This window comes from Pungitius pungitius, chromosome 11 (genome assembly GCF_949316345.1).
Source record: "Pungitius pungitius chromosome 11, fPunPun2.1, whole genome shotgun sequence".
Taxonomy (NCBI): Eukaryota; Metazoa; Chordata; class Actinopteri; order Perciformes; family Gasterosteidae; genus Pungitius; species Pungitius pungitius.
Genome location: NC_084910.1, coordinates 20545117 through 20678319, shown reverse-complemented (window position 1 = coordinate 20678319; position 133203 = coordinate 20545117). Strand labels below are relative to the sequence as shown.

General features: G+C 46.7%; 17 protein-coding genes and 1 long non-coding RNA gene across 31 annotated transcripts in view; 12 read left to right on the top strand and 6 right to left on the bottom strand.

The window, feature by feature from the left end:
- The first annotated feature begins 16788 nt into the window (after window positions 1–16788).
- LOC119197347 (ribonuclease ZC3H12A) lies at window positions 16789–22065 on the top strand. 2 transcript variants are annotated; one of them, XM_037453565.2, is made up of 6 exons: window positions 16789–16902; window positions 17508–17890; window positions 18312–18451; window positions 19707–19941; window positions 20092–20198; window positions 20284–22065. In XM_037453565.2, the coding sequence occupies exons 2-6, from the start codon at window positions 17535–17537 to the stop codon at window positions 21270–21272; spliced, it is 1827 nt and encodes a 608-aa protein (XP_037309462.2). In that variant the 5' UTR covers window positions 16789–16902; window positions 17508–17534; the 3' UTR covers window positions 21273–22065. The 2 variants fall into 2 exon arrangements, with proteins under 2 accessions (XP_037309462.2, XP_037309461.2); XM_037453564.2 differs by having other exon boundaries at window positions 16813–17037.
- A 142-nt stretch (window positions 22066–22207) lies between these two features.
- Window positions 22208–33196, bottom strand: LOC119197349 (uncharacterized). 3 transcript variants are annotated; one of them, XM_062565380.1, is made up of 8 exons: window positions 33121–33196; window positions 25608–25838; window positions 25314–25446; window positions 24777–25208; window positions 24533–24629; window positions 24308–24431; window positions 23600–23833; window positions 22208–22986 (listed from the first exon to the last, which is right to left on the bottom strand). In XM_062565380.1, exons 4-8 carry the CDS (start codon window positions 24993–24995, stop codon window positions 22929–22931), a joined length of 732 nt encoding a protein of 243 aa, XP_062421364.1. In that variant the 5' UTR covers window positions 24996–25208; window positions 25314–25446; window positions 25608–25838; window positions 33121–33196; the 3' UTR covers window positions 22208–22928. The 3 variants fall into 3 exon arrangements, with proteins under 3 accessions (XP_062421364.1, XP_062421363.1, XP_062421365.1); XM_062565379.1 differs by lacking the exon at window positions 33121–33196 and adding an exon at window positions 32512–32584; XM_062565381.1 differs by lacking the exon at window positions 33121–33196 and adding an exon at window positions 32512–32584 and having other exon boundaries at window positions 24378–24431.
- On the top strand, window positions 27495–28960 carry LOC134132854 (uncharacterized). Its single transcript, XR_009957052.1, has 3 exons — window positions 27495–27611; window positions 28422–28489; window positions 28839–28960. It is a non-coding gene; the product is annotated as an uncharacterized LOC134132854 (long non-coding RNA).
- Window positions 29044–32128, top strand: LOC119197348 (uncharacterized). The gene is made up of 8 exons (XM_062565563.1): window positions 29044–29247; window positions 29298–29534; window positions 29606–30857; window positions 30958–30986; window positions 31065–31163; window positions 31409–31565; window positions 31676–31740; window positions 32021–32128. The coding sequence occupies exons 1-8, from the start codon at window positions 29044–29046 to the stop codon at window positions 32126–32128; spliced, it is 2151 nt and encodes a 716-aa protein (XP_062421547.1).
- Window positions 33197–33348: 152 nt separating the features above from the next.
- On the top strand, window positions 33349–46406 carry inpp5b (inositol polyphosphate-5-phosphatase B). 3 transcript variants are annotated; one of them, XM_062565378.1, is made up of 23 exons: window positions 33349–33605; window positions 34112–34190; window positions 34375–34472; window positions 34625–34654; window positions 34753–34863; window positions 36028–36171; window positions 38836–38917; window positions 39513–39683; window positions 40123–40224; window positions 40442–40556; window positions 41050–41166; window positions 41419–41606; window positions 41752–41863; window positions 41947–42056; window positions 42852–42987; window positions 43131–43241; window positions 43442–43607; window positions 43766–44001; window positions 44174–44281; window positions 44638–44722; window positions 45303–45430; window positions 45539–45650; window positions 45988–46406. In XM_062565378.1, the coding sequence occupies exons 1-23, from the start codon at window positions 33548–33550 to the stop codon at window positions 46095–46097; spliced, it is 2709 nt and encodes a 902-aa protein (XP_062421362.1). In that variant the 5' UTR covers window positions 33349–33547; the 3' UTR covers window positions 46098–46406. The 3 variants fall into 3 exon arrangements, with proteins under 3 accessions (XP_062421362.1, XP_037309458.1, XP_037309459.1); XM_037453561.2 differs by lacking the exons at window positions 33349–33605; window positions 34112–34190; window positions 34375–34472; ... (1 more) ...; window positions 34753–34863; window positions 36028–36171 and adding an exon at window positions 36896–36977 and having other exon boundaries at window positions 45988–46404; XM_037453562.2 differs by lacking the exons at window positions 33349–33605; window positions 34112–34190; window positions 34375–34472; ... (1 more) ...; window positions 34753–34863; window positions 36028–36171 and adding an exon at window positions 36899–36977 and having other exon boundaries at window positions 38839–38917; window positions 45988–46404.
- A 169-nt stretch (window positions 46407–46575) lies between these two features.
- Window positions 46576–56705, top strand: mtf1 (metal-regulatory transcription factor 1). 3 transcript variants are annotated; one of them, XM_037453524.2, is made up of 11 exons: window positions 46576–46670; window positions 47797–48340; window positions 50520–50758; window positions 51026–51157; window positions 51377–51450; window positions 51891–52024; window positions 52302–52379; window positions 52531–52633; window positions 52715–53349; window positions 53693–53762; window positions 54082–56705. In XM_037453524.2, exons 2-11 carry the CDS (start codon window positions 47861–47863, stop codon window positions 54564–54566), a joined length of 2430 nt encoding a protein of 809 aa, XP_037309421.2. In that variant the 5' UTR covers window positions 46576–46670; window positions 47797–47860; the 3' UTR covers window positions 54567–56705. The 3 variants fall into 3 exon arrangements, with proteins under 3 accessions (XP_037309421.2, XP_062421352.1, XP_037309423.2); XM_037453526.2 differs by lacking the exon at window positions 46576–46670 and adding an exon at window positions 46835–47006; XM_062565368.1 differs by lacking the exons at window positions 46576–46670; window positions 51026–51157 and adding an exon at window positions 46833–47006.
- A 1032-nt stretch (window positions 56706–57737) lies between these two features.
- yrdc (yrdC N(6)-threonylcarbamoyltransferase domain containing) lies at window positions 57738–60316 on the top strand. The gene is made up of 6 exons (XM_037453528.2): window positions 57738–58000; window positions 58368–58563; window positions 58836–58950; window positions 59028–59147; window positions 59241–59371; window positions 59698–60316. Exons 1-6 carry the CDS (start codon window positions 57841–57843, stop codon window positions 59777–59779), a joined length of 804 nt encoding a protein of 267 aa, XP_037309425.2. The 5' UTR covers window positions 57738–57840; the 3' UTR covers window positions 59780–60316.
- Window positions 60317–60488: 172 nt separating this feature from the next.
- Window positions 60489–68738, bottom strand: LOC119197315 (glycoprotein endo-alpha-1,2-mannosidase-like protein). Its single transcript, XM_037453527.2, has 4 exons — window positions 67791–68738; window positions 66115–66224; window positions 62000–62076; window positions 60489–61389 (listed from the first exon to the last, which is right to left on the bottom strand). Exons 1-4 carry the CDS (start codon window positions 68299–68301, stop codon window positions 60753–60755), a joined length of 1335 nt encoding a protein of 444 aa, XP_037309424.2. The 5' UTR covers window positions 68302–68738; the 3' UTR covers window positions 60489–60752.
- A 2290-nt stretch (window positions 68739–71028) lies between these two features.
- Window positions 71029–79553, top strand: lin28aa (lin-28 homolog Aa). Its single transcript, XM_037454592.2, has 4 exons — window positions 71029–71184; window positions 71666–71838; window positions 74673–74857; window positions 76805–79553. Exons 1-4 carry the CDS (start codon window positions 71154–71156, stop codon window positions 77019–77021), a joined length of 606 nt encoding a protein of 201 aa, XP_037310489.2. The 5' UTR covers window positions 71029–71153; the 3' UTR covers window positions 77022–79553.
- Window positions 79554–80641: 1088 nt separating this feature from the next.
- mecr (mitochondrial trans-2-enoyl-CoA reductase) lies at window positions 80642–83346 on the top strand. The gene is made up of 10 exons (XM_037454590.2): window positions 80642–81039; window positions 81494–81591; window positions 81723–81854; window positions 81935–82078; window positions 82259–82361; window positions 82504–82606; window positions 82701–82774; window positions 82848–82908; window positions 82981–83053; window positions 83133–83346. Exons 1-10 carry the CDS (start codon window positions 80840–80842, stop codon window positions 83294–83296), a joined length of 1152 nt encoding a protein of 383 aa, XP_037310487.2. The 5' UTR covers window positions 80642–80839; the 3' UTR covers window positions 83297–83346.
- Window position 83347: 1 nt separating this feature from the next.
- On the bottom strand, window positions 83348–87273 carry smpdl3b (sphingomyelin phosphodiesterase acid like 3B). Its single transcript, XM_037454589.2, has 8 exons — window positions 86996–87273; window positions 86710–86923; window positions 86429–86526; window positions 86192–86335; window positions 84859–85028; window positions 84520–84700; window positions 84219–84352; window positions 83348–84092 (listed from the first exon to the last, which is right to left on the bottom strand). Exons 1-8 carry the CDS (start codon window positions 87054–87056, stop codon window positions 83724–83726), a joined length of 1371 nt encoding a protein of 456 aa, XP_037310486.2. The 5' UTR covers window positions 87057–87273; the 3' UTR covers window positions 83348–83723.
- A 1119-nt stretch (window positions 87274–88392) lies between these two features.
- Window positions 88393–100724, top strand: LOC119197306 (uncharacterized). The gene is made up of 19 exons (XM_062565562.1): window positions 88393–88541; window positions 88746–88840; window positions 89080–89181; window positions 89596–89709; window positions 90095–90169; window positions 90275–90391; window positions 90679–90807; window positions 91339–91433; window positions 91525–91610; window positions 93566–93743; window positions 93795–94466; window positions 94527–94772; window positions 95193–95489; window positions 97745–97805; window positions 98114–98267; window positions 98434–98651; window positions 98905–99049; window positions 99383–99447; window positions 99620–100724. The coding sequence occupies exons 1-19, from the start codon at window positions 88529–88531 to the stop codon at window positions 99971–99973; spliced, it is 3216 nt and encodes a 1071-aa protein (XP_062421546.1). The 5' UTR covers window positions 88393–88528; the 3' UTR covers window positions 99974–100724.
- themis2 (thymocyte selection associated family member 2) lies at window positions 92079–97036 on the bottom strand. Of its 2 annotated transcripts, XM_037454582.2 has the most exons (7): window positions 96727–97036; window positions 96022–96135; window positions 95606–95746; window positions 95099–95524; window positions 93582–94783; window positions 93188–93305; window positions 92079–92921 (listed from the first exon to the last, which is right to left on the bottom strand). In XM_037454582.2, exons 2-7 carry the CDS (start codon window positions 96122–96124, stop codon window positions 92809–92811), a joined length of 2103 nt encoding a protein of 700 aa, XP_037310479.2. In that variant the 5' UTR covers window positions 96125–96135; window positions 96727–97036; the 3' UTR covers window positions 92079–92808. The 2 variants fall into 2 exon arrangements, with proteins under 2 accessions (XP_037310479.2, XP_037310478.2); XM_037454581.2 differs by having other exon boundaries at window positions 96022–97036.
- Window positions 100725–101640: 916 nt separating the features above from the next.
- On the bottom strand, window positions 101641–108796 carry LOC119197897 (cytochrome P450 4B1). Of its 3 annotated transcripts, XR_005114458.2 has the most exons (14): window positions 107314–108794; window positions 104886–105030; window positions 104690–104734; window positions 104456–104583; window positions 104224–104348; window positions 103975–104129; window positions 103722–103828; window positions 103262–103452; window positions 103053–103186; window positions 102820–102884; window positions 102602–102684; window positions 102354–102485; window positions 102171–102234; window positions 101921–102052 (listed from the first exon to the last, which is right to left on the bottom strand). XR_005114458.2 is itself a non-coding variant. In XM_037454587.2 (12 exons), exons 1-12 carry the CDS (start codon window positions 107509–107511, stop codon window positions 101881–101883), a joined length of 1548 nt encoding a protein of 515 aa, XP_037310484.2. In that variant the 5' UTR covers window positions 107512–108694; the 3' UTR covers window positions 101641–101880. The 3 variants fall into 3 exon arrangements, 1 of the variants encoding a protein (XP_037310484.2); XM_037454587.2 differs by lacking the exons at window positions 102171–102234; window positions 102354–102485 and having other exon boundaries at window positions 101641–102052; window positions 107314–108694; XR_005114459.2 differs by lacking the exons at window positions 102171–102234; window positions 102354–102485; window positions 102820–102884 and having other exon boundaries at window positions 102004–102052; window positions 107314–108796.
- A 3123-nt stretch (window positions 108797–111919) lies between these two features.
- On the bottom strand, window positions 111920–118662 carry LOC119197896 (cytochrome P450 4B1-like). 3 transcript variants are annotated; one of them, XM_037454583.2, is made up of 15 exons: window positions 118465–118662; window positions 117375–117646; window positions 116399–116543; window positions 116203–116247; window positions 115969–116096; window positions 115737–115861; window positions 115488–115642; window positions 115235–115341; window positions 114765–114955; window positions 114561–114694; window positions 114337–114401; window positions 114119–114201; window positions 113871–114028; window positions 113688–113751; window positions 113437–113568 (listed from the first exon to the last, which is right to left on the bottom strand). In XM_037454583.2, exons 2-14 carry the CDS (start codon window positions 117639–117641, stop codon window positions 113708–113710), a joined length of 1647 nt encoding a protein of 548 aa, XP_037310480.2. In that variant the 5' UTR covers window positions 117642–117646; window positions 118465–118662; the 3' UTR covers window positions 113437–113568; window positions 113688–113707. The 3 variants fall into 3 exon arrangements, with proteins under 3 accessions (XP_037310482.2, XP_037310480.2, XP_062421656.1); XM_062565672.1 differs by having other exon boundaries at window positions 117375–117589; XM_037454585.2 differs by lacking the exons at window positions 113688–113751; window positions 113871–114028 and having other exon boundaries at window positions 111920–113568; window positions 118465–118656.
- A 2944-nt stretch (window positions 118663–121606) lies between these two features.
- LOC119198134 (uncharacterized) lies at window positions 121607–124005 on the top strand. The gene is made up of 6 exons (XM_062565688.1): window positions 121607–122185; window positions 122328–122585; window positions 122673–122897; window positions 123072–123179; window positions 123282–123322; window positions 123460–124005. The coding sequence occupies exons 1-6, from the start codon at window positions 121852–121854 to the stop codon at window positions 123580–123582; spliced, it is 1089 nt and encodes a 362-aa protein (XP_062421672.1). The 5' UTR covers window positions 121607–121851; the 3' UTR covers window positions 123583–124005.
- Window positions 123994–126759, top strand: med18 (mediator of RNA polymerase II transcription, subunit 18 homolog (yeast)). 2 transcript variants are annotated; one of them, XM_062565689.1, is made up of 4 exons: window positions 124015–124033; window positions 124251–124346; window positions 124545–124645; window positions 125138–126756. In XM_062565689.1, exons 3-4 carry the CDS (start codon window positions 124573–124575, stop codon window positions 125692–125694), a joined length of 630 nt encoding a protein of 209 aa, XP_062421673.1. In that variant the 5' UTR covers window positions 124015–124033; window positions 124251–124346; window positions 124545–124572; the 3' UTR covers window positions 125695–126756. The 2 variants fall into 2 exon arrangements, with proteins under 2 accessions (XP_037310923.1, XP_062421673.1); XM_037455026.2 differs by lacking the exon at window positions 124251–124346 and having other exon boundaries at window positions 123994–124033; window positions 125138–126759.
- Window positions 126760–129648: 2889 nt separating this feature from the next.
- The window catches only part of LOC119197981 (forkhead box protein O6-like), an 18645-nt gene continuing 15090 nt past the window's right edge, over window positions 129649–133203 (top strand). The window contains exon 1 of the mRNA XM_037454736.2: window positions 129649–131137. Coding sequence (XP_037310633.2) covers window positions 130649–131137 — 489 coding nt within the window. The 5' untranslated portion in view covers window positions 129649–130648. The remainder of the gene's footprint in view (window positions 131138–133203) is intronic.

Here is a 133203-nt window from a genome sequence, read left to right as displayed (position 1 = left end):
GAAGGCTGCTGCTACTCTGATGTTGTTCTACATGCGACTTCTATCCGTTGCAGTCGGAGTTCATCACAAAGGCCCATCGGCGTTCCAGCAGCCGTAGATGCACCTTTTGAGAGAAACGGCTGATTAAATAGTCAATACCTCTGGCAATTCCTGGAAATTTGCTTATTATTGATCCATCCTCCATCTCTCCTGCTGTGAACCAGATGCATTTTTGCTATTGATCTGGCATCAGACTGTGCGCTGTACCGGCACAGTATTTTTAAATCTCAGGCTATTACGTATTGATTGCGAAAAAACTTTTCATTTTTGCTCCAAAATACATAGAAGTTTAGTTTGAAGGGGAGTCATTTTCACCTCAAAAGCAATATCAGACAAACAAGGGTGTTAATTGTTTCACTCATAAGGAAAAGTGCATTGATTTTCTTCCATCTGTTCCAGGTGCTGCCTCCATTAGTCCAAAGCGCCATATTGGCTTCCTGGACTCCTTCATAATGAATCCTTTCCTCTGCCATCGCCAACATCATCATTTTTTTTCTTCTTTTCTCAGGGTGTTTGAAATGTTCCAAGTCAACAGCTCGCTCGGTGTTAATTCATGCCTGACTTTACAAGACATCTAAATATAGCTCCTACTTCAAGGTGCACCCTTTGCGGGTTTGATGCAGAGGTGCTTTGTTGTTAGGAAACGAGGAACAAAAAGCAGTGTATTTCTGTCGAGCAACAACCCTCCGCAGTCCCGTGGATGTCAGGAAGTTGAAATTCACGAGACAAAGGCGGCGGCGGCTCTCCCTTTTTTGACAGACGGGTGAGAAATAAAAACGGCAGCGAGCTCAAGAGGAAACAGGCGAGTGAAACGTCTGCAGAGACGCGGTTTCTAAACGGCGAGCCTCGCTTCATAGTGTCATTATGTCTGTTCGCCGTCTGTCCGTCGCACCTTTTCTTGTCGATTCGAACTCATCACGCGAGCGTGTTCCGCCAGCTGCAGGAGGAAGGTTCTTCGCCCTTTGACCTGCAGCATTTTGATTGTGAATCACAGCGAGGAATATTCCTCACGTTCACTTCCCTTCTTTAACCTTAGCAGAGTTAAAGTAAAGGAGTTTAACTTGTGGAGAAGTTCCCGTGTATGAATAATCTCATGATTTTCTGCAGAGCCGTGATCATCACTTATGAATATGCATTCTTTAAATCCGCCAGAGCCACTGATGGAGAAACCGTTGGGAAGAAAACAGGCCAGTCATTGTCTGAGGGGCTGCGTGTCTTTGGGGTGTCGGCATCAGCAGTTGGTCTCACAATTAGGTGGAAATCCAAAGAAGATGACAGTTGTTATTCCTGTTTACAGATCTACAGTCACCGTGTGTTTATGTCCCAGGTCCGATGTGGTTAAGTATGTGAGAGGTTCTCTAATTCATAGCATTGTTATTATTTCTCTGACTTTAACAGTGCTGCATGATCTCTGCTTTATGGATCTGTGTCCCGTCAATAACATCCAGGTTCCATCCACTTATGGGCAGGTTGAGCCAAGTCACAAAAAAGAGACAATGCTAGAACAACGGTGTTGAACTGTACTCAGCTGGTCACCTTCATCAGCTCTGTTTTAGAAATCAGAAATCCGATTTATCTTAACTCTGACACACCCAGATACGACATGCACCTCACAGCAACACGGCTCGCAGCCCGCATTAGCTCACCCCTCCCCCACTCTCTCTCTCTCTCCATCTTCATATGAGACTGATAATGTGCCCAGGTGATGAATGACCCACGGTGAATAAAATACACAGCAATAACCTCCAGGCGATCCGCCGCACACTCGCTGCAGGATGAGCACATTCATCATTCAATTGTCGCAGGATTTTATCGTGTCACTTTTCTTCCGTGTCTTTTGATTTATTTTACAATTTATAAAAGTCACTCTGAGTCAGCGTTGGACAAGTGTCCACGCGGGCAAAACACAGCGCGGGAAAAACACATTCAAAAAGGATTCATGACCAAACGGTGACCTTTGACCTTTGTACACGCCGTCGCAGTTTACAAATTCTACCCGACCGAGCGCAGAATTGTCAGCAGAGAAGCACGGTGGTTGCCGCGGCCGACGGTCCACTACAAAACCAAAGAGACAACCTCGCCCCCCCCCCCCCTCGGCTCAGGCGAGTGGAGTGCGTGGGTTTGTGCGGCGTGGCGTGGGAGGCACAAACCCTGCTGAGCCCGGTGGGCAACGCACACTCATCAGCACATGGAGTGCACTTCACTATCTCCAGCACAATACACCAACCCCCCCCACCTCTCCACCCGGCCCCCTCCCCCATTACACAATGGGTCTCCAGCAGTTGTCTCATTTTTCCCTGGCAGGCTAATTGTTAATCATTTTCCTTTTAATTGTGGTGGTGGGACTGGTCTCTCTTGGATGTGATGTTCGGCCTCGTGTGTTCACTCTTGCGGCGGCAGGCTGCCCCCAACCACCTCCTCCCTTCCACCCCCCCCCCCCCCCCCCCGCCTCACAGAGCGCAGCATGGAGGCAGCCCTTCAGGGACATTACCGGACCATCCTCTCGGATGTGTTATGTGTAATCTGCTCCTAACTGGAGGCAGGGGGCCTGCTTCTCCGTGTCCTGCCTCTCTCTCTCTCTCTCTCTCTCTCTCTCTCTCTCTGCCCCTCTCTCTCTCTCTCTCTCTCTCTCTCTCTCTCTCTCTCTCCCCCTCTCTCTCTCTCTCTCTCTCTCTCTCTCTCTCTCCCCCTCTCTCTCTCTGGGGGCTCGGCAGTGCCCATGTGGAGGTGGCAGTGATTGATGATGCCCACGCCGTTTAGCACACTGTGGGAACCCAGCGGCAGATGGGGATCTGCAGATGCATGCCCTGCGACACGGACCCGGTGCCTCGAGGAAGTCGGCAGTGCCACGGCGTGTTCGTGGGCTGCTTTGCTCGTGCAGCAGATCACGTACATCGTGACGCTTTTAATGTGTTTACAAGAGAAAAGGGCTTCGGCTGAGGTTCTGCATGTGCACAAGCCTTTGTGATGAGCACAATGCGCTGGAAATCCACGGACGTGACAATTATTAACCATCGCTATCGTACCAAGATGCAGCTGCAGGTTTTGTCCACATATTGTGTTTCGGTTGCTGCGCCTCTGATTTGTCATCAAACACAAGTCCAGCAGCTACTTCCACTGATTATACACTAATGAAAACATAATAAAGCAGAGCGATCCTCCCCGATCCCAACCACAGGCGGCTCAGTGATGGAATGGAACGAATGAGTGGAAAAGGTGGTATGTCATTAGTGGCACTTTGGCCATCGAGGTCCAAGTGGAAGTCCTTCCCCCTCTGAGGGCTGATCGTAGCAGTTTGCATGCGGAGGTTCCACCAGCCCTTCTTGAATGAGCGTCGTTATTGTGCAGTTACCGACGTGTTTGTGTTTTGATCCGTTTTCGTCCACAGAAACTTCATCTGTGCTGCATCGTACTTGTTCATTCTGAGCATATTCGCCCCCCCCCACACCACACCGATCCCTCCACCAGTTTGACGGAATAATCTTATCAACGTTACGAGAGCGCGGATGTGAATGACTTAAACATCTGAAAGTTATTTTCATGCAAAGGGGGGAAGATAGTGGGAGGAAGTTATTAGTCGGTCTGCTGAAGTGGGAGGAAGTTCCATTTAATTGGATTCTGATTTGCCCTGTTGTCATGGCACCCAGATCCCATCCTTACACTTATGCGTACATGTGGGTCTCTACGTGTGTGTGTGTGTGTGTGTGTGTGTGTGTGTGTATCTGAGACAGAAGAGCAAGTTGGAGACAAAGTGGAAGAGAAATAGAGAAAGACGCAGGAAACGAGCGGTTAGTGAGGGAGGTACGGCCAGGATTATTGATTGAGGGACATGGATGTCTTTGGTCATTTGTCACAATGGGCTCAAACTACAGCTGGTTCCCCCCCGGGCGGCTTCGTCAGTGGCATCGGGAACCGCGGCCAGGAGGTTCAGTGCATGCTTAATGAGAGGACACAAAGTCCATCTGCATCTCAGTCGGCTTCGACGCTTCGATGTGGCATGTGCTCCATCTCGACGCGTCTCCCACGGCGACTGTACGAAGAGCGCGGCGGATTAGCCAGGCGTCGTCTGTCTGCGGCGGGCGAGGAGAGCAGGAAGCACCCGCGCCTTTTTAAAGCCTTAATTAACTGGTGGAGAAGACCTCCCTCGTTGAATCAAGCATTTGAAAAAAAGGTATCCATTTAGACAGCTAACCAGCGGCCAGAGGGTCCTCACTCGTTTGGAGGGGCGTCCTTTAAACACGACATTACAACGCGTTGCTCATCACAGTAAATATTACAGAGGACACACGTTGAGCCGTCCGACAAAATCCTAAAATTCTCACCTGATCTCACTTCCTGTTCCTGAGGAAAAACATCCGTCTGTTGAGCTGCAAACTGAAAACACACCTCTGCCATCAGCACCTTGGAGAGGTTTCTATTCTTTTTGTTCTGGGTCTGAACCCTCGCGGTTAAATGCACTCTGAAACACATGTAAAAACATCCTCGGGGTCCGGCTACCAGAGGTGTGGACTCGAGTCATGGGACTTGGACTCGAGTCAGACTCGAGTCATGAATTTGATGACTTGAGACTCGACTCGACAAAACGTACAAAGACTTGCAACTCGACTTGGACTTGAACACCGATGACTCGTGACTTGACTTGGACTCGAGCCTTTTGACTCGAGAAGACTTGCTACTTCCCATGAAAACTGGGGGAAAACATTTTCACACCACCGCGCCGCTCTGTTTATCTGCATCTGTCAAAAAAATGAGCGCCACCTGTATGCAGAGAGCGCGCGCTGCCTGCACGCCATCCAATCACTGCAGTCCATTTGACCTTATCAACGAGACAGCTCGTTCATGGTTACAAAAATCGGGATTTTTGAACCCGGATTCAGACTCCGATGGAAATCCTCGCCAACATTATGTCAACGTCCGTTTTAAAGTAGTGTAATGAGCTGAGTTAAAGTTATTAGTTAATCAGTTATGCAGATGTTGCATGTGTTCACGTTATGCTCCGTTACCAGCTGTAGTTACGCGAGACAACCCGAGTTTTGGGGGGCCGTGTATGCGGAAGTGTTCGTTCGGCGTGGTGACGGCCAACAGTGACCGAAGTTGAGTTGTTTTATATAAATAAAGCCAGTCATCGCCTCCTTATTTACGCTGCAGCATTGGGGTGAGCGTTACAGTACTATAACACAGTCACAGTCGATCCACCATTACCCTTCCCTTCGTAGTCTAGGTCTGTGAGGCAGCGCACCATCACCCAGGGTTCCCCGTCCCCACTATAATAAAAGGACTCGAAATGACTCGAAACTAAAATGGTACGACTTGTGACTCGACTTGAGACTTGTTGGCTTTGACTTGTGACTCGACTTGGGACTTGCTTCGTCTTTGACTCGACTTGACTCGGGACTCGAGGGCAATGACTTGAGACTTGCTTGTGACTTGCATAACAGTGACTTGATCCCACCTCTGCCGGCTACTAACTTCTTAACATCAGAGCCCTTTCACAGCAGACGATGATGATGATGATGAAGATGAAGCTTTGAGACCGAAACCAAAATGAGTGACGCTGCACGGGGGACAAAAACACAGCGTATTTCAGAGTTGGGGGACGATTCTTTGAGGGTTTTGTGACCCTTTGCATCAAACCACTGACAGTAGAAGGTATGAGGCAAATAGTCATTAAGACATAAGACAAAATAAAAAAGACCATTAACTCCACAAACACTGCGTTGAATGAAGTGCCCGCCCCAGTCCACGGGGCCCGGGCCACCAGTCCATCAACCGCATGTTACGAGCGACACGAGGATTCACCCCCCCGCCTCAGAAGGACCAAACACACTTATATTTACAAGCGGAGCTTAACTGGTCACCGGGGAGCTGGCACACACAAAGGGAGGCTTCTCTTTGAGGACGCCTCACCCCGGAAAACAAGGACACCCGACTGCCGAGAGTTATTTGATATGCAATGATGTGGTGTTTCCCAAAAGCAGGGAGAAGACATTCACGTAATTGACAGGGGTCGTGGTTTAAAAAGTTGTTTGTATTAATCATGGAGGCTCAACAGATCAAATGGTTCGTGCTGCATTAAATAATGGATCATAAAGTTTTATCCTTTGTGTTGTAAACAGGAAAATAACTTTTATTGTTCTATTTTCAAGGTACATTTTTAGGAGAAAACTTTTTATTAAACTGCTTTTTATTCAACTATAATTATCCGGCAGATTTAGTTATTTATAAAAATCCATCCGCAATAAACAAAACCCATTTGTCATGGATTTGATATTAACTTGATTGTCAAGCTTGACGAGCATTTTGAACAGACCATTTTAACACTATTTTTTATCACAAAAGATTAATATGGTTTTGCTGATCAGGAGGAGCTGATAGTGACCTTTTTCTACAAATGATACAGCAAAGCGTTCTTATTAAAGAATCCCCTTCAGGCTTTCTGTTAAAACTGGAACGCTTTAACCTCATAAATCCAAAGTATCTCTCCAAATAGGAAAAAGACCACAAGATATGAATAATGATGGTATCATAATTTAAGCAATTAGGTTCAAGATGTTGAGGTGTAAGAATCAGTTATTTAGTCTTAATAAAATCACGATGGAGAAGCTCATTCATTATCTTCATTTCACAAAATCTACATTTATTTTATGTCACTATAGTAATTCATGATTTATTTTGTTAAGTTATCAATCAGACCTTTACAAATATTCCCATTCAAAGAGAACCCTAAAACTTTAGTGTCATTTTGGACCTTTTGGTTCCGTACTGAAGGTCCGCCTGTGTCCTCTGTGCAGTACCACACTCCCTCCACCAGATGGAGACAGAGAGGACACTGAGCCGCAGTGACATCACAACGCCACCAATGGATGGCTATGGACGTACGAAGGGAAGGTTTTACTCCCTGTTGTACTTCTGCTAGTTCAGTGGGTTTTGGTTGTGAAGAGATGGGATTATTAGTCCCGATATGCTTTGTTTTAACTGGACGGTCCTCTTGAAAAGTACAGCTGACCGCAGTTTGGCCAATGGGCCTCAACCGAATAGTTCAAAGTGAACCCTTGAACGATCCTGACATCTTATACATTAATGAGTACAATTAGTCTGCCAATGTAATACATAAACGTGAGTACTTCAATTTAAGAAGTGTAATATACTACATACTTTTCCTGATGGAACGTTTTTAATGCAGGATATTCTCTTAGTAACGGGGTACTTCTACAGCACTGAGCGGGATAAGTAGTGTTACTGAAGTTAAGGGTCTGAATACATTCTCTTCCCCTGGCAGAAATCAAAAATAGATAAGGAAGCACCTCCGTGTTGCGCGTGAGCACTTAGATCTCACAACAGAGCTAACGAGAATCTGGAGCATCCAAATTTAGTCGAACGAAATCCAGGGTTAATCACCCAGAATGCAACAGAGACTCTCAAACATCTGTTAGAAAAGAGAGAGCAGGATGGAATATACAGAAGAAATAGAATGGAACGGTGAAATGCTTTTCCAATCTCCGAGGCAAGAAGATAAATTAATTTGTTTTATGACCAAGCTGAAAATGATGTTGAAATGGGTAAAAAAAAAAGAAAAGAAGAGAAAAGGGAAGCAGTGTGATTTTTAACAGCAAGTGTTTTAAAAAATGCATCACCCATTACAACAAATGAGGTGGTTTCTCATTTCTCATTTGCATCAGATCCACTAATCGGTGCTCCATCGTATTCAGTGCCAAACACATGTCTCCAGTAGGTATTCACCCACGTCTCCTCATGTACCTCATTGAAAGTCAAATATTTATATATGGTGGCATGGACTTGATTGTGTCTGAGAGCCGGAGGTCTCAGGCCCACGAGGCTCTGGTCCACAACGGCGTGTTTCAGTCTTTTGGCCTGAGCTCGCGCTAATTGTCAGGGAGGAGGGTTACCTTGAAATCACTCTTCAACTCTCACGTCCCATTAGGCTTTAACTAACACGGAGAATGAAACAGACTCCCCCCCCCCCCCCCCTGAAAAAAAAAACCTTAAGGCGGGGGGGTCCTGTGGGAGGATCCGAGGCCGTTCATCTTTAATGTATCTCAACTTGTGCTCCGAGGCCCTGAGGACCGACGGCGCAGAACAGACACAGTGGAAGAAGAATGGGGGAGAGGGGGGGAGAGAGGGGGGAGAGGGGGGGGGCAGCTTGCTGGGGGAATGGGAGTGTACTGTGAATGATTGATGAGCAGACAGGCCTGTTGGATGTGTTTGCCAAGCAATAAAAACAGCCTGATCCACCCCCCCCACCCCCCCCCCCCCCCCAGAGCATCACAGCCACACAGGAATTTTTGGAACTTTCCGGAAACAGTGGAGGAGCTCTGATCGCCGTGGTTACCCGACTCTCTCTCTCTCCTCCTGTCTTTCTGCACCCGTCCATCTCTCTGTTGTCCTGGAGCGTCCACCACCTCCATTCACGCTTCCTCTCGTTACCGCGTCTCCCAGCAGCTGCCGGTCACAGAGTGACCCCTGTTGGCGGGTGATGAACTCACAGGGACATCGTCATCTTCTCCGAGGGGGGGGGGGGACATCAACCGTGAAATCAGCCTGGCGTCGGCTGCACTGTGACAGACCCTCTGTCTTGGGGCCACACTTGTCCCCTGCTCTCCGGCCTGGTTTGTGGAGTAGGACGAGTCAGCAGGTGGGGGGTCAGTCTGCAAAGTGTTTCCTCTCCGTTTCACAGACCACTAAAAAACACTAAAAACAAAGACTGCAATCAGTGCTGCCTGCTCTTTTTCTTTTTATGAAACAGTGTGTTTCTTAAGTGGACTCTGGTGTGAGGAGCACCAGGTAAGATGAATGAATCCCTTCACATCCCTAAAGTAGTATCAGGGTAATTATTTTGCTAAATAGCAGACAAATTGTACAATCTGACAAAGTTCATTGATATCACCATTTAAAAAATAATGTCATATTGATATTCTTCTTTTCAATGAAATGAAAAGCTGCTACTCCATTCATTATGCTACGCTAAGCTAACTGGCTACATCGTTGCAGTGCATACATTTCTTTAGAGTAAAAGCAATCATTTAACTATTGGTAATTGATTGTTTTTTACATATATATACAGAATATTGGAAATAGCTTGAGATTGAACTCACATCTGTCTGTTTGTGTCCATTTCCTCTGGTACTGTGTTTTACAGTATGAATAAATAATAATACATCCATCAACAAGACGGATGCAGTTGGCATGTCAACACGAAAATGCTTTCATCGTTTTCTTAACGCATCGAGACGTTGACGTTGATTCTGTTAAGGGGATCCAGCTTGAGGGGTTAAATATGTGCATTCCTGATGTTGCATTTAACGTGAAGGCGTTTTACTCATTAACCTCAGAGATGCGACGCCCCCCCCCCCCCCCCGATTACCTCCCATCGTCCATTTCACATTTCATTTGCTAAGGCTGACCCCTCGCGCTCCGCCAACGACCGACGCATGAACGCCAGCCGCCACATTCTGATTGAGGGAGATTTAAGAGATTAGCAGGTAATTGTTGAAATGTGTCACGGTGGCTCCTTTAATCACCGCCTCGTTGGGGCTGAAGCAGCTCGGCGGGGGACTGACGCTGCACCGGCTCCCTTGTGTGGACGCAGCGCCGCTTTATGTCCTTTGCAGGAGGCCCAGCGATGACCCCCCCCACCCCCCCAGGCGGAAGGCAATCACGGTGGAATCAACATTTCATGCCGTGCGTGATGTGATGCGCGTCTCAAGACAATTGCGCTCCTCGTGAAAAGGGGGCGGGGCTCTTGGAGCTGCAGGAGACGCCAGAATTAGCTCCACCGGGGGAGGCACAGACTCAGCATCGGCCTGTTTTTTATTCATTTGTGTTTCTCCGTCCTGAGCGTCTCGGCACTCCGAAGCGCCTCGTATCCGTTGTGTCGGGTCACGGTCCTCCGCTGGCATTAATGTATTCCATCGTTTCCACCGTATTCCACGAGAAGAGAAGCCACGAGGAGCTTTCATCGCCTCCCGCGGAGTTTGAACCGGGTCACGGCCGTTTCTGTTTGCATGAGCATCCCTCTCATGGCGTGCCAGTTACGCAGCGGATGCTCGGGCAAAGTTAATTTTCACATGAACCGCTGCCGTGTTCTCTCCTTGTGACTAGAAACGAGGCGCGTTGGACCGTTTGTCAATGAGGTCACAGAGGTCACCCTCCACCAACAGCGGGTTCTGAAAGGAGCGCCGCGGTGCACGAGGACTCTTTGCTTGTCTTCTCATGTGTGAGTTTACTTCTGCAAGCTGCAAAATGACGGTTTGCATGACCAACTGGGCTCTGGAGTATCTGGCTGGTTTGTCCGTTCAATCCTTCATTCGATGAAACACTCAAAATAACTTGAAAAATGTGACATTTGTGAAAGGCTCCAATAAATCAATGTTGTCATATTTTGTGAGTTTTGAGTGACAGGGCCCTAGAAAAAAAGAAGGAAGATGATGAATATCTGAACAACCCTAAAATGGACGTATAAAATGACAAATCACGTCATCCTAATAGAGCCGATCATAAAGGTGCTGTTTTTCATGCCTCGATGGCGTTGAAACATAAACACACACACACACACACACAGCGTAGTTTAATATAATTGTAAAACTAAATGACGGCGTCCATCGGGACGCGAGGATTGTTTCACGTGGGCTGTACCCATTTCACGCCTGACGGACTCTCACCTGTAACCGGATATGTGCCTCTCTTTCAAAGCGGCCTCAGACACAGGTCTTCTAATAAAATAATAATGGAGGCATTCTCTCTTTTTAATTGGAACTGGTTAGAATGGCGTATCAATCCTGCTGCAGAGATGCCCTTTCCATGTACAGTGTAATTGAAATGTTTCTCACTATACAGGAGATTGTGAGTGTTTCTGTCTGCCTGGTGTTTTATTGTTGACAGGCTTTACAGAGCTTCACATCAGTTATTTGATGACTAATATCTCTGTGCTTGTGTTATTTTATAGCGACGCACTAATGCGCAATTCTCTTTTGATTCCTATTAACATTAGCAATACTATTACTATTTATCCGCCTTCATAGTATTAGCTTTCTGCAATTTTACATTGCAAAAGATGGGATTTCCATTAGCATTTTTGCAATTACCCGGAAATTCCATTAAAGTTCTTGGCAATGAAATGACAAGAAATGATCACCCTATTAAGCCCCGCAGCTAAAAACAACATAATGTGCATGTTTTGTATGGTAATCAGTTTCATCAGGGAAAGAAAGTGTGAATTACTACCTGTGTTTAACCACTCAAAATCCCTTTTCAGGTATTCATGGCATGAGACTGACAAGCAAATAAAACCTGGCGCCTGCTGGATAAATGGCTGCGTGTTTGGGTCACGATAAGAAAGAATTACATATTTTACACATCGCTGAGGAGAGGAAAACAAAGCCGGCTGTGGGGTGAAAAGCTCTTCAAACGTTGGGGAATAATCCAACAAAAAGCCTGCTTCTCTCTCAGGGGTTTAAGCCTTTTCCTCCGTGGAAGATGTAAGTGATTTAGAGCTCATCAAATTGACACATCGTGGCCCCCAAAGGAGGAACCCTGCGATCGGCCACTAACGAGTCGAGCAGACTTCATTCGTTTTGACGAGAGGGAAAAAACTGCCAGATTTTACAGGACAGATTCTCTGAATCACATGTGATCGTAACACGTCGTTTATGCATACAACCACGCATCCATCCTCCATCCATCCATCCATCGTGCATCCATGCATTCTCCATCCATCCCTTGTCCATCCATCGTGCATCAATGCATCCTCCATCCATCCTCCATCCATCCTTCATCCATCCATCTAAGAAGTCTGACTCATATCCCCTCATGCAATCCTCAATGTCAACTTGTTTTTTTACACATTCAGCGAGCTGTAAATTTGCAAGCAAATCCTAATTCTACTAAACCTACTAATGGCATCAAATGATGAAGTAAGGTAATCATGAAGTAAGGTAATAATATCAAGGGAAGATCTTTTTTACTTTGTCCTTGGTTGTATCGTCAAAAATATGTTGCAAATTCCTGCTATTCTAATGAAGTTTTAATTTAATGTACAATATTTGTGAATATTTACTTCATCAAAACAAGACACTTGAGCACCTCAGGCTCGTTGTATACATTTTAAACATCTGACTGAAATCAATCGTTTGTTCTGCCCATTTGGATACAAAAGATTCAGAACCAGCGACCAGAAAGGGGCCGACGTTACAATAAATAGTCGGCCAGTTGGCAGCTTGTCTCCCGACAACCGACTCCCACCGGGTGTGAATCAGAAATCTAACAGCTAATGGCAACAGTCGCCCCATGTGGCTCCACTGACAGCAAACTAATGCCCACACATGCACAGTGGAGCTGTCAACACCCCGCCACGACCCCGTGGCTACCAACTGGCAGAGCAGAGAACACAGAGAAAGATGGAAAAATCTGCCCTCAGTTGGAATTGATGGCGGTTATTTCCAACACCTCTTAAACACTTGAGCCTTTTACCAATAAGGGTGGATTTTCCTCTTCTGGGTTGGTCTTATAATTATAGGAGGGAGCCCACTGGACGGGTCAGGGAAGGAGGGTATTTTTATCGGGTCGGTAAACACACTCCAAGCTTTTCTTTCAAGCTCACACACACACACACATAATCTCGTGCAGCTGAGTTAAAGGGCCCGCAGGTTGGACATGATATTCCCTCATTGGGGGGGGGGGGGGGGGGGGGAGGTGGTGGAGCGCTGTGTGGCAGTAATCCTCAGCGTATATCACAACAGCAGAAGGAATTATTTATTAAAGCATCACATTGTTAACAGCAGCTACAAACCCCGACGCAGCCTTTCATGACACGAGCAACCGACGAGAGGGAGGGAGTCGCTGGATGGAGATGGCGAGATGGCGAGATGCGTAATCGGGGACAACGACACACAGCCCCATCAGCAAAGAACAGGAGGTAATGGAAGAGGAGACGTCAAACCACGGAACAATGTTCCACAACAGTCTTCTCACGACCACGATCCGCCGACATGATGAACCAACGCCGTGATGTCATTGTCTCCTACGGGCCTCGCCGCTGATGAACGAAGGCGGCGGCGTCTTCATCCACCTGCAGCCTCAGACACGCTTTGTCGATTCGTTGTCATTTCCGAGCGGCGCTGCACACTGTGGACATTGTGCGACTGCACGACCTCAACGTGAGCGAAGCACTTTCTCCCTTCCATCTGGGGGGGGGGGTTTAAACAGTAGAGACCAGCGGGGGGTCCAGCCATCGCTTCTCGTTGTGGATCCTGACGCGGATGGAAATGGACACCTCGCGGGCACGAGGCCCGGCCCGTAGGAGCGGTTCTGTGTGTGTGTGTGTGTGTGTGTGTGAGACCATGTGTGTGTGTGTGAGACCATGTGTGCACACGCCTCGGTGTACCTTGTGCCGTGAGTGTGCGCCTCTGTCGGGACGGATGTGAGTAATATGCAGAATAACATGTCGGCCCGTGTGACCGAAAGCGACAGGAACAATCAATCGTGATGCGTCGTCGCGGCGCTCTCGGACGAGGCCGAGGTTACACCTGGCGCCGCTGCATCGGGATCCGCCGCACCTGCACGCTGCCATCTCTCAATGATCTATGGCCCGGCTGGAGCGCATTTATTTCAGGAAGCAAGGTGTTTGCATGGTTGTAGGACAGTTAAAGGGTGAGTTTACCCACAGCATCAAAATGTACTTTCTCGTCAAGGATTCACATGAAGCGACGGATTATTAAAAAAAGACAAATAACGTCTTAAATACCGTAACAAATATAATATTATAGAGCACGAAGGTGAGTAAATGTGTAGAATCCTTGGACTGAGTGAATGGCAGTACCCACGTGGTGCTTCCCGCCTCCATTTGACCCAAATTTTCATGAAGCTCTTTCCACTGCAGTGCTGGACTAACAAAGCGTTACTCGAGTACATTGAAGGTGAAGGATTTTATTTGGGAAACCGAGGCCATTAAATTAGCATTGGACTGATTATTTACCTCAAAAAAAGGACCATAACAAAAACAAAAAACTCACAGGTCACAACCTAATGAAGTAATTGTGGTTAAAATGTAATCAAGCATTCTAATTCAAGCTCCTTTTCAGTCTCCGCCTCGGATGATCAAAGCAGACATTATTAAACACAGGCTTTAAATGTGGGCCCTGCCCCCTTGGTGCTTTATTCCATCAGTACTTTGATGCCTCACCTTCTCTACAAGTTACTCACAAAGCCTGGAGGTCTTTGCTTGCTGATCTATGTAGGACAAGCAGTGGCACGTCTGATGCAATAAATGAACAAGACGGATGTGGCGGATAGGTTCATCTGAAAGCTCTTGTCACCGAGGGTTTGTCGTCCGGCTGCACAAAGGGAGGAGCCGTCCTGCCCGATTTACTTTAGATCCAAAACTACGGCTTAATTGGAAATCGTGAATCACTCTGACACCGTTGGCCCAAGATGGATTACTCCAGTTAAAGACTGCCTTTTCTTTACATTGCCTCTTTTGAAAGAAATCATACAAAACCATTTTCCCTGACAGACGGCCCGACCCGGGCGGTTCGACAAAGGGAGGCGCCACGGCGCCGGTTTTATCAGCACAGCGACATCCACGAGCTCTCGGAAGCACAAGGAGCTGAATTTTTGATCCAGCGTCTCGGGTTTAACGAGCCTTGCCAAACTACACCTGCCTGGAGGAAAACGATATGCCTTTGAGCCCCCCCCCCCCTCCCTCACATACACACACACACACACAAGATGGTAAGGAAATAAGCGCTTGATGTTCACAATGGCCAATCTTCACTAATCTCATCCCCTCTTGAGCAATAGGATTCTCAGCAAGGATCAAGATTTGCCTCCCTGAACAATAGCTGTCTGAATGCACATAACGCCTTCCGACATAATCAAGCCACGAATTAGACACACAAAGGGCTGAATGGAGGCCGTACAGTTTAATGGAATGCAAATACAAGGAGACCGTCCTGATATTTCTGTCACAAGCTCACTTGCAGGAAGGTGTGAATCCGCGGGTCTCTGCTTTCCTGCGTCCTTGTACTCTTTCCGTCTGAGCTTGAATGTGAGTGTGTGAGTCAATGGGTGTGTGTGTGTGTGTGTGTGTGTGTGCGCCTGCGTGTTCGCCCCAAATCATGGTCGCAGTCTGCAGCTCATTGCCCTGCGGTAATGGCACGGCTCGCACACACCTGGGACCGGCCGTGTGGACCCTCGGAGGAGGAGGCAACCACCTGGCAACCGGCCTTGATTACTTTCTCCACTCTCCAGAACTCGACCCAACTGGACCGTGCCGTTATGCCGGTACACAAAGGGTTGCTTGCAATCACACACACACACACACACAAGACAGAGGTTCACTGCTTAAATTGAGGGCACGAGCGTCTGCGGACCAACATCCTCCACAGTGTCCCCAGTGGGAGCAGTAGGGAGGTTTAACGTGAAGCGAGGGGGACACCTAGTGGGGACATCACCGAACCATCAGGCAGGAAATGTGTTCATGTTCCTGTCAAACACAAGGTTTGGTGATGAAGTTCCTCCTCTGAGCTTCACGCGCTTCAGTCCCTCTTCTCCTGTGTTTGGGCATCCCGTTCAGCGGTGTGAGGGGTGCTTATGTGGAAACAAAGGTTTTTACAGCAAAGTCCCGGCATCACATGCACTTTAGCTCAAAAGTGAGCACTGAGAGCAACGCTGTCACGACCTTAGGGTCCAATCCCGAGCTGCACCCCGACCCCTGACCCCTCATGGACCACCTGACGTCACCTGGTAGCTGGCCGAGCGTGAGAGTCTGTCGGGGCTGTGAATGTCCAGTCACCATGACGTCAAAAGGTGTCATTTGCTACAATGAATACCTGTGACCCCGTTGATTTGAACGTGGCTCCATGAAAATGAGAGGTCCTTTGTCAAAATGTCTATTATAAATATTTAATTAATTAATTAATATCATCTGATTTCATGTGGGGTTATTTTCTCCATCTCTAATCCACAGCATTTTAAATGCACACTTTTTAATACGAATCCTTCTTGTTCCCTTTAAGTCACTTTTGACGTCACATTGCAAGGACTTATTATTTCGCCAGGTATTTCCATGAGGACTTCCAGGTGCTTCCCGCCGCCACCTGGAGGGAGGGTGGAGCTAGAAACCATGACGCATTGTTGTGGCACGAAGTGAGTTCGTTTTGTCTTTTTACGTAATGCGTGCAGGTGGTTTCATAAGACCTGGCTTGATTGGCAGGTGCAACAGTGAGGGCTTCTCTTTAGACGGAAAACGGCGACTTCCGCGAAATCTGAGCGAGGACACTTGTGCTGAATCTCATGCAATATAATCATAAACGGGCATTAATAGTTCCTTATATTATTAGTCGTTTGGATTTTGACTTGCGTGTGCAATGAGGTATAATTTAAACATCCCAAAACGCTTTTGAAATAAAAGCATGGATTGGTACAATAGAAAAAATACTGGAAATGTCAATAGCAGGAAAACAACCCTCCATTCATTTGAATATAACAAAGAAGTGGGAAACAAAAAGTCCCCTGGCATCAATGTATGGCCATATTTATTTGTCTTCCTGGCATAATACATACATATTACATATGAATGTATATATTATCTAAATGTACTCTAAATCCATAAAGCCAATGATTGCCATGGATTGTTTTGCCGTTGTATTATCGCCTAAAGGGGGGAAACACCTTATCTAATCTCAGCTTCATGGAGGAGGAGCAGGGGAGGAGGAGGAAGGGCAAGAAGTCCTTCTCCGGAGAGGGCGGTGCCGCTCAGTCAAAGTTTGCGCACCCCGCAGCGTCAGCGGGAGTTCAGAGAGACTTCTGCGGCCGGACGGAGCGCAGAGAGAGAGACGCGCGATTGAGGTAAAGTGTGTCCGTGCGCCTCTTAGATCTGTTGGAGAGATACTGCGCCGTTTCCTGGACCAGCCGGTGGTCAGGTAGATGTCCTCGCGAGAACACGGACGAGCGTTACTTTATGTTTCCATGGCTTCACTGAAAGTACGTATGCAGTGGATTGTACGCGAAGTTCCAGCTGACTTCCTAACAGGCAGAGGGAAGCTGGGGAGACTTTATAGTGACTTTATGGCTTCTTAGACCTCATACTGTGTGCTGGTCATTGTCATTGGACTTCTCATCAATGCGACAAATACAGATATTCATATTGTGTAAATAAAACTGGAAATGGTAGCTTCATTTTCATTACTTTCATGTGTGTTACCTTCATGTGTGTGTATATATATATATATATATATATATATATATATATATATATATATATATATATGGTTAGGGTTACAGATTTCAGTAAAAAAGAAAAACTAACGCGTGTATTCCGGATCTATTCAATCCACTGTAACCATAGAACATGCTGGGAAGAATTTGTGGTACGTTATCCAAAAGGGAAAAATAAAGGTTAAATCATGTGAAGTAAACAAACGCATTTATGAATCGACGAATGTCCTCCGAAGGCTGAAGACAGGTCCAGAGGCTGCAGGATGGATCCCACAGAGTTGGACCTGCTTGAACCGAACAGCGAGGAGCTGCAGCTCAGAGTGGACCTCTTCAGGAAACTGGGCTACCCCTCGGCCGAGGTGAAGGCTGCTCTCAGGAAGCTGGGCCTGAGCACAGACACCAACTCGGTGCTGGGAGAGCTGGTTCTGAGCAGGACCGACGCTGCGCCCTGCGGAACCGGCTCCGACGTCGGCGAGGCTGGCCCGGGCCGAAAGGACCCCCTGCTGCCTCCCAGTTGGGCCGTTGGACCGTGTGGGATCCATCTCTACCCCGGCGACCGTAAGAACACCGACACAGAACTACGGCCCATCGTGATCGACGGCAGCAATGTTGCAATGAGGTGAACTTTGAGAGCAGTCTTTTGACTAAAGTTCTTCAAAGCTATGTCTTACTTCTTTGACCCACGGTAGCAGGTGAGGTCCACCCGAGGCCGCTACTGTTCCTGGAAAGCAAAGTGTCAGAATCCCATTACTCATTGACTTGGGGTCTTTAGACTCTCACATAAGGATGATTGTGTTGCGAAAGAGGTGCTAACAATCCCATTCGAGCATTTAACTGTAGAGGCTTCAACATGCAAATCCTGTGTACACACCGCTGATTAGATACTAAGTGCTATGCAGGAAGTTCACAGTGAGTAATAGCACGAGGCATTTAAAGGCGTGTGGTGTTTGCGCACCAACTGAAGTTCCACTTCTCCCTTTCATATTATTTATAGGGGAATTATTTGTTCTCATCTTCTGTTTCCTGCTTGTTTTCGACAGCCACGGCAACAAGGAAGTGTTCTCGTGTCGCGGCATCCAGCTGGCAGTGAACTTCTTTCTGGACAGAGGTCACACTGCTATTACCGTGTTTGTTCCCACTTGGCGCAAAGAGCAGCCCAGACCGGACAGCCCCATAACAGGTGAGGACGCGAGGCTCGTCCCACAAAGCACGCCCATGATTCTTGTGTTAATTCAGGCTCACAAACGCCTTTTAGGGTCAACAGGAGAGGTGAACCGTCTCCACCGCTGCATCCTACTCGCACGGCCCAAAAAAAGTTCTCTCTGCCAAAACAGCAGGAATGCAGTAGCCGTGGTCATTAAGAATTCTTTTGGCAAAGAAATGAAATGAAATGTTCATACTTGTACTGAACGCCCCTTGGTGAACGTGATCAAATCTCACCGTACAAAATTGAAAGTGTGTGAAAAACCAGCGTAACCCACATACACATGTAAAACAACCCAGAGTTTGCGCTTCCTCAAACAAACAAGATGGGACACGTTGATTAGTCAGCTTTAGAGGTATTGAGAGGAGCACATTTTCCAACAGAACTCCAGGAACTCCTTTACAGAGCTTTTCTTTTTCAAAGAAATGTTATCATGACCAAATGTCCTCTGATGCTGTCGCTTCGGTAGGTGTGCACATGTCATGCACGTGAGAGCCAGCCCTGCATACCCATGAGATACTGTTTCAATGTTGTCTGAAGAAAACCACTGAACTCGTGCCAAAAGCTCAGAGGCAACACCCCGGAGATTTAAACAGAGATTCACTCTATTCTCTGTCAGGTTATGTTTTCCAGATGAAACCAGGACAACGGCTTGTGGGGGGAATACACTGCAAACTACAGTTCAGTAGCTTCTCGATCTCGAGCAGTTTGGAGACAAAAGAGCTCAAATTTTCCAATAGCTTGGTCCCAAACATTTATCATCACTACGCCTTCCCTTTTATTCATTTGTTACTGCATTTCAATCCGTTTCTGGACATCTAAGCGTCGTTCAGACGAGGTTCGGACAATCCGCTCGTGGATCGGTTTCAGTGTCGGGCAGGTTGGAGCAATCCAACAGTTCTATTCGCAATCTGTGAACAAGGAAGTAAAAATCAGCCTGCTGTCACGCCTGGGAAAGCCCCATCAGGAAGTATTAGTTTTTTTTCTGCTTGAAGGATATAACTGCTGGCAGTCATCGACAGCAAGATAATAAGTAAGACAATCTGAGAGGCCTTTAAGGTAGAAAGGTGCCCTCAGTTTTTGTGTGTCTGGTTGTCGGGTAGACCGGCTTCTTTTGAGTCATACAAATTTCCTGTTTCATTTTACTGCCTGGATGTGTAAAACAAGTGTGTTTTTATATTTTCAACAAGTCGTATTGATGGACCTGACTCACCCGCGTTTGAACTTTCAGATCAACACATCCTGCTGGAGTATGAAAGACGGAAAATAGTGGTCTTCACTCCATCGCGGCGGGTCGGTGGCAAGCGAGTGGTCTGCTATGACGACCGCTTCATCGTCAAGGTGGCGTATGAGTCCGATGGCGTGATCGTATCCAACGACACCTACCGAGACCTGCAAGGAGAAAGACCCGAGTGGAAGAAATGCATTGAGGAGAGGCTCCTCATGTTCTCGTTTGTGAACGACAGGTAAGCACTTAGCTTGTTTCTTCCTGCAGCATGTCAGGGGCCACATTTAGGTGCTTTGAATGCTATTTCATTGGCTTCCAGGGGGATTTGTGCAGTCAGGGGAAGATTATTATCCGGCTGAATTGTAACACGTACTTTTTTTATTTCCAGTTTCATGCCCCCAGATGACCCCCTGGGTCGCCATGGCCCCAGTCTCGACAACTTCCTTCGGAAAAAGCCACTGCCTACGGAGCAAAAGCGACAGCTCTGTCCTTACGGTAAAGTGGGTTTAGCACAGAGCTAGTAGGGTTGTTCCCGAAGGAGATGACACATCATTTATGTGTATTGTTTTGTTTTCCTCAGGCAAAAAGTGTACCTATGGTATCAAATGTAAGTTCTACCACCCAGAGAGGTCAAACCAGGCCTACCTGTCCCTGGCTGATGAATTGAGAGAAAAAGCCCTAATTTCTACTGAAAAAGAACAGAGAAATTCCAAATTATCTCCCAGAACGATTCCGTCTGATCCAGGGCCTGCTCATAAAGCTTTCTACAATCCCAAAGACTCTAACACAGAGCACACACGCTCCCAGCAAGGTTATTCACACCCAGGTCCGGTTTGTGAAAATGCACCGTACTGGGAGGACCCGAGAAAAAGTCCAATTCAAATGCCCTCTCCTGTAACAGGAAGCCTGAAAGAGTGGCCCGGGCTGCACTCCACGCCGAATCAGTACTATCCCAACGTCTCTCACGAGTACCTGGACTCTGGCTTCGGCTCTTATGACAGCCAGTACTCTGATTTTTCGTATTGCGTCAGCAACTCCCACAGGCTCAGGCCTCAGCAGCAAAGCGCCCCCGGCGGGCCCAGACACGCCCATGAAGAGGAAAATAACACTGGCCAAACCTGCAGGTGCTGTTCCCACGAGGAGCCGGCTCACCAGCAGCGTCGCGGAGACCAGGACCCCGAGCGCCGGCCTGAATACGACGCCTACCCTCCTCCTCGCGCGTTCTCGCACCAAAGCGGCTTCCCTCGCCACGGCGCCGCCCCGCAGCATCAGCAACAGTACTGGTCCGACCCCTTCCAGGGGCTCCCCCTAGCCAGGGCCGCCCCTTCGGCCCGCGCATCGCACCCTCACGGCGGCTCTTACGAAGGCCCGCAGTACCACTCGTGGGGCCAACAGCGGTCGCCGCCCACCACCCACGACCCGCAAAGGACGGAACTCCGCAAGAGGCTGCAAGCCATCTTCCACCCGCAGCAGGTCGATGAGGTCATGGAGATGTTTCCGCGCGTGATGAATGCTGAGAAGCTGGCTGCGGGGATCCTCAACCTGAAGGCTCAGAGAGGGGCGTTCTGATGACGCCCTGCGGTGGTTTTCTTCAAGGACATCTTCCTCCCTCGGAACTAACACGGCCATTCGTTGACGCGGGGGAGTTTAGACTTTAAAATGAACTAATTAATCATTGAAAAGATGTTTCATTCTGTGTAATGAAGTGCAATTTGTCTTCCTATTTCTGCACTCTGTTATTTCCATTTTGACTTCAATGAACTCAAATGTTAGACTGTCATCGTATCTTTTGGATGAAAAGTGCCTGGAAACCAAAAATTTGTCTCATATGAGATTGAGGAGTTCGGCTTTTGATGCATATTGTGTCAAATGTGAAAAGACCTTTTTTTCATAAAACAAGTTTGTGCAGTACGAAAACCCTTCATAAAATATTGTATTTTCTTTTACTTTCATTCATAGTTCTCCAGAACAGTTTTCTGTTCAACAGGATTTCTCAATAGGTCTATGCATTCATGTGTATATCCAGTCCAGGACCTGGGCTCCCAGTTTGTATTTAAAATGAAACTATGACCTAATAAGGACAACGGGAACAAGACTTTGACACAAGCAAAAGGAAGTTGGCGCGTTGCCACACTTTTGTGGAATCAGCAACAGTTCCGTGAATCATTGTCAGAGTTGCTGTGATAGACGGGTATTTAATCCACTGTGCAATTTAGAGGGGACAAGTAGAATCAAATCAAAAGAATCTAATACTCATACACATGCAATTGTATGTTCTTTTGGAAAGTATGTTAATGTATACTGTGAGATAAATGTATGGTTGGCGTAATTAGGAATTAAATGTCAGATTTTTGTGTCAGAGGTGGGAACTGTACCGCTCTTTCTTGAATTTAACATATTCTGGAAACTCCACCAAAGATTATTGGAAGCTCAGCAATTACTCTGAATCATAATTACATCAGGCCATGTTGCCCAAGTCCTCCACCAAACTCCCATGCCAAATTTCACAAGCACGTCTCCCTTACACAGACCCGCCTCACCATAGCTCTGACAAAGAAAGTGGGTGTTTCACAAATTAAGAAATGCTCTTCTGCCCATTTTGCAAGTTTGAGCAGAATGTAAGCTTGTTATTTTCTGGGCGAGGGGAAAGGTCAGTCTGTGTGGGTTTATATGCTCAGAGACGGACTGTTCTGGGATGCTGTTTTCGAATGGTCCGGGTTCAGCTCAAACACAATTTGATGGATTTCTGCGAGTTTTAGTAAACACATTTATGGTCCCCAGAGGAGAAATTGTAACCACTTTGATTCACCAAATACTTGTATGCCTCGTTGTATATTGTGTGCTAATTATCATATTTCAGCAAGCTAAATGAACACGGAGGACGTTTAGCTCACGGCAAGAAAAAACCTTTTGTTCACGGTGCTAAACCGGTTTTTAGTGCCTTTGGTCTTTGAAATTCAGCATTTCTTTGTGAGACATATTGCTTGTTTTTTGAGCAGAAGAGAATATTACTATATTAATTACCAATATTATTATTAATTGTTATTACTATAATCCAAGCCCACACTTTATTGGGAGTAAACATCCACTTTGTAAGTATACTACAAAGACATTCATTAGTTTATTAGTGTTGAGATACATGCTCATAACTACTGTTCTGTGCTCTTTAAGCCGTCGTTCTTTGCATCTTCATGGACATTTCTGCAAAAGCAGTTTGTACTTCTGTCATTCCCAGGCCATCAGTAGTTTGTGGAATGGTACAAAGGCCCCACAGCCAGGCTCGCTGCAAAGGACAGAAACGGGAAAAACAAGATATTGGTACAGTAATAAAGTGGAAAACAGCTATTTGCAATGTAAAAACGTCATGGGTCAACAGCGGAGTCTCACTCCCTCTGAGTGTGCCATGAGTGTGAGATGAGAAGGGAAATGATTTCTCAGCAGCCCCAAAGATATTTATTTAATTTATCGATCGCGGATACACTAGTCCATGTGTGTATTGAACCAATCGGTTTAAAGAAGAAAACCGCAGCAACGGGTTTAGAGCTCACGCAACCAGCTCCCCCCTCTTAAATGCAGTAATCTGAGGCTTTGTTTATCACTGTGCGGAATCCAAAGTGTTCCCGGAGGCATTGTTTGGCTATTGAATACCAATGTGCCGCCCTGTGAGTGACACTTAAAAGTGATTTCATGTATTTATCCCAGGCTTTTAAAATCATCAGGTGATTCTCGAAGAACATTACAAGTGTTTGTTAAGTGTAAATCTGCAATAGGATATTAGAGTGATGCAGGTGTGAGCACAATAAAATCCCAGCGCGGGGTCATGGTCACACCCCGAGAAGCATTAAAAAGCTTCATATTGCTTGTGCTCAAGCAGTGAAGGAAATGAGCTCATTTACCACTTAAAGTAGCTGCGTCCCTTGTGGCTGCCACCGTGCAATCCGTGATCGGGTGTTTGTAGCTCCACCCCGAGGTGAAGGTCCGCCTCCCCCTGCAGGTGACCCAGGAAACGAATCGTTCCCGTTCTGGTCCGTCCAGACGGCAGCATGACCCTGACCCGGTGACCCAGTTCCAGGTCCATGGGGGAATGGGGTACAAACACCCGGTGAGGCCCCTTAGAGGTCCTCCAACATCTCACATTGGAAGAGGAGAAGGCAAAATCAACTGTGATAGACTTTTATGGTGAAATCAAATATTCTCTATTAAACCCCTTAACCGTGCGATGTAGTTTGACATTCTCTCATGTCTGTAATACAAATATGGTGCTACACAAAGCCAGTACACATCATTTATTTGCACTGTTATTGCACAACCATTTCTTACTGTACATTGTACTGTACCTTACATATGCACATACTCTGCACTTTTTGCTATTTTGCACTTCTGGTTGGATGTTAAACTGCATTTGTTGCCTCAGTACTTGTACCCTGTGCAATGACAATAAAGTTGAATCTAATCTAATCTAATCTTATTTGGTATCGATCCCTGTGTCCATGCGGTCTCGGTGCTAAACTAAGCAAAGAGAAGCTCTTGGGGTTAAATGTAATGTTCAGTCTTCTCATCTAACTCTTTGCATGACTCCTGCTTGAAGGGCTGCAGGCCTGCACCTGGTGGCTGAGGAGGAGGAAGGTCTTGAGCTTAGCGATAAAGATAACTGTCTTTCTGCACAGGCGTCACCTCCGGACAACACCTCCGACCCTCGGCGCTGGTACACCCGTCCTGAGAGACCGCCTGTTCATCAGAAGACGAGCAGTTGACATCATTATTGACCTCAAAAGCATGGAACGTATAGAAAAACGTTACAAAGGGCTCAGTGTATCGCTGTCACTTACTTGGGCAGTCCTCAAATAGCTCTCCGTTGTCCACGCCGCACTCTTCGCTCTCTTTGCACCTGCCAACTCTCCCCAACTCTCCCGCCTGACAGGCCAGCTAAGGAAAGGGAGAAACGTTTTCAATGCTGAAGTCCAGTGGTGGAAAGTAATGATTAAGTGTACTTTAACCAAAGGTTTGTTCTGAAGGTTCGCAGTGTTGCATAAATCAAAGGTCTTGCTTTCTCCGAACCCTCCACAAGCCTACCTGATTAAGTAGTTCTTCCTGTTTTCTTCGAAGTTCTGCAAACCTCCTCTCCCATGATGCCCGCTCACAGGCAACCCTGGTCTTGAGGGACAATATGTCAGCCTCGGTTTTGGTCAGTCTTTTATGGAGGGCGGTTGCACGGTCGGGGCTGCCTGGTATGGCTGCAATCCCCTTACCCTCAGATACTGAGAAAGGGGCCATCGCAATTTTCTGCTTCATGACAAGAAGTCAAGTAGAGCCGAATGCAGATAGACCTTCGGCTTCATGAAGTAGATTTGGCAGTACAACGTGATGGATCGACTTCATTTCATTGTAACAATTCCTTTCATACTTAAAGTCATCCTTACCCACCACGTGTCTGGCCTGTCGGCTTGTGTCCTCCATGATGTGACTTTTCCTTGGAAAGAATTTGATTGCGTTGTATGGGCATATCTAAAATGCAAATACATTTGGTTTATAACCTCCACAAAAATCTGCCTTTTTCACAATGTGGTTATGAAGAGAACCAGATTTGAATGACACATTTTCACATCTCACCCAAAGAAACCTGCACGTGCACAGAATCCCCTTGAATGTCCATGTAATTGCTGTGCCCAGGATGTATGGCGTCATAATGAAAGCACGTTCACCTCGCGTTGGGGTATTGTGACCCGGGGGGGAGGCGGCTCATCTGATACGACATTGATCTCAACGTTAGAGCGTCACGATGATCCCTGATCCGACGCTGGCCTAGCGAGTCCAGAGGATCAAGCGCCGGCTGTTTAAAATAAAGAGAAGGCAACGCACATCCGTGATTCAACGCTGCGAGTGAGAACGGATACGGACACTGACCTTTGGCAGAAGCCCGTCCGTCGGGCGGGAGGAAGCACGGTGGTTCCCGTTCCTCTTGCTCGATGGGCCTCGGTTGAGGGGGAAATGTGGCGCGCTGACCTGTTGCTGCTGACGGCGGATGGGTGGGGTAAATCTGGTCTAATCCTCTTAGTGGTGCAGTTGCATCCAGGCTGCTTGATTTGGGCCACGGAGCCTTATGAACTGCACAAACCGCGTGGTGACGCACTGCAGCTGTCACACGGAGGAGGAAGAAGGAGGATTTAGGCGCAGCATTCATCTTTCTTTTGATCTAGTTATCAGAGATGAAGCCATGATAACGAATGATAGGGGGGGAAAAAAGGCATTTTCAATTCAAATGGCAACATTTACATTCCCGTAGCGTGAAGACTTCATTTGCATGGGCACGCTTTTCGTTACTGTTTATTTTCTGTTTTCGTTTTTTTTTTAACACAAAGTTAACTTTAGACTCCAGACCCTTTAACTCGCTGTGGGCGTAGTCAAACATAGAGAACAAATGATAACAGATGTGAAGTGGAAGTGGACAGCAACAGTCGCTTCCAGTAACAGGAAAACAAATACAATAAGACATTAGAGTTAGTAAATCAATACATTTAGCAAGTATCTTGTCAAGCCATTCATATTTTCACAAACTTGGCAATATCGCTTGAATTCATGAGTTGACATTCTTTTAAATGTAGCTTGAACTAATTCTACAGAGTCTTTTACGAAGTGCATTTGTTAAGGTATATTTCATTGTAAAGGCTAGGATGAACTATTGAGCATTAACATGTAATGCTGTAGACGTTGATTTTAAATGTTTTTTGACATATCAAGGGGTAGCGTATTAATAGGGAGTCAATAATATTGCATACATCAGCTCGCAGTTTATTTCTCATGCAAATTGCCATTTATTCCTTGCGCCTGCTCACTCTTCATTTCATCACTCGTCTTTTCAAGTGTGCAGTAAAAAGTGTAAATATAACAAATGCAGAACAAGGCGGAGTTTGAAGACTGTAGAGGAAAGATAAGATAATCTCTATAACAGCAAGACGTTCAGCTACTCTTTCAATGTATGGATGTGCCAGTCCTCACGATGGCTACATGCCGAGACCCAGTCATTTGGATGCATATTCCTTGCAGTAATGGCTTATTAATGACTTATGTTTATTATATTAGTGAACTCCATACTTTATCATTATTAAAAGCATAGTGTGGATTTGATTTGAACCCATATAGAATTGTTTCTCAAACTATTTACACGCAGGAAACTGTCTGACTGAAAACTACATTTGTCTCATGAAGCTGCGATGAAACAGAAGGCAGGGCTCCTGTCCCCTGACCTGTGTCTTTTGTGTCGGCCAAGAATTCTACGTTCTTTGGCCCACAAAGAGTTGATTGTAGTCCGTTGGGGCTTTATAGCTGGAAGAGAGGGGGTCCAATTTCACATTGTGTTGATCCGAAACCAGCTGCCTATACGATCACCCCACACCGTCGCTGAAATTCAACCTGTCTTATATACTCACAACGGCCTAATCCACTGAGTAATGTTAAGAAATATTGTTTGCACTCAGATGTCCTTTACCAAAGCAACCCACCGTGGTAATGTAATATTCCTTTGTGCTAAATGGCACAATGGGATGATCATGAATAAAGTGCTTTCTGTTTGTTTTTTTGTTGCAGTTTTTGTGCTTTATCGGGCTATTGATGAACCAGCACATTATAAAGAAGGAATAAAAGAAAATAGAAAAACAAAAAATTTCCGCATCAATTCTGCGGCATTTTGAGACCCACCCAGCAACCGCTTTAGGGCGTTAGTCTCCTCCTCTCCCACTAGTGCATCTGTGCAGGTGAGCTTTTCCCTTCTTACACTGCCACTGCGGTCCTGTTGGCAGGAAGCAAAACGCGGGGAGTCGACCAAGCCGAGAGAAAGGTGACACCAGAGGGAGAGAGAGCTCATTCACCTGAACCACAGCTGGCAAAGACACAACTCTCTGCAAAGAGCAGGTGAGCGAACTTTAATAACTGATCACTTTCAATCACGGTTTTCGTCAGCATGATTTGACTTTCAGCCAAACGGCGCTTTGGTGGTTGAGCTCAGGGAATAATGGGGGGGGTGATGCAGGCCAACTATCACATTTAGGTTATCTGCTGATGGCACCTCCACCTTTCTGGAAACAGCAGACGACGCCGTGTGGGTTAATTCACCTACTTTGATTGTTGGGTCTTGAACTCGATTCAGTGTACAAAGATGGTTTATACAACGAGGAGAACAGGGAGATGTGAGTCACGGCATCACACGCCTCGTCAAAGAATAGTGCGCTTCACTTTTTCCAATTCAACCCTTCATTTTCACCTGGAAGCCACTGTTGTCACTGTTTCTAGGGTGTAGAGCCCAGAGGACGCCTCGCTAGGCAGAGGGGGGGAAAAAACAAGCTCTGCTGCTTGCCGGGTCTCCCAAGGGGGCCGATGGAAGAACAAACACATTTTAATTGTGTTCACTGACAAACCAGCGCAAAGGGGGACACGGGATGTTTGTCACAGTACAGAAATGTCACAGAGGTGCTTATAATGCTTTAGATTAAGATGAGGTAACCAAAGGAGTTTTACTTAGCTGAGGAGACACCCAAAATATTTATTAATTTCTGTCTTTTGTAACTCACCCAACCCATTATAAGCTTGTTATTATTGTATTTCTCAGTTGTATTCAGCGAACAGAGTTTTGTGTCCACCTAAAGTTTTTCCGGAGGTTTTTGCAGATTTTCTGTCAGCTGTTTCATGAATGTTAATTGCATATTTGACGCTTCCCTTTACCAGGGCGTGACTTCTTTACAGGCTAGACAAAGAGCAAATAATGGCCTGCACTACTTTCATGAAGGACACAGGTAAGTTAATAATGATTCGAGTTGTTTTATGTGTAAATTGTAAGTTTTTTTGACTACTTTTTAGTTCTGCTATCTGCGTTTTTAGGTGGCGCTTCATTAAAACTTTTATGCTGATTTTCTTGGCCAGAAAGCCCTTGTAAATGAGAAAATGTTTTCATTTATTTTGTATTTAATAGCTTTTAAATTGTAATTGTAATCTCATTTTAACAAATTATATTATAAAATATATATTCTAAGGTGAGCAATTCAAGAGGATCGTCCTGAGGAGCCAAGAGGAATTACTGCAAATCAATTCACATCTGGTTTCCAGACACTAAAATACCTCTTGTCCTCTTGTTTCCTATCACAGCAGGTTGGAGAGGTACCTTGAACCTCCTCCTGTTAGGACTCCTTCTACTCTCAGTAATAGTGTCAGGTCAAGGCAACACAACCACTATCGGGCCAACAACCGACAACACTACAATTCCGTCCAACATTACAACCCAGTCTGCTTCCACCCAGTCCCCCATGACCACCTCCAGAGGTATGTAACAACTACTTCCACCCAGTCCGCCATGCCCACCTATGTAGGTGTAGCAACCACTGCTTCCACCCAGTCCGCCATGCCCACCTCTGTAGATGTAGCAACCACTGCTTCCACCCATTCCGCCATGCCCACCTCTGTAGGTGTAGCAACCACTGCTTCCACCCAGTCCCCCATGACCACCTCCAGAGGTATGGAAACAACTACTTCCACCCAGTCCGCCATGCCCACCTCTGTAGGTGTAGCAACCACTGCTTCCACCCAGTCCCCCATGACCACCTCCAGAGGTATGGAAACAACTACTTCCACCCAGTCCCCCACGACCACCTCCGGAGGTGTAGCAACCACTACTTCCACCCAGACCGCCAAGCCGTCTCTGTAGGTGTAGCAACCACTGCTTCCACGCAGTCCGCCATGCCCACCTATGTAGGTGTAGCAACCACTGCTTCCACCCAGTCCGCCATGCCCACCTCTGTAGATGTAGCAACCACTGCTTCCACCCATTGCGCCATGCCCACCTCTGTAGGTGTAGCAACCACTGCTTCCACACTACAATTCCGTCCAACATTACAACCCAGTCTGCTTCCACCCAGTCCCCCATGACCACCTCCAGAGGTATGGAAACAACTACTTCCACCCAGTCCGCCATGCCCACCTATGTAGGTGTAGCAACCACTGCTTCCACCCAGTCCGCCATGCCCACCTCTGTAGATGTAGCAACCACTGCTTCCACCCATTCCGCCATGCCCACCTCTGTAGGTGTAGCAACCACTGCTTCCACCCAGTCCCCCATGACCACCTCCAGAGGTATGGAAACAACTACTTCCACCCAGTCCCCCACGACCACCTCCGGAGGTGTAGCAACCACTACTTCCACCCAGACCGCCAAGCCCGTCTCTGTAGGTGTAGCAACCACTGCTTCCACGCAGTCCGCCATGCCCACCTATGTAGGTGTAGCAACCACTGCTTCCACCCAGTCCGCCATGCCCACCTCTGTAGATGTAGCAACCACTGCTTCCACCCATTGCGCCATGCCCACCTCTGTAGGTGTAGCAACCACTGCTTCCACCCAGTCCGCCATGCCCGTCTCTGTAGGTGTAGCAACCACTGCTTCCACCCAGTCCGCCATGCCCGTCTCTGTAGGTGTAGCAACCACTGCTTCCACCCAGTCCGCCATGCCCGTCTCTGTAGGTGTAGCATCCACTGCTTCCACCCAGTCCGCCATGCCCGTCTCTGTAGGTGTAGCAACCACTGCTTCCACTCAGTCCGCCATGCCCACCTCTGTAGGTGTAGCATCCACTGCTTCCACCCAGTCCGCCATGCCCGTCTCTGTAGGTGTAGCAACCACTGCTTCCCCCCAGTCCGCCATGCCCACCTCTGTAGGTGTAGCAACCACTGCTTCCACCCAGTCCGCCATGCCCACCTCTGTAGGTGTAGCATCCACTGCTTCCACCCAGTCCGCCATGTTCACCTCTGTAGGTGTAGCAACCACTGCTTCCACCCAGTCCGCCATGCCCACGTTCATAGGTATAGCAACCACTAGTCCCAACCAATCCACCACAACCACCTCCGAAGGCGTTGCATCCACCACAACCACGCATTTTCCTACAACCGCAAACTCCTCAGAAGGTTCAGCAATCATCACACAGTCCGGCACCAGCACAGCAAACAATCGGAATTCTGCATCTTCAACTTTAATCCCCACTTTTACCTCAATCAGCATTAATAATTTAGGAACTTCCTCTGCCGCTACCTCTACAGCCATGATGCAGTCCACCTCTGCCATGCCCACCAACTGTTCTATGATCACAATGATGTCCTCCACTCCGTCATCAAACTCCACCGGTATGTTTTCTTTCACCGCATAACCGTGTGTTAACTTCTCAGGCTTTTTTTTCTCTGTCTTTCCATGTCTTTAATTGTGACATCCATCTTTTTTCACCAGACAAACCTGCTATGAATGGAACCATGATGGTAAGTCCACCTCATCAAATAGGCTTTTAGCGTAAAATAACATGTTTCCCTTTGACCTTTCATCTCCCTCAAATACAGATTTCCTGCCCTTCATTCACATGTAACCAATCTACCTGCTATAAGATGTACACCAGTCAGAATGCCACTCCATGTGAGGCTGGTGCCTGCTATTGTCAGGTACGGAGGCAAAGGACACAAACAAAACCTCTTGAACCATCCAAAAAAACTATTCGATGTAGGATGCCAGTAACAAATTATATTAACGTATCAGAAAATGCATCAGAAATGCATATAGCTGTACAGACGATGTGTTAAATCAGTAAGAAAACATAGCTACTTTCTAAGTTATGTAAGTGATATTATATTTCCAAGTCAAAACAACTCAAATATATCTTCTAATGTCTCATTCTGCGTCGTTTCAGATGACTAGACAGATGGACATGTGGTACAAGGTTGGTTGTAGCGCCTCCTGTGCTCCTCGTTGCGCCAACGCCTCTCAGACCAACTGCTCTATGGAATGCTGCTCTTCTACTGACTGCCTCGATAGCTGCTTTGCATCGATGATGATGACCACCACAGGTAAACAGACTCATCTTCAAGGTCCCCATTTAGAGACCCTCACCCTCGTTTTATCCTGAGACCTTACAAATGATGACGTTGTCATGACATTAACATTTCACTCTTTTCAGTAGCGCCAACATCACCAACCAACACTAAAACAACAGCGGCAACCACTCCTCAAACCACAAGCAAAGTGAGGACCAAAGGCAGCGTGTGTGTGTGTGTGTGTGTGTTGGCATGTGGATGGATGCCAGCGGGAGGTTAGAGAGTTTTGTGTGTCACCCAATCGGAACATTCTGTCTCTCCAGTCATCGATTATCTTTGTGACCAACAACCGCCAGTGTGTAAAAGGAGTATTTTTACACAACTTGATTAAACTGTGTATGGAAGAATCATTTCTTCAGGCAGGTACGTGTATCGGTACCACTTGCTACACCACATTTTTAAAAAATCCAAATTCTGCTTCTCTACAGAGCTACACGATGCCCGTCACCAGTTTGGCCCCAGGAGGAACTCGTCATTACACAGAAGTTGCTACCTTACTACTGGGCCTTCTCGCCATCGCTTGGCTGAATGAGTGATTGGGGGGGGGGGGTGGGGGGGGGCTCCCTCGCCGTGCAGAAGTTAACACCATTACACCCATTTCTATCGCTGATATTCCTATGTGATTGTAATGTTTCTTTGTGGATTTAAGTAACGCCTCAGTTACAATGTTCACTCTGTTTATTTTTATATTAAAATGTCCCAATTTACACTTTGGTTCAAGAGCATCAACAGTGTCTTTGAACAGTATTTCTGAATAAAAACAGAAAGGAAGAAAAGTGTGTCGTCACACCACTTCACATTTTAAGTGAAAATGTACCCTTTATAACTGAGAGATGTAAAGTATACATTCAAATAAATATCCTTCTCAGTGAAACGTAAATAAATCATTTAAGAGAGCTAAAGATTTCCTAACTATTACCTTGCATGTAAATGAATCCAGATCCTTTTCTGTTTGATGCCTCCTCACATTAAACTGATTGCGAACACATTTCACTTTTGGAAGGGTGGGTGAGCCTTAAATAAACATGTTATGTTGACATAGTTATAAACGTCTTATTTCCCAAACCTCTAGGTGGAGAGTGACACAGCTGTAACTCTAAATGCACTTTATGAAACATAAATATTAATCTGTTAAAGGGTGTTGTGAAGTTTGCTTATGCATTTCTGTAAATGTAATCATAAGGTACTGCCCAATTTGGTTCTTTTGACTACTCTTTGTCTAATAGTTTGCGACTAGTTGCTTTGATCTCAACTGTCTGGTTTACAGTCATATTTTAAGGGGTAATAGGTTGTGTAAATATTCAATTAAATCAAAATTGTTGATTCTAGTTTTGTGATTAAATAAATCTAATAAATTGTATGTCAGATGACCTTTGATTATTATTTATTTTACATAGAGTGGTGCGTAAGGCGATGACCTTTCTGGGGTTCATAGGGCAAAATGGCCATCAAAAGTCCAAAAGGAGTTTTTTGATCAGATACGTTAAGAACTCATTAAGCACATGGCCTTCACAATGATTATTCATACCTGCAATGTGAAGAATATGAATGTAATGCTCGCTTTCATTTTAAACTGGATACAAGTATCAGAGTTCGGTTTGAACTCCAACAAAAAAAAACGTCGGCTGTGGAAAGTTGCTTCTGTAGGACGTGATCCAAGCCAAACCCAGCTGTGACGTCATTACATCCCGAATCAGCGCGTGGCACTCTGGGCCGAGCCTGCTGCGGAAGAAGAAGAAGAAGAAGAAGGAGAAGAAGAAGAAGAAGAAGGAGAAGGAAAAGAAGGAGACAACGCCTCTGGATCGAAAAGGGAATAATGTCGCGTCAGTCTCCGTGTGTTTGAAGAGTATTTACTGGACTCATTTATTTACCCCCCCCCCCCACCCCCTGTCCCCTGTCCCCTGCCCCCCCTCGGGCATTACGGAGTCTCCGAACTTGTCCCCCGGGTCCTCACTATGGATCAATCCGTAGCCATTCAAGAAACTCTGCAAAGGGAAGAAAACTGCCTCCTAGTATCCTCTGAGACGTGCACGCGCTGCTCGGTTCGACGCTGTGCGCGCGACTCACCTTCCGGCAGCGAAACCGGATTTGTTGAAAGGTCTCTTTACGTTGCACTACGCTGTAGATTGTGGCTCGAGTGCAATGTCAATGCACGTAGGGTGAGAGGGTTTGGGGGTGACACTCGTCCTCCACCAGGTGGCAGCGTTGTGTCACGAAGGGAGAAACGTAGCTTCTCCACCTGGGACACAAATGTCCATCTGAAGGCCTGAAGGTCTTTCATGCAGCAGGTTTGTATAATGTCAAATTTGAGTGTTTATTAATACTAATCACCACTAACCCGTCAACAGCCTTGAAAGGCAGTGTTTATTATAACTACTACTAACAGTTTAACAAATCATAGTTTACATTCTGCCGATGCAGTACATTTTTAAATGATTCATTTGTGAGGTAAGATCATCAAAAATCAAAAATAAGGTACGACAGGTGAAGACGACACATCCTTAACTAAACTGATCATGCGGTCCAATGTGACGTCTTCTTGGATGACATCACAGAGAGCAGACTGCTGGGCCTGGTGCAGTCTACAAAAGAGCACGCGTGAGTTTATGTGGTATCACAGCTTTTTTTTTTTAGCATGAATCCATCTGACACAGTAACCAAGATTGTAAAATACAAAAATGTTGGTAGCTGCAAGGCGTCACTGTGTCCACTCCACCATATTTAAAAGGGTCTTTTGGGCCCCCTCAGACTGCTAACTGAATCCAACTTTACTATTTTGTAGAATCTTTATTTATACCCATCGAAGGATGGCAATTACTGCGGACGACGTGTCACTGGAGGACATCGTGCCCATCTCCCTGGACTTCGCTGTGGTGGAGGGTGAGCTGCGCTCCTGTTTGGTTTATGGTGCAACCCGATGTCAACTGAAGAGACCGTTAATAATGTGTTGCTCAAGATAATGAATGAAGATAAAATGAGGTGTGATTGTAACTTCTCTGAAGGGCCCTTGCACATTTTTTTTTATTTTTTAGTTTCCTCACCAGAGGAACTTGCGGTCGTTGGTGAGTTTGCCTTCGTTAAAAACACAGCTCCATGTGATGTGTTATATAACCGCTCCCCCAGAAGAAATTCAACATCATCCTGTTTGTCTGATTTGAAGGTGCTGATACAAAAGTCCGAGTCAGCTACCAGGAACGGGCATTGGAGCTCAGGCTTCCTTTCGGTTCCCACTCCCGGTTCTTCCTGAGTGAGGTCAACAGGGCGTGGAGTGGTAGGTCGGCCTTCACAAGTGTTATGATGTGTTTTTATGCCTTTTCTGGGATGGTCACAACCCTGGAAAATTCCTGGGCTTTTAAAAAGAGTTCCACTGAAAAAACGTTTGGATCCATGTGGGGAAAGTACTGTGAATTCAAACGATGTAGGATCTGTAAGCTGAAAATGTCTCGTCCGGGGAAGAGGAAACCGTCATGTCTGAAGAATTGTAAATATTCCACAGCTCCAACCATCCGTTCTGGTGGGAACCTGCTCAGCCGGTCTTCTGTTGCCTCGAGGTTAGAGGATGTAGAAAACAATTAAATACGTCTTCTTTAAAAATGTCAACGGGTTTATAGGAAAACATATTGAAAGAAGGTACAGAAACAGCATTTCCGAGACAGTTGGCTGTTGTGAAAACCATTTTAGAATTAGAAAAGTGGTGGCGTCACTTCATCTGAGAGTTTTGGGGCGTGTAGTAGAGAGATACAGAGATACAGAGAGAGAGAGAGAGAGAGAGGGGGGGTGGAGTTTTGATTCCGTACTCTGACTTCATTAAAGTAAGTGTTTCTCAGAGCGACCAGATGAGAACAGTTTTGGAAGGACGTGCATCTTCCTCTCTGACGCCTTTCTTGACCTCATTTTTACTTTCTGCATCCGGCACACTGGAATGAGTCTGCCATTGAAAGGTCAACAGTCTGATTCGTTAGGCACGTGTGACCTTTGACGCCGGCTTACTACTCCTTTTCAAGACAAGGCAAGGACGTTTTTGTTTTTGTCTTTTTGGTGAGGGATACTAGGGATGGAACAAAATAATCACCTTGCACCTGTTGTTGTTAAAAGGGAGGGTGTGGAAAGTGGTAAAGGTAAGCCGATAAGCAGATGTCTATTATAGTAATGCACTGCGTCACCTGTCATTTTGTAGCCACATTTGAAGACGTGGAGCCGGAGGGGGTCTTACAAACTTGATGTAAGAGCCATATGGAAGAGCAACAAATACAGATGTTGCTAAGCAACAGCCCGAGTAGATGAATAAGCAGAGTTTTTATCACGATGTTGCGCTATCCTCCCCACTCTCACCCCAAAGCAGATCAAAGCTCAGAGCTGCCTCTTGTATTCTTCACTCAAAAGGTATTGGGATTACCACAACTTATTGTGTCCTCTCTGTCTGTTCTTCCTTCAGATGTTTGCAGGTCGGTCAACCAAGCCCCCCGGTTTGAATGGATCGGCAAGTATTACAAAGCCACCATAGGCCAGGGAGTGGTCAAGCAGGTTCTCGCTCCTATTGGCACGACGCTCACGAAACTCGGCCAGCCCAGGAAAACAGGTCGGTAGTGGAGATACCTAGTACCTAGTTGATTGCCTAGTTTCACAGCCAATGCGTGTCCGCTGAGACCAGAGTACAGTGGAAAAGGTCTCTGTGTTTGTGCAGTGGATGACGCGAGATGCTCGTCTGTTCTCATTGGTGGAGATACGAGTTCTACATCAAAGGGTTTGACGGTGAAACCGGATGGTTCTGACAGCACAGCTTCCCTTTGAGGGTAACTGTCAGAACCTGTGCAGGAGCTGTGAGCTGACGTCCACCTGGATAGGAAGGAAATACGTTGTGTGTTTGTGTTGCAACTGATCAGGTTCTTACCAGGTAAATAAATCCAGTGTATATGCATATATGATGGTACAAATGAAGGGTGGCATGTTGCACAATGGTCACCACAACCTGACCTGAGCTAACCTCAAATACCCATGCTGTTAAATGCAATGAAATAATCTACTCTGAGACAACTGCGTGTTAAAATAAAGCAGCATCTGCTGTGAGACTCCATTTGAGATCTGAGCGATATTTAATTAGTTTGCCTCTAAAGTGTAACGTTTGTGTCACACGGACACTTGTTTGCACATGAGTTGTTGTTACGTTGAACCCACTGAGTCACACGGGCTTCACTTCCTGATGCGATAGCGGCGCGTCGGAGTGTCTTCCTGCTCGGCTCTCTGCAGAGAGGAGGCCTCCTCCTCCTCCGCCTCCTCCTCCGGCTCCTCCTCCTCCTCCCCCCCCTCCCCCCTCTGACACCACGTTAGAGCCGCTCTCACTGCTCCTCGATGCGTGAGACATGTCCAGCCTGATGACAGACTCCGGTAAAACCAACAGCTCTGCATTTGTTGTGTGTTCGCTTTGTGTTAGCTTCCGGTCCGGTTAGCTTACTTGCTAACGTAATGGCAGTAACGTAACGTTAGTCCTTATTCACAAGAGAGAGATCTTAAGCCGAATGACCGGTATGCCTCACACTAGTGTGATTTAAATCGTGTTTATACTATTAACGCTTTACGATGCGAAACTGTCGCGAATGTTTTCCCGCTAGACGATTAGCTTGTTACGCTGTTTACGGCTGAACTCTGACTGACTGCTAGAACGGAACAGCCGCTGCGGTTGTTGGTGCAACAACAACAACAACAACAACAACAACAACAACAACAACAACAACAACAGCAACAACAACAACGTGTTTTGGTGGCACCCGTCATTACACCGCTTCTCTCTCTTGCACAAGGCGCCGTGCCTTTCTGTTTCCCGGCTCTTTTTCCGGCACTTTCACTGGTTCATCCTCCCAAGCTAACGCGTTAGCCTGTTAGCTTCAATCAGGGGAGTGAGTGTGTGTGTGTGTGTGTGTGTGGCCTCTCGAGGACAGGAGGGAGCTTCTTGGCTGCTGTCGGTACTGTTGAGTTTAGACGTGAATTGCCAAATGTGGTCCCCCCCCCCCCCCCCCCGCAGCTCATTGCCGTGGTGGAGGGAAGTTGCGCAATGTGTTGCACTTTGCTCAGATGCAGATAAAACGCACTGGATGTTCTAACGCCGTTAATCTTTCCTTTATATTCAGACTCGAGGTTCACTTATTGCTTTATTCTTACGGTACCTTGTTTGGTTGCATTGCTGTTATTCTAATTTTTTCCGTTACAAGAAAACAATGAGGGATCATTTTTACTGGTATTCAGTGCAGAATGAATGCTGTGTAGTTACTGACTGTAAAGTTATCCGTGCAAACAATAGAATAAGAACTCTTAATAGTTCATCAATCAGCATCCTTACCATTATTGTCAGTGCTTGTTTTTGCATGAACTAACTTTGAAAACTCTTGAGGCTGGACAGGTTTTTCTTTGTGTGCACATGAAAATGTTCAGCGTCTTAAATTTAGCATTTCACACTTTGCTGTTGATTTTCTCAGTCAAACAAAAGCCCTTTTTTTCTTCCCCTACTCATGATCCCACAAACCAGTCACTTGCTTTGCATTAAAATGTCAGAAAGGGATTATTGTCGGATTATAAAAAATGGTGCTTGAGAAGAACAGTTGACTTTTGATCAAACAGCCTGTTTCCTTTGTAAAGATGCTGTGATGAGAACATTTCCTTTGTAAGACAAAAAATACCATTCATGGCAATTGGTAATTGGTTTTTAAGAAGTGCATCTTTTAGTAGGTGCGTTGTTGAATGTTTGTCGTTCCATGCAGTCGGCTGCAGCTTTGTGGCGTTTAAAGAACTTTGCTTTCCCTTTGCGAGCAGCCAGCTGTGTTCCCTGCAGGAGACAGGGGCCACGCTGTCTCTCACCTCTCACACACGGCCATTAAACGCAGCTACTTGGGATGCTGTCACTGTCACCGAGTGCAAAAGGCCGCCCGCCTCGCTCAGTTCGCCGGAACAAATGGGCTGTGACGCGGCGCCTTCTGCGTTTGACGTCTTCTGGGTAAAAGAGTTCATATACAGGCTTGCCAAGTGTTGCATTATTCCTTATTGGAGTAAGATGTCAATCCCTCGGCAGAGTTTAGCATGATGTGTATGGGGAAGAAGCTGCTGAGACGCACAACCTGCTAACAACATGTTAGTTTCATAGTGCAGGCGGGGCTGAAGGAGTCGGCGTAGAACTGTGCCACAATGCTGCCGTTTAGCCTTCATGCTTCAAGTCTAAAAATGAATCTTCCTTTTCTCTCCTGCTCTTCCAAAGCAGAGAAGTCGTCGGACAAAAAGGGGCCTTCAGAAAAGGAGAAAGGTGCGAGCACTGGAACGCTGACCTCCAGCCAAGAGAGGTGAGGCCTTCTGTTTTAAAGTCCGCTCTACGTTGGACGTGATGAGTACGTCGTATTTTTAGATTTTATTATTACCATTATTATATAACCATTTAGGTGGTTATATTGAATAGACCCTTTAACCTACACTGTTTGTCAATTCAGTGCATAAAATAGCCGAACTATGCTCCTATCGGGTTTAAAACGGATTCTGCGTAGTTGTTTGGCAGCTACTCTGTGACGGTTATTAGATTTATTTAGTGATAAAATGCAAATTTGCTCAGTTGTTTAACACGGAAGCCGTTCGAGTGGCTTCACTCTGAGAAGCAGATCAGTTGCAGCGTATTCCTGGAAGTCTGCAGGGGTCCGTGCGTATTGCATTTCATCCTCTCCTCGTGGCCTCGTCCCATATCGACAGCATGGAAACGGAGCTCCGCTGCAGCGGCTTCCTGTTGTCGCTGCGCAACGTCTCTGCCGCTCCATCGTTTTATTTCTGGCGCTTTAGCCGCGGTACAACAGACAGTTTATGACACTTTGTTCCCTCTGAAATCACACCGGTTTGTACAAGCCCTGTTTCTATCCGCTTGACTGTCCCTTCTTCTGTCCCGCTCTCCAGTCAGGTGAAACCCAGTCGCGAGGACCGGGGTGACATGGTGCGCTCCTCCAGCCACACCACGTCCAACAAGGCTCAGATCCTCGCCATGCCGCAGTTCGGCCTGCGAGACAACCTCATCAGGTGTGAGCTGCTGAAGAGCGAGGAGCTGTACACTTACACCGAGGACTTCAGGTAATTTATTCTATAGCGTTGCATGCGTTTGGCGTGTTGGTGCATCCACGTGGACGTGTGACAGTTGGCTGGTGAAGGATTTTGTACCTTTTTTTTAATGAACAATAACGGTGGGTTCATATGGATGTAGTGCATTCAAGGCTGTGGCTCCGGTTGTTGTTTTGAATCAGATGCAAATAAGGGTTTTGCTATGATGCTGACTGCCCCCTGCTGGTCGAGCTCTGCCTTTTCATCCTACACGAGATGTACTATCACATGGAAGAAATGATACAAATACATGAATAGAACACCAGTGCTAAAAGATTCTCTTTCACATTGAAGGATTATAAGAAAATGTGTATTCACTGTATTTCAATATGTCATTGACAGAATGTTTGCTGTATTTTGTATTTCAACTGATTCCTAAAAAGTAAAATATTATTATTATTTTCCACTGCAGCTTTTTTCTCGGCACGTACAATGTGAATGGACAGACGCCGAAGGAAAGCCTCCGTCCTTGGCTGAGCTGCACTGCGAACCCCCCCGACATGTACTGCGTGGGGTAAGTACCCTTCACCCTGTGGGGAGAAAAGCCTTAGAATTCTCCCCCTAAGCCCATTTCACGGGCCGGTGTTTAGTGCTCAAACCTCTCTGACTTACCCTCACATTCTGCACCTTGTGTCATCCTGCCAAAGCATTTCAAAAGTTTTTTAAATGCCAGCAAAGTACTGCGTAAAGCTCAAAAATCAACATGTTCTTGTCGGACCTTTTTGTGACAGTTTTCAGGAGCTCGACCTCAGCAAAGAGGCTTTCTTCTTCAATGACACGCCCAAAGAGTTGGAGTGGACCAAGGCTGTGGCAGAGGCCCTGCATCCAGATGCCAAGTACGCCTTCGTAAGGAAGTCCTCTTTTCTTATATCCTGTTTATCCAGTATTCACATTGTCATTGGTATTTAGAGGAGGCCTGGGAGAGCTTGTTTAGCTCGTTTTAACATGGATACTCGTACCCTCATTTCCTTTGATTGTGTTCGTTTTTGTGCCTTATTTTTTAAGACTCTCTCTTTCTCTTTTTCTTCTCCCTTATTGGTATTGACTTCTCTTTTCTCACGGCGCTGACTCAAGTCTTTCTGTTTCCTCTCTTGCTGGTTGTTGTTTTCTAGTAATAGTCGTTTCTTAGTACTTTCAGTATGTCTGGAAGTCACTTGGCTTTTCTTTATCTCCTCTCTGAAGCACACTTGGCTGATCTCTAGCTGACATTGTATTCCTCAACAAGCTTAAAAAGTACACGTTTCCTTCTCTGCACCTGAAGTTTGACAGCGAGACAGCAACTATTTTCAAGTCCTCTCATGGACACTTTGTCTTGTGTTAAACCCTCCTTTGGCTACAGGTGAAGTTGGTGAGGCTGGTGGGCATCATGCTGATCTTCTACATTAAGAAGGACCACGCACAGTTCATATCTGAGGTGGAGGCCGAGTCTGTGGGCACCGGCATCATGGGAAGGATGGTACGGACGGATTTTTACACGTCTCAATTTTTCGTGCACTGATCCTCATGCAGAAAAAATGGTGTTGATTAGATAACATTGATGTGTCCTGAGACATTGCATCTGTGCTGTGGCTTTAAAGCAACGGGGCGCCAGGCTGGACTCCAGGCCCCTAACCCAGGGCCTTCTGTGGGGAGGTCGCGTGGTCTCCCCCTTGTTAGGATGCCTGCATTTTTTTTCAATAGATGTTTCTGCTCGGTTTCCCTTTGAAAGGGAAACAAGGGAGCCGTGGCGGTTCGTTTTCGCTTCCACAACTCTGATATCTGCGTGGTCAACTCTCACCTGGCGGCCCACATTGAAGAATACGAGAGACGCAATCAGGACTACAAGGACATATGCAGCCGCCTCCAGTTTCGCCAGCTTGACCCGACCCAGCCTCCACTTACTATCATGAAGCATGAGTATGAAACCCCTTTGATTACCACGTCCGCATGTGTATTAAGTGGCTTCTCTATAGGTGATAAACGTTGTGCCGCTACATCGACTTTACTGCTCATCCTTGATATAAGATCCTGTCCATGTTTCTTTCTCTGTGTCCCTCACCAGTGTGATCGTATGGATTGGAGACCTCAACTACCGGATCACTGAACTCGACGTCTCAACCGTGAAGGAGCTAATAAGCAAAAAGGACTTTGAAACACTGCATGCTTATGATCAGGTAAGATACCAATGTGCTACTCTTTAAAAGTCTTTACTCGTGTTCATGAGTCGTGATACTCAACGGCTGCAACTTCTCCTCAGCTCAAGAGGCAGATTGATGAGGAGGCTGTGTTTGTTGGCTTTGTGGAGGGGCCGATCGATTTCCAGCCCACCTATAAATATGACACCGGCACTGACAAGTGGGATACAAGGTAACCGCATAGGAAGATTTTATAGTGAGCAGATCGGTCTGCAGTTAAAGTAAGGATGGTTAAAAAGTCAAGTACTGCATCAATGGAACTTGTCTCTCTATCTGTTTATAATCTGGTAATGTTTTAATCTTTAGTCACTTCACCCCAGTATTCACTGAAGGATTGGTACCATAAAGGATTAGAATATCTTAATGATTAAAAGAAAATCTGGAGTCCCAGTCGTTAAACCGATATTGAAATGCAAATAGAGTACAAAGGGGACATGGTCAGTCATTAACTGGACTTTGTAAGTGAGATAGTGAAATAATAGCTAACAGACATGAGTGTGTGTGTCCCTGGTCGCCATGGAGATTGGTGCACCTGGTGGGAGAGGCAGACTACTCAAGAAAGGTGAGCTTAGCCGGGGCTTTTCATCAAAAACTCAACATTAAACGCCTCTTGAACTAAAACCGTGGGTCCAACAAAAAAAGGATATCCTATCATTTCCTAGATGATGATATACAGTGAACATTGTGACATGGTGGAAAATAGATTCTGAAGCTCCTCTCCACTCGGCAATGACACAAAAGTTAACAAAAAGGCAGAAAAAAATCTTTAAACCCTAATCAGTTATTAAAATAGAGCCTTCAGTGTGCACTGAATAAACGAGCCTCTCGGTTCATGTGGCCCCGCATGGAGGGAGCAGTGCTGTGTGCTGATGCATGTACGAACAGCTGTCATACAGATGTTTACTGTCTCTATTAGTAGTTTAGTAAACGATGTAATCGAACTATCTGGGTGTTCCTTTGCATTTAGTGAGAAGTGCCGCGTGCCGGCGTGGTGCGACCGGATCCTCTGGAGAGGGAAGAACATCGTGCAGCATCAATATCAGAGTCACATGACCCTGAAGACCAGCGACCACAAACCAGTCAGTTCCCTGCTCGTCATCGGGGTAAATGATTGAAAATGAAAATGAGTGCATTGAGATATAAATCTTATCTGCTTGATTCCCATTAATAGCTTTGTTTTCTATTGCGTTGAATAAATTAAAGGTCACGTACCAGGTCTGATATGTTTCTTCTTCCCTTCCTGCAGATAAAGAAAGTAAATGCTGAGGCCTATAAGAAAACCTTTGAGGAGATTGTACGCAAAATAGACAAATTGGAGAATGAGTGTATTCCATCTGTTACTTTGTCCAAGCGAGAGGTACGTTTTTACACCGAGTTCAGTCCTATTTCAGTTTAATCTCAACACCTCCTAAAATCTATTTCTTTCTCAACGTGCTCCTCTGATGAATGACGTCAGTAATCCACTTAAGCTCTGCATTCAATTTGGTCCGTTAAAACCCACATTTACATCAAATAGAGTGTAATTCTTGCCTCATGAATGGCTCCTCCTTGTTTCAGTTCCACTTTGAGGACGTGAAGTACATGCAGCACCAGTCCGCCACACTGAGCCTCTCCAATGACGGGCAGGTCCCTTGTCAGTTTGAGTTCATCCAGAAGCCGAATGAGCCCACGTACTGCAAGCCGTGGCTCACAGCCAACCCTCCCAAAGGCTTCATCGCTCAGGGTGAGTAGCGCACAAAGTCAACTTTTCACATTTCCCTTTTGATTTAAGCTTTATTGTCCCACCTGGTTAAGATTCAGAAATTGTTGTCACGCTTCAATGGCGGCGCAACATAGCGAGTCACGTCCCGGCTCACTACATGTGCATCTCTCAACTCGTAGATGGTTCCGTGGACATTGAGCTCGAGGTTTTTGTGAACCGCTCAACGGCGCCCGGACTGAACTGTGGAAGGGAGCCGATGGAGGACATCCTGGTGCTCCACCTGGAGCGTGGCAAGGACTACTTCATCTCTGTGACGGGGAACTACCTGCCCAGCTGCTACGGCTCCTCCATCCGTTCGCTGTGCCAACTAAGGGAGCCAATCCAGGACATGCCCCAGAAGGTCCTCCGTCAGATGGTCAGTGGTCCCCGGCGCTGTCTGTCCCGTCCCGCTTCACCGAGGCAATATCCCATAAGTCGGAAATGATGACATTTAACACATGTATGATGGGATAAAATGAAGTGATGACGTTTTGATCGATCTAAAGCATTAATTGTGGTTTTGCCATTTTGTCCCTTCTCAACATCAGGAGGAGAATTCCCAAAAGGACGATGAAACGACCACTGAAAAGCCTCTAGACATTCCTAAAGAACTCTGGATGATGGTGGATCACTTGTTCCGCAATGCACTCAATCAGGTGAGGAGGAAATGCATCTATTTGGATGGTATTATAAAAATCAAAGAACAATTTTCTGTAGGTTCATAAACTTGAACAGAATTACTCAAATTACAGCCTCCTGTCAAACTGTCTTTCTCGTATTAGGACAGAATAAAACATAGCTGCCTGCAACGAGTATTGAAATATAAAAAAAAGTTGCTGTCAGCAAGCTACGTAGCTGTGAAGAGCCAATCATTTAGAGAAGGAAATTCTTTTAATAATTTAAACATTGGATTTAGCTTTTATTGCAGCTCCACTATTGCTTGAACAAAATGAGCATTTTCAGCTATGGCTGTTTTACCTCTTTTACTTAATTTGTTCTTCTCTATTTGCAGGAAGACATTTTTCAGCAACCTGGGCTCCGAATTGAGTTTGCAGAAATAAGGGATTGCCTTGACACTGGCATTCCAGATTCTCTCCGTATCCTCTAACACTAAAGCATTCATGAATATTGTTGCTTTTTTTTTTTTAAATGAAATATTTGAAAGACACGCAGTGTAGTCCAATGATATTCATTAGTGTTTTGGCAAAGGCCCTTTTTTCATAGCTACTCTGTATTTTGTTCACTCCTGACTGTCCGATGGTTAAAAACATTACGATGAAACGATCTCCATTTTAATACAGACGCATTTATACACGTGAAACTCTAAAAATTAGAATATCGTGCAAAAGCTCATTACTTTCAGAAATTCAACTTAAAAGGTGAAACTAATATATAGACTCATTACATGCAAAGTGAGATATTTCAAGCCTGTATTTTAATTATTTTTTATTATAGTTTTGATGATTATGGCTATATAATTATATATTATAGCCATAATCATCAAAACTATAATAATTACACTAATTACACATAAGTACACTGCTGGAGGCTCAAGCTGCGCCATTTTGAATAAATCCTGGGACAAGGTGTATTACATTTTTATTTAGCACTTATAACGTGTCAAACCAAGCCGATTGTGCTCCAGAGGTCCGTCCTTGACTCGGTGTTGACCTGCAGCGGGCAGTAACCACTCGGCGGCCGAGGCCTTGCTTCTCTTCCTGGACGCCCTCCCGGAGCCGGTGGTCCCGTACTCCTTCTACCAGCAGTGCCTCGAAAGCTGCTCCAGCGCCAGTCAGTGTGAGAAGGTGAGCGAGAGACCACCGTCACTCACTGATCACTATTCATTAGTGTTGAATCCATTAAAGGTTCCTCTCTATCCTTTTTACAGTGACTTAATTCTTTTTGGTTTTCAGGTTATTTCCATGCTACCTCAGTGCCATAAAAATGTGTTCAACTATTTAGCTGCCTTTCTACGTGAGATGTTGAAGAATTCTGCGAGCAATCGATTAGATGTCAACATCTTGGGTAAGAAAGTGTGTTTTAGTCAACATTTGGAGAAAGTGAAAGAAAACCACAGCCTGTTTAATTCATTTTCATTCTCCATACAGGAACTTGATGTATATGAGAATGGGTGCTTACTTAACCCTGAATTGTCACTGTTCTGGTTGAATATTAATGAATTTATAGCAATAGAAGGAATTGTACAGATAAGTAGAGCAAATTGATCCGATTATTTATTACATTGAATTCATTCTTATCTTTCACAAAACATGTAACCCTGCTAATGTATGATTTTAAACTGAGGAAATGAACCTGTTTGTTGTACAATGTCATGAGAGTAACTTCTTTTCATTCTGCATAGCCACCATTTTTGCGTCCTTGCTCCTGAAGTCACCGACGAAGCAGGATCTTGCAGAAAAGAGAAGAACTCAGGAGTTCTTTCAGCATTTCCTGACCCAAGGCTCATCGTAGGAGGACTGAAGCTGAACACTAAAAAACTGTACAGTCCACTATGTGAAATAATTTCTTATATTCTTAGATGGCTCGTTGTATAGATTTGCAGTATGGTTACAGTTCTTATCTGATAATGTTTCACACAGGAAGGTTTGTTCTCTCTGAATGCACATTTCTGTGTACAGGCTGTATTGTATGTCATTGAGCATCTCTAGAGCTGTAACCATTTTACATTTATGTATATTTTATTTAAAAAAATGTATTTTAATGTTTCTGAACTCAACAAATCTTTATACATAAAATGGTTGGAAACAATGTGTCTGTCTTTGTGTTTTTTGACAAACAACAAAGAAATAAGAGGTTTATTTTCCTCAGTATGATTGAGAATACATTTTTTTTAATTGCATCATTTAAACTTAAGTGATATTTTGAAATACGGAGATTTGATGTTTTATTTTCTCCAGAAATGTCTTCATTTCCCATAATTCATCACGGATGTCTGAGTCTGTGACGTTGTTTGGTATCACAGGGAGGGGATAAAAAAAAGTGCTTAACATCCAAAGCACAAGGATAAGGCTAAAAATTGGACAGGTAAATATATTTTGACACAATTTCCTTTTAGTCCATTTAAGCTAAGTTTTAACACGATACCGGGTGTGGGTCATCATCTGGCATCGTGAAACTTGATATCCTAGCAGGAAAAATAGGAAACGTCAACTGTCGACAGGGGACGTTAGCTAACTAGCTTCTTAGCTTAGCCGTGAACCCAGAGCGTCTGTAGCTAGCAAAGCGATGCGTGTGCAGAGAGACACGCCAACGGCAGTTGTTGTTAGCGAATTTCTCGCATCGGAACGTAAGAAACGTACGGAAACAGTAACCGGCGTTAGCATGTTGACTCTGCAATCAAGCCACTCCGTGCTAACAACGGTAAACTTGATAAAACCGTAACTTTACACCAACGGCTGTTGGATGTGTTTGTAGCACGAAGCTAGCTTACGAACGTCCTAGTGCTAGTAGCGATGCAGATGTGCTCTGTGAGATGACGTCGGGTCAGAATCAATTGTTACACAGTTCGCAGACTGTATCAGCCATCGGTTCGGAGGCACTGAGTCAAAGCTAAATGAATAAGTGTCATTCTAACGGTGTACGCGTTCATCAGGCGGCTCGGTTAGTGACCGTTAGCCGGCTAACGTTACATCGAGGAAGTTATGGAAGAAATAATTGTCATTCTTGTGTGTGGGACATCTGTCTTTCGCCGCTCATAACCTTCTATTCTGGGGGGGGGCTTTAATCGATGGGGAACGATCAGTAGTGTTCATTTTATTAGCCGCAGCTGTCTCGTGACTTCATTGTACTCAGAAAGTTCCAGATGCCAGTGTGGTCTCGTAGCGTCAGATCCAGTCAACAAGGGCGAATGCGGGTTTCACTGAAGACAATCGTTCATTTAAAGGTTACGTAGTGGACCTACACGTGGTCTCTAGTGTCACATGTGAGCTTTACACACGGCGGTGCAGCCACGTTGTTATGGTGAGATCTGCTGCTGTGTCCATGACTGTCCAAACCTCTGTGATCACCTGGGACAGAAAACTACTGTTCATGGACATTACGTCACATATTTGGACCAAGGTCTGCTCCAACTCAGTTTTAGTTTGAATCCTGACATTTTACTTAGCACTGCCGTCATTTATAAAATGATTTGTTTTAACTCCTATTCCAGGCTGTGAGGTTAACCGTGTGAGCGTGCAGTCCTCCCTGCCAAAGAGGGGGAGGCACCAGGGACCATGAGTGGGAATGGCTCTCATACAGAGGCGAAGATGTACTTTGAGGTGGAGGTGGATCCCCTGGAGCACGACGATGACGAAGAAGAAGAAGAAGAAGAGGACAAGATGCCCTTCGACAAAGATGATGACCCGACCGCCGAGCCTTCGTCGTCCACCGGACGGGTGTACGACCGCACTACGGTGCTCATTGAGCGGGACCCGATCCGGCTCGATGAGGAGGGAGAGGAGGAGGGGCATTGTGGAGGGTACGGAGACGGGGTCACCTTCCTGACTGAAGGGGAGGTTGATGGAGACGAGGAGGATGGCTCCCTGACATTTATGAGCGATCCTGATGGCATGTCACGGGGTTACGTGCACCACACCATTTCTCAAGACCAGATCCAGTTCACAATCAATCCGGGCTCCACTCGCATGCCTCGCAACATAGAGGGGGCCACCCTCACCTTGCACTCCGAGTGCCCCGAGACTAAGCTGAGAGAGGTAAGCCTAAACACCTGTAAACAATATACAGCTGCTACCTACTGATACATGCACCAAGTCCTCCACGTGGAACACATGGCAACAAATGGCTTCTGATTCTGATGCATTTAGTACATTGTTGTAGGATGAACACAGGTGCACAATGTTGTCATACGGTTTAATGCTTCTTTCAGTAACACATTGTGGACAGTTTCTCGGTCCCCTCTTTAGTCAAACTGGTGGTTTGTTTAGTTTGTTTATTGCTGACAAATAATCGCTTTGTTTAGTTTGGGGAGGCTCTTCCAGTCATTCCAACTGATTGTTTGATAAATCCAACGTGTGTAATGTCCATACAAACTGTGATGCTTAATGTAGCAATATAGCAAGTGCTCATGAAATACAAATGCTTCACCAGGCTGAACTGAGCTTCTCCAGCAGCTTGAGGCTGGCTGCTCGGTGTGTGGAAGTTAGCAAGTTAAGCTTGTGTCTGTTGGTGCCTTTCTGAGGCTTAATGTGGCAGCGAGCACCTGCTGATGTGATGCACCTTTTTGTTAAAAAACTTCTTACTACTGGGCAGTACTTTAGTATGAAGGCTTTCAGTTGTAAGGGTCATGTTGTTCACACTGTAATCCCATCAAGGAAATGAGTTACAATAGTTGTGCCAAAGCAAATGAGTAGTTCATTATTAACCAGTTGCCTCCTTTTAAAGGAGTAAAGTGTTATTGATTAATATCTGTTTTCATCATTAAAGAGGAGACGAGGTATCGTAGATGGACTCACCGGTTTGTTAGTTGCTGTTAGTCCACTTTGGAGCACTTTGGAAACACTGGGACATTTTTTTTAGTTTAAATTGTCTACCACACTGCCGTCACAAGGAAAAGGAAATAGAATTTGGAGAAAAATATACATTTCTATGGAAAGACATTTAAACAAATTATTCTCATTTACTATTTTTTTTGGAGACTGATATATTTTCTTGTCTGTAATAAGCTGCACAAATAGTTAATTTCCTTCATCAAGAAAATGAAAAACAGTTCTTGGTGTCACATCCACTTTTTAATAAAAATGATCTGCTGACATGACTTGAGGGTACAGGGTACTTCCCTTCTTAAGCCAATCGCCTGTAATATGTTTTAACCCAGCAGAATAATAGAACTAAAAAGCCAAATATGTCACATCAGAGCATTGGGACGTTTCGTTGTGTTCTGACATCACAAACTGTAGCCACCTTTTTTCAAAGAGCGGAAACGAGAGCAGCGAAGAGAGGTAGATGGAAGCCTCGTGTCATAAACTGCTGCGATGCATCCACACAACCGTCTAATTAGTGAAGGAGACGCCTTTTTCCCACGATGCACGTGGGCGGCCGACGCTCACAGATCTCTGACTGATCACACTGCCGGTGGAGTACAGTCACAAAGGTGTGGGAGAGAACAGTGTGTTAAAGTAAAGAGACACCACTTCCACCGGAACAAATATTAAACATCATGAAGTAACTGGTCCACAGCAAGGACGTTTCTATACATTTTCACTACTTTGTTTGAAAGTCTTTCATGAAATAGTTGAATTTTAGTTGTTTTCTCTGTCATTTTTCTCTTCTAGAAAGAAACCAATCTGACTTCACTTATTCATTACTTTGCTAACTTGGCAAAGCAAAACGTAAATACTTGTTTGGATAAATGAGTCCGATCGCATCCTGGTATCCAAACATGAGCTTTACTATCTTGAGTCATGTCAATCTGGGAGTTTTATTTTATTCAGTATCACGAGACCGTGAGTGAAAAGAATAATGGTTGTTGGTTGAGATTCTGGATCCTCCCGCCCATCACAAGCCCCGCCCCCCTGACCCTTCATGACACAGGCTAACGTTGGTTAGAAGAGGAGAAGGAACTGCTCTGTGTTCACGCTGTGACACGGCAATGAGGCTCGTCACTGTGTAACCGGACAGGGAACATGGGATGTATGGCATCGGGGGTTCGTCATCATCACCGCCCTTCACGCTCTCTCGCGCCATGTGCTGACGGGCGGCCCAGTCGTTGAGTGCAGGTCCCGATCCGAAAGGTCAAACCTAGTCAGGCTGTTGATGAGAGACTTTTAGAAGTGCCAATGACGTTGTTTTTCTCTTTCGGGATAAACTCACAATTGGTTTGAATATGACCAGCTCGCAGCGCTGATGTGCCCCCTGCTGTTCTTCCTCCGTCAGGTGAAGCGCTACCAGTGCATGTTCGAGGGTTGCACCAGGACGTACAGCACGGCGGGAAACCTGCGGACCCACCAGAAGACCCACCGCGGCGAGTACACATTCGTGTGCAATCAGCAGGGCTGCGGAAAGGCCTTCCTCACCTCCTACAGCCTCAAGATCCACGTGCGTGTTCACACCAAGGAGAAGCCGTTTGAGTGCGACGTGCAAGGCTGCGAGAAGGCCTTCAACACCTTGTACAGGTGAGCCTTGACGCCAGTAACGAAGACGGTTTGGCACGTCCTGCTTTCAATTGGGTTTCACATGGTGACACGAGACGGATTAAGTTCCTTTTGCGCTGGTTTATTTTGACCATTTTTGGGGCGATTTTGGCCCTCTGGTCTGTATTGGTTTGGTTGCTATGACAACGTGTTGTTAATGCTTTTTCGTCGGTAATCAACGCATGCTGTTTAATGTCTTTGCATGTCTCCAGTTGTGGTTTAATGCGACACACTTGATTGTCTCTGCAGACTAAAAGCACACCAGAGACTTCACACAGGCAAGACATTCAACTGTGAATCAGAGGGATGCACAAAGTACTTTACCACACTTAGCGACCTGAGGAAGCACATTCGCACACACACCGGGGAGAAGCCATTCCGGTGAGCATTTCCATTGTCACACCAGATTTAATCCACCCTTTAGTGGAAGATAAAGTAACTGTGGTACTTGAGAGTGTGTGTGAATGTTGGCTCGTCTACACTAACGACATGGTGAGGGCATTGCTTTCAACAGCTGCTTTTCACTTTAATCCGTGGACAGGAATGTTGATGAATGGCTGTATATTTCAAACATGACTTTTTGCTTGTCTCTGTCTCCAGGTGTGACCACGATGGCTGCGGCAAAGCGTTCGCTGCGAGTCACCACCTCAAAACGCATGTACGGACGCACACAGGTACTCGTCACTGGCTCGTTTTTTGGGGGACGCTTAAACAAGGACATGGTTTTTTTTTCTTCAGCTATGTCTGATTTGCATTTACATTGTAAATAAACACGTTCCTCTGTGCTGTGACCATGTGTACTCTGCTGTTGGCTCTACTCTGGGATCTGGTATCAAATGCAAGTTTGATATTGAGGAAACTTTACCTCCCGTGTGCAAAAGTGCCTCTTTAACCTTTAATAAGACGATGATCTTCACCACAGATAAAATGTTTGAGCAGCCTTATTTGGTTGTTGCAATTGTTCATAATTAGATTTCTTTGGAATATTCTTCTTTTATTTAGCGTGAAATGGCACCTTTTTTCTTCTCTGCTGATGTTTCATGATGGAGCTGTAACTCGAGGCGCTCACGTCTCTTTCTGTATCCGTCCCTCTTTGTCTCCACTCGCTCTGTAGGGGAGAGACCATTCAACTGCCCCAGCAACGGCTGTGAGAAGGCCTTCAGCAGCCAGTACAGTCTGAAGAGTCACGTCCGGGGCCACGACAAGGGGCAGCCCTTCACCGTCACCCTCACGCATCCGCTCTCCGAAGTGAGTCACAGCCCGAGAGCAGCGTGACGTTGGTCCTCGCAGTGCGTGGACACGTGTCTGCAGAACCTCAGTCGCCCCAAATGAACCTCTGCAAATCTGACAGCTGTTATGTAAAGGAAACGGCTTTGGATTAGTCTCGGATATTTCTTTTCGCACTTTTCAACTTGTGTCATTAGATGTTAGTTTGCTTTTTTTTTTGCTGATGCTTAAAAAAAAGTGCTCCCCTATCATGGCGCTTGATCCCGTAGCATTAATGAGTTTTATTTCTTAATTCTAGGATGCAAATCACTCGCTGTGCCTCAGTGACTTGAGCCTCATCTCCACTGACTCGGAGCTCCGGGAAAACATCCTCAATGTAAGTCTGGAGCCGCACAGATAAACGGGCATGTGACACCATACCGATTGTTGATGTTATACAAAGAGAGGTTTAAAAAGAACTTCTGGCAGTTGCAATACTTAGTAAGCCATTTAATGCCTTCACGGTGTACACTTTCATTGTATTGCAGACTCAACATTTGGACCTCAGCAATGTGACCCCTGTGAAAATCTTTGAGCTCATGTTCCAGAGTCCTGAAAATAGTGTCAGCCAAGATGATGCCCCCCCCAACGGTCGGTGCATCTGGAAACCCGTCAGCAGGAGTTCTCTTTAATGTTCTTGTTCACTGGAGGGAGTTTATTTTTCTTCCTCAGAGGGCCTTGCTGAATCCTCCAGCCTCGAGACGCCAACCCAGTCGGTGGTGACTGACGGATCGCCTCTCGTCTCCTTCTCCCTCCGTCCCACCTGCTCCTCCTCCTGTTCCCACCCGACTGCTCCGCCCAGTCGGAGCTCTTCCTCTCCGGCCTCCGCCCCTGCGTCTGTCACCGTGACGGTCAGCTCGACCCAGCGGCCTCCTTTCATGCCAGTAGCCGGGCCCCAGCAGACCTCCGACCCGCCCGCCCGAGCCTCCGGCCCCACAGCACCCGACCACATCGCCCCCCAGCAGCACTTCGTGGCACTGCCCCCCACATTCCTGCAGCCGGACGGTGCCGCCCAGACCCCCCCTCCTCTGCCACCAGCCGTCTCTACTCCGGCACAGTCGGCCCCGACGCCGGCTACAGCGGCGCCGGGCGCTGCCCCCGCACCTGTTGTCGCGACAACCGACGCCGTCGTGGCGCAACCTGTGCCTTTGGCCAACAGCCCCGTTGCCAACGCCGGCCCCTCCCCTGCCACCTTAACCATAGCTCCCACAGCGAACCTGCTGCAGCCCAGCCTGGTGATGTCGGACCAGAACCTGCAGTGGATCCTCAGCAGTGCTGCCAGCAGCCAGCAGAACCCGGATCAAGCGGTGAGTGATGCTCCTGGTGGGGGTCAGAGGAACTGTGGCTTGATTGTAAGTTTTAAAACACATTCCAACAGGCGATTAATGAGGGACTGGATGCATTTGATCATAAGTATGATCATGTGAGCGGATTAGGGACAACTCGACGGCCTGTTTGCACTAAGTGTAGAAAAGGAAAAGGTGTTACTTCCAATCAATGTGAATTTTACTAGAACTCCGTATCAATACACAATTCTCTCCAATATAGTTATAAATCTGGTGTAATTCATCCTTCTAATACTTTTGCATGTCCTCCTCTATTTTTTTTTGCTTACCTGCTTTAAATGTGGTGTTTCATATTTGTTCACAGTCACATCAAGGAAATCCTAAAGTGGAAAAGCTTTTCTTCACTACAGCCATACCAGTGGGAGGAAATGCTGGTGAGTCAATGAGTTGTGAATTATTGTATTTTTATGTTTGGGACATTGGCCAAAAGGCCGTTATGAAGTCCTGAATGTATTGCGCTGCTTGGCTCTAATGGGTTCATTAACTGGTAGAATGGTGCCTGGAGAGCTTCACCAGGATGCTGGGTGTTAGAATAGTATCTTATTATACTTTTTATAAAGCGCGATTACATTTAAAACAGAAGTTATTCTCACTCAGGTTTAGTTTGCATCCTCTCTGATTTGTTTATCTTCATTGCCTTTCTATATGCTTTGCGGGACATTTGAAAATACCAAACTCTTTGTTGAACTTTAGGCAGCTCGGTGCAGCAGATCGGCCTCAGTCTGCCCGTCATCATCATCAAACAGGAGGAGTCCTGCCAGTGCCAGTGTGCCTGCAGGGACGCTGCTAAAGACAAGAGCTCAACGAGTGCCCCCTCCATCGCTTCAGCACAGTCGCAACCACCGGAGGCCCCGCCCCCCCCTCTCCCACCATCTCGACCCCCGGAGCCGCCACGTCATCCAGCCGCCTCGTCCTCTCCTTCTAGCCGCCTCCCCACTTCTTCCTCCAAGGTGGGCGAGGTGAGGCTGGAGGCACCCCCCTCCTCATCTTCATCCTCAGCTCGGACTCTCTCCACGATAGTGAGCAGCAGCGCCACAAACCCCCCCTCGTCCGGCGGGTTAGCCAACATGGACGTCTCTGACTTCCTCTCCCTGCAGAGCCCTGAGACAGCGGCCAACATGGAGGCTCTGCTGCTGGGGGCTGATGACTTCAACATGGCCACTGATGGCCACCCTTAGAAGAGCTTCTCTAGTCATTCTGTGCGCCTTTCTGTTCTTTACACATTATATATTATTCACATATATGAATACTTTTTCTGTTGATTGCAGTGGTTGAATTTTTAAAGACAGGATTAGTTTGCTTATTGAGATGGAGCAATTTTGATGCTCCTATTGATAACCCAGGGAAAAGGCAGTAGATCCTTTATATATAAACATCATTTAAATGTGTGTAATAACCCTCTATATCCAATCTGAATTGATTGACTGAAGCAAAGGAGTGTTGTCCTCGCACTGGTAACTTAGGAGTTCACTTTTCCTTGAAGGTCAGACATCAAACTGTCTTTGTACTGTACGACAGGTCCTAACGAATGCTTAAAGCTGGTATGCAACTGACCAGAATGCACTGTATATTAGAGGACATTTAATTTAGACATTTGAAGGGTTGGGTCACTTCTCCCCTCCAAAAACTACAATATGAAGTTATTTCCTTAGTGTTTCTTTTTTTTCTGGGAAGACTTGTGTGTGAAAGATATTTACTAATCGAACCTGTGAGCCGATCTGCCTGTCAATAAGTAAATCAATAAGTTGCCTATAACTTAAACTAATTTAAAATTGTACATGTTAATTTATTTAAATACTTGATTTATTTCATCAAACTGGTAATACTTATATACTAATTATTATCCATTAGATAACAGAAAAATCTATTAATTTATTCCAATCACATGTTGTGTTTAAGTTGAGCCGTTTATGTTACTGATGTTTTATTAGACTTTTTTTAACCATGTAAAGAGTGAGAGTGAAACAAAATGTCCCCGAGGAGCCGTACAGGGTCGTGACCCTCTCAGGGACGCATCAAGTTGTGACCCTGGTTCCCCCCCCCCCCCCCCCCCCCATCGGACCCTTCGTTGGCACCACTGCAACCTTTTTGTATACAACTGCTGTAAAGTAGCATTTAAAAGATGGAAACAATGTAAATATCAGCGCATCTCGGTGAGAAACATGTAGATTATCCTAGAGTTTGTATTTTTGTATAGACTTTTGAATTCTAAGCTAACGTGTATAGCCTAGGTAATGTGTACCCTCTGCCCTTTGCATTGCTCCCTTTGCTGTGTTTTAGTTGCTCTTCAATTAGCTCCCACAGTAACATAAAATATACACAGCCTTCTGCTCAGTTTCACAGTATTGTTTCACACGGGACGCAATGCAATGATGAAAGATGGAAGGCCTTACGCTACTTGGCCTTACAACAGAACCGGTTCCTTGCCTTCAGTCTGTGCGTCAGACCGCTGGCGTCCAGCAGCAGACGCGTTGAGACGGTCCAAAAATAAGTGATTTGTTTGGGAAGTTGATGGATATGCAGCGTAACGGTGATGTGGATCTACTGTAGGATCAAAGCGAACACGCATGCCACACGTCTGGTTCACCTTTGCCAACATTTAGAGTTGAGCGTGCCCCTTAATTCACAGGCGCCAAGTAGGCAATTCGCTATTTGAAAGGCTCCAATCACTCAACCATTCCATTTATATGCAGTATATCGTCTCCACCTGGTTCCAAATTGTGGTTGGAATTAACATTTCTTTGTAAAGGGCATTGAAAGTTACTGCCAGGTGTTCATGTTTCAGTCAAAGAACACAACTATGCAAGCTCACGTATAGCATTTGCAGGTTTGAAAACCGACTCGAGATTTATTGACTCCCCTCATGAAGTGATTTTGTACCAGAGAGAGACCGGAGTGTTGGTACTGTTCCCATGAACGCTGCAGCATGAGGATCCTTTGACATGTGCTTTGAAAGAGTAGTGATTCTGTTTTAAGAGTCGTTTTGGTCAAATGTATGCAGCCCCCCCCCCCCCCCCCCCTTTACATTTTGTGTGTTTGATTTGCGCTCACTCCATTTATGTAATCATCACTTTTCACATTTAAACTCTGAGGAGTTGGTTTATTTTTATCAATAACAGTAAAACTGGCCGCTGTCGATCCATTAAGTTTCTGTGAATTTCACTGAGACGGAAATAAAATCACTGATGGAGACATTTGTTTGGAAGCAGATTTCATGGCGAGAATTCTTTTGAAAGTGAGATCCAGACATTTCAATTTCGTTTTCCCCCAATTGGGTCAAATTTGAGAACACGTTTCCGAAAGAGCGTCTTGAAACCCAAAGAGTGAGGATTAGATGGGGGTTTGTATTTTAAAAGAATGTATAATGTGAACGTTTGCTTATGCTGGTTTTGTTTAAAAGGTTCTGATATACATTTCTGAATTGAGAGCAATATAATTAAACTTATCCTTGTCACTGAAATGATTGCTTCCTCCGATTAATGAAGTCTTTGACAGTTCAAATTGTTCTTAGTTGGATTTATTTATAAGTCATATAGAGAAGGCTGAGTGTTGGACGTCAGCTTACTTCTGCTGTGGTAAGGACATGTCTTGGAGAGATTTTCTCTGTGGGAAATAAAAAGGATTCTTTAAAGAAAAAGAAGAAAACCACATTACTTGATGACCATCCAAGAGGAGTAAAGCAAGCTCACCACTAGAAGACCACGCAGGTTCTCCAGGTCCTCCAGGACTTGGTTGCACAGGTGGATGTTCTCCTTCAGGGTCCCCAGTCTGTCCTCCACCACCTCCACTTCCTGTCGGAGACAAACGGCATTTGAAGGAGTTCACCAGGCACCAATGAAACGTCCAGGCTTCCCCCCGTGCGGCTGACCTGTTGGACCGGGGAGGGGCCCTCGTCCGTCTGCGGGGTCAGGTCGGTACCATCTGGAACTGATTTAGAAACCCACTCAGAGAAATATGGGTCATTGAACATCATTTGTTGTTGTTGTTGTTGTTGTTGTTACCTGTGCCCGCTGCCATGGCCATAGATGTATTATCTGTCCTAATAAGGCTACCTCTCCATGTTGAGTGTGCTTTCTGTGTATTTAAGGAAGTGCTCCCAGGTGATTAGAATTTCTCTAATTACGGAGTGATGAGGGGGGCATGCAGGTAGAAGAGGGGGCAAGGGCATATACAAAAAGTATAACACCTTTTTTCAGTTCCTCATAGGCCATGATATTGTTTAATATCTTCATCAAAATGAATTAATAAAATTATATAAATCAGAAAAAACAATTCTCCTAAACCCCAAAATGTTTCCACTTGATAATCACTACAATGGGCTGATGGCCCTTTAAGTGAGGTGACGTCATTGTTTGGGGGCGTAACCCGGAAGCGTTCTGTCGCTCCGTCGGGCATCAACGTGCGCGCGCTCCGGCCGTGAGGTGACACGTCCGCCGCTGTAGCTTCGATTATATGAAGTCCGTGTATAGAGTCGCTGTAGAGTTAATTAAGTCCAGAAGAGGTCAGAGGTCAACCTCAGCGCGAGGAGCGATGCGCCAAGAGCTCGAGACCAAAGTGCTGCGTCTGCCGCCGACCTTCTGTGGGCCATGTGTTCTTCAGGAGGACCGAGCAGGTCAGCTCGCACTATGTTCTGCATTTTGTAATGTTTCAGCTACAGCAACCAATAAACCTTTTACAAAACAGGGTCGGCGCTCAGTGACGTAAACGTGGAATCGTGTTACGTCAGACTTTTTCTTTTTCCTGTCATGCGCGCACCAGTTAGCGCAGTTAATATACAGGATATATAAATTGGATTCCTCCATCCAATGAGATGAGGTCATCGAATCACATGTTAAAACCAGTGGCGCAGCTCTACAGCCACATGTCTATTGGTTGTATATTTCCGTGGTTTGTGACGTGTGTCTTTTAACGTCAGAAGTTCGTCATGTGTGTGAATGGACGATGCCTCCATGCGTCCTGACTGTGTTTTTGAACTGCAGATGCTGCTGAAATCCTGAGTTGCACAGTGGGGGCTCTGAAGGAGGGTCATGTGGTCGGCGTGCCCACGGATACCATCTACGGGCTGGCCTGTCTGGCCCAGAACTCCGAGGCCGTCCGGAAAACCTACGACATCAAAGGACGGAATGGACACAAGCCGCTGGCCATCTGCGTGGGAGAAATCCAGGACATCTACAGGTAGGTCTGGTGCACCCGGACCTGTCGGGGTGACGTTCTGTCATTTATATCAGAAGTGGGACGGTTTTAATCACAGACCAAGTAAACACATTAGTCATCCACAGATGAGTCAGACGAGGCAGAGTTCCCGTCGCCATAACGACAACACACGTTTGATCTTTGAGTGACAGGCGCACCTGCTGTCACTGATACAAGTTTATATGAATCCTAAAAGGAGATGAGGCACATCACCGCCTCGTCGCACTAAACCCCGTCGTTGTTTCCCTGCTCAGGTACTGTAAGGTGAAGGTGAAGGAGGGGCTGCTGGGGGACCTTCTGCCGGGTCCCGTCACTCTGGTGTTTGAAAGGGACCACGTGCTGAACGCGGACCTCAACCCCTTCACGTCAGTAAGTCCTCTCTAAAATGCACGGGGCCAACGAATTGGTTTTAGCCACAGCGTCAACGTGCCCCGCGTGTCCCTCAGCTCGTCGGCGTGCGTATCCCGGACCACGCCTTCATGAGACGCCTCTGCCAGATGTGCGCCGAGCCGCTGGCTCTGACCAGCGCCAACGTCAGCTCGCACGCCAGCACCGTGGCCGTACACGTAAGAGAAGACCAGTGGCCCGTTTCATCTGATACTTTGTGCCGTTTTAAGTTGAAACTTGACGAGGCGCCGTTTGCTGTCCTCCTCTTGAAGGAGTTCGAGGAGCTCTGGCCGGAGCTCGCGGTGGTGGTGGACGGCGGGCCGATCGGAGACCACAGCCGCCTCGGCTCGACGGTGGTCGACCTGTCGGTTCTCGGCAAATACCGCGTCATCAGGCCCGGCTGGTGAGTTTGTGTGAACTCTGTGACCCTCCGGTATCTCCGGTGCACCAAACCCAACGGCAGGTGTTCAGTGTTCAGAAGATGTGACGTGACGGCTAAAGCACAGGCTCATTTCCTAAGAAGCAGCACCTGCATGCTGGGATTAATGCAGTGAAGCAACGGCGTCATCACAATGTCCCCCCCCCCCCCCCCCCCCCGGGAGGACGAGCCTCGTGCTGCTCTGACCGAAGCTTCTGGAGACGAGTGTGGATACGTGGATCCTGGAGTAATGCACACACCGTTTGTTGCATTGTTGCCTCCCACCTTTGACTTTGATTCCTTTTTTTCAGCGCTCTTGATTCTACCGTCGACGTGCTGCAACGCAAATACGGCCTGTCAGAGGATTCAGGAGGAGGAGGAGGAGGGAGATGACCTTTGAACTCTCAACACTCTGACCGCTGGCTTCTCCAGAAAAGACGGACTCTCTTAAAAGTGTCTCATTATCTTCCATCTGTTGGGAATCATAAGGTCAGCAAGCTTCTACTGAATTCATATTATTGCATTTTTCTCTTCAAAAAACACATAACAGATTATACAATTATTTTATTTTTTCCATAATGGTTGAATCTCTTGTATTTATTTTAACTGAGGATTGTAATCCAATTGGTCACCTGCAACCGTTAAAATAACTTTTAATGTTGGAGCCTGAACATTAAAGTTTATAACTGGAGCGTTTTTTAAATTCTCGTTGCCTGACTAGACTTGTTTTCATTGCACAATTACAATAAGTTATTTTTTTACAGTATCAGTCATATTAATGCATCATAAAATATTTGAGCCATGTCCTTTATTGTTAAGTGACTGATTTTATTTTCTACTTCGAGAGCAGAAGTCTATTCTCAAACTTCCCAGTTTGCCTTTTGCTTGAATAAACAGCAGGTTTTAGATCTAAATCCAATGAGTCCACAGAGTGCTTTTTATTCACGTACAATTTAGTATTTGTGCATTCCAACTGTGTGCGGATGTCTTTGTACACGTTGGGGAACAATTGGAAATCACTTTTATAATATACTGTTGAACACTTAAAATATTCATTCATTTGTCTTTAAAATAATACAGCAACAACATGGAGGGGTGGAGCTGTTATGATGAACATTTTTAATTCAATGTCACGTGATGCAGAGAAGACGCTGTGCTCAGGTTTACTTCAGGGTGGGGCCAGTGTGTTTAATGTAGTAGGACATGCAACTTCAAACACTAAGGGGGGGGGCACCGTGGCTTCTCAATCGGTTATAAAAGGGAAACCATAGGAGTGTCTGGATATGGAGTCATTTCTATTACTTTGCTGCAGAGGGAAAGACCTTTTCACCCCCCCCCCCCCTTACACACACACACACACGGAGGCTCACACCAGCCACTGCTCCTTCTCTTTGTTGAACTGCTCCACCCAGCGGCGCGTCAGCTCCAGGTAGTGGTCGGGCCCGTGTGGCTGATAGTCCAGGTACACGCGGGTCACCGTCTTTTTGGGCGCCGCCCGCTCTATCTGCGTCCCCTCGTGCCACTCGTTGAAGGACGTGATGGCGACGACCTCGGGCCTCACGTCCAGCGCCGCCTGCAGGGCCGTCTCGAAGTAGCGGCCGTTGACCCGGTTGCGCAGGTTGTGGTTGTTCCACGGCCGGATGCTGGTGTCGACGTAGCCGGGCCCGACGCTGGGGATGAACAGCAGGCTGTTGGCGTCGCAGAACGCCTTGATGGACTTCCAGTTCTGGTGGGAGGAGCCGAAGGAGAAGCCGTTGGAGGCGAAGTACGTGTACATGCCGTCGAAGCCGCCGGCGAGGATGTCGTGCTTGTGGCGCTCCTCCACGATCAGCGCGATGAAGACGGAGTCGTAGGCGGAGCCGCGCACGCTGTGGGAGCCGGCGGGGGTCAGGAGCTCCGACCAGGACTCCGGGGGGGTCAGGTAGGAGTCGTAGACGTAGAACAGAGGAAGACTCTTCCCGGTGCTGGAGGTGCACTTGTAGAAGGCGCCGTGTTCTCCGTACCTTTTTGTTAAAGACGCAGTGACATGAAAGCAGGGAGTTAGTGCTGCTACAGGTCAATAGGTCAAACTCTACAGAAAACAATCAAAATGTACAAAGGTTCTTCCTCTGCGGAGCCTGAATCGTCTCAGTGGGATTCTTTAATATACTTTAGGTATTTATTTTGACCCGAGCTAAAAAGTGCTCTGAATATTGGCACCCAGCTGAATCGGGATGAAAAGTGGCTGTCAATAAGCTGCTGCTGGATGTTCTCCACATGGAAGCTAGAAACTCTTCATTGTGTCTTAACTTCTGGTTTCTGCTGCTCTTACGTCACCGGGACGAATAAAAGGGTTTATGGGTTAAGACATTAAGACGTGTCCTCTGGGCAGCATGAATGTCCACAGCAGATTGAATGTAAATGTAAAGCCAGCCCATAGATTTCGGGTACATTGTGGGGGGCAAATATGTTGATGGCAGGGAAATTGGAACCCAATGACGTTAAGGATTCCTCATTTAATGACAAGATGTAAACTTTGGGGTTGAGTTTGAAGAACTTGGTAGATTATCCTCAAAGTTTAGTAAAATATCACTTTTAAAAAGTCCAGTCACGAGATGCTTTGGAGCATTTTACCTGTCGATGATGTACTTGACGTTGTCGTGGACGCTCTGGTCGTTTCGTCCTCTGTAAATCTGGATGTGAAATGCAACCTGACATGCAGAAGGAGACACACTTTGTTAGTTTGCATGTGTCTAATTCCTGCTGCTATGAAAGGAATCCCTCAGAGGACCTTAAACAACGTGGCTGTGAAGAAACCTCTTTTCCTTTAGTGAAGCTCCGTTAGAAACTGGGATCTACACTTAAGTCACCTGAAGTCACACCAGCAACAACAAAAAGTGCTTAGGTTGAATATTTTAAGGACGGGCCGAAGAATTCAAGTCTTTAAATAATGTACGATCAAAGTGAAACACTTTTCTTCTGTGGCAGTGGACACGGGGGGTGGGGGGGGCACGATGTGAATAAAAAGGGCTTTTCTGATGTCATGTGATCCTCCACATTCCAAAAAGAAACCTGATCAGACCAGTTACATTTGTTTTAATCGGGTCATTAAGCACTGTGAGGTATACTAGCACATATGAAGACGTTTCATTAGAATTCACAGGGGGGGGGGTTTATGGTCCCCTACTAGAAAGCTCATTTTAAAACACACTGGCCCGTTGCTCAGGGGTCATTCTGAAGTAAATGAGACATTTTAATAGCTCATAAGGATTGACAGCGTGGGCCAGGATCAACTCCATGATTCATGCTGAGAGGAATTCAGGAAGCACTAAGGGAGGGGGGGCAACACGGAGAAAAGGTCTAGACGCTACGACGCTTCATGACCATTTCATTCAATTCAAGAAAAACCTAAAAAGAGTCTGTTGTGGAGGGTGTCGCGTGTGGCGGGCGCCGCTGCCCCCCCCCCCCCCCCAGCACCCCGGCGCACACGCGGCTACATGGCCTATTTATTGGATTGTACTTTTTACAGCTCGGGGTGCAGATTGTTCAGAGCAGCAAACTGAGTCATGGGACCCATGATGCACATTTCCCCTCAGCTCCTCCCCCCCCCCCTCCCAGCAGACCGCCCCCGCCCTCCCCTGCAGGAGGACTATTTCTATTCCTCTTCCAGCTGAGGTCGAGCAGCCGCTGGGCTGTGGAGGCCCCACGTGATCTGCTCTCCAGCTCAGAACTCTGTGTGGGAGCCGCTTCCCAACTTACATAACAACGAGCGCCGTCGCTTTCCTCGCCAGCGGCGCCCAAAGGGGCAGCCGGCGAGAGACATTTTGGTTTGTTCGATTTTTCAGTCCTTTTGTTTTTAAAAAATATATATGAACCTAAATAGCTAATTCACGCTGTTTTCTTTAATCTCTGTAATCAAATCACCTTTTTAGAGATTATGCCACAAAATGAATGAACATTCTGTAATTTGTTAAAGCCGCTTTGTCTTATATGCCGGTAGATTTATTAGATTTGGTGTTTGTTTTGTTGTTTAAATAAAATAGTTTGTTTGAATGACGTTTCTCCCTCATTTTCATTCCTGCAGACCTGAATGCATCCAGAGAGTCAAAGAGGCCGAGGTCAGGTTCACGCATCCCAAACATCTGCATGGACGCCATCACATGCTGCTTCTGATCCTCGTCCTCAGGGAGGCAAACCGGACGAGACGAGACGGGGACAGGAGGACAGGACAGGGATAGGAGGATAAGACAGGGTTAGGAGGACAGGAGATGGAGACAAGGGGAATATGGACCGATACCTTCACATAATGCATTTGAAGGGTTTTATGCAGAGGTGGAGTTTGTTCGTTCGGCTACTTTCAGTCTTTTTGTATCTTCATCATTTGCTCATCTTTTTTCCACGAACACGACCCTTTAATAAAGGTGCATTCTTCTTGGGGGGGAAAATTTCATTGATTCCGCGAGGGTCTGATGTTTCAAAGCAAAGCCGCTCATGCATTTCTGCGATTGGCCGGCGTCCACTTTGCCACTCGAGGCAGATTGCTGATACGTTTCCCCGAATCCTCCTCTGATGCATTGTGGGCCGTTGCCTCTGCTCTTGTGGGACCGTCACTCTTCCTCTGAGCTTCTCTCCCTCCTTTCAGCCTGCCTTCCAGTCGGAAAGAGCACAAGTCATTCAGGGCTCTTGCTTTGGAAAATCAGCATTTATGTTCCCAGGATGTTGACCGTGTCAGTAGTTTGTAGAGATGTGGGGGGGGGGGGGGGTGCATAAAAAAAAAAAACAAGACGAACTGTAGGAGGAAGCTTTGAAATGCTGCATGAGGCAACAAAGGCAGCATTTCAGTTTGAATAAAAGCGTCTCTGAAGCGCTCCGCTGGTGGAAGAAGGCGGGTCAGCGCCTGTTCTTCCTTCCATCGGACCGATGATGACGCAGCGTGGTATTGAATCCAGTCCATTAGCTTCCCTCCTGACAGCGTTCTGGGTAGAAGCTCATCGGCTCAGCGCCTCGCGGTGATTCTTTGTCTCTTTGCCTGCAGCCAAAGAGCAACAAGTCTGACGGACAAAAAGGGTTGTTTACCCACAGGATGAGGCCAGCATGTGTCACATCCCGTCCCATCGGGATTCAAACACTTGCATCACAACGATTCCTCCGATGGCTTCGCTTTGGAAAACAAATGGTTTTCCTCGTCAGTGGCTGGTTAGTTTTTGTTCTCTTTGTTCAAACATACTTTTATAGTGGGAGGCTTTTCCACAATTTGAACAATTTTGTATAATCTCCTAATTACATTAATTAATTACTGAACTGGGGCTCAAACTACAAAAGAATCCCAATATTCCTGAATGCTATTTAACTGAATGATTATTATTTTTCTGCCAAAAAATTGTGACAGCTCAAATCATAATTTGAGGAAAACATTTCAGTAATGCTTTTATTTGGGTGGCTGGCTGATCTACCTTAAAAATTTAATGTTTAAATGCTGTAGGTGCATTATTAATAGAACCTGCTTTAACATAGGAAAACTCTTACTCGCTTGTCTCTCTTATATGTCATTTTAAATTCATGCAGGAAGCTTCTGAGTGGCTTCTAATATGCACATGAACAAATTACATCCTTCTTTAACTCTTACTTTAGAGAGTCTGACAAAAAAACAGTTCTTTCTGTTTTTCCCCTTGTCTCCATCTTTAACTGGACATGCGTTGTACGGAAGGCTTTCCCTGTAAAAGTTTAATACGCCTTTGATACACTGACAGGAGGCCGCAAGAACAACATGGTGGGCAGTTATTTCCTCCAATGTGCCATTTTCCAACCTAATTGGCAAATTGGTCATGTGGTTTTGCTACGCCCCCCCCCCCTCCACCTCTCCACCCTGCTGATATGTTCTCCCCACTGAACAACTGATCCAGCAGAAGCAGCTATTTGACCTGTTTTTTTGCTCTGATGCTCGAGAGGAAATGTCATTGCAGCTGCAAACATCCAGAGTCAAATCTCTGAGTTGCAGAGACAGCTTCATGGGAGGCAGCAGAACACGTTTAAAGGCTCTCAACCTTCTCCTCATGTGACAAAAACAAACTGCTGTCTCTGTGTTCAGAACTCACAGCACAGTGGCTCCTTTTTGAGATTATCGTACTGAGCACAACGATATGTAACCGTTGAACACATGCCTTCACACCCCCTAACATCCATCGTCTTTGTGCTGGGTGAATGTCTTTAGCGGAGTGCCCCACGGTTCTGTTCTCGACCTCCTTTCTTTCTGCTTGACATGAATCCTTTTGATGTTTTTGCACATGAAACTAATGCTCACTGCTATGCAGATGATACGGTGTATGTGGCGTTCTTCTGTACCAGATACATTTCATAAATACACTGCACACCTTTTATTCATTCGCAGTCTCCTCTCACTCGACTCAAACTAGTCCTGAACTTGGTTTTTGTTGGTGTGATCTAATGCTGGCATGTGCACGTTGCGGACATTCTTACAACTTTAATGTTGATCTTTCTTATGAAACTGGAGTTACATTTCTATATAAGAAACAAGTCATTTTTGTTCGGCCAGGTCTTCCTTATCAAAGAGGCTGGTTTGACAACATTTACCTGATCCAATAAAAGGTTAAAGCCACTACGAGGAACTTTCGGGCCCCGCCTGAGCTGAACGACTCATGTCTTACCTGAATTATTTCATGTGATTTAACGCAGAATCCGATGTACATAGAACTTTCCGATCTTCTCGCCGATGGTCTTGTTTAATTTACCTTCAGGTTGTGTCTGTACGCAGCATCCAGCACAGCTGGAACCAAATCCTCAGCTGGTTCCCCGTTGTCGTCAGCCAAGCCGGGAGGATACCAGGACATGACCAGAACCCCTGGAGACACACGTAAACTCCAGTATGATCATCAATCCTGGACCGAAAAACACTGCTTAGGACCTCAGAGCGCATCTGCTGCAGAGAAAGCCTGTGCAATATGCATCGGAAAGGTTGTCTCCTGCATTGTTGAGGTGATGAATGGTTTGTGAGAAATGCTGACACTCCTGCGGGTGAATTTGGAGCTGAAAAAACTTTTGCTTTCATCGACAAACTACAGAGATTTTTTTCATGCATCCCTTTACACGGTCTCACGGACCCATTTGAGAGCCTCGAATGAACACAGTCAGCTGTGCGTTATTGAACACACTGAAATTTCTGCCTCTGTAATCCATTAGGCTAATTACTGTATCCTTTAAGGACCAGACAGATGGTGTAAAGTTCGCGGGGAGGTAGTGTATGCATGGTTGGATCGTGCGATACTGAGTCACTGGGCACAGACGTGTAAAACGACACCTCAGCCATCCTGAACGGGGCGACACCACATAGAGCCAAACGCCTCCCTTTGGGGCTGTTAAGCATCACTTTGCGGCCGTTAAGGGTCTGCGCTTTGGTCCTCGAGCGTCGCTTTGTGATCATTTTCCAGCAAACCTGCCTTTGACATGTCCATAGGAAATGTAGACATCCACTTAAAATAGAGACTCGAGCGCGGTGCCCCCCCCCCCCCACTCCCCCAAACTCGGGGCCCGGCTGCCGATTGATGAATATGCGCATATTTGTTTTGTCTTGTTTTAGTGGCAGTCTTGGCGTGCGACAGCTTATTAATTGCAGACTTGCTGGCAGAGAAATCGCTTCATATCTGCAACACCGGCCCCTGGCAGCAGAGAGGTTCTGGCACACGGGGAAACGCACAAAGGGCTAATTTATTGAATTAATGTCCCCTTGCTGTGTGGCTGTGGAGACTATTACATTACAATACCCAGCTATGTCTGTGTGTATTAACAACGAGGCAGCTGCTATTCGTTTTATTTATGGCCCTTGGTGAAGTGGTGGGGAATCGGTCATCGAGCCAAATGGAGCGGCTTAGGGAGCTGTCGGTGGCGCCTAATTAAATTGATTATTTTGACAAAGCGTTGTGCGCCAGCACCCCCATGACCCATTTGTCTTGGTGGGTTTCAAGTTTGAAACGGATGGACGGCGGGCTCACTGTTCCAGATGTTGTGCAACAACCTACTAAGCTGCAGGACAGGAACGCGTGTAGACTGCTGACGGCTGGACTCGCCCCCCCCCCAAATAATTTAAATGTGACAGTAAAAAGTATCCCCACCCTGATGTTGATTCCACCCATATTACCATATTTATTTGTATTATTATAGCTCAGGACATTTAGAGTGTCATTCAATTGTAATCCATTTAAAAAAATAAAAATGTATGGACTTCTGGAAGTCCAGGAGTTCATCTTGGGACTTGGAGCTGCGCGCGCGGGGAGCTGTCCACTGGACGTGTGGTGCTGAAGTGGATTTGTGCCTCACCAGCAGCTTCGCAGAGGCCGGAATAATTAAAGCGGCACTAAACTATTCCTCTAACCACTTTGACTACGCCGTCCGTTGCAGATCTGAAACGTACCTGCTGCCGACGCGGCGATCTGCTCCATGTGGGACTCCAACACGTCCGGGTCCCTCGAGCTGTACGGATTAAGTTCGGGGTAGAAACTGGAGCCGATGTCCTCGGGCGGCGTGTGTCTCCCTCTCGGGTAGCTGGACGCGATTTTGGGGTCCCAGTGCGGAACCAGGATGTGGTCCCAGTGAATGTATTTGCCGTCCATATTTGGGTTGCCGTACCAGGTGTAGTAAAAGATGTGAACGTCATAAAATATGGTCCCCTCGGGTCCAGAGTTGGACAAGACTGCATGAGTTTGGCTGTCAGCTGGACGGACTTGACCCGGGGACGCGGTGGCGTCACGGGACACGGACCGCCGGTCCATCTTCTCCGCCATCGCCGGCAGAAGCTCCAAGCCCGGAGCCAGGTCCGAGAATCCGTCACTGGGCTTCAGGGTCCTCAGCCCCATCATGGTCCCGAAGACAAACAGCGTAAACAGAAACAGAGATATGCACGCTCTCCTGCGCAGTCTTGCCATGTTTTCTCTTGGGCTGAAGTGACCGGACGAGGGGTGCGTATAACCCCCCCCCCCCCCCCCCCCCTGGAGTTCTCCTCACAACCTTACGAGCTGCTCTGCAAAGATTTCAAAGGTTTGAAAAACAAACACAACGGGATGAATCTACATGGTTGCAGACTCCTGGACGCGGTTCGCTTCGGGGAATCGGGCAACTTTCTTCTGCTGCTTCATGTTTTCCATTCCGCTGCGCTGCGTAGCTCGTGACCTTACGCGCTCCTTCGGCTCGGCGCGACGGGAACAACCGAGCCCGTCGCCTCGGGCTGTAAGTGGAGGGGGGGGGGGGGGGGGGTTAGCGCGAGGAGGAGCCCATCGAGACGTTCCACCCCCCGATGCGCAGACTGTCACCGAGCTGCTGGCCGCGGAGAGTCCCGTCCGGAAGCTGATCCACGCACCGGGCACCGGGCACCGGACACCGGACACGGCCAGACGACCGGCGCAGAGAGGGTGCTCCCCGGAGACATCCAAGGGGGCGGGGGGGGGGCGCATCAAGAAAAAAGCCCCGTGATGCTGTCAGCGTTTCCGCCTCACAGATCCAGAAAGGAGGCGGTAGTTTTGGGGGGGATTGGTCAAAAGTGACATAGACTCTCTGAGTCTGATCTCTTCAGCAAGAGAGTCTTTCATAATGTTGACTTTAAAGTCCGAGCTGTTCGTTTAAAGGCGCGTGGACTTCAGAGATGTGCTGACATCTAGTGGTAATTTGTGTAATAGTAGGTTAAGGGAGTTTGGTAATAATATTATAATGGTAATAATAATTATCATTATTAAATTACATCTTTTGAAAACTGCAGCACTTTTTTTCTACTTTTGATCAAAGGCTAAAGTATTGCTTTCATCTTATTTATTATGCAAATCAATGAGTTCATCTTCAATCCCACACAGCTGGTTTAACAGCAGCGCGCGGGACACATGACCCAGCAGGTTATTAGCTCGAGCTCCTTAGCAGATTATCTTGGTTTCCGGCCAAGATAATCTGAGGCAGCACGAGACCCTGACCCCTCCTTCTGGTTCACTGACACTTCAGCGGGGGGGGGGGGGTCCTTGTCTGCTGAGCTCTTCATTTAGGCGGAAACCGATGACTCATATTCTAAAGCAAAGTCATAAAAACTGCTTGTTTATCACATTCGAAATAATTCAGTTTAGTAGGAAAGTAGTACAAAGGCATATTTACATCTTTAAAAACGCCATGAACTAGTTTACACCTGTCACTTTACACATACACTCACAACAAAGCGCGCTTATTATTACCAACCGCCAAGTCCAATTCCTTGTATGTCTGAAATCCTACTGGAAAACCGTGTCATTTTAAATTTCAACATCCCGTCATAATGAATTAAAAAACCACAACATCCAATCGGATGATGTATACAAGCTTCTGCTTTACCTGATAATATTATGCCCTCTCCGGCCAAGGAGCGTGTTAATTAACATTTACAATTAACAAGATGTTTTCCAAGTCTCAGCTGTAATGCATCGGCATGGTGCATGCAGCTTCTGTGGGGTTAGGGGTTCGATGATTGACATGCAGCCTTTAGTGTCGGGGTCCACAAGGGGTCGTTGTGGTAGTTGTGATGAGATGGAACAGAACTCCTCAAACGTCCGTCATGCTTCTATCCTACAAAACAGAGAGGTGGAGCTGCGCTTCAATTCACAGAAACGATGTGACGAAACTTTTCATCCAAACACGTCGCGAATTAACGAATATTATTGTATTCATATGTTTTTTGTTATAATCTGAAAACCCTATTTTAAAAAGTGTGTTCTTTGTATGAATGTGTGGTTTCATTTATCTTTATTCTATGTTTTATTAGAGGCGGATTTGCTCTCAGATTGTATTTCGTTTCATGTATTCATTCATTTTTCGGAGCACTTTCAGCTTGGTGGAAAGATCCCTTCCTTGTGTCCTTGATTCCTCCCTCCCTCATGTAATCAATAACTATTGATCCATGAATTCGTTTGAGCTTGGCTTGTTTAAATGCTGCCACCTTGCATTGTGGGCTCTTTATCTAACAAAATCAGTTTTATTTCAATTTTATGTTTGATTTACTTTTTACTATCTCTGCTCTGTTGTTTGAGTCAGTCCCACTTTTCTCTCCTCATCTAGATGGGAAGGCCCCCAAATTAAAAAAACCATTCACTTAACCAACAGACATTTTTAAATACTTGGTGTGCTTTAGATCACATGACTGAGACACGACAGAAGAAAAGCAGGTAAGGCCCTGCAGATACTAGTGAAATGATGTAAATCACCATCAAATAACTGAAATGTTGCCAGTGTCACTGAGATGTGTCCCTGCGTGATTGGTCTCCCCATTGGAGCCTTTATATTACATAACATGCAACCTGTCCTTTGGGACTGAATCATTGGGAATCACGTGGACGTGACCGAGAGAGTGTGCGTGCGTGGGGGGGTCGTCGGGTGAGAAACGGTCACTTATTGACTAATCGAGCTGACCAGGAGAGGGAATCGGCTTCAGCAAAGAAGGACCCTGGGAGCGAACTGGCCCTCAAACGTGGCAGAAGGTGAGTTTGGGAGTTTAACTAGTGCCGTCGCTTTCTCTCTTTGTGGAGGTGTGTGTGTGAGGGGGGGGGGGGGGGGGTCATCAAAAACCCTTCCCGGTGACCCCCACCCATCCCCCGCCCCCCCTCATTGTTTAGATGGAACAGGATGCCAGCCCCCTTTTGTTTACCTCCCGCTCGCTGCGCAGGATCCGCTCCTCACAGCATTCGGCTCTGAAGTGGCGACCTGCGAGGACTCCCCAGGCTGAGGGCGACGTGTGTGGGGGCTCATTGTGACTCGAGGCACAGCTGAAGACATGGGCTCCGTTTCCAACCAGGAATTCCCAGGTTGAGTAACACTAATTAACGGCATTTTGCTTCTTCTTCTTCTTTTCTTCTCTCGGAAGGACTTAATTGAGTTGTTTGGGGTTTAAGTCAGTGTGTGCTGTGCACGTGCTGGCAGTGGAGCGTTTGAGGGCATTGTTCACCCACGTGATCGCAGCCCGTGCGTCGGGTCGGTGAACGCGTTAGAAGCTCTTTGGAGGTTCTGACATCACGCGAACCCCGACCATCACTTCGTCCGCACGAAGATGCGCCGAACCCCCCCAGAATTCCCAGTTTACTTGTGCCGTATTTAGCCGAAAATCCGCCGCGGCCCGTTCCCAGTTGATCGATTCCCATCGATTGATTGGTGATGCAGCAACGCGAGAAAAGACCCCCACCGAACATCTTTTTGGATGCAATTCATCACTCTTTGTCTCTTTACTGTTTCTTTGTCGTTGGGTTTTTTTCCTGATTATTTTTTTTAATCCCACACTTTTCTCTGCAGGAGCGTGTAAGCCCGAAGAGGACGAGGGGCCGAGCACCGCGGAGGGGCCCCCGTCCCTCCACGGGGTCGGCATCTGTAAATGGTTCAACGTGCGCATGGGCTTCGGGTTCCTGTCCATGACGGCCCGAGAGGGGGTTCCGCTGGAAGAACCGGTCGACGTGTTCGTCCATCAGGTAGGAGGACCATCGGATGTTTGTGGTGAAAGTCAAAAGTTTAATTTTTCTGCCAGCCACAGTGATCACAACCCCCCCCCCCTCTCCACTTGTGTCCCACACAGTTTCATTCTTTTCTTATTTATTCTTTTTAGAATTTAGTTAGCAAAGTTAAAAGATCCCAATATAATAAAATCAGACTTAAAACGGTCTCCTGTGCCTTTCTATTTGGGACACTGATGTGATGGAGGAAGTTTAACTTTATTGTCTGGTTAAATGAGGGCGGTTTAATGTCTATAAAGAGGAGGATCCTCTTTCAGGACATTTGTACACTGGGGGTTTGATCACTTTACTCCTACTTGTGTAACTGTACTTGTAGTTTTCTGCTCGGTGGGGGTCTTCTACGTGTTTTCTTCTTCACATGAGGTCTGACTGTTTCTCACTCTGAAGAGAAAGTCAGTTTAAACCATTTACATTCTTGCATCCAGTTGGGGGGTGGATGGTATGGGGAGGGGGGGGGGTGGCATTTCCCTCCTACTTCTCATGAGCGCGAGCGCCTCCATTGCTGTCTGATAAGATAAAGGCTTAGCATGTGAATGTGAAGGAGTCCCCACTAGCTGCCCATCACCTCTGGGTTCCTGTCATAAAATGATGAAAGGCTCTGCTGTATGCCCCCCCCCTCCTCTCTCTTTCTGTGTGTGTGTGTGTGGCCCAGTGTTGGCTTTAAAGTGGAAAGGAGATCTCAGGGTTTTATTTGGGGTACTTTTTTGGTTGTGGAGACTGGCCTAATTCCCCCTTTAAAGACTTTGTTGACTAGAGATGGATCTTTAAACTTTCATGTTCCCAATAACTTGAAGGCAATTTTCAGACTGTATTGATTCTGTTGTTTGTACCTCATGATGATGCTTGAAGACAGATTTCATTGTGCTGTGCAGCGCAGCCGTTGGAACTGAATTATTGTTTGACTAAACACAGGAAGTTGAAGTTGAAGTATGATTAATCATAATGCGTTGAAGTGTGGTTATAAAACGTGTGGCGCTGCAGTGGTTACAGATTCAAAAGAAGATGGCCATGAATGGGTCTCTCTGGTCGTTTATATGCACCTTGCAACAAAATCGTGTATTTCTGTCTTGGAAATGGGTGGATTCTAGCTGCAGATGCTCTAGTTGAGAGCGAGAAAACGCTCACTGCTTCACAACCTCATGTGCTTTCAATTAATCCTCCATACGTGCGTGACCAATGGCTTACTTCCCTCTCTGTCAGTTGGAATGTTAGAGATACGCGTGTCAATGATGGATGTGTAGAGGTTATGGCTACTTTAAAGGCCTCAGTCCTAAAATTAGTGGCTGTGTGTCAAATTAAGTCCCAGGCTCCAGTGGCCTTTGTGCAGGTGGACAATAGAGCCATGCATCCGAATGGAGCACCCCCCCCCCCCTCGGCCGTGACCAAGCCCTTCTTTGTCTCAGCAGCGGTCCCGCTATTGTCCCTCTGATGTCTTTCTCTGCCTGACTTGGCTCGCAGACACATGCCGGACAGAGTTTACACTACTCAAAATGGCCCCTTGATCCTGAAGGGCACGAAAGAAGGCCCCGCCCGGATCCGTACCTGTATCTGTGTGGATAACCTGATGGGGCCGGTCAGGGTCCGCGATGCGGGTGGGGGAGGTGGAGGAGGAAGTGGGTTAACAGTCACCGGGGCCGAGGAGCCTGCTGGGATTTAAAACTGATCGTTTTGGGGTTTGGGCGAAAGCAGAGGCTTTCCTCCCGATACGCCGTGTTCCCAATTTGATCCGTGGCTCTGTTTGAGATGGCAGGATGCAGACAGTAGACCATCATGTGTCTTTACTCCAATAGAAAATGGGATTAATGTCTGCCAAAACCAACCTGCCTATGATGAATCCTTCATAGGTCGGTTTTATTTGTGACATCTCACACAAAGGGAATCTTAGAGAGGGGTTTCCCATGTTGCCAAAGCTGCTCCACACCGTCCCTCCCTCACTGCTCTCTATTCTTGTTTCTGGCAAGAAGTAAAAGAACCTCAGAGATCACTTCAGGTGAAAACTGTTTCAGTGACCATGTGGCTAAATTAGTTTGCTCTCTCGGCATATATATATATATATAAAATAGTTTCCCTAGTCGACTAAGTCAGAACTTTGCTGACCATCAGACGCGCCACAAGATGTTTCGCTCACAAAAATAAAGATGTCACCTACTCATGCGTGGATATCAAAGGAAAAGGCTTTTATCTTTCATGTCTTTCTGCCAAACAACTATCCAAAGAATGTCTCCCTGACCCCCCCCCCACCCCCCAAGCCTCCCAGAGAACCAACGCAGTCTTCTCACCCCACCCCCAACCGTAGCACAAGCCCCTGCATCCTGCAGTTTAGGATACGTGGTGGTGGTCAGTGTGTTGGTTGAGCTTTGTGATGTGGGTGGGAAGAGGCGTGGGGTCGGGTGGGGGCAGCAGTGTGGAATGCTGTTCCTCCATGGGGGGGGTGGGCTGAAGGTTATCCTCGTCAGGTCTACCCCTTAAACACAGCAGAAAGACAAAGGGGCAGCATTAGGACCGAGGCGCTGCTTAAGCGGGGCAGTATTTGCACGGACTGGTCTGTGAAGTGGGAACAGCCAGGTTTGTAGTGCGTGTTTGTTTTATAAAGGTAATAATCGCCCTAAATACCTGATACCCTATCAGGCTCTGGTGATATCACACAGCAAATAATGGGTGGGAGGTGGGCAGTAAATCCCATCAAGCATTGTTTTCCGTATTTCTGTGATGGATGGGGAACATCCCTGGAGTTTACCAAACACCAGACAATAGTGTTGATGCCGAATCTTCCTCCTGTGTTCCCCGTTCAGAGCAAGTTGCACATGGAGGGCTTCCGCAGCCTGAAGGAGGGCGAGGCCGTCGAATTCACCTTCAAGAAGTCGTCCAAGGGCCTCGAGTCGCAGAGAGTCACCGGACCGGGTGGCATTCACTGCGTGGGCAGTGAGAGGAGACCCAAAGGCAAGAAGGTCCAGAAGAGACGCTCAAAGGGAGACAGGTGAGCAACGGTGAACTGGGAAAGAACAGGGAGGACTTTTAATGGAGGCCAGCAGCACCACTTTGGACAATTCTTTAGAGCTACTTGGTTTGAGGCGATTTGTGGTTTTTGCATTTGAGGCTTTACTTCCCACAAGGCCACAAACAGTCATGTGTGTCCCGTTTGGATCAGATGTACAATGGGGATATTTTCTGTCCTCTTGCTCTACCAACCCCCACCTTCAGCCCAAGCAAGGGTCACACCAGCAGGCTTGACGTGTGACCTGGATCAATAACTGTTTAAATCTGCTGGCCCCTGGTGAATTCACGCCCCCTGACTCGCTATCCCTTCCTGAACCTTCCCGAAACCATCGATGTGATTTGAAAACTCCAAAACCGATCATGATTTAAATAACCTAAACATTCGTCTAGGTTCCGTTGGTCGTCTTCGCAGTTTATAAACTGAGGAACTGCATCAAAGTAATTCCTCATTACAAAAAGAAGTTTTGTATTTTAGTGTGACCTGAACAATTACACAATCGCTGAAGAGGTTGTTAAGTTACAAAAATTCCAAAAATCAAAAAAAAATATTGTCGCTGATTAAATTCATCCGTGCATGGGAAACAACAAGGGTTAAGAAAGAGGACCCAGCAGGGCCTTGCTTTGGGGTCCTTCTTTGAATATCAATATAGCACAGGGTTAGAGGTGTATCAACTTCACCCCCCTGTCAGTTGTGATTAGAACCAGATAGTAGTCCGTGTGAGAACAGAGATCATTACGGACCCAAAGAGTCCTGGGAGGCCGGCGGGGGCTCAATAACTCTCCTTCGACCACACTGATGGACGGCTGAGATATCGCACCCCTCTAGCGTGTTTCATAATGCAGCTGGATGGCGTTTCATTGGTTCACAAATGCTCATTTGATCATAACCAATAGCCAGATATCATCGGAGTAAGGAGTGCATTGTGGTTATTCATTTCACATACATTTATATTTGACTAAGGGTGGGAACAATCTCTGTTTCATTTAATTGATAACAGATGTAAGAGCCTGGCCAAAGGGGTGAAAGGTCACTGTTGTCATGGCAACTTTGTATGAGTCAATTCAAGAGGATTGGGGGGTTAGAGAACTGAGGACAGGGAGGGGAGGGCAAGGATCAGAGGTCATTGCTGCAGCTTTTTTAGACAAAGGGACCACTTCCCCTTCCCTCCTGATGGATGCTGATGTGGAGAGCTTCTGTGATGCAACGGTATGGACCATGACGCCGAATCAACGGCCACGCTGACCCCTCGGCAGGCGCCCCGTTCAAACGTCATCTGCTGCCACAATGGTGGCAGGGGGTGCGCAGTGGCACCGGGTGACCGCCTCACGCCCACCACCCATCTGTCTTCCGCCCCTGCGCGCGTGGCCATTCTATAGATGATGTCCAAACAGAGGTGGCCAATCCCGCCCGCGATGGCTCCCGCTGACCCCCTCAAGCTGTCCAACTCCTAAAGTTCAAAGCCGACGCAGCGGATGTCTTACTTTGATACAATGGAGTCCAACAAGGGGAAGTTGTTGGAAGTGTTGGGCAAGTTGCTGTTGATATTGAGTTAATGACTCATGGTCAATGTGAAAGAGTTTGGGTACAGAGCACAGATACACCAGCAAACAGCTATTTGTAAATATATACATTATGGAGGAGGAGAGGATGGGGTTGTGAATTTTAGCCTTTAAGCCCACCGGCTCGCTCACAGCTGTGCTCATGGTGCGGATGCGGTCATTAAAGCTGATAATGCCGAACCAAGCGTAGCACTCATCCACTGGATGCAATGTGCTGTGACCTTAGATGCGCTTCAAAGAGTTGTGACCAGATGCAAGCCAGGTGAAGTGTTGCCATCTAGTGGAAAAGAGGCCCCCGACTCAAATGTGTGCAGAACGATGTGTGTGCACAGTTTAACATGGGACTAAATATCCTTTGCTCTTGTAGGTGCTACAACTGCGGAGGCCTGGACCACCACGCCAAAGAGTGCAAGTTGCCCCCCCAGCCCAAGAAGTGCCATTTCTGCCAGAGCATCGACCACATGGTTGCCAACTGCCCAATCAAAGCACAACAGTCCTCGCCGGGTTCTCAGGGAAAGCCGTCACCGTTGAAAGGAGACGAGGAGCACGACTGCACGGCGCCGCCTCCCGAGACCGCCGACTAGGCGAGAAATTTGGGCAACGCTGGGGGAGGCACAGAGGCCAATCAATCAATGATGGAGCGACGGGACGCACGGATCCCCCTCCGCCCTTGAAGCTGCTTTTGGAACTACCTCAGGTTAAACAAATTTGCTGAAGATGAATGAATGAATGCTGACGTTTTGGTTTTAGTTTAGTTTTTCACTTTGCGTAACACACACTCAGGAATAACTGTATTAGCTAATAGCTGTATTATTGCACTCAGGATGCTTTTTTTTTTTCTTCAAATCACTGTGGTTGCCTCAGGGGTTTAGAGTGTGGTGAGTAATGCCATATAACGGGTTATCTTGATGATGAGATTTTGTAGTGTCCGTTTTTTTTTATTATATGCGACTCTGTGCCTCTCTTGTGGGCGATATACCTCTTGTTTTCGTAAAGCGTATTTAGTATAGAGTTACACTTTGGTTTCCTTGTCATTTAGTCTCCTTGCTGACATCCAATTGAAGGGGGGGGGGGCAGTGGTTACATCCGTAGTGAACCTTAAGACGCTCATTTTAAGGGGAAGGGGAGGGTTTTGGGTATAGCTATGGGCGTATGTTGGCGTCTGCCAATGTTGCAATTGACCATCCGGTTTTCCTGAGGCCAAATGAATGTCACACCAGAAGTGGTGGTTTCCAGCTTCTGGTCCCAGATATTGGTAACTCAAAATCTTCCTCCAGCATTTCTCTGGCTGTCCAAAGGTGTACCGTCTACCTCAATGATTCATTTCTTTATATTCTCACCGCTTTGGTAAACCCAAATATTCTCACGATACGGTTTTTCCATGAGTAATTATATCCTTTTAAAGCTGCGGTTTGTATCGTTCTTCTTACATTTGTCGAAATTCTCACAATATACCGACTATTAGATCAATCTCGCCACGATAGAAGAAGAAAGAAATCTGGAATCAAACACTGTTGCGGGACCGTAACAAACAATCATTTCATTCCGTTTACGCTCACGCTTACGGTGATGATTTTGGGGAAGGCCCGGTTTCATACTCGGCGACTTTCAGCCTAGATTCATCTACTTTTTGGAGCTATTGCCGTTAGCTACATTCATTGTAGCTACAACGTTAGCATTCACTGTAGCTACCACGTTAGCTACAATGAATGTAACGTTGAATCCCTTCCAATTCAGATATGGGAGAAGTGCTGGTGGTTTGAAGGTGTGACGGCAGAAATCCAACCAATGTGAAACAAACCATCATCCCATGCAATAAGACACTGGTTTGAGGTACTGGGGGGTCCAGCTAGCTCTCCTCTTGATACTTGAATAAGATGAGCTAATGTTGCCAGTGGGACAGCTGGTGTTTTTGTTTTCTATCCGCCGTGATCTATTTCTAGGTAGTTATTTAAGACATTACCTCCCTATAACCTGTAGTAGAGTAATAGTTCAGGAACACCGAGTCTGTAGAACTAGCCTATCAGCTATTTACTCCCATTTTACAGGAGAAGCTGACCCGACTTACACCCAAATAATATATATGTAAAATTATTCTAAAGCCTTTAAAAAAAAATAATACTACTTATTTATTTTCATCCAAGAGTGCTGTTGCTTCTCCCTCTGCTCCTGTTGAAGCCATTAATATTCTAATAGACATAAAAGCTGTCATTCAAAGCTATATTTTGACTCGAGAATATATTTGGGTAGCACATTTTTACGTCAAGGTACTAGTATAGTTTGTACATTTGTGACACACCAACAATATACAGTACACACTGTACAGGTACATAGAATTACGAGGACTGACGTAAACTGTGAGTTTGTTTTCCTTTGCTTTTAATCAATTATTTCTTTCTATTTATTTTTATAATCAATGAGCCTTTTGTTAGAGACCTATTGTTATTCCTATCTATGCCAAACCCAATGCAACGTTACTCTGCACTAATCACGTGTAAGATGCATTACTTTGTTTTATATTCAGCTTTATCTTTTTTTTTAATACGGGCATGTCTTATATTCTACTTTTTTATTTTTTTTCATATACCACATGCAGTAGTTTGCTGGCTTAGAAATAAAAAAAAATCCTTTTCGCTCATCTCAGGAATTGCCAATCTGAAAACTCAGGGAATAGTTTAGATTGATTTGACAGAAATTGAGAGTGTTTATTCAAAACTAATTAGAGACTAGGTGTTCACCCCCATGATGCAAAGCGTGGAATGAAGCAAAAGGAACCGCTAAATGGGTTTAGGAATGTCTTTGTGCAGCAGTTTTATTACTACAAGGAAATAAAACGGCTAAATTACGGCTAAAACAAAAAAATGACAACAAATGAAGTGAAATGGTTGTGATTGATATCCCACACTTTGTAAACTTCATGCACAAAGTGTGGCTCTGACATAACTTGCCACCTTAGGACCTAATATGGAGGAAATGTTCCACTATTGTCGTATTTTTTTCCTCTATAATAGTCGTAGATGGGGATGTAGGAGAGTGTTCAGACTATCAATGCTCAAGACGAGAAGAATGTGTCATTTACCGCTCAATAATGTTTCCTACTCTGCTGTTAAGTGGTGTTTGTATAATTGATGGGGGGAGGGGGGGGCGCTGATGACTCGGGAAGGGGAAAAGACGGAAAGATTGTTTAAGTAAGTGCTCTGATTGGATGGAATGGTTTACATTTCTGTCTGTTTTTATTTTCAAAATCCCACCAGTGTTTCAATTTGCCTCCATTTAAAAAAAAACACAAGTGGACGCCTGTTATTTCATTACTGAAAATCTGTGAAACCACTTTGAACATCTGTCGAACATACATTTGATTCTGTCACCTAATATTTAGATACTGTTAAAGTGTTTTATTGTGATGCTTGCAATATTCTGCTGTACTTGTACTGTATGATTTGTAAACCAAAGTCCATGAAAGACATCCTGATTGCATCAAACCCGTTGGACCCCTCAGTGGTGTGTTTTTGTGATTTGTTTGTTGTGTGTTCAATGGCTCCGATACACTTTGAATGTGCTCAGGGCGACATTTGAAGCATCTCGAAGTGTGCATTTCATGGTTCATCATGTTTGTGACCATCAACCACTTCATCTCTGATGTATTTTATACGGTTAGTGCAAAGAAAGATGATCTTATATCAGATAAATGTCTGGAGCTTCTTCCAAAGAAAGTTGAATTTATTACTGATGAATGTATTGATGTTCACTGCCATGAAACGGTTATCTTGACAAGCGGTTAGTTTTCCAATGATGAGCAGCATGTAGGCTTTTTAAAATATTAAAAGTAATTATGTTTCTCTGTTGCAACATTTCTCAGTAAAATATGTCAATTCCTATGTGTCTTTTTTGTCTGTTTTTGCTTGCTCTGCAGAGAGATGGTGTGGTAGGGTGTAAGAAATAGTAGTGTGGGGATGAAACAAGATTCGATTCTAAAGCCCTTTATTGAGAATTGCAGCTGTCCTCCAACGTAACAAGATATTAATTATAAAATTGAATATCTTCGGGATTTGCAGTTCATTCTTACTGATCAACACACACAACGTTAACATCGTCATTCTGAGAGTGTGTAAACTAGACATTTACAGGAGAAAGAGCTGTGGCTTTGCGTCACGGTGTGTCCTTCCGATACGTGAAGTGATGAACGCAAACAGCTTCGTTCCTCTTTTGTTCTGGTTGACGCAAAGTGCCGCGTCTGTCCACGAGGGGGCGCCAGTCCCTGCTTACGTCTCCCGGTGACGCAACCTCGTATCCAACATGGCCGCCGCCGTAACGGCAATACCGGCGAAAACGCACAGCTCGGAGGACGGAGGTGGAGAAGCGGCGTTGATTTCACTCTTTAAAAGTTGACTCCCGAGCGGCGATGTTGCTGTCGCGCTGCTTAAGAAGCCAGAAAGCTGCGGCCCTTTTTAAATGTTCGAGCCCCCGGCGGGATGCTAGCAGGAGAGATGCTAGCAGGAGAGATGCTAACGTGACTTTCTTTAGTCGTTCAGCTGGATCTGCAGCACAGGCGAGCAAGGCTCTTCTGTTCAGGAAACACGGGGACCCTTCTAAAGTCGTCCAGTAAGACTTCCTTTGCATCGCCATTGTTTATTCTGTCAGTGCGGTGCGTGCAAATGCAATCAAGTCACGTTTTATGTGGCTTTAATATGCTTTTAAACGGAGGTGGGGGCGGTTACCTGCACGTGCATTTGCCAAAGTTACGTCCCCATCTCAGTTATTGAAGTCGTTTATATTGTCAAATGGCAAAATACTGATCGAAAACACTTGTAATGAAGTACAAATGTCACCTGTTTGTTTTCCCAAAGTGCGACTTCTTCGTGGCCTTGTTGCGGTGCGCCGGGCCGGTCCGTGGCGCGCTGCTGCCCCCTCGCGTCGAAGGCCGCTTGTTCTTGACGATATACTTTGTAGCAACTACTGCCATTATGGATCAATTTGTGATCGAACCCACCTGTTTGCTTTATCCCATAAGCAGCCCGAAATAATCCATTTTCAAAACTCCTCGTTTGGTCGTCAGGTTGGAAGATGTAGACCTGCCACCCATCGGGGCAAAAGACGTCCTGGTTAAAATGCTGGCCGCGCCGATCAACCCGTCCGACATCAACATGATTCAAGGTGAGGAAAGCTACGCCGTGAACAGCAGCGCAGAAGCTTCCGTTTGGAAGTAGCTCTACCAACAGGAATAACACGGTAAATCTTTTTGGAGATATGTTTCATATCTGGCAGTGCTTCTTTCTCTGCTGCAGGTACTTATGCCATCTTGCCTGACCTCCCGGCTGTTGGGGGCAACGAGGGAGTGGCCCAGATTTTGGAAGTCGGCGGCCAGGTGACGTCCCTCAGAACGGGAGACTGGGTCATTCCTAAAGATGCCGGTTTAGGTAAAAACAGAAATAATCCCGTATCACACGAATGAATCCGCGGCGGCCCGCTCAAAGGTTTTGGGCCTTTGTGATCGCAGGGACGTGGAGGACGGTGGCCGTTGTAGCTGAAGACGATGTCATTGCACTGCCATGTGACATCCCCCTGTTGTCTGCTGCCACACTGGGGGTGAATCCCTGCACTGCCTTCAGGATGCTCTGCGACTTTGAAGAGCTCAAAGCAGGTAATCATTTCCCCATATAGAACCACAGGTCACTGAGATCCAGTTGCCTTCTAGCAACCAGCTAAGTTAATACAACTAATGACTTCCTGGTTGCAAAAACTCTCAGTAAATAAAGGGGTAAAAATGATAAAAAGTCTAAAAGGATACGTGGCAGTTTGACTGAATCCACGGTGCTCGCAGGTGACTCCGTGATCCAGAATGCAGCAAACAGTGGAGTCGGGCAGGCTGTAATTCAGATTGCTGCAGCGAGGGGAATAAGCACCATCAACGTCATCCGAGACAGGTGAACTCAAGCATATCAAGTGTCTTCAGTAGAATCCACCTCTTCACCTTCAGATAAGAGGGTCTTTTGTCCGAGGGTAATAAAAACCAGAGTTTTCTGTGTGCTGGAATTTACGACGAGTCGTGAACTTCCTTTTCCAAAGGGCAGAGTTCACAGAGCTCAGTGATAGGCTGAAGGCCATGGGAGGAACGCATGTGATCAAAGAGGAGGCGCTGAGACGACCGGATATGAAGGAACTGTTCAAGGTTCGAAGACTTAAAAGTTGTGAGACATATGCAGATATGAAATGAATAAACAGTCCTCATTTTAACACGTGGTTCTCTTTTTCTTTACAATAAGAACTGTCCAAAGCCTAAACTGGCGCTTAATGGAGTCGGAGGCAAGAGTGCGACAGAGCTGCTGCGTCATCTACAGTGAGGACACCGAATCATCTGCTGTGTAAATATCTGACGAGTCAGAAAATGCAAAAACTGCCATGTATTCCAGATATGGAGGATCGATGGTGACGTACGGGGGGATGGCCAAACAGCCCGTTACCGTCCCTGTGGTAAGATGAGACCTCCCACTACACATCAGGACTTTTCTCTTTTAGCACGCTCACTGAACTGCTTCTCTCCAGAGTGCTCTTATTTTCAAGGATGTGAAGGTTCGGGGGTTTTGGGTCACACAGTGGAAGAGGGACCACTCAAGCGGTGAGTCAGCGCAGAGTTTCCTACTTTGGCAACGAGTCTCGAGAAAAGGCCGTAACGAGGAATGACCCCCTCTGCTTAGATGGAAAGGCATTCGCAGCCATGCTGGATGAACTGTGCCGGCTCGTTCAGGAGGGGAAGCTGACGCCTCCCACCTGCACCCAGGTGGACCTCCAAGACTACAGCAGAGCTCTGGACGCGGCTACGCAGCCCTTCACCTCCACTAAGCAGGTCCTGATCATGTGAAGGTCCACTTGTTAACAAACACTCAATAAAATATTCAGGCTCAAAGTCCAGCATGTGTCCTTTTATGACCATTTGAGTTCCCCTTAGTTTTATTGACATCATTAAAAAGTCATTTCAATGTTACATGGCGGTATGGGAGAGGGGAAGCTGTTTAGAACTCGTACAATGCAGCGTTATCTAATGTTAATTAACTGGCTCGTTTGTAACTAAGTTATAATATATATATATATAGACACATTTACTTTCACAATCACACTGATTTTTATATATACTCGTGGGGTTTCATTAAATAGATAAAGCAGAGTTTGACAGGTTAGTGTGGCACAAACTAACATTTGAAAAAGGTCTTTGATTTGATCAACAACACCACACCAGAATGATTATGTACTTTTGCCTCTTGAGCAACAACAGTTTTTCCACCCAATGATTAGATGGACCGATGGGCCAGCAGCAGACTCGCAGCCACGGAAATGACCGGCAGCAGCCCACCGTAGAGGGCAGCGGCCCCTTCCTTCTCCAGGCATCGCTCGTACCTCTCCAAGTCCACCTCCCTGGCTGCACACACGTGGTCGGCGCGGCAGTCGCCGTCGCACTGGCTCAGGTCGTAGCTGACCGAGTTGAACTCGTAGTACCTCTGCAGGTAGCAGCGGTCGGCGGCCATGCGCTCTAGAACCTGGTGCATGGAGGCCGGGGAGGCGTCTGGCAGCCTGAAGCTCTCTGTGAGGCGGTACTCCTTCTCCCAGCGCCCGCTGGCGGCGTTGGCTCGAGTCAGATTCAGATAGTGCGTCACCACATCCTGAGTGCGTGCAAACGGGTGGTTGACGAGGTGTGAAACGAAACCATAAAATTGCTTTTTAATTTCTTCTTTTGTTGTTGTCTCGTGTATTGCATCAAAGAAAACCATGTAAAGGGAAGTTCTTACTTTGACCAGCAGCGTTTGGGTGTCATATTCAAAAACCCGAATCCCAGGGTTGTTCGCTCCGTCCTTCACTCCGGGAAGTGTTGTCTTCCACGGTGTGACACCCGGGCTGAGGAACATCGCACTGATGGGAGAGCCTGTTCGAACGGGCATCACTTCTGGTTAACACAGTATTATGGGCCTAAAGGTCAAAGGTCACATGTGGTCACTGTGCATGAGGGGGAGGTCCAATAAGAGAGTAAAAACAAAACAATCTGCATACCAATCAATCACAGCTGTCCAATGTCAGACAGGGAGAACTTACCCTGTGAGTTGTAGAACATCCGGAAGGTGTCTGTATGATGATGACCAAAGAACTGTCCCAATATGACTGAATGATGCCTCTCGATCAAGTCCAAGTAGAGCTTGTTGAACTTGGGCGTGAACCACGGCGTACTTCTCTTCTTCTCAAAGACACCTGGGGGGACATGGCCGATGATGTACACCTGGAAGAGAAGCCAGTGTAGAGTTAACAAGAATGACCTTCCCTTGGATGTGAGACAGAGCTCATGTCGATGAGGTCATTCTTTTTGCAAGGCATGAGATCAATTGGTGCCGGTCCTCCCCTTCAGACATTTGCTTTTCATAGTCGACGCTGCTTTGCCTTTTCTTTGTTGATGGCGGCCTCTTTGAGAACCTGGTCCGCCCAGGCAAACTGGCCTGCTGGGTCGTCCAGGGGCAGGGTCACCTGATTCTGCTTATAGTAGAGGTTGGTGTTGAGAACCAGCATCCGGAAACCTGTCCGATTCAGCAACTTTTCGGAGAAATATCCACCTGTGAGAAAAACCCATGTTGTGGAAAAGGCGTGAGACAATGGGAATAATTAAAGGTTCGTTCCTTCTGAAGTTCTTTTGCAGAGTTGTACTGAGGACCAGCTCAGAGTCAAAGCTTAAGGAGACTTTGTTCAAGGCTGTGACCTCTGCACCTTTGAGGCCTTCACGGGTTCTTTGGGTGGCGATAACATCCCGCCTCCGCTCAACGTTCCCACATGGGGCGCTATATGAGAGTGCTCCGTCAGGTGACCTGGTCGACGGCCCTCTCGCCCCTGAGCTTGTGCCACTGCCACGAAGGGGCAGCCTTTTGATGAGAGTTGACTCACTTTGGGAGAGGTGGGAGGCGTTGCTTTTGCAAATTGTGTCGACTTGCAAAGCACGAGCTGTTTATTCTGCTCTTGGTGTGCAATTTGAGTTCTGAATATTTAACGGTGAAAAACGCGATTTTGAAAGTAACTTTTGTTGAGTCTGCGTGAGAGAAAGAGAGCGTCCTTCTCAACGTGCTCAATCCAGAGATCAACTCAGTTCATTTTGTACTAGTTGAATTAGTTCAGATGACTTGAAATAAATAACCACACTGCTGTCTGTGCTGATTAGATTGTGCTCACGCCCAAAACCTCTTTCTCTTCGTGCTATTTCCCTCGTAGCGACTTCCCTCGGCCTTCTACATGGCGGCAAGATCTGCCGATAGACTTCCGCTACCCTCGTGTGAACGTTTTTACTACAACCAGCCGGGCCACTTAATTGGGGGGTTTGTCCTACCACAGTGTTACTGACGTCTTTCTGGTGTGTGCTGCGACTGGAGCTCAACGCGCGAGTCTAACAGCGCTGACTTGTCCGATACCTTTATGTCATTGGGGGGGGAGGAGAGTCATGTGGGTGTAAGACGAGAAAGAGGAAGAGAATCCAAAAGGGAGCGAGCAGGAGCAAGCACCAAGTCAAAGTCAAACGAAAATGAAACCCAGAGAATTACACACAGAAGTGAACTGAACTAATTGCTGAATTTCATGCTTTTGAATACGTTGATTTTTAGTGGTGGGGGGGGTCGTTGCGTTGTTTTTGCCACGTTGCCTGAACCCAGCAGGGAACGGAACCGCACTACATTTGTTATACCATCATTTATTTACAGTGTAAACATCAAACGTGTTCATCTCAAGGTGTCACCTGTTTTAAATGTTTCTCTGGACTTTGGATCCAACCAGCGCTGCCACATTTCAGCTATCCGGTTGTAGATGTGGTTCGGGCCTGCAGGAAGCTGGCTCTTAGGGTGGTAATCGTGGTTTCCCAGCGCAGGGTACACCTTAGTGTCTGAGGAAGTGATTTAAGATGATACGAGTTCATCCTCACTGTCAAACGTTGATTTGATTTCACGCGATCTTGTCACTTGTATAGACCACTTACTTGGAAACAACTGATTTATAATGTTGGTGAGGTTGCTTATAATGTGGAGCACTGCTTCTTCACCCAGATCCTCGTTGGGTACGTGTGGCGTGTCGTCTCTGAGCAGCAAAACAGTATAAAAAAGATAGTTTGATAGATAGAGGATTAAATGCTTGGTGCGGAAAGAGGGTTAACTGAGAAGCTGCCTGGAATTTGCAATAAGAAAATATTCTTTCAGAGTATCTATTCTAAGGATTTGTCCCTGAAGATGGACTTGGGACCCAGGAGAACTCGACACATACCCTGTCCACACGATGAAGTCGGGATCAGGTAGAATGTCCTTCATGGCGTGCACAGAGGAGTTGATAAGGAGCCACGGCGAATCGCACGCGTAGTCCCCAAAGGCCCCCGCGTTGGCCGCGGGGCGGGTTCCACTCGATGCGCACACACGCTGAGGATCCTCGCTCACTTTGTACGTCGGGTCCCAGTGCAGGTCCGTGATGTGCCAGAAGTTTCCTTGGTGAAAAACGATGCGTAATTACGCGCACGAAGTCTTTTCAAGCAGCACTTTGTGGTCCAACAACTCACCCGCCAGTGTAGCAGCCTCCTTAAGAAGCAGACAGGAGAGCAGCAGCCTCACGGTGGACATGTTGAACTCGTCGAGGAAACCTAAAGTGTCCAGATATCAGTGGTGAGTCCACAGAGCGGCAAGTGAAGATAAGACTTATGACGCGCCTTATGACGTGCTGATTCCGCAACAAAATATTTACACTATGTTTCTTACATCTGTTTGTTTGTGTTTTAATTAAAACGTATTAAAATTTGTTAAATTTAAATATTTAATTTCTGTTAAACGGAGAAGTCCTGCAAATGCGCCGCCCCTCAATGTTCTCTTTGCAACCTGTACTCCCTCTTTCCCAGGGGCGTCGCACCTGTGGGGGATGTGTTTCAACACCCACCCTTTTCCGGTGAGAGGTTCAACACCCGCACTTTTTCCCGCAGTTTTTGCACAAACGCCTGACTACAGTCGCTCCTCCGCTCTGTGCCCCCTGCCCCCCTCCCCTCTCACACCTTTTCAAGAGAAATCCTGTAAGTGAAGTTGAAAGCATAGAGTTGAAAAGTTTTTAAATTAAACGACAGTAGGATATTACCATTAGATATTATTTGCATTTATATCATGACATTACTTTTCTATATTCACTGAGGTTTTCTAGTGGCACAGCTGTAACTGGTTGATCCTTTTCCTTTACCACTGCACCTTTTCTAAGGAGAGAAAGTTGCTGGAGGCATCGGTTGTAGAGAGAGCGCAGGAAGGTTCACAGGTGAGCAATGAAATGAATGTATCCGAATGGGTTTTAGACACAAATGGTGCATCTAGTTTTTTCAAGTCATGTGTTAATGTTTCAACTACAGTAAATATAAAAAATTCATATTTAAAAAGCAGAACAAGTCAAAGGGAGGTATTCTGCCTTGTCATTCATTTGAAATTGTCACAGTAAGAAAAAAACTCACATTACAGTTGATTTCTGACCATATGCATCTTTAAAATGTGAGTTAGTGAGTTGACATTTTTGGATCAGAATTTTGGATTTGTTAAAACGGAGTAAAAATGCATGTCCTTATTTCATACGTGATATGAAGCCTAACTGAGAAATGTATATCATCAAACGGATGCGGTATTGTTGGCACAGAAATGTCCTAGTAATAAAATATGTCCAATAGAACCTGAAGGCACCACAGCCTTAAGACGAGCAACGTACACTTTAGGTTTTTGGCCCTGAGTATTGCCTTTCAGGCACTGCTGAATTCAGTGCTCTTTTCTATCTCCAAAAAGCTATACATCAATATAGATTTATACATTTCTAGGCTAAATATATGGTTATCACCATGTTGACTATGCACGTACACGCAAACACACTGATAGAGGAATAACTGCCTGACTAAACAAAATCGGGGCAAAAGACATTCAACTCGCCGACCGCCGGTTCGCGGGACTCTGGCTACGCGCATGCGCACTACGTTGAGTTTAACAGTTTCGCGCGCTGGGCTACAACAGAGTTTACCGAACAGCGTGCGGCTTCTGAACCGCAGTATTTCTTATCTGAATTACGAGGAGACAGCATGTGGAACCAAGGTGAGTCCACGACCCCGCTGCTGTGCTCCTAGAACGACCGGTAGCGGCCAAAGTTAGCGTGAATACAATTAACGTAAACGTTGCTTAACGCTAGCTTACTGGCTTCTAGGACGTTTGTTGGGGGGGGGGGGGGGGGCTGCTTCGATATGTTATAATTTATCCATTTATCTCCGCAGTCTGTGACTTCGTGTGTTTCTTCCTCAGGGGGATACAGTGAGTCAAGCACGGTCGGAGGCTACACTCAGTCACCGGGGGGGTTCGGGTCACCTGCCGCATCCCAGGGGGGAGAGAAGAAAGGGGTTCGTAACCGCACTGAAGTCCCGCGTTACATTACAGCTGCAGACAGATGAGGGAAACGGAACTGTGCCGGTTTATTAAGTCAGTTACAGCTTCCCATTTAAAATGCTCCTTCATATTCTGATTAGATGAGGTTCACCTGCGCATCAGAAGCTCCGCCCCGCTCGCCCACGTCACCACGCGTTGACATTGTGTTGACATGTGTTTGTGTACTGATGGACTCCTGCGGGTTCTTTTGCAGAGGACCCGTGCCTCTCAGATCATCCCCTGCACAGTGTCCCAGCTGATGTCCGCCTCCCAGGCGGAGGAGGCCTTCAAAGTAGGAGAAGTGGAGGTTTCCCAGGTGAGCTGATTTAAAGTGATGCCTTTGTGGTGAAAGAGTCATTTCTATTACTCTTCCTTTTTCTACGTTAAATGTTTCTGCTTTTGATGTAGCAGAAAATATTAGTCCAACTAACATCTCAAAAGTGTTCAAAGTACACAAATTGGATCCGAAAGCTATTTTTGAAAATAGTTTGATATGTAATTCCATTGTTTGAAAAACGTCTCAAGCTTTAAGTTATAAGCTATAAGTACATTCTCTGCTCAGAGAACAATGACCAATCAAGAACATAACCCCCAGCCCTACTAATCATTCAAGTTATTGTTTCCTAGCATCCGTAGTTGTCAGCTTAATCATCAAAATCAGAGCTTTTGGAAATAACTGGTATTTATTGACCTCGCTGTTGGATAATTGTGGTTCCTTCCTGTGGTTTAGGTCACATTTGTGGGTATCATCAGGAGCACAGACAAATCCATGACCAACATCCAGTACAAGGTGGACGACATGACCTGTGCTCCCATGGACGTGAAGCAGTGGGTGGACACTGAGGTCAGAGACACCAACAGTGAAGCCAAAGCTGCTGTTGGGTTTAATCTGAAGCATGAGTCATGAAGTCTTAAGTGTTTACACTTGACATTTTACCTGACACAATCCTTGTGGGTTCCAAAAGGGATGATTAATGTGCTTCAATACTCAGCTTTATAAATAACCTTTCACAGTTAACAACCTCACATCACAGATACATCGGTGATGGCATGTAAAAGGAATGAGGTCTTATTTGTCAGATGTACCATAAATAAACATGGAGTGTGTAGTCATAAGTGACACCACTAAAAACCAAACCTTATTTGATCTCCTGTTCAGATGCTGCAGCACATTTCTTTAGTAAACTACTCTAATCGGTCCACTAAGCATCGCTGTTGTTCTGGTTTAGGATGCCGGTGTGGACAGCACCGTCCTGCCTCCGGGGACATATGTCAAAGTCTCTGGCAATCTGCGCTCCTTCCAGGTAACTTTGAGGAACCGCAGCGTTACGACCTTTTTAGAGAAGTTGGTTTCTCTGAATTGTGGAAGTTTCCTTAATATGAGCCGTGTGAATCTTTGTCTTCCTCAGAACCACAGGTCCGTCGTGGCCTTTGGCGTCAGGCCCCTGGAGGACATGAATGAACTGACCTCGCATATGCTGGAGGTCGTGCAGGCGCACATGGCGCTCAGCAAACCTCACTCTGCGGTGAGGAATCTGCCTTCTGAATTGTTGGTTTTTACACGCCTTCAAGGTGGCCTCGAGTGAAAAGTGTGAACATTTGAAAATAAATAAAGTACGTAGTAGTAAGTTTGTTGGACAACGGTTAGCTGAGGAGAGGAGCTGGTTTCTTGCTTTTAGCATCAAAAACACTTCTCACGTCCATCTGCTATTTCTCCCAGCTGTGTATTTCGCTCTTTTGCATTCCTGAGTATTTATCTGCTGTCTACTTTCCAAGAACTAGCCACCGCAATTTAGTTTGGTTTCTCTTTCAGGCGAGTGATGGAGGTGGAAAGAGCAGTGACGGGACTCCTATTTCACGACTCACCACAGGAAGCCGGGCGGGGAGCTATGAAGGAGCCACGGACATCGTGAACAACGGGTTGAGTGCCAACCAGAACCAGGTGAGCCTGAGTGACTCATCGATGCCATAGAATGTATAATATAGAAGGTATCAACATTCTACAATAAGCTATAATACATTGTCACAAATCAACTTGACAGTTGATGCTAATAAATGGATTTTGGGCCATTCAAGAAGGCCAATGTACACTTATTTTAGTTGAAACGCATGAGGGAATAAAGGCGTTTGGATTTAAAGCATAAAGGGAGTAGGTCCTCACGCCTTTTTCATTTTTCAAGGCAGTGAGCCCTAATTTGTTCACGCTCGCACTTATCAGCTGAGCAGGTGCATTTCTTCTCATTTTTTAAAACTGTAAACTGTGCGCGTGTGTGTACACACACGTATAACAGTTATATCCTATTGTGGAAAAGCTCTGATCAACAGAAGCTGTTCCCTATTTTTTGTTATTTAATGCAAAATGCTTTCTGTCCTGTCTTTTATTAAAGGATGAAAATAATAACTTCCATAAAATGAGTTTAAGAATCCTGCGGCGGTTGCAGTTTGTGCTTAACGTCGTCGTTTATCCCAAAAGGTGCTGAGCTTGATCAGAGGCTGCCCAGAACCAAAAGGCATCAGCATCCAGGAGCTGAAGCAGCGACTCAGCGTCCTGAGTATGGGGCTCATAAAGTAAGATTCTTCACTTTGGCATCGTGCTGCAGCAGAGCTTTGAAATAACAAGAGCTCGACCACATGATTCATGTCGTTTGTGCTTCAACAGGCAAGCTGTGGAATTCCTGAGCAACGAAGGTCACATCTTCTCCACCATCGACGACGAGCACTTCAAATCCACAGACAACGACGATTAGACCCCCCCCCCCCTCCCTGTTTTGACCCCCAATCTAACACCAGTCAACCGGTTTTAGAACTGAAACAGATGGACAGAATGTGTCCTCACAGGCGTCTCAGAAGCGTCTCTGGAGGTCGTTGATCCTGATGAAGACGCCTAGTTGAGCTCATCCTGTTGTTCTGTTTTTCCACCTCCATTGAAAAGCATTTTGTTATTTTAAATGTTCAGAACTCACTATATTATTGTCTTATGTAACTTTTCTTTTGCAAAAATTAAAAGCTGATACAAAGTAGAGTGACAGGAACTCTTGTGTCGTCCTTTAACCTTTTCATTTGATTTTCTAAGACTTTCAGGGGGGGGGGGAGCAGCGGGAACCCCCGTTAGGATGGGGGGGGGAAACACTGGCATTAAATTAAGTCCACCTGCAGCAAATAGAGTTTGGTCACAATGCAACAGTTTAAATAAACCACAAAGCTCAGTTGGTTCTGAAGCAGATTTATTTGTGATGACAAATGTCTTAAATACTAAACAAAAACTTCATTTATTTTATATTTCTTTGGCCGTGAGTAAACTATCATTTCAAAAGAGAAGTTAAAAACCGGATTTGATACCGTGTAGGGAACCTTTTTGTCCTCTCGTGTCTTTAGTTCGCTCTGAATTTGAGCTTCTGCTATCGTTCATTTCATGAGGAACAAAACCTTTATTTATTCGTGCCACGCAGACCGGGTTAAGCCTCTTCTCTTTCTAGAGTCTCTATGTACATATGTTGATACTGTAGGTGTAAATCCACACATCCGTCAAATGCCTCTATGAAGCTTATAAATATGCATTGCCGTTAATGACTAAACGTCATTATTCAAGAAACTGATTTACATTTCTTTTTACATTTCAGCAAATACAAAAATAAATCCCCTCTATGGTATTTAACACATGTAACATATAACACATCTGTGCTCAGTGCTAATAGTCACCAAAAGCTCTGCAGGTGTAAATGATCCTTATAGATACTGTTAGGAGATTAAAACCAAATTCTTGTATATTTAACTGAAATACCTTATTATAAACCGATCATTTTCAGAATAAAATAAGTTGAGTTTAACAATATTTAGGATGTACACAGTGCTTGGTGTCTATGCCACAATGGTACAATAAAATAGATTAATTCAAGACAAAGGAACTTAAAAATGACAGACTTTCTCCTCAGTTAATATGTGTTTAGTAAAAACAAACATTCTCATTTGCTTTCTTCACCACCGTAGCAAAGGACTCATCCAAGGTTTCGTAGTCGTGGTCGCTGTCCTCATCTGCTGTGATTTGAGCCACCTCTTCTGCAGAAGAAGAAGAAGAAGAAGAAGGGTTACAGTTAATGAAGTGTGTGCCACATTTGAACAAAGTGGTGTTTTTGCAGCTGGAGCTTCTGTCACTGAACTCGATTTAAATGCATCAAGATTAAAAACACTTCCTGGAGTCGCAACGTTTCCAACATCGAGAAACAATTGCTCCAAACCGGTTATCTGTGATATATCTTTTTATTTTCATTTTTTTGTTGGAAGCATTGTTGGATTTGGTCACATGACATCTGCCTGAGCCTCACCTTTTTTCTTGGACTGGTCCATTTTCACGTAAGTGTTGGGCCGAGCCTTTGCTGAGGTCACTTTGGCCGCGGGGGGCTTTCGGGGCCCAACAGGCGGAGGCTGATCGTCTAAGATACCCTGCACAATAAGAGGAAGTTAAAAAAAACGTTCAGCCTTTTTTACACGACCAACTTCTTTACCGCAGCGAAAAGTGGAAGCTCAGGTTTATTTGCATAGGAGCCGTTTTCTTTTTCTTTCTTTTTTTTCTTACCAGAGAGATTTCCTGAAAGTCACATTGTGAGAAAATGTGTTTCTTAGAGACAGAAGTTGTGATGTGTCGTAAACAGCAGGATGACACACGTGACTTATTGAAAATGCCTTTTAAAACCCAACAACAGATGTTCAGCATCTTACCGGAGCCAGCGGGGCGGGCCGCCTCCTGTTCACCGTCAGGGACGCCATCTCCTCGGTCGGGGCGCCTTTGTCCGGCCTGCGGGACTTTCCTTCCTCGGAGGTCTTCTTTGAGGATTTCTTGGAAGAAGATGACGCCGACGTTGACAGATTCCGTTTGGGCGGGCGCGGCGGCGGAGGCGCGTCCTCGCCGCCCTGTTTGCGAAACTCGTAAAGGAACGTGTCCGTCACCTCGATGACGCGCTCCACGCGGCACTCGGGGGTGTGGCCGCCGGCCCACGGCAGGGCGAGCCTCGTGAAGGAGACGGACATGGAGAGCCACTGGGTCGGCATCTCGAAACAGCGGTCCGGCCTGTTGGGGAAGCTCGCCTGGATGGTGGGCTCCGACATGGCGCCCTCTATCCTGAGAGACGCGAACCCCACCAGGGGGTCGGCCTCCAGCTGGGCGTCCCGGCTCACGACCTTCACGTCCAGCGGCAAACTGAACTGCTTGCACAGGTCTTTGAGTTTGTACTTCTTGTTGTCAGCTATCACCTCCACAAAGTGGCCCCGCATGAACAGAGGCAGGAGGATCTCCTCCATCCCGTCCTGCTGCTGCTCGTCCTCTTCGTCCTCTTCGTCCTCATCGTCATCGTCCGGCTCCTGGAGACGCCGACACAAAAGAGCCTCCACGGCCTGGTTCTGTCCCCGGCCGCCGCGCGCCAGCTGCACCGCGTCGCAGCGAACGACCTCCAGCAGGTCGCCCACACTGAGGCCAGGCAGGCCTTCCTCCTCGTCCTCCTCACAGCTCCGCGTCACCGACACCTTCAGGCCCGGCGACTGCATCGAGGCGACGTACAGCTCGTACGCCGAATCGAACTCTCTCGGCCTCCGGCGGAAGCGGCCGGCGTACTGCTGAGAGACCAGGAAGTACTGCTGGGTCTTTCTGCCCTTGGAGCTGGACAATAGGACCATGGCAGAGGTTCCGATCTTGTGGAAGATCACGTGGGAGTCTTTGCTGAGTTCTGGCAGCCAGCTGCACCTGAGCATGGAATGGGTGTCCGGGGCCTCCAGGATCTCGATGACCGCCGGGAAGCACTCCTCCGGCTGGGAAAGGACCTCCGGCAGACTGAGCGGGGTCACGAATTCCACATCGCCGCACGCCTCCGTGACGTCCACCACGTCCACCTCCAGGCTGGAGGGGAACTTAAAGATGTTTTTCCTCACTGCGCAACAACAGATACGTTGGAGATACATGAGATGAAGTTGTGACATAGGATATATATTTAAAGCTTTTACTGTAAAAGTACTACTGGTAAAATGATGCATGATACTGGAGATTCTCTTTGGGCTTCCTCAGCCTTCACAGAACCTTTTATAAACTGGGAGACACATGTGGTGTTAAAGTGCATTATTTCTCCCTCAGGGTAAACAGTAGCTTTAAATGGAAACACCCTTAAACCAAATATTAAAACATCTTTTGGAAGAGGCTGTGTTTGGCAGATAGCTTGATGATTCTTTTAGCAGACGGTTATGCTCACGGTTCATGACGGCGTGGACCTGGTATATGGGGCTGAGGACGAGGGCCCGCTGGCTCTTGGTGGTGCTGACGAAGCGGAACCTTCGACTGCACAGGCAGGGCGAGGACATGATGTCCCGCACCGTGAAGCATTCCTCGCTCTCACACTCTCTGAACTCCCCGTGGGAGGAAATCGGGAGACACACTTCGGCGGAGACGTCCTGCTGCCCTCGAACGTGGCACCGCACGCCGTCCTCCTCGCCCGGCTGCCGCTCCACCGACAGCACCGTCAGAACCGAGCCGGCCCCCAGCGTGAAGCCGCCCACGCTGATCTTGGAGCGGATGGAGAAGGTGAAGGGAAGACAGGAGTCCAGGCCCACGGGCCTCAGGCTCAGCATCTCCTCCAGCGTGCTGTAGGGCATCTCCTCCGGGACCACCTTGAACAGACCTGAGGGGGGGCGCCGAGGGTCAGTGTGCGGCCACCAAGCCAAGCGGCAACCCCCCCTCTCGACGGAAACCCCTTACCCACCTGTGTGGTTGATGGGCAGTTCAAACACATCGTTGTTGCCGACGTCCTTGCAGGAAACCGACAGCAGTTCAATGTTGATGACCTTGATCAGATCCCCGGTGGAAAAGCTCACTTCACTGCCAGAGATTTCATAAACAGACCCTGAAACGGAGGTCGAGAATTTAGCCAAAGAAGGAACTGAATGACGAGCTCCGCATTGAGCAGATGGATCAGATGTGAATAACATGCTTTACTGTCGCAGTTCCAGGCATGTTAAACATATATTGTCACCATTTTTGAGGAACAAAAACCTTTCAGCTCAAACAAAAGCTCGCTCTCTTCTTCGACAACAATAACATCTGATTTCGGTTTGAGATTCGATCGTAGCTAAATAATCTCTTCAGATAAAACCAAGAAGAACGCCATCAGATGCCTACCTTGGAAATAAACTCCAGAGCAAACTTGTAGAATTTTTGGCAGAGTGGATTTGTCAAAAGAAGCTATGAGTTGTTGCAGTGGCAGAGCAGCCATGCCTGCCATCAGTCGCCTCGCTGCGCCGCCGCGAGAAGTGAAGTTAGAAAATGTCAAATGAAGCATTAAAGGAGGCTGCTTTTTCTCAGTCGAAAACCACAAGTGAGAATGAGGAAGTTAAAGAGGAGCGGTTTGCACGATGCTCGCATTCTCAGGCGGACGACATCTCGTCAAGTCACCAGAGTCATTATTACGTGTTCATTTGATTTCACCATAAAGCCTCTTATTGCTTATTATTGATAAGACACTCTAAGGCCTACACCTTCATAAGGACATGTGTCATGTTTGTGCTCATGTATGTGTGTGTCTGATAAATGCAAAGATTTGCAATGTAAAAAATGTATTTTTATCAATGAAGATGTTGTAAAAAAACATTGCAAAAATCGAATAGTTTTGTAAATGTTAAGAAAGAGAACTTGGCCAAACACAAGTTCTGTTACACAGCGCTCAATGAAAAACACAAGATATTTGATCCCAGTTAATGCTGTGAATGACGGACAGTCATTTCTGCCACAGAAAGGGGTTTCCTGAGCTTTTAGGGAACTGCACCAGCAAACTCTTTCCAAACAGAACCTCCAGTTTCCTTCAAAGTGTGAAAGAAGGGGACCAACCTTTTCAAACTGCTTTATGCCACAAAACAACGCGCTCGCTTCCTGTGGAAGAAACTAAGCATCCGCCCACTTACGTGACATGACTATGAGCCCCTCACCCCCCAAAACCAGAACTTCTCCCCAACCGCAGTTCGGTTAGACGTTTGAAGGCCGTGGAGCTGTTTCGAGACAGAAGTCAGGCCTCTGAGAACCTCTGGTGGTGTTTGGGGGAAATTCCAGGGCTGTTCTTGTTGGATTTAACCTCACGTGACGTCAGAGCGGCGACGAGTTTAACCAATTTCAGTCTTAACAGCGCGGACGTGTCCGCAGTTTACTAAATCGACCTGGAGTTCGACTTTGTGAGGCGTTATAATCAGAAGATTAACTGACAGTAACCCGAGGTGACGTTCACCCAGCATGCACCGCGGCCATGAGAAGATGAGGCAAGATGGCGACTAAAATAAGCAAAGAAAGTGCTCCTCCTTTTGACTGTCCGTCATGGTGAGAAAATCCACTTGGTAACGTCGTAACCGCGTGTTTGCGACGCAATACCAGACGCGAACGAGCAGAGCAGCGTTCACTCATTCATTCGACTGACCTCCTACTCCGGGATGAGCTTGTAGTAACTGTTGCTAGCGTTAGCCACCTAGCAAGCTAGCAGGCTAACTCGTTCACGTTGCTATTCATTTACAAATGGCGTTAGTTTTTTTGTCGCTTCGCGTGTGTCGCCGTTGGGGTGTCTGCGCTGTGCAGAGGAGTTGCAGTGCTGCCGGCAGGGCGGTTTAAAATAATGTATTTGCTTTTGTCTTGGTCTTTTAATGGCGTTTAAATTCCGAACCGCTAATCGCACAAACGTTTCCATGAGATGACCGACGTGCAGGTCCACCGACCGGCCTCTAAGAGTTTATTATGAACACACGTTGTAGGCGAGCCGAGGGAAACGAATCCAGGATACCGGTTTATTGCAATGTTCGGCATTGCACAAATGCCTGGATTGCAGAACATTTGTTTAAAACGTTCACCGAGTGTTTCCTTTCAGGGCAGGAAAGCCGCCTCAGGGTCTCCACCTGGACGTGATGAAGGGAGACAAGCTGATGGAGGTAACGGTGGACTTTCCTTCAGCTCAATGTTTCTTGTGAACCCGAGTAAATGCATGCGGAAGATGCCATGATGGGATGTAAATGAGTCTAACGCACCAGATACGAGCCTGGAGGTCCACTCTGTCCCAGATGTGCTGCACACTGGGACATTCCTTGGCTGCACGGCTTCAAACGGTGCAAGAGCAGATCAGCCCTGAGATTTAAGCTTTTCAGCGGAAAGAAATGCTGTCAAGTTATGGCTCAGAGGCACAAAGACGTATTCGGTACCTGTGAACCAGTTGATTTGATGAACTTGTCTCTTCCCGTAGAAACTGATCATAGATGAAAAGAAATACTACTTGTTTGGAAGGAACCCGGACTGGTGTGACTTCACCATCGACCATCAGTCGTGCTCGCGTGTCCACGCCGCCCTGGTCTACCACAAACACCTGAAAAGGCTCTTTCTCATAGACCTCAACAGCAGTAAGGGCCACCATCACGTTTGTGTACTTGTGTTATGTTTAGAACCAGTGTCTTGTTGGGTTTGGTAACAACAGATTTTTTTCTTGCCACCATGAATGGTTCTCAAGTAATGTAACATTAGAAAACGGAATCATCCGTCTTAATATAGTGATTTTCACTATTTCAGCCCATGGTACTTATCTGGGACACATCCGTCTGGAGGCACACAAGCCCCAGCAAGTTCCCATAGACTCTACGGTGTCTTTTGGGGCCTCAACCAGGACCTACACCATCCGAGAAAAACCCCAGGCCCAAGGCACCGCCGGCACAGGAGACAGTAAGACGGGCGAGGACGAGGAGCTGAAAGGACTGCTTGGGCTTCCAGAGGAAGAGACGGAGCTGGAGGTACGTCGAGTTTCTGCATGAGAATATTCTTGTGCTCTTCGATATGAAGTGCATCAACTGACTGCAACTACTCTTAGTAATCACAGCATGGTAGACTCCTAAAGGAAGCTGGACATTCAGTGTTATTGTTTGATTCCTTACTGTAGTATCTACCAAGAGATTATGTTTTCTTAAGTTTGATTATGCTGCTTTCACTTGCTCAGGCTGCGATGCTGAAGTCGTAATGTCTTGATATCCACGTCTGTCCTGACAGAACCTGACCGAGTTCAATACAGCTCACAACAAGCGCATCTCCTTGCTGACCATTGAGGAGGGTAATCTGGAGATCCAGAGGCCCAAGAGGAAGCGGAGGAACTCCAGGGTTACCTTCAATGAGGACGACTCCATCATTAACCCTGGTAGGGTTCAGTTCATATGCAGCATGACGAAAACGCTGTTAGTCGGGACGCTGCATGAACAGTGTGAACGTTCTAGTTGGGAACACTCATAAACAAACCAGAGCATGCTTTATCAAGTTCAAATTACAAGAGAGGGACAGACCCTTCGTTCTCTGATCAGATGGACATTATTCCACTACTTGTTTGCAGCTGTCAATGCTCTTATTATCAAACGTAACACCACAGTAATTCCTATAGATGCTGTAAATATAAAACCAGGCCATGTCATGTGATCAGAAAGTAGAAAAATGATTCCACGATGAATTCTAACACTTGTATTTTAAACACTTGCAGAAGATATAGACCCTTCGGTGGGGCGGTTTAGAAACATGGTGCAGACGGCTGTGATCCCAATCAAGGTAAGCTTTAAAAGACAAGGAGGAGATGAAGAACACTAGCAGCACTGTGCCTAAGAAACAACAATAACTCGTGTAACTTTGATCATTTGCAATGGGTGTGACCTGCAGAGTTGGACTTTTTAATGTGTGTGTATATAAAACCTGTGATGTCAATACGCCGTCTCTGCTGCAGAAACGCAGATCCGAGGGTCACAACACTCTCGGCCTCGATGACGTGACTTCAAAGCGGATCCACAGCTACAGCTTGGGTGGGGGTCTCTACGGGGACTTGCCTCCCACCAGTCACGAGAACCAGCCCACGGGAGCTCCGGGAGGGGCTTCCATGCAGGGAGGGCTTCCTCTGCCCTTCCCCAATCCGGCGCCAGAGGTGGACCTGGCCCCCGAGGCGCCCCAGCCCCCGGTCACACTCAACCCCACCCCCGTCACAGCCCCCTACCTACCAGAGACACACAACGAGCCACGCAAAAAGAAGTATGCCAAAGAAGCTTGGCCAGGGAAGAAGCCCACCCCGTCACTACTCATCTAACCGTTTGACTCTCAGGTTACCGGCAGAAACATCTGGAACTGTGACCCGGCAGAGGTGGATTCATTCACATCTCAAACTTAGTTTGATTTTTTTTTTTTATTTGTCGTGTTAATCGTCGTCTCTCTGTGGACGGTCATCGATGGTCGGCAGGAATACAGCAGCAGCTTCTTGATTGGAAACACATTTAACCTAAATTAAGACTTGGCAGTGCTGTGAGGGACGGCCCACGTGCTGTGGTTATGTTTTCAATGTTACGTTGGTTTTTTTGTTTTTTTTCTACTAATCACTTTTTCAATTTTTTTTTCTCACTCCGTCAGTGTTTTGATAAAGCTGTTTAACCAATGGCAAAAAATACTTTTATATGAAATATTTTAATGTGGGAAAGTCGGTATCCAGACATGAAGTCAGTTTCTATCAAAACACAGGGCTGCTTTTTATTGTGAAAACCTCTTGACATAATGTAAAGCCTTCTCATTACATTTCTTAGACCAATATGGCATCAACTCAAGTGTTGTGTATTTGTCCAACAAGCCACTAGATGGTGACTCGTGCACAATGGTCAAAGTTTTCAGTGAGGTTCAGCTGCACACTTGAAGGACCTGGTGTTCATGCTCCGTTGCACCAACCGTCCCGTTTTAGGATCTATCCGGTGCTGAAAGTGATGACGGAACGCTCTGGTTACAGATAAAAGCCACTTGCCCTGTCCCAACATTATGCTGATCCAATCTGTCCTTCAGCTTCTTCCAGTATATTTTGAGTTTGAGTGTTTGTAGTATACTGTAAATACAAGAATTTTACAGTTTTCTAAGTCAGCTGACATTGGACTATTGTATATTGATGGAGTTTAGTTTTTTTTTAATAGGAACGGCAGCATAGTAACAAAAACCCAACACTGAGAGGTAGTGAAAAGGTTTGGATTTAGGATATTTTGATGGTCATTAGCATGTTATTATCTTTCACCTACAGAAGCATACAGTGTATTTAAACACTTTTCCCCTGAAGTGACTTAAGACACAGTAACAGGATCAGTTATTCATGTCAAACAGTCGGGGCGTTGTGTAAAAGGTTAAATGGTATCCTCACTTAACTGGTGGCCAATATACATCCTACTTGTAAACACAAGTTCTAAGGATGGTAAATGTCACATGACTCTGTTGGGTTAGCATCAAGTCGCCGCTAATGATGATCCGTTCAATAGAAAGTTCAATGGGCCATTTCGTGGGATCTTCTAAGTGAAAGGTCGGAGGTCAATGCAAGGTGGTTTACTTTTACAACCTGACTTTGTTCTTGGGGGTTTTGTAATGACTGTAAATAAAAGATGAATTACTTTTGACTGAAAACTGCATTGTTTTCAGATGGGATTCAATAATGTTGAATTGGATTTCAAAGGGCTGTGAACAGATAACCTGACAAAGACTCTGTTCTTGAGTCATCCGTTGACCCGGTTACCTCGTGATACTTTGAACCCGATTCAAATGAGTTCCAGTGGTGCCAGTCAAAGTAAATGTTCATGCAAAGCTATTACAAGTTTTAATTCAATTAAACTTTGATCAGTAGTGTGAAAGTTCACGCTACTTTTTGTGGCTTTGACCTATGACCTTTCACCCACAATAAAAACCAACTCCCACAAAATGTATTATGGTGGAAAGTGCTTTTACAAACAGTTATGAACCCATTTTGTACTCGTGATTTAGGCTTTATTTTTTTGCTAAAAAAGTGTCCGTTCCAGTATGAGAGAATACTTCTAAAATACAAACAATTTACTTTTTAGCCAATTATTCCCACCTCAAAAATAGAAGTGAGTATTTAGAAACACTTGTTATTTCACTGTGATTCTAAATTGCTTGTTGGATTTAGTTACTTGATCTCTGTGTGATTAGTTTTCTTAGTGAGTAATGCTTCCAGGTTCACTGGTCCACGGGTTTGATCCTGATGTGGATGCCATTGATCGAGCGGAGCACCAGCTGAGCTAATAACTTGGGTCTCTGAGTGGGGTCCTCGATCAGCTGGTATCTCCTCAGCGTCAGGGCTGTCGCCACTTTCAGCTCATTCATGGCGAAGGTCTGCCCAATGCAGTTTCTGAGTGGGGGGGGAGACAATATGACAAATGAGTGATTCATATAATGAAATACTGTGAGGAAACATAAGAGGACAGCAACATGAAAAATACATTTAAAATCAAATTGAAAGTCATTACCAAATGAGTCTTATTATCTTTCAAAGGGTCGGACATTGGAGCAGGGGGAACACAAAGATAAGCCCTGCAGTAAATGTGGACACAATGGAACTCATGATCAACTAGTGAGTTAAAATCGTTAACTAGCAACCAACTGTTGCAAAAGGGTTCTTACTGCAGGACATTTGTACTGTAAAGTTTTACTTTTATGTTCCCCATGAGTCCATGTGCAGTCAACGAGTGCCTTTTTTTCTGCTGGTAGCAGGGATTTGCACAAATCGTTTCCCTTTGGGGTTTGATCCTCACAGTTTGTACTGTGTTGGTGAAAAGGTGGAGCTGGGGAGGGGTCAAACATTAACACACTGCAGAATAATTGGAGACACACGATCAGACAGAGTTGCTGCAGCTCTTCCTCATGGAGAGCCAGTTCAAATAATGAGGTGGGGACGTACCTCGGTCCTGCTGAGAAGGGCACGAATGCATGTGGAGACCTCTTGGAAACATTCTCTGGGAGAAAACGCAGCGGGTCAAAGACCTGCAAAATAAAGAAAACTGACGTAAATGACACGGTTTCTTCATTTGTCGCCCTGAAACCGGCTTCCGTCCGCTCACATCCTGAACTCGGGTCGGTACTTTACCGAAGAGCGGCTGAGGACCATCAGTCACTTACATTCGGGTTTTCCCAGACAGACGCATTCCTGTGAATCCCAAACACACTTGTTCCAACAAGACAACCTGCCAATGAGAGAAAAACTTAGCCTGCTATAACCACGTAAAGTGCGTGTGTTAAACGGTTAATATACTTTGCTGTGACACGCCGATAAGTTGATACATAATAAAATCTATTTTGCTCTAAGCAGCATCCAGTCGAGTGTCCATGTAAACGTTCCAAAAACAACAAACCTGCTTCCAAAGTCCTTCCATCAAAGAAGGTCATGGGTTTGGTTGTGACTCTGGACGTTCCGGGCACAGGGGGGTAAAGGCGCAGGGATTCTTTTATGCACATTGTGGTGTAGGGAATTTTACCGAGATCCTCCCTTAAAATAAAAAACAGACGGATGTTGGCTGTCCGTCCAGACTGGAATTGCATGTGGCAGAATGTGTCATCCTACCACGAGAGGGTGTCCCTTCCGTCCAGGGTTCGAAGGATCTCCTCCCTGCAGAGCCTCTGGTGCTCCGGCTGGCAGGCCAGAGAGTAGAGGATGAACGACAAGCCGCTGGCGGTGGTGTCGTGGCCCTCAAACATGAAGGTGTCCACCTCCGCTCGTAGATCTTCGTCTGACAGACCCTGTTGGTTCTCATCCTGGACGTCGGGTAATAGACAGAAATGAGTCAAAGAACGTCTCGGGCGGAGCGTCGGTGGGTTTTAAAGGCAGATGGTCGCACAAATGGATCGATGTCTAACAATGGCTGTTTTTAAAGTTTGGTTGCTGTTTGCTTTATGTCTTTTCATCTTTTAAATGACTCAATACCGTCTTCCATCCAGTGTCCTCCAGAAAGGTGCTGCTGCAGTCGGTGTATAAGTTTATTACAGGTGTCGTGATCGTGAGAAAACGTGAATTCAACACATACTCTTGCTGAGAGAAGGATGTCCAGAAAGTCCAAGTTCCGCTTGGCTCGGATGCCGTCGGGCCGATTCACCCCTTTGAGTGCTTCTTTTCTTTTTCTTATGACTTCCTCTTCGAAAAGGACAAAACAATTCATGAGTTCATTTCCAGGCCAATTGTTAAACTGCAGCAGCGTGTAAAATAATAATGGACATGCTAAATTGCAAATTGATCAAACCCAGTATAAGTGATGGTTGGCAAATGTTTGAAGATCTTACCGGTGTGGCTGTGAGCCACCTTGCATGCTTTTCTAAATCTGAAGCCATGTGGACTGAGGTAGAAAATGAGGTCGCTGTGGTACGGAAACGTCCGGAACCGCAGGTTGATGATGTAACTGAGCTCATACACCGCTTTGATGTATGCATTCGTTCCACTGAAACAAGAACGTCGTGAACCGTCAGCAGCTGAAGCAGAAAACACACGAGAACCGGGTCTAGAACCTATGAAAAGGTCCGTAATGGCTTCACCTCTCGGTCTGGCAGTGGCTGTCGTCGCTGAAGGCGCACTTCAGGATGCTGTCCAGGGTCATGAGGCTCACGTGTTCGAACAGCTCAAAGGACTCATTGCTTTTTGCGTATCTTTCCCATTTGTCCTGCCGGTGGGGAGAGAACAGATGTTACATCTCTATCTTTGTCATTGTCATACATTTATTGCAATTATTATGTTCTGTATTATGGAGAAAACTCCTCATTAACGTACCAGCATAGTCACAGTGGAGTCGGACATCAGATCTACGTATGGTTTCAGAACCTCATAATGGAAACCTGGGGTTAGGAGTCTCCTGTGTCTAAACCACTTCTGACCTTTTGACACCAATAAGCCTTCACCTAAAGACAGACACAGGAAGTACGCTCGGCGTGAGTGGCGCCGCTCAACAAATACACGAACATCTGTTGGTGCTGAAATAAGCGGTTGGAGAAGGAGTGGTCTCACCAATCCACGCCTCAATGAAGCTATATGCGACACGATCTTTTGGCTCTGTTGGGAGACAAACGCATTAAAACTACGTTACAATGACCTTTGTTTGTGTAAAGTGTGAATGTCACCCATGGGAGGTAATTAATAAAACTGTTCTCCTAGTGCGCCGTATCAGTGAAGATAAAAACATTTGAATAAACCGCTCACTCGCCTGATGACGTCCAAACAGTTTTCACGTAATCCGGATGGTGAATGTTGAGGTAACAGACAAAGGGACCAAACCATATGGGGAAAGCATACGGGTCGTGCTCCCCCCATTTCACAACCCTGTCCAAGTCATTCCCATCTTGTTTAAACTGAAAGTAAAAATATACACATCAAGGAAGCTTGAGGTACCTGTCAATCCAACCTATTTCAAAGGTTAACACACATTGCCAATGAATAACATGTTTCTGATGCAGATAAAATGCTGAAATAGTATGGCGCCAAATCCAGGTCAAAAGATTTGTTCATTCGAGAAAAAAAATGTGAACCTCAACGTTTAAGTTTTGTTGTTGAACTCTCCTCTTATCTTCATAGTAACAACCTTCTTGACCCCCACCAGTCGGGCTTCAAGGCGGGCCATTTCACAGAGACTGCTCTCCTCGCTGTCGCGGATCATCTCCACGCTGCTAGAGCCGCTCTCTCTCCTCCGTCCTCATCCTTCTGGACCCTTCTGCCGCATTCGACACAGTAAACCACCAGATCCTTATCTCCGCCCTTCAGGAACTTGGTGTCACAGGTTCCGCGCTCTCTCTTCTCTCATCCTACCTTGATGGTCGCACCTACCGGGTAACTTGGAGAGGATCGGTGTCGGAACTTTGTACTCTTACTACTGGAGTTCCTCAGGGCTCCGTCCTAGGTCCCCTCCTCTTCTCAATTTACACCAACTCCCTTGGCTCCGTCATTCGCTCGCACGGTTTTTCCTATCACAGCTATGCCGACGACACCCAACTAATTCTCTCCTTCCCCGACTCGGACACTCAGGTGGCGGCACGGATCTCTGCATGTCTGACTGACATCTCCAAGTGGATGTCCGCTCATCACCTGAAGATCAACCCCGATAAGACCAAACTACTTTTCTTCCCTGGAAAAAACTTGCCCACTCAGGACCTGACCGTTAACTTTGGCGACTCCGTGTTAACGCCCACTCAGAGTGCCAGGAACCTCGGCGTGACGCTTGACTCCCAACTCTCCCTGACTGCCAACATCGCAGCGACGACACGATCCTGTAGATACACGCTCTACAACATCAGGAGAATACGACCCCTTCTCACTCAGAAGGCGGCACCGGTACTGATTCAGTCTCTTGTCATCTCCCGCCTTGACTACTGTAACTCTCTCCTGGCAGGTCTCCCAGGTACCGCCATACGACCACTGCAGCTCATCCAGAATGCAGCAGCTCGACTGGTCTTCAACCTTCCGAAATACTTCCACAACACACCACTTCTCCGTTCTCTTCATTGGTTACCAGTGGCTGCCCGCATCCAGTTCAAAACATTGGTACTGACGTACCATGCTGTGAATGGATCGGGTCCAGTTTACATCCAGGAAACCCTACATCCCAACCCGCACACTCTGCTCTGCATCTGCCAAGCGGCTTGTTCCTCCCTCACTGAGAGAAAAGCACTCGGTGAGATGGCGACTCTTTGCTGTCCTGCTCCCAGATGGAATGAGCTCTCCGATGACATCAGGACTGCAGAGAGCCTCTACATCTTCCGTCGAAAACTCAAGAGACACCTCTTTAGACTCTACCTTGACTAAAACACTAGCAAACCGTAGCACTAACAAATGATAGCACTTAAATTGTACTTATAATGGCACTTTTCTATAACATGTTTTGAAACTGCTTATTTGATGAAAATTGTACTTTCTTGTTACTTGTTCTTCTGAGTTTGTATCTCTATGTGGAAATGCACTTATTGTAAGTCGCTTTGGATAAAAGCGTCAGCTAAATGAAATGTAATGTAAAATTGAAAAATCTATTCAAAATAAAAATTATTGGACAAAAAATTATTTCGGGCTGAATATAATTTTGACTGTTTTATTATTTTTTGGAATAAAATATATTTTTTTCGTTCTTCACTTGTATTTATTTGTTTTCGGATTCCAAACTTTTTTTTCAGGTTCAAATATTTTTTTTCGCATTCGGATCTTTTTTTCACATTTAGACTTTTTAGCCTGATGTGGCGCAGGGCGTCGACTGAGAGAGGCGTAAAAGTCTGAATGTGAAAAAAAAGTTTTGAACCTGAAATTTAAATTTTTGAACCTGAAAAAAAAAATACAAGTGAAGAATGAAAAAAAAAATATTTTATTCAAAAAAGTCAACAGTCAAATCTATATTCAACCCGAAAATATTTTTCGTCCACCTATTTTTATTTTCAATGTTCAACAACAGAACTTTCAGGCTCCATAAAATAGGCATTTGTGTAAAGTACCCATCAGTCTTTTTTTACTGGAACAAACACTTGTACATCAGGCACGTGCTTCACAAACGTATACTTCAGAGGTTGTGAGTGTTTACTTTAATCATCTTTTTAAAATGTATTTTTGTTATCCCTGCGCTTTACAAAAGGGCCTCGACCCGAAGACGGCGTTACCTCCCTGACGTTTCCAAACAGCCAGTGCGCGCGGGGCCCCGGGAAGGACTCCGCGTTCCGCAGCGCGTGCCTCCTTTGCGCGAGCAGCGCCGCGAGCTTGTAGACGGCGGCGACGAGACACAGCGCGGTCACGACGGCCCAGTGATGCGTCCGAGGCCAGTCCGGAGCAGAGACCCAGGGGGCCGCAGGTGACTCCATTCGGGACGACAGAAGAAGACGCGTGCAGCGAACAGGAAAGTTACGCCTCAAGTGTGACGTAATCGTCCGAGATGGTAGGAAAAGGCTCTCCGGCTGACTGCATGGTGGTGCCTTCACGTTCTGGTGGAAGTGTAGGATTTCTGAGAATGCTATAAAGAGAAATGATCAGTGATTTGTTGTTGTTGTTGTTGTTGTTTTTTTAGTGTATTTAAAAAAAGATTTTGTAGTGCTTTTGAGCAAAGTGTTAGATGTACATGTAACCAAACCTAGGTGAAGTAAAGCCAATCGGCTCCAGCATCAGACCAACAGGTGATTTGTGCAATTTCTTCACCCCTACACGTTGTTTGGTACTGAATCCTAAAAATAAACAAACTCACTGTTTACTCAGCTGTTTACTGACGTCTTCAGCAGTATTAGTGACACTGATGCACATGCTGTATCCTAACACATATGCAGAAGGACAATAAATCATATCACAGCGTGAGAAAAAAAGTTCCCCCGCATTGTCTGTTGGACCACTTCCGATGAGCCCCTGTGAATTTGGTCGTTAGGCTGAGTCTAAAACCTCGTGGTGCAAAGCAGGCTCTCGGATGAGGATGTTGATGAGTCGTTAACCAGCGAGAGGGCGTTTCACTTCACTTTAGTCTGAGTGCCTCAAGCACAATGTTGAAGGTCCTAGTTTTTCTACTTATTTTTTTGAGCTCATCGGCCTCTACCTCGAGAAACAGTAAGTAACTGACAAAATATTTCACATTACACTGCATTTAGGATGCAATTTGTGTACTCATTACACTATTTATATGTTACACTATTGTAAGTGTAATGAGACGCTTCTATTTGGCAGCCAAAACTGACCTGGTGTTCTCGCTGGGATGTCAAGCTGTGATTCCTTGTTCGCTTCACAAAAGCCATTTAAACTCCATCAAACGGTTCTACAAAAAAGGTGACCATAATGCACCAAGACTGCTGTATTATAAAGACGAGAAAGGAATAGAGCAACATCAAAGCTTCTTCTGCTCCAGAATGAAGGTGCAGTGTGAACATTCTAATTGGGAACACTCATTCACAAACCAGCGCATGCTTTTTGAAGTTCAAATTACAACAGAGGGACAGACCCTTCGTTCTCTGATCAGATGAGCATTAATCCACTACTTGTTTGCAGCTGTCAATGCTCCATGGGCTCACGAGAACCAGCCCACGGGAGCTCCGGGAGGAGCTTCCATGCAGGAGGGCTTCCTCTGCCCTTCCCCAATCCGGCGGCAGAGGTGGACCTGGCCCCTGAGGCCCCCCAGCCCCCTGTCACACTCAACCCCAACCCCGTCACTACTCATCTAACCGTTTGCTATATGTCCCATATGGTACGTCATAGGCGGGCGACTCCAGGACCAGGAAGCACAAAGAGCCCCGAAACACAAGCCCATTCATCTCTGTGCCTTCATCAAGTGCGTGTGTAATTCTGACGATGGGTAGTAGCAAGCAACGCTTCTCACAGCCACAGGATCCAGGACCTCATACCGGGCATCAGAAGCACGCATGGCGGATCCTTCCACCCAGGATGAGACACCACTCACACAGCCATCTAGCTCTGAGGAACTGGATGTGGTTAGCATTGAGGCGGTGGAGGCTGAGGGCACGCCACCTCATTCCCCCGCGGCCGAGGAGCTGTTGGAGATAAAGAGGAAAAAATACGAGGAGCTGTTGGAGGTACTCGCCCGAGTTGCTGAGAAGCTCAGCATTGACTGGCCCGGCGGATAGGCAGGAGCCTACTACATCAAGTAAGTGGCATGAACAGATCTGCCTTCCCCGTGGAGTACCTCCTCGCCGGTGTTTGTCTTTCTTTACGGACGTCAGCGCATATAACCCGCGTACTTCACTGTACTCATCCGTGGCTGAGGCTAAACGGTACGGTTACGGTAGCATGCCGGTCGCGGAAGAGGTACTGGCGAGCCATTTATCTCCCGCGGCTGCGCCGTTTAGGACACCGGCATTGCCCACCAAGCCTTTGAGGACTACCTCTACGCTGGTTGGCAAAGCTTATTCGGCGGCAGGGCAGGCAGCTTCCTGCCTGCATACGATGGCGTTAGTTCAAGCATATCGGGCGGAGCTGTTTGCGGACGTGGCCAAGGGGAGGGAATTAACTCCGGAGGTAATGCGAGAACTATGGCACACGGCGGACATGGCTTTGCGCGCCACTAAGGAGACGGCCAAGTCGGTGGGCCGCTTCATGGGAGCCCTGGTAGCCACAAAGAGGCACCTGTGGCCCAGCCAGTCGAATATGAGGGAGAAGGACAAGTCCTTCCTCCTTGACGCCCCTCTCTCCCCGTCAGCTCTCTTTGGGGACGCCATTGATACGGTCGTGGATAGGTTCCACGATGAGAGGTGGCAAGCAGCAGCATTTAATAAATTCCTTCCCCTCCGTCGCCGCGTCCTCGGGGCTGTTCGTGAGAAGGGGCAGCGCCGGCCGTCGATGAGCGCGCATTACCTGGCACAGCAAGTGAGTGTGGTGTCACGCGCACCCCCTTGCCGAGGCGGGGCTGGGACGCGGCGCTCTCAGACGGTGTCTTTGCGTGGTAGGGCTGGTCTGAGGACGGTCGCTGCCGCCAAGAAGGCATAGTCTAAGCGGCCCTGACGCCATGGTCACCAGGGCCCGGAGGGTGATCCCCACCGGGAGGGACAGGGCTTTACTGCACTATCCGGTGCCCCCATCCTCCCGGTACTCTCCAGGGGTCAGGCTGCTGTCCCCGCCATCGTTTCGGGGCACGGCCGGCCCCAACGAGCGCGAGCCTGAGGGTTGCTCGCTCCCTCCGAGGAGGGTTCCGGTGCTACTAGACCAGTGTTTCCCTGCCAGTGCGCGGTTACAGGGCACTGTGTCTGCAGACCCGAGAGTTCCAGAGGCCTGTCCCGAGAGGCTGGTACCCTTAAGAGAGTTTCTGGGAGAGTGGCGAGCCCTCCCCAATGTATCTCAATGGGTCCTGTGTACAATTGACAGGGGTTATGCCATCCAGTTCAAGAGGCGGCCGCCTTGATTCAGAGGGGCTCTACCCACAGTGGTAGGCCCCCAGCAGGCTGTGGTAATGGAGCAGGAGGTACGGACTCTGCTGCATCGCCAGGGGCGGATGCAATGGTGGCAGGCTTGGCCGAGGTCACGCCTGTACGCTTTTCCCCCGGTTGCTCTGCTCCCAGGGGTTCTGGAGAGGGTCCGTCAGGACGGTGTCAGTCTACTGCTAGTAGCCCAGTACTGGCCGCCCGAGTATGGTTTGCGGACCTGATATCTCTCCTCGTTGGTCCTCCCTTGGAGATTCCGATCAGGGCGGACTTGCTTTCGCAGGCGTCGGGGTCCATCGTTATACGTGGCGGACTTGTCGGTGGCCCATGCCCCACAGAATGGGCGTTCTCTGGGGAGACACCCACTGGTATCTCGCTTCCTTCGTGGCACTCTGAGGCTGAGGCCAGCAGCCCACACAAGAGTACCGTCTTGGGACATGGCCATCATGCTAGAGGGTCTCTCCGGTGCTCCGTTCGAGCCGATCAAAGAGGTCGCAGTGACATATGTGGCTCTTAAGACCATCTTCCTGCTTGCCATTTCTTCCCTCAAAAGAATTGGAGATCTGCAAGCCCTCTCGGTGGCTCCTTCGTGATTGGAATTTGCACCCGGTATGGTAAAGGCGTTTCTACTGCCTTCTACCGGCTGTATTCCTAAGGCGCTGTCCAGTTCGGTCGGGCCTATTGTGCTGCAGGCCTTCTGTCCTCCTCCTTTCCTGACGTCTGACCAAGCGAAGCTGAACCTCCTCTGCCCGGCTAGGGCTCTAGACGCATTCGTCCAACGAACTGCCCTGTGTAGACGTTCCGAACAGCTGTTCGTATGTTTCGGACCACCCAACACTGGGGGCCCTGTGTCTAAACAGAGGATGAGCAAGTGGGTGGTTGAGGCCATCTCACTTGCCTATGAATCGGCCGGTTAGCCCGCACCTTTGGCTGTCCGGGCCCATTCTACCAGGGGTATGGCGGCTTCTAAAGCCCTCTTGTCGGGTAAAGTTTCACTGCACAACGTTTGTATGGCGGCAGGCTGGTCCTGGCCGCACACGTTCGTGAAGTTTTATCGTCTTGACCTTAACTCCACGCTTGGAGCGCAGGTGCTCTCGTCAGAATGTGCGCCCTGACTTCACACTACGGTCACTGGCTCATATGGCGGAGTGGGTATTGGCATTCCCACAGCGTTTTCATGCAGCTCGAGTCTCCAGTTACATATGTAACCTTAGTTCCCTGAGGGAAACAAGACGCTGCGTGTTCTTGCCATACTCCCGGCTTGCCCGTGGCACTTGATACGGCCGTTCAGAGATGAATGGGCTTGTGTTTCGGGGCTCTTTGTAGCTTCCTGGTCCTGGCGTCGCCCGCCTATGACGTACCAGCTCGCCATAGGACTGATTTCACACGTGCTTCATGATGCGGTCCCGCAGGGGCGTTCCCGCAGTGTTTTCACGCAGCGTCTCGTTCCCCTCAGGGAACTAAGGTTACATTCGTAAACGGAGACGTTCTGTGTGTTTGGAGTTCACAGGTGTGCTGGTTGCAGAGGTGTGGACTCGAGTCATGAGACTTGGACTCGAGTCAGACTCGAGTCATGAATTTGATGACTTCAGACTCGACTCGACAAAACGTACAAAGACTTGCAACTCGACTTGGACTTTAACATCGATGACTCGTGACTTCACTTGGACTCGAGCCTTTTGACTCGAGAAGACTTGCTACTTCCCATGAAAACTGGGGGAAAACATTTTCACACGGCCGCGCCGCTCTGTTTATCTGCATCTGTCAAAAAAATGTGCGCCACCTGTATGCAGAGAGCGCTGCCTGCACGACATCCAATCACTGCATTCCATTTGACCGTATCAACCCGGATTCAGACTCAGATGGAAATCCTCGCCAACATTATGTCAACGTCCGTTTTAAAGTACTATAACACAGTCACAGTCGATCCACCATTACCCTTCCCTACGTAGTCTAGGTCTGTGAGGCAGCGCACCATCACCCAGGTTTCCCCGTCCCCACTATAATAAGAGGACTTGAAATGACTCGAAACCAAAATGGTAAGACTTTGGACTCGACTTGAGACTTGTTGGCTTTGACTTTTGACTCGACTTGGGACTTGCCTCATCTTTGACTCGACTTGACTCGGGACTCGAGGGCAACGACTTGAGACTTACTTGTGACTTGCATAACAATGACTTTGTCCCACCTCTGGCTGGTTGGCTGTTGGCGAGGAGGTGTGGCTGGTGAAGAACTGGGGAGTAATCGGCTAACAAGCTCGGGGCCTATATAAACCAGCATAGTGGTTGCAGAGGGGAGGAAGAGAGAAGAGAGAGCTCTTGTGTTTTGTATTGCCTGTCAAAGACTCTGTTTGTTTTGAATCCTGTCGGGTGAGATCCCGTTGTGCTCTACCTGAGATCTGGAGAAGGGGTAGGTAGTTCTGCCCATGGGTTTGCATCACGCAGGTAAATCTTTGTTACACACACTATGTTAGTTGGGCGGGGGTCACCCCTGTAGTTTTGGCCATAGAGAGGTAAGCTGGTTAAGGGATAGATTGTGTTAGGCAGGGATAGGTGTGTAGAAGAAAAGGGACCTTTTGTTTATTTCATTACTTTGACCTTTATTTTTGTCAACTGCACCCCACACTACTTCACCGTCCACCTCTGGTAACATTGTGTGCACCAGCACAGGCGTACTTCTAAAATACAAACAATTTACTTTTTAGCCAATTATTCCCACCTCAAAAATAGAAGTGAGTATTTAGAAACACTTGTTATTTCACTGTGATTCTAAATTGCTTGTTGGATTTAGTTACTTGATCTCTGTGTGATTAGTTTTCTTAGTGAGTAATGCTTCCAGGTTCACTGGTCCACGGGTTTGATCCTGATGTGGATGCCATTGATCGAGCGGAGCACCAGCTGAGCTAATAACTTGGGTCTCTGAGTGGGGTCCTCGATCAGCTGGTATCTCCTCAGCGTCAGGGCTGTCGCCACTTTCAGCTCATTCATGGCGAAGGTCTGCCCAATGCAGTTTCTGAGTGGGAGGGGCAGACAATATGACAAATGAGTGATTCATATAATGAAATACCGTGAGGAAACATAAGAGGACAGCAACATGAAAAATACATTTAAAATCAAATTGACTGTCATTACCAAATGAGTCTTATTATCTTTCAAAGGGTCGGACATTGGAGCAGGGGGAACACAAAGATAAGCCCTGCAGTAAATGTGGACACAATGGAACTCATGATCAACTAGTGAGTTAAAATCGTTAACTAGCAACCAACTGTTGCAAAAGGGTTCTTACTGCAGGACATTTGTACTGTAAAGTTTTACTTTTATGTTCCCCATGAGTCCATGTGCAGTCAACGAGTGCCTTTTTTTCTGCTGGTAGCAGGGATTTGCACAAATCGTTTCCCTTTGGGGTTTGATCCTCACAGTTTGTACTGTGTTGGTGAAAAGGTGGAGCTGGGGAGGCGTCAAACATTAACACACTGCAGAATAATTGGAGACACACGATCAGACAGAGTTGCTGCAGCTCTTCCTCATGGAGAGCCAGTTCAAATAATGAGGTGGGGACGTACCTCGGTCCTGCTGAGAAGGGCACGAATGCATGTGGAGACCTCTTGGAAACATTCTCTGGAAGAAAACGCAGCGGGTCAAAGACCTGCAAAATAAAGAAAACTGACGTAAATGACACGGTTTCTTCATTTGTCGCCCTGAAACCGGCTTCCGTCCGCTCACATCCTGAACTCGGGTCGGTACTTTACCGAAGAGCGGCTGAGGACCATCAGTCACTTACATTCGGGTTTTCCCAGACAGACGCATTCCTGTGAATCCCAAACACATGTGGTCTAACAAGACAACCTGCCAAGCAGAAAAAAACGTAACAAAGTTTTTTTTGTGTGTTAAACGGTTAATATACTTTGCTGTGACAGGCCGACAAAGTTAATACATAATAAAATCTATTTTGCTCTAAGCAGCATCCAGTCGAGTGTCCATGTAAACGTTCCAAAAACAACAAACCTGCTTCCAAAGTCCTTCCATCAAAGAAGGTCATGGGTTTGGTTGTGACTCTGGACGTTCCGGGCACAGGGGGGTAAAGGCGCAGGGATTCTTTTATGCACATTGTGGTGTAGGGAATTTTACTGAGATCCTCCCTTAAAATAAAAACGCGTGTTAGCTGTCCGTCCAGACTGGAATTGCATGTGGCAGAATGTGTCATCCTACCACGAGAGGGTGTCCCTTCCGTCCAGGGTTCGAAGGATCTCCTCCCTGCAGAGCCTCTGGTGCTCCGGCTGGCAGGCCAGAGAGTAGAGGATGAACGACAAGCCGCTGGCGGTGGTGTCGTGGCCCTCAAACATGAAGGTGTCCACCTCCGCTCGTAGATCTTCGTCTGACAGACCCTGTTGGTTCTCATCCTGGACGTCGGGTAATAGACAGAAATGAGTCAAAGAACGTCTCGGGCGGAGCGTCGGTGGGTTTTAAAGGCAGATGGTCGCACAAATGGATCGATGTCTAACAATGGCTGTTTTTAAAGTTTGGTTGCTGTTTGCTTTATGTCTTTTAATCTTTTAAATGACTCAATACCGTCTTCCATCCAGTGTCCTCCAGGAAGGTGCTGCTGCAGTCGGTGTATAAGTTTATTACAGGTGTCGTGATCGTGAGAAAACGTGTACACTTCTGAATTCAACACATACTCTTGCTGAGAGAAGGATGTCCAGAAAGTCCAAGTTCCGCTTGGCTCGGATGCCGTCGGGCCGATTCACCCCTTTGAGTGCTTCTTTTCTTTTTCTTATGACTTCCTCTTCGAAAAGGACAAAACAATTCATGAGTTCATTTCCAGGCCAATTGTTAAACTGCAGCAGCGTGTAAAATAATAATGGACATGCTAAATTGCAAATTGATCAAACCCAGTATAAGTGATGGTTGGCAAATGTTTGAAGATCTTACCGGTGTGGCTGTGAGCCACCTTGCATGCTTTTCTAAATCTGAAGCCATGTGGACTGAGGTAGAAAATGAGGTCGCTGTGGTACGGAAACGTCCGGAACCGCAGGTTGATGATGTAACTGAGCTCATACACCGCTTTGATGTATGCATTCGTTCCACTGAAACAAGAACGTCGTGAACCGTCAGCAGCTGAAGCAGAAAACACACGAGAACCGGGTCTAGAACCTATGAAAAGGTCCGTAATGGCTTCACCTCTCGGTCTGGCAGTGGCTGTCTTCGCTGAAGGCGCACTTCAGGATGCTGTCCAGGGTCATGAGGCTCACGTGTTCGAACAGCTCAAAGGACTCATTGCTTTTTGCGTATCTTTCCCATTTGTCCTGCCGGTGGGGAGAGAACAGATGTTACATCTCTATCTTTGTCATTGTCATACATTTATTGCAATTATTATGTTCTGTATTATGGAGAAAACTCCTCATTAACGTACCAGCATAGTCACAGTGGAGTCGGACATCAGATCTACGTATGGTTTCAGAACCTCATAATGGAAACCTGGGGTTAGGAGTCTCCTGTGTCTAAACCACTTCTGACCGTTTGACACCAATAAGCCTTCACCTAAAGACAGACACAGGAAGTACGCTCGGCGTGAGTGGCGCCGCTCAACAAATACACGAACATCTGTTGGTGCTGAAATAAGCGGTTGGAGAAGGAGTGGTCTCACCAATCCACGCCTCAATGAAGCCGTATGCGACACGATCTTTTGGCTCTGTTGGGAGACAAACGCATTAAAACTACGTTACAATGACCTTTGTTTGTGTAAAGTGTGAATGTCACCCATGGGAGGTAATTAATAAAACTGTTCTCCTAGTGCGCCGTATCAGTGAAGATAAAAACATTTGAATAAACCGCTCACTCGCCTGATGACGTCCAAACAGTTTTCACGTAATCCGGATGGTGAATGTTGAGGTAACAGACAAAGGGACCAAACCATATGGGGAAAGCATACGGGTCGTGCTCCCCCCATTTCACAATCCTGTCCAAGTCATTCCCATCTTGTTTAAACTGAAAGTAAAAATATACACATGAAGGAAGCTTGAGGTACCTTTCAATCCAACCGATTTCAAAGGTTAACACACATTGCCAATGAATAACATGTTTCTGATGCAGATAAAATGCTGAAATAGTATGGCGCCAAATCCAGGTCAAAAGATTTGTTCATTCGAGAAAAAAATGTGAACCTGAACGTTTAAGTTTTGTTGTTGAACATTGAAAAATCAATTCAAAATAAAAATTATTGGACAAAAAATTATTTCGGGTTGAATATATGTTTGACTCAGTATTATTATTTTTTGGAATTAAATATATTTTTTTCATTCTTCAATTTATTTGTTTTCGAATTCCAAACTTTTTTTTCAGGTTCAACCTTTTTTTCGCATTCGGATCTTTTTTTCGCATTTAGACATTTTAGCCTGATGTGGTGCAGGGCGTCGACTGAGAGAGGCGTAAAAGTCTGAATGTGAAAAAAAAATCTGAATGAGAAATTTTTTTTTTCAATTTTTGAACCTGAAAAAAAAATACAAGTGAAGAATGAAAAAAAAAATTCTCAAATCTATTTTCAACCCGAAAATATTTTTCGTCCACCTATTTTTATTTTCAATACAGCGTTGTATTTTTAAATGTTCAACAACAAAACTTTCAGGCTCCATAAAATAGGTATTTGTGTAAAGTACCCATCAGTCTTTTTTTACTGGAACAAACACTTGTACATCAGGCACGTGCTTCACAAACGTATACTTATATAGGTTGCGCGTGTTTACTTTAATCATCTTTTTAAAATTTATTTTTGTTATCCCTGCACTTTACAAAAGGGCCTCGACCCGAAGACGGCGTTACCTCCCTGACGTTTCCAAACAGCCAGTGCGTGCGGGGCCCCGGGAAGGACTCCGCGTTCCGCAGCGCCTGCCTCCTTTGCGCGAGCAGCGCCGCGAGCTTGTAGACGGCGGCGACGAGACACAGCGCGGTCACGACGGCCCAGTGATGCGTCCGAGGCCAGTCCGGAGCAGAGACCCAGGGGGCCGCAGGTGACTCCATTCGGGCAGGCGGGTGACCTTCGGGACGGCAGAAGAAGACGCGTGCCGCGCAGTGGCGTATCCAGAACATTTTTACTGGGGTGGCCAAGATGGGACACAAAGCTAGTGCGGGGTGGCCATGGTAGACGGCGCTGTCCCCATTTAGGCAGCAATTTAACAGAACCTATATACAATCCGTTACATATACATAAACTATTGTAACAAAAACCAAACTAATTTTAACAAAGTATATACTATGAAGTAATGTTACGTAAACCTTTAAACTCTCATGAACAATAGAGGATTCTAAAAATAGTAACAAAGTGCAATAGAGGTAGCTAGTTCTTGCTTTTGCTCATTCTGCTGCTACAAAAGGCTTTCCCATAGGGCCAAGACCACAAGACAAGACTTAGTCCAATGCAATGCCACCAGACCAAATATAACTAAAGGGTTAAGGTGCTTCTTCATAATGTGACTTGTGAAAATTGTACATAAACAGTTGTAACATAAACCAAGCAAACCTTAACAACACAAAAACAAGACCATTAGACAAATTCTGGGTTCATCCATCTTATCAGATGAATTTGCCCGTTTTGGTGATTGAAAAGATTGAAAAGATTAATACATTTGTCCATGTCAAGTGACTTTGCTCTTCTAGCCTCAATGCTGAGAACACCCAGGTTGCTCAGTCTGTCATCTGTCATTGTTGTGTGCAAATGGGTCTTGATGAGTTTAAGAGCTGAGCAGCTGGAGGGCTATGGCTATCTTGCACAGACGAAAAAGCTTGTGAAAAACATCCTTATGAGGTTCAAGGAACACTGCAAGTTCAACAATTCATGACTGAGATCTTCAGAGTCACTTTTCCTACACATTCAGAGGGAACAACGATATAACTAAACATTAAATGACCATACCTCTCAAACGACAGATTCCGGCGTTTTTATCGTTGTTGTGTCGTCGCTGTAGTAAACTGTGACCGTCCTCCTGCTTCACAGACCAGCGGTAGGTGCAATGCGCTCATCTCATGGGTCACGTGACCTGCATGGCCAAACGTCTGCTGAACAGAAATCAGCTATCACAGCCTCAGTACGACCATTACTGTGTTAGTTAAAAATGTAAAACTGGCCCTAAATCAGTTGTTCAGCTGTCATCATTGATTGACAGCATTTCTCTTGTTTCTTGTGTTGACGAACTTGACCAACTACCTATCAGATCTGGGGTGGCCACAGGGGTGGCCAATGAGCTTTCAGGGGTGCCCATGGCCACCCCAGGCCACCCCCCGGAATCGCCATTGGTGCAGCAAACAGGGAAAGTTACGCCACTCTTAAGTGTGACGTGGTGGTCCGAGGTGCATGGTGGTGCCTTCACGTGCTGGTGGAAGTGTAGGATTTCTGACTATGCAATAAAAATAAATGATCAGTAATTTGTTGTTGTTGAGGGGCCGTTTAGGACGTAACTACTGGGACACTCAACCCTCTCACACACAATACTGAGACACTCAACACTCTCACACACACTACTGAGACACTCATCACACTCACACACACTACTGAGACACTCATCACTCTCACACACACTACTGAGACACTCAACACTCTCACACACACTACTGAGACACTCATCACACTCACACACACTACTGAGACACTCAACACTCTCACACACACTACTGAGACACTCATCACACTCACACACACTACTGAGACACTCAACACTCTCACACACACTACTGAGACACTCAACACTCTCACACACACTACTGAGACACTCATCACACTCACACACACTACTGAGACACTCATCACTCTCACACACACTACTGAGACACTCAACACTCTCACACACACTACTGAGACACTCAACACTCTCACATACACTACTGAGACACTCAACACTCTCACACACACTACTGAGACACTCATCACTCTCACACACACTACTGAGACACTCAACACTCTCACACACACTACTGAGACACTCAACACTCTCACATACACTACTGAGACACTCAACACTCTCACACACACTACTGAGACACTCAACACTCTCACACACACTACTGAGACACTCATCACTCTCACACACACTACTAAGACACTCAACACTCTCACACACACTACTGAGACACTCATGCCATCTCGCTGACTACTGCCAAATAGAAGCGTTCCGTAATTGACTAGTGAGATGCCACAGTGATGGCGAGGTGTAGTTAACGGGACCATGTGACGCCCCCAGCACCGGGCGGTCAGCCTAATCTCACGCCGCAGACAGCAGTCGTTTCTCGCCCAGACTTCTTTGAAATGCTCCGCTTCGATCCACTTTTTTGTAGCGGTTATACATAAATAACTCGAATGAGTGTTCATAACTTTTAATCGGAGACTGGTGTTTGTTTACCGGCTATTTTGCGGGCAGAGTTTAAATTCATAACTTTTATAAAAATCAGGACGGTCAAACATCCCCCTAATACAAGTAGTCAATTTCACAGAAGTCTGGCCGAGAACAGGCTGCTGTCTGCGGCGTGAGATGAGGCTGACCGCCCGGTGCTGGAGCCGTCACATGGTCCCGTTAACTACACCTCACATCTCCTTCATCCTCCATGGAAATTGTTCGCTGAATGTTAACAAACCGACTGCCGAAGTGTTGCTTAAACACCCAATTTCTCGCCTGAAAACGTCCTAAAATGACATTCCGTCCCTTGAATATGGTAGTATTTATAAACTAGGAGGCATACATTCAAGGCATATGAAGGAAGGGCGTATGATCAAAAACAGCGCTCTTTGCTTCCACCTTCTGGTGTAACTGAGATTCTCTCACATTGTATAGTGAGATGCTCTCACGCACACTAGTGAGATGGCATGAGTGTCTCAGTAGTGTGTGAGAGTGTCTCAATAGTGTGTGAGAGTGTCTCAGTAGTATGTGTGTGTCTCAGTAGTATGTGTGTGAGAGTGTCTCAATAGTGTGTGTGAGAGTCTCAGTAGTGTGTGAGAGTGTCTCAGTAGTGTGTGAGCGTGTCTCAGTAGTGTGTGAGAGTGTGTATCAATAGTGTGTGTGAGAGTGTCTCAGTAGTGTGTGAGCGTGTCTCAGTAGTGTGTGAGAGTGTGTATCAATAGTGTGTGTGAGAGTGTCTCAGTAGTGTGTGAGCGTGTCTCAGTAGTGTGTGAGAGCGTGTCTCAGTAGTGTGTGAGAGAGTGTCTCAGTAGTGTGTGAGAGCGTGTCTCAGTAGTGTGTGAGAGAGTGTATCAATAGTGTGTGTGAGAGTGTCTCAGTAGTGTGTGAGAGAGTGTCTCAATAGTGTGTGTGAGAGTGTCTCGGTAGTGTGTGAGAGTGTCTCAATAGTGTGTGTGGGAGTGTCTCAGTAGTGTGTGTGGGAGTGTCTCAGTAGTGTGTGAGAGTGTCTCAATAGTGTGTGTGAGAGTGTCTCAGTAGTGTGTGAGAGTGTCAGGTGTGTGTGAGAGTGTCTCAATAGTGTGTGTGGGAGTGTCTCAGTAGTGTGTGAGAGAGCGTCTCAATAGTATGTGTGAGAGTGTCTCAGTAGTGTGTGAGAGTGTCAGGTGTGTGTGAGAGTGTCTCGGTAGTGTGTGAGAGTGTCAGGTGTGTGTGAGAGTGTCTCGGTAGTGTGTGAGAGTGTCTCAATAGTGTGTGTGGGAGTGTCTCAGTAGTGTGTGAGAGTGTCTCAATAGTGTGTGAGAGTGTCTCAGTAGTTAAGTCCTTAATGGCCCCTCATAATATTTGGTCTTTTAAAAAAAGATTTTGTAGTGCTTTTGAGCAAAGTGTTAGATGTACATGTAACCAAACCTAGGTGAAGTAAAGCCAATCGGCTCCAGCATCAGACCAACAGGTGATGACATTTGTGCAATTTCTTCACCCCTACACGTTGTTTGGTACTGAATCCTAAAAATAACTCACTGTTTACTCAGCTGTTTACTGACGTCTTCAGCAGTATTAGTGACACTGATGCACATGCTGTATCCTAACACATATGCAGAAGGACAATAAATCATATCACAGCGTGAGAAAAAAAGTTCCCCCGCATTGTCTGTTGGACCACTTCCGATGAGCCCCTGTGAATTTGGTCGTGTTGATGAGTCGTTAACCAGCGAGAGGGCGTTTCACTTCACTTTAGTCTGAGTGCCTCAAGCACAATGTTGAAGGCCCTAGTTTTTCTACTTATTTTTTGGAGCTCATCGGCCTCTACCTCGAGAAACAGTAAGTAACTGACAAAATATTTCACATTACACTGCATTTAGGATGCAATTTGTGTACTCATTACACTATTTACATGTTACACTATTGTAAGTGTAATGAGACGCTTCTATTTGGCAGCCAAAACTGACCTGGTGTTCTCGCTGGGATGTCAAGCTGTGATTCCTTGTTCGCTTCACAAAAGCGATTTAAACTCCATCAAATGGTTCTACAAAAAAGGTGACCATAATGCACCAAGACTGCTGTATTATAAAGACGAGAAAGGAATAGAGCAACATCAGAGCTTCTTCCGCTCCAGAATGAAGGTGCCACATGATGGTTCCTTGATCATTAATCATTTCAGGGAGGTGGACGAGGGCCTTTACTGGTGTGAAATCTGTTCTCGAAAAATGTGTTTGGAGAATCCGCCCACTGTCTTGAGTGTGAAAAAAGGTCAGAACTTTCGTGATTTTTCATCATTTGTTCTCTTAAAACTGAATAAAAGTATTCAGCTGCTCTCTGCATCCATTTATAGACATTTTCCAAAACCCGTCTTTCATTCACATGAACAATTCCTCTGTTTTTTTTTTTTCAGAAACTCTAAAAGAGACTCATAAGACGGTCTACGTTATTACAGGAATCAGTTTAACTGAGACGTGTCCAGGGGACTTTGTTGACTTAAAATGGACATTTGAATCACTCGCAAACTCCAACCGTGGCCCAGAACCAGACTTTGTGACTCACAACAAGTCTATGCACATTGGTAATGTTAAAAAAGCACATGCTGGGAGATATATCTGCTGGAAAAGCGGATGTGAGAAGCTTCTCACGGTCCACTTGTGTGTACTAACAGGTAAGACGATAGCAGCCACACGGACGTCTAGGACAAAAAAGAAATGCTTTTACTTCAAATCTTTCTCTCTTTTTGGCCGTATTTCAGGTCCCAACAGCGAGGCTTCGTCTGTTTCCTGTGCTGTGACGTGTGACATGGAACTCAGTAACGTCAAAGCAAACAGCACAATAAATGTGGAGACAGGCACAGGGACGATATCTGTGCATGTAGATCCAGATGGGTCCTTGAACTGCACGGCAAAGCAGATGTTTGATGGACACCGCGCATTAAACAGCACCAAAAGGCCATCAGACGCTTTCAACAACTCAACAGGTAGCTTTTAAAAATTTCGTTTTTAATGCAGGGGGGTTATTGCAGGGCGCAGACATTACAGGGTGGGGGGGGGGCACAGGCATCTGTGGGCGGTCTAGTTGTCTTTATTGCTCTTAATGAATTAACGGACTATGTGAAGAATTTAAATTCTCATTTTTAAACTTTTTTTTTTAGACTTATCTACGGAATATCTGTTGCCGGTGACTTGTGGAACGTCAGCCGGCCTCGCATCCCTTATTTTAATGTCAATTTTCATTTGCTACAGAACAACGTTACTAGCAGGTAAAGTGTTATTGGTGACAGCGTTTTATTGTTGTTTCCTGTTGTGTTTTGTCAGCGTTGATCTGCTTTGAACGTTGATGCGCTTTCTGTTTCTATCTACAGCGTTTCCTGTTCACTTTTGTTGCCGGGGCGTAAATGCCAGGGTAAGTCAGTTAGTGATGATGATGATGATGATGATGATGATGATGATGATGATGATGATGATGATGATGAAAGCATACCCATGCCATGCACTGTCTACCGTGCAGCAATAAAATACATTTCTTTCTTCTGACTGCAGGGGGAAGAGGAGTCTTCCGTGGTTTATTCATCGACTGTCTTTAGGAGACTTGCAACACGTGATCCTTTTTCAGACAGTGGTTGTGTGTACAGTGAAATACGAGTAAAACAGGCCAGAAATTAAGTTGTTAATGAATAAATAAATGACACTGTGTAAAAGATTTTGTGAAAAATATGTTTATGTTACTTGTGTCTTTAGATACAGTAATTTATTACATTCTACTACATTGCTAACTAATATACTGTATGCAAGTACACCAAGTATACCTTGCAGTATAGGTGAATATTTCCTCATTGAACCGTACACACAGGTGGTTTAGAGAAATAATTATGCTGGGTCGAAAGCAAACGGCTTAGATTGGCTAACACAGGTTTACATTCCATCACGTTGCTGCACAGTGACCGGTGATCATGAAGTGGAATACGCCGGAACAAGAAGACACCTGCATTACCACATGGCTCCAGTAGGCGTAGATATACATAAAGGCCAGTAGGGGGCAGTAATGGGCCTCTATGTCGGATACAACAGCAGCGGGAAACGCAGCAAACGCAGCAAACGAAGAAGAGTAAACTAGGTATTCCTTAGCTGTTGTCGGCTGTGTTCAGTTTTTTTGCTGTCCCAAAATAATCCAAGCCGTTGGAATATCCTGTTATTTGAATCACCACATAGTTCCCATTAATATATGCGTGTCATATTATTCAGCACGGTAGCTAACTTTGAAAAGTTTAGCACGGTACATTGGATCGCACGCCGTTGGAGCTAACGTGTGCTAACATATCTGCCTTAGCTAGGCGCCAGCTAGCTAGCTAGCCGGTCAGAAGACGCGCTTTCCAACTTCGAGCCGGTGTTCCAGGTCAGGCGAAGAGCTGCATATGACCAGTGTTCAGGTAATAATAATTTGTGAATTCTCTTCAACTCTTCATGACTTGAATTAGCTAGCTAATTAGCTCATTACATTTAGCTAACTCGGTTGTGCAAGGTACCAATGAATTGGCGTTAAAAGATGAGAACTCAGGTCCGGGGCTAATGATGAGTGAGTAGATAAAGCTTAGCTATTTGACTTTAGCTAAACTTTACTCCAACAGACAAAAGCGACCTGGTGCCAGAGAAAATATGGAAGCCCCGCAGGTCACAGTGATGCCCGTCACCGGAGGAACCATCAATATGATGGAATATCTGCTGCAAGGTAAGCTGACAAAAGGGAACTCCAGCCCTTTGACGTGCGTGTCCTGAAGGAGAGACTGATGCAAATAGAATGTTAAAATAGGTTAATATCACTGTATGAGGTGAACACGTTTGAAAGTGCTCTAATCACTCTCCAGTTTTTATTCCTGAGAAACTAAAGCGCTTTGTGGCATACATTGTAATGGACTTTCTTTTTTTTTTTAGCAGGATTGCTGTTCTTTCAAAACCTATTTCCCTATTTCGGAGAGGGTGGACAACATACTAGAAACTCATTAAAAGCAGTATAACTCCTCATTACCACTAGCTTCTGTCTAATCCTGAAGTAGAATCAACACCCCTTTTATTTGATCAAAAACTAAATATTTATATTTTTAGATTGTGGGAGTTAATGCATTTTTTTCTGTAGATGCATAAAGTTTAAGTACAATGAATTGTGAATAACGCATTATTTGTTTAATAAACTAATTTGTTTCTGTACCCCTTATCAACGCAGGCAGTGTGTTCGACCAGGCGCTGGAAAGCCTCTTGCATCGCCTCCGAGGTCTGTGTGACAACATGGAGCCAGAGACCTTTACTGATCACGAGCTGGTTTATCTCCTGAAAGGCCAACAAGGGAACCCTTTCATTCTGCGTGCCCGGCGGTCCCTCTCCCACCCCACGTCGCCATGGCACCTACGCTACCTAGGCCAACCTGAGGTGGGAGACAAGAGCCGCCATGCCCTGGTGCGCAACTGTGTTGACGTGGCCGCCTCTCACAGCCTGCCGGAGTTCCTCAACGAGATGGGCTTCCGCATGGACCACGAGTTTGTGGCTAACGGGCACATATTCCGCAAAGGTGCGATGAAAATAGTGGTCAGCAAGCTGTCCCGAATCCTGGTACCGGGGAACACGGAGAACACGGAACGTCTCTCGCTTTCCTTCCTGGTGGAGCTGAGCGTGTTGGCTCCCGCTGGCCAGGACACGATGTCAGAGGACATGCGCAGCTTCGCCGAGCAGCTTAAACCCCTGGTGCACCTGGAGAAGATTGATCCCAGCAAACAGAGGCATTGAATGGCATCATTTGGAGGGTCACGTCATCTTCGGCCACCATGGACAAACAACTTTTTAAAAAATATTTTTACTTGGACTACAATTAAATGCAATTTAACTTTGCCTTAACGGTTATACTTCTGGTGAATTTGTTTTGAGTTTTGAAATGACTAAAGTCAGGCAAAATATTCTTTCATTCTATAAACTTTGGTCACACACATTTTTACATCCTCCCCTTTTCATTATTTCATGAGTTTGGGTTAAACTCTTTGCTAGTTCATTTCTTTTGTGTGGCGTTTGATGCATTCGGAGGATCATCACCTGCACATGGAATTCACTACGTTTACAGAAGAAATGGGAGGAGTGTTCAGGATGAAATAAAAGCAGTAAAAATGTAAAGCAATGTAACCCCTTGCAGGCAGGTGATATTTGTCATAAGAGTAGAGTTCTGCAGCATGACATGTAGGTCGAATAGGAGCTCGTTGCTATTTTTTGGGGGTGTATTTGGTAATTGATTAAATCTGGCAGGTTTAACAAAAAACATCAAACTGAGGCTTTATACCAGTGTTTATATATGTGTATGTATGTGTGTGTCCTTTCTTTTCATTTGGTAGGTTTTGTGTATTTCATGTCTTACCCGTAGATTCTCTCCCACTAGGGGGTCCTCTTGCGCTTTGTGTAACTGTCTTGCCAGCTGAATTCTACCTTGGATTATCTGCAAGGGCTCTGGTTGCCATGGAAATAATTAGCTGTGAGATCTGCACATCCCCCCCCCCCCCCAGCCCCCCAAACACACACTCTAATTACCTTTCTCAATTGCTTAATGATACATAGACCTGTGAAAGCCGTTCTTTCTTCCCCTCAACAAAAGCATTGATTTCCCCTCTCTTCCCTTCTCATTTCTACTGTTAACCCATTAGTGCCTCTTTCATGGGAACTTGAGCTGGGACTATTACACATGAAAGCACTAAAGCTGCACCAGGATCCTCCCTCCTCGTGTTGAATTCTAAAATGGCTTGTACACTAGTGTGTCAACATTACGGCCTATCTGCCGCGGAGCCTCGAGTAACTAATGCACATCCTGTCAGTTATGATAATAATGTGGGCAATAAGACATGAGTGCTTCTAATAATACCCCCACAGGAGAATGCATGTGCTGGGGTTGCAATGTCTGAAGGGAGAGCTGGAGGCCAGCGGGCCGTCTCTACGTGTTGACCTACCTGCACGTCAAGGCTCACGAGGACACTGAGGTGGAGAGGTGAGACGACGTACATGACACGCCCCTTGAAAATAAAACGCACCGAACATCCAATAGCTATAGGATATATTACGTTTAGCTATATTAAGTTTGATGCTCAAAAGGAACCTAATGTCATAGTTTGGTGCACAAAGTTGTCAGTCAATTAGAGCTGGAATTATCTGATGGAGACAGTTGTGTGTTCCAAAACCCACAAGCAGACGGCTGGCCTCCAGGACTACAGAGAACGATGTTAGAGCGGAGTGAATTATGTATTAAAGAGGCAGATTCCTCCTAGCCCGAGGCTTTTCATGTCCAGCACGGATACACTACAGTCTGCTGGCGTCCTTCCACTTAGACTTGTGTTCCGCACGGTGCTCTTTGGTGATGAGCTGCACTCCCACAGCACCTCCACTCAGCATTGCCTGGAGAACAGGGGCACGGATGGGCTAATCGCCGCCTTGGCATCCAGCCTACTCGGCTGCTGTGGAGGAGGCCAACTAACTAACCAACTTGCACAAGTGGGGGATTGAATACGATATATTGCATGTTTTTTTATTTTTATTTCAAGAAGCAGACTGAGGTGATTCCATTTGTTTGTACTGGGGTCTTCAACTCTAATCTATAATTATTATACTGAGGCAGATAGTGTTGTAAACCCATCTTGTGCGACCTCCGACATGCCTTTACTCCACATTCCGCGACACGTGGCCTTAATTAAAACTCTTGGCACCAGTTGTCCTCACTGCCTCTGGACATCTTGTTCCTAGTTGGCAGCGCACTCGCCCGAGATGCCACAGAAAGGCGGCTCTTGCCCGGGGCAGGAAGTCTCTTTAAGTCACCCTTCCTTGGGCCGGTGCCACGCAGGGGCGACACCCAGTGTGGACTACTCTGGAGCGATCGCAGCTCTTGGATTGGAGCCCTCTCCTTCATGTGTCATTGGGAGGCCATATGCCTGTTAGAGAGTGCGGGTTCATGGCTGAGAGGGGGGGGGGGGGACCCGGGGATGTGTTTTCCCAAACAGGCATTGATCTCCCAGGGGTGTTGTTGTGGCTTCTCTAGCTTCCTCTCATCCTGGTCCCACTGGGCAAAATGGTTGACGGGGACACGTTGCACAACGCGGTGGGTTTGGGATTGACGTCCGCTGGCGGTGGCCACGGAAACGACAACCGGCCCTTTTTTCCTCTGTGTGTGTGTGTGTGTGTGAAACTCTTTCGCGGGGGAGAATGGACAGGCCCCAAGCTTGTGGTTTGACTTGAGATGATTACTGCTGGGCGGAACACGCTGTTCCAGGATCAGCTCCTCGGAGCCTGGAGCCAGCCACGCTGCTGTGGAATGTCTGGTATGGGGACAGCGGAGCAGTCGGCCTGGAGGCGACCCAGCACATATGTATAGTTTTTAGAAGTCCTGCTGCATTGGGCCTCCGCCTTTGTTTGTCTCAGTGGACTCTTCTTGCTTTTTCTTTTTTTGGAGATCGAGTCCAGCTGTGATCTTCTGTAATGTGTCTTTCCAAATACCTGTCCTTCCCTTTGGGTAATCAAGAGCGATTGTGTTGTCTGGTGTCGCCATCATGCTGCCACCTGTATGAAGGGTTGTCGTTCTCCAGCTGTTGGCACGTAAGAGACCAAACGATAATGAATCCATAATGATTTGCAGCGAGTCTCCTTTGTAGGTGCACATCAGGGCTTTTTGACATGCGATCCCATTGATGTTTAGCATTAAGTCATTTCTATGACACATGACACACCCTCCCGCATTTAACGGCGTGCTGTTTTTGACAAGCATTTCCAAACGTCAGTCATGTCTGAGCGCACACACAGGCCGTGTTGTGAAACGTTTAAGAATAGCTTCCCCCCCATGCGCACTCTGCACCAAGAGGGCACGTGCTCCTCCTGCCATCTACGGCCACCTGGCTGCACCGTGAGCTGTATGCGGGTAGAACATGTTGAGTATGGAGCCTTCACCTGCCCATGGGGATACAAATGCTCATCACGGAACATCTGCCTAGATTCCAAATATCATATGAAAACCGTAGGTGCGTTTGCAGTGTGGTTGTGAGTGAGTATGAAAAACTGCCAGTAAAAGTCCATGAATAAATATTACAGACCAACATCACACAGGTGTGAATGGGCACAGTCTAAAGCTTGTGATAAAGGTGGAAGGTGAGGTCGTTTTTAATGGGAGGGAATGTACAGCCAATAGGATTCGTGCACCTGTGACGGTGTGCCCGCCCTGCTGTCAGATTTGAGGATTCCCCCCCTCCCCAACCCCCCCTCCTCGGTCAGTGCGCAGCGAGTCATTGCAAATGACGGATGATCTTTCAGTCTGCCCCCTGAAAGAAAAAAAATGTCACCTCACTCCTCCCGGATTAAAATCTAGGGTGACCTAATCTGGACTAAATCGGTCTAATCGGCATAGAAAATGACACTCAAATAATCCTCAGTGAAACCTTGGGCGCGCCGCGCGGTCTCCCTGTAGGGAAACCGGACGCTGTATTCTTTAAAGACAACAACAACAACAACAACTACAACAGAAAGCAACAACAACCTGGTCGAGAATACACAGGAAATTCCCTTTGTGTCATTTTCTAATCGGCCGGAACACAACGCGCCGCCAGAGAGCCTCACGCGGAGCTCGGACTAAGAATCTGGGGTTTGCTCCCGCGCTTCATACCGGAGAGGGTCGTGAGATGGGTGGGGAGAGAGAGGGAGGGAGGGGGGGAGGGAGGGAGGTTTCGCTGTAATCATGTTTTGAGCGTATTGATTTCGTGCGCGCGCTCCAATTGGCAGCGTCTCCGGCGCCGGCGCGTCATCGTCGGTTCACGTCGACGAGTTGTAAGCAAATGAGAACCTGTGTGTGTCGGTGAGAGGGTGTAAAGGGTGTAAAGGGTGTAAAGGGTGCACAGAGAGGTGTGACCGGGAAAAAAAGACTATTTTATTACCCTGACAAGTGGATATTAGATTGGATCGCTGGACTAATTTTTCTTTTTGTTGTAATTTTCTTTGCGTATTTTTTTTTTCAGACTGGGAATTTATCGATTGGTCACGTGCGTCTCTTCGTTATCGCCGCAGACAGTTGGCTGCTGTTCGGGGTGAATGGACCTGAATGTGCCGCTGCCAGCTCGATCCGTGCAGTCTGGAAGATTTAATAATTCACGGTAATCACGCATTATCGCCTCAGTGGATGCTCTCAACGTAGCTCTGGTAACCCCCCCCCCCCCCCCTCCTCCTCCTCCACTCCCCCACCTTTCTTTTCTCATTCTTCCTGTTGTCTTCCTGAGGATTTATCGACGACACGCTTTGCCAATACGCTCCTTATCAGAATTATCATCTGTTGCTGCCGCTGGATTGAAAAGCGCCCCCCCCCTCCCTCCCTCCCTCCGGCTCCCCCGTGACCGGCGCGGGCGCGCGTTACGGATCGGCTGCCTGGAGGTGATGTGGACCTTTTAGACCAGAAGCCGTTCGATAATTCACTCCAGGTAAAATGGACGAAAAATTACTCTTACTTTTATTACTTCTCTTATCGCTCCACGCGCGGCTGTGATTCGGCTCGTGCGCACCATGGTCCTCGCGCTGCGCTGAATTGCTCCTTATTGATTCAGACCGCGCGCTTAATAGGCAACATTCAACGTGAAGTGACACGGAGGACAGTTGGCTATTGGCATCGTGGAGGTATCCCCCCCCCCCCCCCCTCCCTCGCAATTGATTTGATTTATTCCATTTTTCGACGGAGGGGTCAATGCTGATGATGGAGGACGACGAACTGGACGCTCATCAGGTTGATTCGGATTTCGAACCGCAGAGCCGGCCTCGCTCGTGCACCTGGCCGCCGCCGTGCCCGGAGGATTTCCCCGGAGGACACCAGGTCAGCGGGGGTCTCCCGCTGGCCAACATCAAGGTGGAACCAGACGAGGTCCCGGCGTGCGTAGCGGGGCTCGCGGGCGGAGCGCCGGGAGAGCTGACGCATGCGGCCGGCACCCCGGCACCCGCGGGCGCGACGCACCCCTGCTTGGCCGGCGCGGCGCTGGATGTGACGGGACCGCTGCGCAAAGCCAAATCCTCGCGGCGGAACGCGTGGGGGAACCAGTCCTACGCGGATCTCATCACCCGCGCCATCGAGAGCACCGCGGAGAAGCGGCTCACGCTGTCACAGATCTACGACTGGATGGTCCGCTACGTGCCCTACTTCAAGGATAAGGGCGACAGCAACAGCTCGGCCGGCTGGAAGGTGAGGGTCCTCACGCACGTGTTAATCACTAACCGCGAGTATTAGTCCTTTTTGCTAAAACAATATACCCCCCCCCCCCACACACACCCCCACCTGCCATACGCATGTCACCATGGGATCCCTTACGCATGAATGGTGCCATGCGTTATCTTGTCTTAGTTCATTACAGCCGTCAGTCATTCCAATAGATCATTAATGGCTGAATGTAACAGACTGGAGTGCAGTCACTTGCTCTGTGTGTGTGTGTGTGCGTGCGTGTGTGCGTGTGTGTGTGTAATAAGCCTCTGATGGGCAACAGGGTCCGTAGTGGAGCATGAAATCCTTTCACCAGGAGCAGCAACGCAAGGGTTAATGATTTATTTCCATATCTGCTGCGAGTAAATGAGTCTGTTAAATTGAATTAACTGTTCAACGCGTTTCCATGCGCGTAGCGGGACACATTTTCTACTTATCAGTTTATAAACGCATCAACAGAGGGACACTTGTCGTTGGAGGTCACAGGTCAACCGGTGACCACAGTCCACCACGCTGCCCAGAGGAAGCTCCTCGTGGTGTTGCTTGTGGCCATCTGGGGACACAGGAGTCCAGCAGGGTCTGTCCTCCTGGTGCACCTGGTCTGACCTGAGACCTGTGCACCTAAAAATACTTTTTCCCAACGCGTGAGAATTTGGACGCTGTGATGGCCGCCTGCACTTGGTTTGTCAATTATTGCAGCTGTGACCTTTTCATCTTCTTTTTTTCTAAATCCAGATCATTAAACCGGACTTCCCGTCTGGTAACCTATTTTCCAGCATAAACCCATTATTGGACAGGTCTCTAATGCTGATTGCTTGGGTATCCCATTAAATACTTACAGGAAAGAATGATTGAGCAGAGTTAGCAGAACCATCGAGGCGCGGCACGTCCAACGAAAAAAGGCAAACAATAATTGCACGTGTCCAACAACACGCATTGAACCGTCGCCTTTGGTTCCGTTAAAACTTGTATCCTAAACTCTGCTCCGAGTGGAGCAGCAGACCGACCCGCAGCTTTGATCCTGTGGCACAAAGGTGAACCCTGATAAGGCGCGCGCCCCCAGGTAACCTTTGTGTCATTAGCACCGAGAGTCTGCCACCACGAGGGCCTCTTTACCTCTGGTGCTGAAGTCCCGAGGCTGCTATTTATGAAACGGCTAATTAGGGGGGGAGGGGGGGCGGGGGTGACCACGGCAGGCCACAGGCGAGACATGGGGCCCGTTCCAGGTAATGACCGGGCATTAGGTAAGTCGTTTAAGGCGCGCGGCCATGATGCCGACGTGCTCTCGGCCACAGACGGAGCGGCGTGGTAAACGTGCACTTAGGGGTCACATGTGGAGCCCAATCTTCAGCATGTGGAAACATCCGCTCCGCAGCGCGCGCGCGTGTGTGTGTGTGTGTGTGTGTGTGTGTGTGTGTGTGTGTGTGTGTGTGTGTGTGTGTGTGTGTGTGTGTGCGCACCCTCGGTTCTGATGCAAACTGCCGGCCAGCGCAGTAAATGTTTGTGTGAGCCCGGCTCGTCACATGACAATCACATTTTTGTATTTCTTTGCAGGATTATGAATATGTAATGAAGCCCTGTAGAATCTCCTTCTTGTTGGGAGTTTGAGAGACATTGACATGCATCATCCATATGAAAGCAGCTGGAGAGAGCGAGTTTGACATTGTTAATATAAGGTCACACGTGACACAGGATCCCGCATCACACAACACACGCTCATACATGTCATCTAACATTCATATCCGGCCGTATTGTGTGAGAAAACATCACTTTTATCATCCACAAGGTTTTAAATCTCAATCCACACAATCGCGCACTAAAACATTTGATAAAAAAACAGTCTGTTTGTTCTTGTTTTGGAGCAAAAAACCACAAAATAATTGTTGGTGAGCTGCAGATGAAATGCAGTGGTATAGCTTGGCAGGTTGCGTAGGAGGCCGGGGGGAGGAGGGAGGGGGGGGCCGTGTAGGAGACGATGCCTTGACGATGGGTGCTAGACAGCCGGTACACCTGGACGGTGCCATTAAGCTCCTATAAATACCTAATGGCTT

Excerpts from the sequence above, each read along its gene's own strand:
- med18 (XM_037455026.2), top strand. The coding sequence starts at position 124,573 with ATGGAAGCCCCGCAGGTCACAGTGATGCCCGTCACCGGAGGAACCATC. Across the intron at positions 124,646-125,137 it reads GATGGAATATCTGCTGCAAG|GCAGTGTGTTCGACCAGGCG; the intron begins GTAAGCTGACAA and ends TTATCAACGCAG.
- LOC119197897 (XM_037454587.2), bottom strand. The coding sequence starts at position 107,511 with ATGGAGTCACCTGCGGCCCCCTGGGTCTCTGCTCCGGACTGGCCTCGG. Across the intron at positions 104,735-104,885 it reads AACTGTTTGGACGTCATCAG|AGCCAAAAGATCGTGTCGCA; the intron begins GCGAGTGAGCGG and ends GTCTCCCAACAG. Across the intron at positions 103,187-103,261 it reads GGAAGGGACACCCTCTCGTG|GGAGGATCTCGGTAAAATTC; the intron begins GTAGGATGACAC and ends TTTTATTTTAAG.
- LOC119197896 (XM_037454583.2), bottom strand. The coding sequence starts at position 117,641 with ATGTTCTGGATACGCCACTGCGCGGCACGCGTCTTCTTCTGCCGTCCC. Across the intron at positions 116,248-116,398 it reads AACTGTTTGGACGTCATCAG|AGCCAAAAGATCGTGTCGCA; the intron begins GCGAGTGAGCGG and ends GTCTCCCAACAG. Across the intron at positions 115,862-115,968 it reads ACTCCACTGTGACTATGCTG|GACAAATGGGAAAGATACGC; the intron begins GTACGTTAATGA and ends CCCCACCGGCAG.
- LOC119197348 (XM_062565563.1), top strand. The coding sequence starts at position 29,044 with ATGCCCACCTATGTAGGTGTAGCAACCACTGCTTCCACCCAGTCCGCC. Across the intron at positions 29,248-29,297 it reads AGTCCGCCATGCCCACCTCT|AGGTATGGAAACAACTACTT; the intron begins GTAGGTGTAGCA and ends GACCACCTCCAG. Across the intron at positions 30,987-31,064 it reads CTATGAATGGAACCATGATG|ATTTCCTGCCCTTCATTCAC; the intron begins GTAAGTCCACCT and ends CCTCAAATACAG.
- mtf1 (XM_037453524.2), top strand. The coding sequence starts at position 47,861 with ATGAGTGGGAATGGCTCTCATACAGAGGCGAAGATGTACTTTGAGGTG. Across the intron at positions 50,759-51,025 it reads GCCTTCAACACCTTGTACAG|ACTAAAAGCACACCAGAGAC; the intron begins GTGAGCCTTGAC and ends TTGTCTCTGCAG. Across the intron at positions 53,763-54,081 it reads ACCAGTGGGAGGAAATGCTG|GCAGCTCGGTGCAGCAGATC; the intron begins GTGAGTCAATGA and ends GTTGAACTTTAG.
- themis2 (XM_037454581.2), bottom strand. The coding sequence starts at position 96,181 with ATGCTTCATTTGACATTTTCTAACTTCACTTCTCGCGGCGGCGCAGCG. Across the intron at positions 95,747-96,021 it reads CTCTGGAGTTTATTTCCAAG|GGTCTGTTTATGAAATCTCT; the intron begins GTAGGCATCTGA and ends CCTCCGTTTCAG. Across the intron at positions 95,525-95,605 it reads ACTGCCCATCAACCACACAG|GTCTGTTCAAGGTGGTCCCG; the intron begins GTGGGTAAGGGG and ends GCCCCCCCTCAG.
- LOC119198134 (XM_062565688.1), top strand. The coding sequence starts at position 121,852 with ATGAGACGCTTCTATTTGGCAGCCAAAACTGACCTGGTGTTCTCGCTG. Across the intron at positions 122,898-123,071 it reads CGCTTTCAACAACTCAACAG|ACTTATCTACGGAATATCTG; the intron begins GTAGCTTTTAAA and ends TTTTTTTTTTAG. Across the intron at positions 123,180-123,281 it reads CAGAACAACGTTACTAGCAG|CGTTTCCTGTTCACTTTTGT; the intron begins GTAAAGTGTTAT and ends TTCTATCTACAG.
- lin28aa (XM_037454592.2), top strand. The coding sequence starts at position 71,154 with ATGGGCTCCGTTTCCAACCAGGAATTCCCAG. Across the intron at positions 71,185-71,665 it reads TTCCAACCAGGAATTCCCAG|GAGCGTGTAAGCCCGAAGAG; the intron begins GTTGAGTAACAC and ends TTTTCTCTGCAG. Across the intron at positions 71,839-74,672 it reads TCGACGTGTTCGTCCATCAG|AGCAAGTTGCACATGGAGGG; the intron begins GTAGGAGGACCA and ends TTCCCCGTTCAG.
- LOC119197315 (XM_037453527.2), bottom strand. The coding sequence starts at position 68,301 with ATGGCAAGACTGCGCAGGAGAGCGTGCATATCTCTGTTTCTGTTTACG. Across the intron at positions 66,225-67,790 it reads GATCGCCGCGTCGGCAGCAG|GGGTTCTGGTCATGTCCTGG; the intron begins GTACGTTTCAGA and ends GTGTGTCTCCAG. Across the intron at positions 61,390-61,999 it reads GTCAAGTACATCATCGACAG|GTACGGAGAACACGGCGCCT; the intron begins GTAAAATGCTCC and ends TTTAACAAAAAG.
- yrdc (XM_037453528.2), top strand. The coding sequence starts at position 57,841 with ATGAAGTCCGTGTATAGAGTCGCTGTAGAGTTAATTAAGTCCAGAAGA. Across the intron at positions 58,951-59,027 it reads ACCTCAACCCCTTCACGTCA|CTCGTCGGCGTGCGTATCCC; the intron begins GTAAGTCCTCTC and ends CGTGTCCCTCAG. Across the intron at positions 59,148-59,240 it reads CCAGCACCGTGGCCGTACAC|GAGTTCGAGGAGCTCTGGCC; the intron begins GTAAGAGAAGAC and ends CTCCTCTTGAAG.
- smpdl3b (XM_037454589.2), bottom strand. The coding sequence starts at position 87,056 with ATGTCCACCGTGAGGCTGCTGCTCTCCTGTCTGCTTCTTAAGGAGGCT. Across the intron at positions 86,527-86,709 it reads GACTTCATCGTGTGGACAGG|AGACGACACGCCACACGTAC; the intron begins GTATGTGTCGAG and ends TTTGCTGCTCAG. Across the intron at positions 86,336-86,428 it reads TATAAATCAGTTGTTTCCAA|ACACTAAGGTGTACCCTGCG; the intron begins GTAAGTGGTCTA and ends TCACTTCCTCAG.
- LOC119197306 (XM_062565562.1), top strand. Across the intron at positions 90,808-91,338 it reads TGAGTGCCAACCAGAACCAG|GTGCTGAGCTTGATCAGAGG; the intron begins GTGAGCCTGAGT and ends TTATCCCAAAAG. Across the intron at positions 97,806-98,113 it reads AGGGAGACAAGCTGATGGAG|AAACTGATCATAGATGAAAA; the intron begins GTAACGGTGGAC and ends CTCTTCCCGTAG.
- LOC119197347 (XM_037453564.2), top strand. The coding sequence starts at position 16,981 with ATGTCCTCGCGAGAACACGGACGAGCGTTACTTTATGTTTCCATGGCT. Across the intron at positions 17,038-17,507 it reads TTTCCATGGCTTCACTGAAA|GCTGAAGACAGGTCCAGAGG; the intron begins GTACGTATGCAG and ends TGTCCTCCGAAG. Across the intron at positions 18,452-19,706 it reads ACCGGACAGCCCCATAACAG|ATCAACACATCCTGCTGGAG; the intron begins GTGAGGACGCGA and ends TTGAACTTTCAG.
- LOC119197349 (XM_062565380.1), bottom strand. The coding sequence starts at position 24,995 with ATGAAGCAGAAAATTGCGATGGCCCCTTTCTCAGTATCTGAGGGTAAG. Across the intron at positions 23,834-24,307 it reads TCCTCCTCCTCAGCCACCAG|ATGTTGGAGGACCTCTAAGG; the intron begins GTGCAGGCCTGC and ends TTCCAATGTGAG. Across the intron at positions 22,987-23,599 it reads GGACGCAGCTACTTTAAGTG|CGAGCCTGGCTGTGGGGCCT; the intron begins GTAAATGAGCTC and ends TGTCCTTTGCAG.
- inpp5b (XM_062565378.1), top strand. The coding sequence starts at position 33,548 with ATGGATCAATCCGTAGCCATTCAAGAAACTCTGCAAAGGGAAGAAAAC. Across the intron at positions 34,191-34,374 it reads CAGTCTACAAAAGAGCACGC|AATCTTTATTTATACCCATC; the intron begins GTGAGTTTATGT and ends ACTATTTTGTAG. Across the intron at positions 40,557-41,049 it reads CAGATGCCAAGTACGCCTTC|GTGAAGTTGGTGAGGCTGGT; the intron begins GTAAGGAAGTCC and ends CTTTGGCTACAG.
- mecr (XM_037454590.2), top strand. The coding sequence starts at position 80,840 with ATGTTGCTGTCGCGCTGCTTAAGAAGCCAGAAAGCTGCGGCCCTTTTT. Across the intron at positions 81,040-81,493 it reads GACCCTTCTAAAGTCGTCCA|GTTGGAAGATGTAGACCTGC; the intron begins GTAAGACTTCCT and ends TTTGGTCGTCAG. Across the intron at positions 82,909-82,980 it reads AGCCCGTTACCGTCCCTGTG|AGTGCTCTTATTTTCAAGGA; the intron begins GTAAGATGAGAC and ends GCTTCTCTCCAG.